Source organism: Toxoplasma gondii, chromosome X, assembly GCF_000006565.2.
Source record: "Toxoplasma gondii ME49 chromosome X, whole genome shotgun sequence".
NCBI lineage: Eukaryota > Apicomplexa > Conoidasida > Eucoccidiorida > Sarcocystidae > Toxoplasma > Toxoplasma gondii.
The window spans coordinates 2,998,054-3,118,400 of NC_031478.1; the positions used below are offsets into that span (position 1 = coordinate 2,998,054).

Below are 120,347 nucleotides of genomic sequence, written 5' to 3' on the forward strand. Positions count from 1 at the left end.
GTCCTCCTTTGGTGGGGTCTCGTCCGGTATGGGACTGTCTGACTTCGGAGAGGCATCTTTTTCAGACTCGTCTGTCGCGAACTCGCCTGACTTTCGCGTCCGCAGTTCGGATTCTTCTCCTGATTCTTTGCCTTCTGACTTATGTTTCTTTGATTTCTTTTTACCAGATTTTTTTTCCTTTTTCTTTGTCTCGTCGTCGTCACTTTTGCCTCCACCTGGCTCCAACGCCTCCGGCTTCGGGCCTTCGCCAGGCGATTCAGAGGGCTCGCTGGGCTCGCTGACAGCGATGTCATCTTTCTTCACTTCAGCAGGCGTCTCCTCCACTTCTCCCCCGCCTCCCCAACTGAACCATCCCCCCCCAGTGGCGGCGGGAGCAGTTTCTGGGGGCTCGTCTTTCTTCTCTTCTACTGCATCTTCCTTTGGAGACTCCCCACCAAAAAATCCCCAGACAGATCCGCCCGCGGCTTCCTCAGAGGCCGGGGGCTTTGGCTTCGTGTCTTCGGCGGTGCTTCCCGCCTCATCCAAGTCACTCGGATCGGTGACTTCCTCGCCCCCCCACCCAGAGAGAAAAAACATTCTTTATCTACGCGAACACAAAAGTGGGAAACGAGACTAAACGATTCTAGGCGAGGCGCACAGTTGCCAGTGAACACGAGTCATGGCAGGGCGGGAAGAAGTTTATGAAGACCATGCAGGCGGACAACCGAAAAGAGAATCCTAAAACAGGCACCGCTGGAACAACAGCTAACTGATAGGGAAGACAGTATTCAGAGTGACAATCAATTGTCAGTATTCGGGGACTTTCGTTTCACTGTTTACCAGGTGTGTCCCGAACACTTCTGGAAGTCCAATTACTGGAGTACGAGGATCGAGAAAAGCTCGAGAAGACGGTGCTTGAGGTAGGTAGTACGCAAGCCACCACGACGCTCGGTGTATCAGGACGGAGATCACAGCAAACAGCAGGCGCCCGGCCGAGACAGAGACGGACACCGGCGAAGCTCATGTTTCGCTGTTGATTCTTCGGTGCAGTTGAGCCGGCAAGCGGAAACAGCAAAAAGGTTTGACAGGGTAGACAGAGAATGCAGCCAGGTTTGACTCTTGTTTGAGGTCGAAAGAAACGCAGGCGACGGACAGACTTCAGCGTGAGATTTTTGAGCTAGACAGCCGAGACACGACGGGGTAAGGTCAACGACTTCTAGGCTGGACTTGGAAAACATAGCTTTCGCGCGAAACACGCGACTCAACAACGAAAAATCAGTGCGGCACTGTTTACCTTAGTGGCCACACACGGCGAATACGGTCATAGTTAACGAATGCAAAGTTAGTTGAAAGCGAATGGGAAGCGACAGTGCCAAAATGCCAGTGGCTGGATGAGGTTCAAGCAAGCAGCAGGAACCCTAATCTGCCGTAACGCTTGGCATAATCAGTTCGGTCAGTGGCTCTGTGCATCTTCTCTGCAAGATCCTGAATAACAAATTCAAAAGATGCGTGACAATTCAGAAAAGACTGACGACGAGAAGTACTGAATAGGTCTCTGTCGCAGGATGAACTGGAGTCGCTAGACGGGTGAAAAAGGACCCTTAACTGCAGAGGGTGGCGTATTGACCAGGGAAGGACGGCAGCGTATTTTTATTGACAAAGACTCGGACAGAAGTGGTGCTGTTTACGTCAAAAACACATCAAAAGGAACATCTTTCGCTATTTTCTGTCGGAAGCCCGAGAGGTTAAAGCAATCTACTGCGTACGCAAATGCGCAGCCGAATCGAGACAATCGCGTCTGGTGCAGCGACAGCTGAACTAGCGCCCTCAAAAGCGGAGAAAAACGACGTAAGTTCAAGAGGCACGCCATGAGTGTTCAAGAGACTTCGAAGAAAAAAATTCCTCGAAATTGCGGTAGAGTGTCGCCATTCACTCGATAAAGGACAAGACAGCCACACATCAGCCCGAAAGAGGGAAAAGAGAATCCATGTCCTGCGGTCGGGAGACCTCGCTGGGTGCCTCCCGCGTAGAATCAACGAGTTGCCCCCTTTGTCAAAGTGGACTCTTCACAAAAGAGGTAATTGAATGTCTTGCCCTCTTCTATAGACAAATGCAGGTGTATGCACATGCAAAGGGGAACAGCCAGCTCTATTTCGCATGAAAACACTGATAATCCACAATCCTCTGGATCGGGGACAAACATTTTCAGTCTTGGAGCCTCTCCACCTCACGACCCAACACCGTGTGAATGCCGGCAACCTGGTTTTATCTCGAGCAACGTCAGACAAAGATATGAAAAGAGTTCTAGACACATTAGAGCACCTTACTTATTCGAGAGTGCCTGCGCAAGACAATATATGGAATTAGATGGTGAGATACTTTAGAATGTCACCAGTGAAGTGCGTGAAAGTGTCTGCGGCCTATGTAGAACTTCTTTGACAGGGGAAATCCGCAGCAGAAGGAATGGGATGCTTATTATAAGAGAGAGATACGCTAGGAAATCCTTCACATCGTTTCTCTGTCCTGACCATCATCGCGGTTGCATAAGTAAAGACTAAATGCGCCTCTACACAAGCCGGCACGCGTCGAGTGCCGCCGCCATTATGATTGACTCTCAACCATAAGATGGTGCTCTACGCTCCTCAACTTTAACACATGGATCGAAAAAGAAAGGACACGATTCCTCCTGAGTTCGACAAGGGTACGAGGAATCTTTTGAGGAGGTCCCTCTGCCCAAGTCTTCTCCACAAGACCAGTCGTAGATTCACGTGAACACAGCTTAGCTCTGCGCTATTGGTGGTTTCGTCTGGCTGGAAGTTCGGTCTATGCGAACACCTTCTTACGGCGATACCGCTAGTGCAGAGAAGAATCCCTCTGTTGCTGCGTTCCGCCCTCCGACGGCCTGTGACAGATACCGTCGTCAACTACAAATGGAAGTTATTTGGTGTCAAAAGGGCCTATACCACCTTTTCACTCGCGCACGAATGCTGGAAAAGAAAAATTTGCCGCACATTGCTTGCCACCCAGACGCTTAAATCGTCAGAACCGATGTTCAAAGCGTGTGGTCTGGGTAATGGTCCGTCATGCTTGTGCCTGTGCATCTATCACGTGCGACACCGACTCTTACAGAAATCGTGCTTTCGTCAGCGGACACGCCTGTCTATTGCGGCAGCTACGAATGCAATTGAGCTTGCCGTATCCGATAGTGGTTGTCCACTTGAACGCAAGGGTGTCCTTCACAACTTCGAGTTCTCCACACTGGTACAACAAAGCGCACTTGTGACAATCCTGAAGCCCATGAAAGACGGACGATGGCTGAATCATCGTGTAACAAATTACATGTACAAGTTCTCCGCAGACTGTTAAAATCTAAGGAGTTGCTTAAGCAACTCATCGATCCGGTTTCGCCTCAGCCACGACAGCTGAGGCGATTGCTGGAGACCGCTAAAGAATGCGTGCGGGCCCTCTGATATTCATTGAAGTAACTCGGCTCTATTCGCCAAATAACAGTATAGCACATATCTCGTTCTGAGTTGAAAATATCTGCACCGTCTGAAAACGTTGCGGCGTGTCCAGCACCCGCTTGCCTCGTCAAACAGCTCTATTCCCCTCCATTTCGACAGTCAAGAGTCCAGAACGGGCCAGCATGACACACGCCGTTCACCGGAGACGAGGGGAAGGCAGGAGATGTATGTTCAACCAGCTTCGTCCGCCCTTTTACTGAACCATCAGCAGCTGCAAAACAGTCTCCAGGTGGGCAGTACCCTGGAATACGGTCGGGGGCCACTCCTGGGGATACCCACTTCGGGGGCAACGGAGGCGCGTGTTCTGGAGGGACGCTGAAGATGGGCGCTCCCCGCCATTCCTCTTCAGAGTGCCCTTTGGGAATATACCTTAAAATAAATGGTAACACATTCAGAAAAGAGGAATCGCTGTCGTAACAGTAGGACAACACGCGCGAGCCACCGCCCACGGATGCCAACACAAACGCCGACATTACCACAGGGGCTCTTTTGACGAAGACAGAATGATCGTCGATGCAAGAGACTACACGCAGTGTTGTCTAGTATGGACAGTTACGTTCGTCCTTGCAAAGGGTTTGGGTCATCAAGAGAAAAACTCAGTCCGGACTAGTACTTGTGTAAGTGCACCTTCGAAATTCTCTGGCTTAGCATGTTCCTCTGCTCTATCAAACCAAGCCTACACAATGCAGTTCGTTCTACGCAGACGAAGTGGTGTAACGCGTTTGTCGACCTAAAGAGGGTGCATGCGACATTGTCACGGGGGATGGTTCGCTGTGTCTCTTTCCTGTCTTACTTGATAACTTCCTCAGCCTCGACAATGTCGCGATATCGAACAATTTCTTCAACCCTCGGAACTTCAACAATCTTCTCCACCCACTTGTCTTGATAAAGAGGCCGTTCGATGATGTTCTCCCGGATCTCCACCTTGGGCACGTATTTCGTGCTGTAAAAATATTCTGGCACCTCGATCACCCGGTCTACCCACTCTATCTCTGGGACCTCTAGAATCTGCAAAGGCAGAAACAGGACACAGAGGAAACTTTCGTCCTCACTGTGGAGTGCAACTCGGCAGCGGTCTTTGAAGTGGCAAAAACGCTGCCCTTGTTGTGGCAACTTATACCCACAGAGAATGACGGACCGAAAAGGGATACCGCAAAAACGAAGACAGCCTGCAACGGCGTGCCCTGCTTCTCTCTCTCTTGAGTGTCTCACACTTTACCTTCTCGATCTGAGATTTTCCCGTCTACCGCCGGTATGGCGTTTCCACTTCTGACGGATGACTTCTCCCCCGATGTGTTTGTCCGTTCGGTGTGAAACAGTCAATCTCAGCCTTCGCACCGTGGCATGCAGGACGTGTTCTCCCTAGACACACAGCTGCCCAATCTGGTGATAGTTCAGCTGAGCTTCTTCGACGTCTTGTCCAGCTCATCTATCATCAGTGAATTCATTTATTCGCTACCGCTTTTCCCTCTCTCGCCCGTGGCATGTTCACACAGCGTTGTGATAGTCACACATCCCAAAGCGTGTTGTCGTTCTTGGCCAGAAAGAAGGCCATTTGCCACAATCTTCACACTAGCACGCACTACATTGACTTTTAGTGTGGCTGTGAGAGCGCCTACATGTTGCAGCGGGATTTCCACACCACTATCATTTTCCCAAAAACCACATATCCGAACCTACCTTCTCTACGTAGTGAGGGACGAATTTGGGGACCTCAACGATTTTTTCCTGGATCACTGGACGCGGAACGAGAACGTCAACAGTACGCGTTACCGGCACCTCGACTGTCTTTGTCACAACATCGACGGGTCTGTACGCGGTGACGGCTACCTGATAAACACATACAAACGAGGTTCGGATCAACATTTTATCTAGTGAAGAAATAGAAAAACTCCAACTTTGCAAGGTACGCCTCCATCGCACAGTACCCCTGTAGAATCTTCGATCACGCACTTTGCCTTGAAACTCTTGCAACCGACATGCCGCCTGACACTAAATGCGGTCGCAACGCACGTAGTTGGAACTGAATCCCCTTTTCCCCGAGGGCGTCCTTTTCACGACTCCGATGAATCTGTGGTCTTCCATACCCACTGTCGATCATGAGTAGACGAGGTTTCTACTGGAGGCCCGGTTCTCGGGCCTTGGGGCGGTAACAAATGATTGTTTGTCGGAGGCGCTCCCATGGGACTTGGCCCACTTCGGGGTGTGGGCGGGGCAACGACGATTCCAGATCCGGCAATTCCATGGTGAATAAGGGGGCCTTCTGGCCCTCCAATACCCGGCGCTGATGGGGTGATGTGCGCGGGCACAGAGGGTGCATGCACTCCTGGAAGGGCCGAGACGCCGTGGGTCGGGCCTGCTGCCTTCACAGGCGTCATTGGAGGGGCAAGGAGACGAGACATGACACGCACAGGGGGGCGTGGAGCAGGAGCAGGACGTTTGGTCCGTGTGGAAGGCGACTTGCTTGGCTTTTGAAACGATGCCGCTGCTGCGAGAATCAGCGACAAAGACGCAGGCGAAAAGGTGGAGGAAGCAGCCGCGGCCTCCGCTTGTGGAGCCTGAGGATGAGGCGCGAAGGATGCCTCTGAGACAGTGGACGAGGAGCGGTCTCCAGAAATGCCTCGCGTTAGGTCGAGGTCTTCCGAACCAGACGGAGCCGAGGAACGATCTGAATTCTCGGGAAAAGTCTCGGACGCAAGAGACGGGAAGTGGAGACGTGCCGGGACGTGACAAGCTGTCCGGTGCGCTACACAGGCTGCGGGACTTGAGACAGACAGCGGGTGGCCTTGAGGTGAGGACCTCAGCTCGTGGAAAGCAAACGCCCTGGTAGAGGCGGCCTCTGTGTCACTCAATTCCGACTGTGATCTGGAGTCCAAAGCCACAGTATCGGACTGGCACCGATAGCGGAGCGGTCTCTGAGCGACAGAACCTGTCAGTTGAGAGAGCTGGAGCGAATCTGAAGAAAGCGAGTCAGTCAACCGCGGCTGCTGCTGGCGGCGGCTGTACACTACGAGCGAGCGCTGGACCGGCTGAGGCGACACTATGCCCTGTAACGCTGTTGGCCTAACGTTGGAAGAGAGCGGATGTGCCAAATGAGAAGTGGGCACTTGGACAGAGCTCCAGGTGGCAGCAGAGCCTCGTTGTGACGACAGGACCGACTCGGGGCCGTGCGCGAACTGAACCATGCTTTACCTCGGAAGCCAGCGGTTCAGAAAGACGGAGCTGTTCTTGACACCTGCATGCCGGCAACGGCTCAACACACGGACAGAAAACGCAACTGAAGAAGGAAATCATCGAAAAGACGGAGGGACGTGCCGCAGTGACACAGCAGTGGACCTCTCCAACTCAAGTGGTGAACAAAAGGCCATTCGTGTTCGAAACAAACGCTGGGACACATCTCGATGGCGCGCAGAGAAACCAAAGACTCCAGAGCTGGTCGGCGTACGGGGAGCTCCCCGAGTGGAGGAAGCGATCAGCTTAGAGCAATCGAAGCAAAAACGGTAAGTCAACAATCAGGCCTCGAATCCGCTACCTTGAAGTCCGTGATCCCTTCCGCGTGTCTAGACGGCCAGCATATCCGCGTGAAGGAAAGCCTCTTCTTCTAAGTGCGGTGAAAATAACTAAAATATGAGTGTACCCTGAGTTTGGCGGTGTTCAGTTTTGTAGCCAACGAAGGCCGGAAAACGGCCGGACTCAAGACAACCAGCAGTCCCCGAATATGCAGCCAGAAATCGGGTGGCAAAACTGTCAAGGACGCAAAGTGACTTTACACATGTACCGGAAGGTGAACACTGTGAGAGAATTCGTCATGCAAAACTCGAGCAGGTCGTCCGGAAGAGTGCGGCAGCGCTCTTGAGGGAACCTAACAGGCTCGCAAGAAAAATGGATACGAAGTTTACTGAAAAGCGAGCCCCGGTGCTGAACGAGAAGAACCTGAGAAGCACAAAACGCAGGTAGTTACCAGCTTTCGAACAGAACGCGCTTCTTGTCTCTGCTGAACTGAACCCTCTGGGTGTCAGCTAGAGCACTTGCTTCTTCCACAAGACCGGGCGAAGAACTCGCAGCCTGCACAGCGTCGTTTCAGGGAGGCTTTAATCTGGCGTTATTTGCGTTTGATTCTCTCTCGCAGCACCCAGCCTGCAGCGAAGAAAAACGTATCGCGCGGCTCGCACCCCTAGCAGCTGAAAGCGAAGGTGCCAGGGTACAACCTCGCCATTCTCTGTCTTCTTCCTCGATTCTTCGCAGGCTCTTGCTCACGGTACAACGCACAGTGCGCTAGGTCCCCTTCCTGCCCCTGGCACACCTAGCCGATTGCTAGCAAACATTGCAGCTCCGCAGGTAGACTGTGTATGCCTGCCGCAAGAAAAAAGAAGCGTGTGACGCTACACCTCTCGTCCTCCAAAAAAGTTTCGCTTTTCACGCAAAGAAGAGACAGACATCGCGGAAAGAAACGACCGCAAAAACTGTTTTCGTCCGCTTTTTACCACGACTGCTGCGCCAGGTGAGCAGCGCGCGAATCCGTGCCAACAGTGCTAAGAATCGACAGCTCGCGAAAATCGACCCAGATGCACGGGTGCCGAATCACTCTTCAGTTCTCGAAAGAGGACTTCCACTTGCGATAGCCATATGAATTCCTGGGCACGTCCAACGCCCGCTTCCGGTGATTTCTTCTTCGAAGAAAATGTTGCCCTGACCTTCTCGGGTGCCTTGTGCGCGCTCCGCTCCGACAAGGGAGCCCACCAACCAATTTTCTGTCTCGCCGCTCTCGAGTCGTCGGTTCCCTTCAACTCAGCGAACAGAATAGCCATAATTCAGAGCAGCTCGTGGAAATTCGATTTACGGTGCCCTTGAGAAGCACCCTTCGTTTTGTGTGTGTGACAGTTCTTTCCCGGAGGTGAAAGACCAAGGTTTTCGTACGTCGTCCTAGTGCTTTAGAGGGTTTAAATGATCTGAAAAGGGTCTTGATCTAAACGCAAACCGGGTGATACATTTTGCGATATCGTCTTTTGTTGGCATTTCAAATGTGGTAGAAAGGGACTTTTCTGCCTGCGAGAAAAACCGTCGCTAACGGTGACCCCCGGCTAGGCCGGCGCCTTCGAGTATAGAGTCCGTCTGCTTGTTTAACGACCTCAAAGGACTTTCTTCTGCTCATGTGCGCGTCGCATAAAGGGATGGATCAGTGCTTCTCAACCTCACCATTCGGTTCTGTTCGTGTGTAGAAGTCTTTCAACTCTTTTTTTGTATTCTGCCTCTGTGAACACAGCCTTGTTGTGTATGTCGCCGAACGGCACGTGGTGTTGAGCACTCGACACTTGGGGCTATAGCAGGCTCGTCGTCACTTGTTTCCAGTTCATTTCATTATCAATTTGTCTTCCGTACATCGAAGCGGAGGGAGAGTCGCTGACATCGATATCCGTGTTCCCAGCATTGTGCAGATTTAGAGTCCTGACCCCGCTTCTACCGGCAAACAGGAAACTCTTTCGAGATTCACGCTGCCACATCCATTTGTCCGTGTCGCGATCCTCGTTCCTTCGATGCCCTCCTGACGAAACACGACATGCACTACTGTCCCTGCTCCACATAAAAAGGTTAGGACAGGACGTTTTCTGTGCCGTGTGGTCTTTTTCTGTAGGTAGCCAAGGCTTCACCGTTTTCTCTCCCTGTCTTCCATTCTGGAAGGCGTTTTAGAAGGTTCCCGCCTTAACGGTTGTCTCCCTCAAGGCCCTTCCATTTCGCTTTCAAACGACTCGGCAAAGCTTCCTCTCAGAATGTATTCCAGCAGACCGTATCCTGGGGCTGCCAGTGCTCCTGGCGTCCCGCCAATGTCGTCGCAGTATGCTACCTCTCTTCCTCCGAACTCTTTCATCTGCGCGGGTCCTCCACCCGAAGGTGCAACCCTTCTTGACCCTGTACTCGAGGTAAGGTTTAGCGTTTTGTCATGCCGAGAGCACAGCCTGTATGGGATTGCCGTAACGTCGTAGGATTGATCGAAATCCGGCAGCTGCGTCCGAGCTCGTGGGTTTCCCCTATCCTTCCAGTTGACAGTGAACGGTGCGTTGTGCATAGACGCCACACGACGATTAAATATCCAAGGGACAACTGGAGTAGGTTTGTGTTTTTAAAGAGGTGGAGAGTCTCAAAATGCCGATACTTTCAGATACCCAGCTATATGCATGTATGATAACCTTGCTTGCGTCAGGCGTGGTGCTAGCTTGACGTAGGTGCCTGCGAATCCTTGTGCGGTGATGACATGACACGTGTCTGATGATGGTGTGGAATATGTTTTTCATGCATTTCCATCACCTGTCGTTTCTGTATGGCTCTCAATCAGGAACGGATTGTGGAGGTGATAAAGGAGAGAGTGGAGAACCGGTTTATTGAGGTCCCAGAGGTTCATTACGTAGAAAAGGTCGTCGAAGTCCCTCACCCAGTCATTGAAGAGAAAGTCGTTCATGTTGTGAAACCAGTCAAACAGGAGAGGTTTAAGTATGTCAAGAAGCCTGTCTATCTGGACAAGGTCGTCGAGGTCCCACAGATTCAAGTAAGTCCGTAATATGCTTCTAACCTTCTTGAACTTTTCTCTCGGGGTCCCCGTCGGTGGCTCTCTCGAAATCATGTATCGGTTACACTCGCCAGCAAGAAAACATATCCGTTATCGTGCCTTTTCCCTCTCTTCTCCATCGGCAGTTCGCATATTTCAGCTGCACTGCGCGTACATCAGGTCAGCAATATGTATTCTATTCGTCGGTATCCCGTTTCTTCGCTTCAGCGGTGGAAAATAATTGAGACAGGCACCACCGGTCTAAGGTGCGGCCTTGCCTCGTTGCATGACCGTGACGACTGTGTCCTTCCTTTTTTCTTCCACCGCTGCTCCGATAAGGTCTGTTTCACTGTTCGTTTTGCTTCTGTGCTTCCTGGTTCCGTCGTTTGCTTGTGTTTAAGTTTCCACCGAACGTTTCAAGCATCATCACCTCGCTTTCCTGGGTTGCCAAATCGTGTCTTTTGCCAGATGTCTTTCTAGGCTTTTCTCCCCGCTCCTTGCCTGTGTCGGTGTTTCCCTTGACCCACTTTCTGCCCGATTTTTCGACTTCCTGTAGCTATGCGAGACAGCGATTTGTATGGGATTTTGTGCCGCCACTCACCTATTCACTGTCCGGCCCTTTATTATGTGTTTCTCACTTCTTCCCCGGCACCATACAATTCACTCAAGTGTCTCTCTGTTTCCCTCATTGTCTCCTTCGGTCGCTTCTGCGCAGTATGTGGACAAGTATGTAGATGTACCGCGGTACAACCACAGAGAGAAGATCGTCGAGGTTCCAAAGGTGCTCGTTGTCGAGCGTATCATCCCAGTTCTGAAGACTGTGCGGAGGGAGACCGTCGTCTACGTGGACGAGGATGTAAGCCACATTCATTTGTTACTTGGAGCTTTCAAATTTGGTGGTTCTGTGCAGAACTCCATCGTACCACATGCAAGCCGGCGTCTAACTCTTCAGAGTATTGCTTAGCGCAGATCGCATCTATCGTAACCTTCCCCAGCGCTGCTTCGGTTTCTTCCAGTGTGTCCGCAGGCACATGTGCATGAAGAAATACCTCCATCAGAATGCTTGAATTCATAAGCACATCGCTGAATGTATACGCCAAAGTACGTGTGTACAACCATGTTCACATGTCCATACAGCCCCAACTCGATTGTGCATGATTTTGTTTTATCAGGGTAGCCAAACGCGCGTTCCGTCGCAGCCCTGTGCCTACGACGAACGTTATCAGACTCACGTATCGACTGCGTCGTCTCTAACGCCCTTTCCACCGACTCCGATGTAACCGCACCGGCTTTTCATGTAGCTACGAATTTTGTTTTAGAATCGGTGAGGTTACAGGGAAGAAGGAATGACAGAATCACACTTACCTCATCCCGTCTTCATCTGTGGTCGATATCGGAAACTTCACCCTTGGCTGGTGTCTCCGCCAGAGGGGGAAAACAAGGGGCGCACCTTTCGAGACTCAGACAAGACTGCTGATTTAAGGCATCTTGGCTTTTTCATTCTCTTGCCCCCCGCTGCAATCTGTGCCGCGCCGCCATAAACTCTCTTGCACTACCTTGACTTCCTTTTTTTCCACGCGTCTTCGTCTGCCTCCCGGCATGTTCTCGAGCCCAACCTTTGTCTGCCTCTGTATTTTTAAACGGTGATCCGTGGAGTGTGCGTTTTCACCCGCCTTCTTTCACCAGCCGTTTTGTCTGTGCTCCGGGAGTGTTTTCTTCCGTTGTCTTTCTTCCTCCTCCGTTCGCCACGTTTTTGGCGCCGGGATTTCCGTTTTATCTCCGATGACCCTGATAGCTTCGTCGGTCGTCCCTCCCATGCGACGGTGTCTGTATTTTCTGCACTTCAAGGTGCGTTTCGCCCCCCAAATGTGCAGACACATTGCGACGATTTCTTGACTAAGAACCTCCGCCAAAATGCTCTTTTTACTGACCTTGGTCTGAGTGCAAGGGCGTTTGCAAGGCCTCCCAACTTGCACAGGGTTCGCCCGCTGCAGTCGATTCTAAGAAACTGGTGCCCGACAGGACAGAATGGCTTCCAACAAAAAGGCTTCCAAAGACCTTCTTCGCGTCGTTTTTAGACGCCTTGCTGATTCTTCGCTTCTGGAGCGTACATTTGACCTCGATTCCGAACCACAGGGCTCTTGGTAAATAATTGTTTGCGATAAACAACGAATTATCCGGATACTCCCGATGGCAGCATTATTCTCGTGGAAACACTTCGGGAAAGAAGTTTGCTACAGTGAAATGGCCTTGCCGTTGCGTATATGCTTCACTATCATTTTAACTCTAGCTGAGATTCCTTTCACTGCACATTCGACACGTTTGCGCCCCTCGAAGTCGCGCACGACTTCGTGTTAAAAGCTGCACGCGCTGTTTTCCGGTAAGCCGCGCAAGCAGCCGGAGAGGAGAGACAGGCGTAGAGACAGCACGGAAGGAAAAAAACGAAACCGAAGGAGAAGCGTACACCGAGACCGCAATACGGTCTGCGTCTCAGTTGCAGGAAGGCGTAATAGGCCAGATACTTCGGCACAATATCCTGTCACAGTAAACAAGCGCCCCTTCTCTTCCAAACGAAAAGATCGTTGCCAGTACTCCTGCCACAGTCAACTGCTTAGCAGGTACCACTTCCTCTTCATTCAACGGGTGAAACCCGACTGTGAATCCCTCGCGCACCGAAACGTCGCTTGTTTCCAAATCCATCTTCTCCTCCGGTCACCCACTCTTCATCCTAAACATCTCTACCTGTTAGCTCCCTTTTTTTTCAGCTCCGGCGTTTCCTGGCTGCTTCGTTTTCTGTGGCCTTCCATTGTATCTCTCATTGCCTCTCGCGTGACTCTTTGTTCACTTTCGTCGTCCCTCGTTTTCCCCTGAAGAGTCATGTATTTTTTTTCACGGGGCCTCTTCTTCGCCCTGCACTGGAGGAGCCGCGACCTTAGCCTGCATGTCGTATTGCACAATTCGGTGCAGATCCGTCTCCAGCTGTCTGAAGAGCGAGGCCAAGGAAAGAGAACACAAAACGCAAAGCTCAAAGACCCTCTCCACAATATACCGATATGTAGCACGAATGCGCTTCAGAGCCACAGAAGAAAAACAAAAGACTCAACCGGGGTGTTATCAAACCTGCCTTGACCCACCTGTCCGTCGACTGTTCAGTGTGTTCCACTAACAGAGCCCAAAGTGGAGTTTCTACACAAGGGTATCTGCACTCGTAGATTAAACTAAAACTTTGCGCCAACGGAGACTTCAGATGTGCGTCGTTCCACCTCGACGGCTGTAGCTCCACTGTTCTCCCCAAATCACCACGATGCCACCTCCACGCTTCTGTCTTGATTCCCTCGAAAACACGTTCACAAGTAAACTCATCAAATGTCCTGCCTCCCGCTGTCTCCAGTCACCGCCGCAATCATGCGTCACGGGAGGGAGCAAGACCGAACCTGCGATAGATCAAGATATCTTCGATGACTGCATGTGAGCGACGCAATGCCAGGCAAACAATTTTCGCTCTCCTGGTCTGTAGTAAGTAGCATGAACACGCATGCAGTGAAACAGTCTGCTCCAACGCTAGTCTAGAACTCGGACATACCTTTTCCCTTGGACTGGACGGAAACAAATGCCCAGTCGGTCTACCGTTTGAACAGTCTCTAAGATCCTTCTTGGCACAGAGTTGCGTAGTTCGATGTTGCGTACCTTCCTTGACATCTGGATTACTCGATTATGACTACATAGTGGCACGAGACGAGCGCCTGTTGCACTTCAACAGTAGACACCTTTGATACCACGTTCAAACTGTTTGCCTTTTCTCTTACTCGACAACAGCCTCGCAGAAGGCCCGAGCCGTTGACAGACGTCTCCCAGGTTCTCCATCCTCTCTGTCTTTCTGTGGAGGAGCTGCGACGGTCGTCTCTCCTGTTAGCAGGCGCCGCCTGGAGAGGAAGGCGCTGACAAGAACGGCGAGCTTCGGAAAGAGGTAGTACAGCGGAAAGACGATCGGAATCGCCTGCCCAACCAACTCGCAAAGATCTTCAGAGGCTGAGGAGACGAGCAAAAGCAACGGAGGAAAGCGACGGGAATCGAGCAGAGAAAAGAGTGACGAGTGCCGCGTTGGAAAGAACCGGCAACCAAATGAGTTGGTCGGAAGCTGGAAAACCACGAAGAAGAAATGCATGTTCAGGCAAACGTGATCAATCGATGTTTTAAGAAACAACTTCTAAAAACAGGGGGGCGAACGCACGCGGCTTTCTGCAGGGACACAGGTTTCCCATCGAAATGGGAAGAGAGAAGGAAGTGAAACTGGAAGGTAGAATCAACACTCCAGCTTCTCAAACCTGCCTTCGCTTCTCCGCACAACGAGTTCTTCTGTCTTTGTTTCGAGAGCACTTTCCTTCAGTTCTTCGAAAAACGACTTCTGAACCCGCAGGAGAGAGTCGGACAAAGATGTTGGCACATCCTCTGTTCAAATCACTGCTCGCTGTCTTAAGCAGTCCAGTGGAGTGCACAGCAATCATAAAGAACTCGGGTGTCTGGTCGACGCAGCGCCGCTCAGTGGAAAGAAACAAAGACTGACATCCTCAGCTTGTCCATTTCTCTCCCGGCCCCTGTTCTCGTAAGGCATGCACTCAAGTGTGCGTCTCCCGCAGAAACGTCGACGAAGCAACACTATAAACACGCAAATCTACCGACATACGCTTCGCCCGGCAGGGTGACCAGGGATCCGCGAGTGCGACTTGCCAACCATGTTTTGAAGAAAAGAACTTACCTTGATCGTCAATACGTTTGACGCTTTCGAGTAGAACAGCGTTGGCACTTTCGGCGGCGAATGCAGGGTTCGTTTCTGGAACCTCTCGCTTCAAGGCTTCGTTGTCTCTCAAGTCGCAAGCGACGCAGGTGATGCATTTGAAGTAGAAGAGACACCGATCTACGACCGTTAGGGGCGCCAGCGCCGGGTGGACAGACAGAGAGGAGGGTTTCGCGGGCAAGCGCACGAAGCGCTCGTAGCTGAACAGAAGAAACACCTGGCAAAAGCCTTTGTTTCACAGTCTCGCAGAAGTGACTTCGACTGATTTGGACGCCCGGGCGTCCCCTGTTTCGCGAAACCGAGAAGCCAAGAACACACGTCGCAAACGCTTGACAGGAAAAACGGAATTTCAGATCGGCGATACGCCGATCTGAAATTCCGATTACTGAAGGCCGGCGCGCACCTTTCTCGGATCCAGCCACTTTCTGGAAAATGCCTCGCGCGTGGGGACAAATTTCTGGAATCAGCCGGAAAGAAAGTTCCTTACCCTCCACGGATCCACCGCCGAACCAGTGAGTGAGTGTTTGCTCAGAAGCTGTGCCTCAGTCCCGTTTCCTTGTTCTACGGAGCAAAAGGGCCGAACACTCGGCTTAAGACGCATGATGCGCTGTCTGCTGATCCATATTGCTGATTGAGAACTCCCTTCTGGGGAAACACACCCGAAGGCCTCTCCCTCGCTCTTACCTCGCGACCATGTTTGATCCCTCAGGGTCCTGCTTCGGCGCTTCACAGGAGGCTTCAGACGCCCGCCAGATCACGGCGACTGCCTCCTTGAGTGCAGCCACACAAAGAGGCAGAATAAGCTGAGACTGTTGGAGAAAGCGACAGACGGGATTCACGGAGTCGAGGGGAAATCCCTCGGAGAACAACAGCTGCAGCGCCTGCGGTCGCCGAGTCAGTTGACGATCGAAGATTCCACAGAGAAGCTCCCAAACGCCCCAGTTGCGACCTTCTATCTCTCGGGCTTCCTGCACTCGAGCCTGGAGAAGAGTCTCGCTGACACGCTTCTCCTTTCCTGCTTTGGCTGGCCTTTCGCATGCACCGGAAGCGGCCGCGTCGTGCCGCGAAGAACAAACCGAAGCAGAAGGCAACGCCAGGCGACACACTTCCAGCAGAACCTGAAAGACCGCAGCTTCCTGAAAGAGAGAGAGACAGAAAAAGAGTAGACGACTGGATAGACAGTGAAGAAGACCGGTGTGAGATTCCGAGTTCGCGTGAGAAGGCAAACACGAAGCACAAGAACACGGTTGAGACATAAGCGACGACAAATGGAAGTGTCCAAGCTCGCGTTCGACTGTCAAAGGTTTCTCCCGAAATCGCCTTCTTCAACGCGCGTTTGCTTGCGATACCGCGTCTCCTTCTTCTTTTGCTATCTCGAAAAAGCTGGAGACAAGTACATTTCTATTGCACTTAACACGACGGCCACAAACGCCATGCGAGAACTCGATCCAGTAGACAGAGACCTTCCAGGATCCAAAGCAGCAGTCCGTTCTTGTGGTATCTACTCTCCAGAAGGAACGCGCGCTTTATATTCTTTTGACGACAAAGGCGCTCCTCTCTTCGTTCGCTTCTCTGCAGTTTATGGTTTAGAGTTTTCTCCGTCTCGGCCTAATTTCTATACTGGCTGCTGGACATACCTGAGAGGCGAGAATTTCTTCGGGATCAAAGAAAGCCTGGGGGAAGCCAGGGAGAACAGGGGCGCCCATGAAGACGTAGCTCTCCATTTTCAGGAGGAAGAAGTAGATCGTGTCCGGGAGAACATTGAAAGCGAGCAGGCGAAAGAGGACAGCGGCCGGGACGCGCAGAAGAAGATTCAAGAAATTCTGGCAAACGTTGAAGTACTGAGGAGCAACCACGGAAAACGGAAGTCCTCGACCTTCCGGCCTCGCTGTGCGCTCACTGCCATTCACCCTTCCCAGCTTCTCGTCGCTCTTCTCTTCACTGGATGCATGAAGGAAGAGGTTCCCTAATGACGAAGAGGAAGAAGGTGAGGAGGAAGGAGAAGAAGAAAACGAAAATGACGATGACGAAGTCGAGGAAGACGACGAGGGCAGGAAGGAAACAATCAGTTCGGTGGCGAGAGCGAGGCAAGCTACACTGGGCTCCAGAGAAGAGTAGAGTCGCCACGTCTCCAAGAGGAGACAAAGTTCTTCTTCTGTCGGGGACCCGAGTGCAGACGTGCAAGGATCCGCCGCCGGGTCGAGGTCGATCCAGAGTCTGGCGGCAGACGAGAACAAGCACAAGTCAGAGGACTGTGAGGAACCGCGTTTATTTCAGTGTGCACCAGCAAGACCGCCGGCATACGCGTCTGTCTCTTTGATAGTATCGAGCAATCGAATACCAATCTGCTCAGAAAAGGACTCCATTCGCGTTCGATTGAGCGTTCTTCCGAGGGCGAACAGGGAGGGACAGCTGCGAAAACGCTAGTTTTTTGCTACACACACCAAGGCCAAAGCTCAGGAAGGAAACGTGAGTGGAGAGAAGTTTCGCGACAACTCATCGAGTCTCTCCTGGTCCACTGTGGCGCAAAATTCCCCGAGTCTGAGAAGAGCACAATTCAACCAAGTCGCTCGAGACCCACTCACTTGCGCAGATGCATTCGTGCAAACGCAAAGATCTCCAGCGCCGACGGTGGGGACGCCGGCGAGAACGCGAGCGTCCCTTCGCCGCTAGGAGAACAAGAAGAACAACTGGAAAAAGAAGAAGAGATGGAAGAAGAAGACCAGGTGGCGAGCCGGCTGCGTGTTCGCAGAGCTGTCCAGGTGTTTGCTGTAAAGGGTGTGATGGCGACTTCAGCGAAGAGTCTGAGAAATTGCACGGAGAAAAGCAGACAACGTTTTCGTAAGCGAAGATCACCATGTTTGCCCAGACGCACAGGGGCAGATTTGTCGACAAATTCTCTCGACGGAAAAAGAGAACTGAAAAGGACGGAAAGATGCAAAGTCCACGACACATCCTCGCACGCAGAGATCTGAAGACGTAGCGACAGCTACCCTACAGAAAGCACTTTACTTCGTCTTGTTGCGTCTCTGCGTCTTAACGGCGCCAGTGACACTCGAGTCAACAGATGACTTTTGGCAACACACAGACGTCTGCGCGTCCACGTGAGGGGAGAGAAAGTCTCTCGGCGGACCTCGCGTCCTCCTCCTGGACGAAACAGCCTCGAAGCAGACCAGCGCGTTTCATCAGCCGGCGCGCCGACGCGCCTGCTCCACTTCCTGCTGTTTATGGCAGTCTCTGCTCTTCTGAGTTTTTGAACGCGAAAGGCGAAGCTGCTTTGCTAGCTGGCCCTATATACGGCGAAATGTTAACCAGAGGCAATATCTCCGTTTCGTGATCCACGGAGTCTACACACTCTACGAAGAGGTCCCGCGGCCCTCAAGGTTGCGAGCCTCGAGCCCAGTTGACAAGCGACCCAACTCACGTAGACCCTGCAAGTGTGCACCTGCACAGTGTGTTGCACAAGTGGTGAAAGAACTTTTGTCATGTCGAGCTGCCCGCTGAAACCGCGCCTGCAACATCTCAAGAAGTTCGAAACGCGCTCACTGCTTCAGTCGCAGGTCGTCGCCGGCGCAGACTCGAGATAGGGTAACGGGCGAGAGGAACGCAGGATCCAGAGCTTCTCGCCATGCTGAGGGCCGAGGCTGGAGAAGAGCGAAGACCTCTGGCAGCGCAGACGCAACGGCATCTTGCACAAAGCGAAGCGCCCAGTGGCCAAAGAGCGGCCTGAAAAGAAAGTCGAGGATTGGAGGAAACGCAAGTGGGGAGGAAAGAAAACGCGAATCACGGAAAGCAGTGAAACGAGAAAAAGACGGAGAAAACAGATGCTAGAAGAGGAGAAGAAGAAGGACACCTCGAGGGGGAACAGAAGGAAGAGAAGTCGAGCTGACCGGCAGCACAGGGTGGCGCAACACAGGACAACATGTTGGGGGCCAACGGAGAAGCAGGTCGAAAAAGGAACAAGAAAAGCATTTGAAGGAGAAGAGAACACAGTGTGAAAACCGAAGAAGGAAACGATGAAAGCGGAGCTTACATAAACCAGTGGAACGTAGAGAAAAGAAAGAAACCGAGAAGAAAAGTGCTCTAATAACGAGACAAAGGAAACAAAGTGTCCACCTCAATACAGTATACATATTACGAAGACAGAAGAGCTCTGTGTCTCTCTCTACTTTTAGATTCCTCCGTTATGAATGTCGCCTGTCTCAGTCTCTCTCCGTACTGCAGCCGTATTCAGTTTCCTTCTTTCTTCTGCGCGGCATGCGAGTTTTGTCTGTGTGGCGTTTCGCCTGGCCTCGCGTTCCTTTCTCCTCTCTGTTCAGCTACCGTCTCCTTACTCTTTCTTTTTCTTTCTCCCCTCCTCCCTGTCCGTTTCTCCCTTGTCAAATCACACTTCTTACTCGGAGGCGCAGAACTCGAGCAGGCCCCGCCACGGCAAGCTGTGAAGCTTCGCCAAGTACATCGCGTCTCGCGCTGCAGAAAAAACCAGTTAAAGCATCTCCAGAAGTTCTACACTTCTCTCAGTCGGTTTGTCAGTTTGCATCAAGAACGACCGAGACCCGCTCGCTACATACATCTACACATATATCCGCATTCACACTTCGCTTCGTCTCCTTTTTCTCGTCCTTCAGATAAAAGGGCACATGAAACTACCTTGACAGGACCATCCTACAAACCCGTACATATGCATATACCGCAAACATACATCTAAATATATATACATATATATATATATATGTGTGAGTGATTGGCTATATCGTTTCCCTCTTACCTTTGAAGTAAGGCAGCACGTGAAGCCTTGCGACCATGTAGAGAATCAGCGCGACGCCGGCGCCGCGGCGTCTCTGCTCTGAGGCGGCTTCAACTAGGTGCTGGCCTCGCCCAAAGTACTGTCCCCTTTTTCCGACCGCGCCCGAAAAGAAAAGGAGACCCTTCTGGGCTCCACCGATCCCGAGGCCCGTTCCGGCACTCGCCCCGCCATCCAGAAACTCAGAGGCAGAGGGGAAGGTATGTGCGCGGAGGCAACGAAAGAGGACAGGCAGGTCCTAGTAAAAAAACGAACCAAGAGGAATAAGATAAACAATGCACGGCAAAAAAAGCGGCATGACCTTTGTAGTGACACACATATATACATATATACCTATATATAGGTGCATACGTTTGTCTACGCATTCAGACAAAAATAAGAGGACGATCCTGGATGAGTACAACATAAAATGACACAAGCGAGATACCGAGAATAGGAAAGCAGCAACGGATCATGCATACCCACCTGTCAGCCTAAATATATATATATATATATATATTTATATTTGTAGATGTAAATGGCTATAAGAACCATCCTTACTGAAAGTTATTTCACACCAGGGCCCGTGCGTCTCGGAGGCCGTGAGTCAAAGAAATCGACGAAGTGGAGACAGACAGACCCCACAACAGAGGAAGCGCTTACAAGAGGGGAAGCGAGGAAGAAGGCGTCCTGGTCGTCTGTCCCCGAAAAGAAGTGGTGGAGTGGATCCGGAGGAGGAACTGTCGACATGATTTGCGACAAAGACTCGATGCACTGCATCCACCGCTGGAGAGAAGAGAACGGAAGAAGGTGTGAGTCTCCGCCCTCGAGTTTTCCGTGGCAGTGAAGAGTTGCGGCAGGCAAGTGACAGAGAGAGGCGTCCACAGCATTTCTCGCGAAGGCGAGAAGAAAGCGGTAGAGGCGGAAAGAGAGCGTGAGGCAGAGAGAGGAGGAAGTAGGTTCCCAGAAGAGGTCGCGTCCAAGTTCTCGGTCCCTCTCTTCTGTTGTCGGTGCTTCGAATCTCTTCCTCGCGGCTCCTTCAGCAAGATTTCCCCTCTGTTGACTCTGTGTCTCTTCGGTTCCAGCTGTGTCCGCGTCTATTGTCTCACTCTCTTCCTGTGTGCTCCCTGCCTGTTTCTCATCGCCTACGGTCCTCAGTCCTCCCTCTTTGCTCCCTCCGCCTCTCTCTCTGTCTCCCTCGCATTGCTGTCCTCCGCCTCCAACAACCCGATGCAGCTCTCTGTAGAATGAGTTCCTCGCGCGCGTCCACCTGCTCCTCCTCACACTCTCCTCGGTTTCTCCGCCCAGGAGGGTACCTTCCTGGGTCCAATTTTCCGCCGCATACTCCCTGTCTTCTTCTCCTTCTTCTTCTCCTTCTTCTCCTTCTTCTTCGTCGCCTCGCTGCTCCAGGAGGGCGCCGAGAACAAAGTCAAAGAGGACGGGGCTGGCGGCTCTCGAGGCGATCCACGGCGTTTGAGAGATCGCCGAAGGGAGGAGAAGCATCAAAGAGCGCTTGACAAGGAGGGGATCCGCTGGTCGCAGTTTCTCCTGCGTCAGCGGACTGAAGAGAAGAAGTGCCAGTTGTCTCCGCAGATCCACCGCCACTTCGGGAGGCAAGAACGGAGCTCCAGGGACAGCCGAGGAGGCGCGTGTGCTCAGCAAAATGCACTCGCAGGCAGAGAGCAGCGCCGCGATCTCAGGAGACGGCGCAGGCCCCGAAGGAGACAAAGGGTGGATCGATAGATCCGTCGACAGAGCAGAAGAAGAGAGACTCGCGAGTTTCAGAGCCCAGAGAACTGCGTACGGCAGGCTCGCGCGGTAGGCGCGACGAACGGGGAGAAGCAGCGCGTCCACGGGGAGGAGGCCGATCATCTCCGCCACCGCGACGAGGCACCACAAACGGCCGCACCGCTGGTTAGCTTCGAGCGGCAAGTGAGTCGGAACAGCAGAGACACCCGCGGGAGACAAAGCCTCCAGAAAAAACTGGTGAAGTGTAGACGCCACATCCTCCCTCTCCGATGACAGGTCGAACTGTCCAGTCCCGAGAAAAGTCGAAAAAGCAGAACCGGCGGCAGATGAGCCAGAAGAAGAAGAAGAGACGAGAGATGACGAAGAAGACGAAGAAGACGAAGAGGAACAGCAAGAAGAGGAACAAGAAGAGGAAGAAGAGGAAGTAGACGAGGAGGAAGAAGACGAGGAAGAGGAAGAGGAAGAAGACGAGGAGGAAGAGGAAGAAGACGAGGAAGAGGAAGAGGAAGAGGAAGAAGACGAGGAAGAAGGGAGACTGAGAGATCCCCTTCTGCTCTGCGTTGGAGAAGGGGATCGACTGGCAGCGGACGGCGGCGGAGAAGACTTCGTCGACGGTTTTCCTCTGGATTTCAGGAACTTTGCTGGTTCCTCCGTTTTCTTCTTGTCGTCGTCTGTGAGCGCTCCGGCAGCCGCGACGAGGACGGCTCCGGTCGCGCGTCTCCGCTCTTCGTGTCTCCGCTTTTCTGTCTCGGCGCGAGCGCGCGAGTCCTGCAGAAAACGCTGGTGCTGTTCCTCTTCGTGGTTGTACATGAGGACGAAGAAGAGAAGCAGCAGCTCGGCCTTCACGAGCCCAGAACCGGGCAAGCGGCCCAGGACGCGCCCAAACGCGGAGACAGGGAAGAGCGAGGAGCCTGCTCGCAAAGACTGCAGCGGAAAGGCTTGCGTGTGCACAGCCTCCAGAAGTTTCTCAGCAGAAGGAAACGCGAGGAGACGCAGAACCGCCAGTGGGAGAACAGGCCGCGGCAGCGGCAACGACGCGTCGAAGAGCTTCAGAAAAAGCAGTTGCCCGTACGCAGGACCTGCTTGGCGGACGGCAGACAAGACTTTCTGGGTGAAGGAGAAGACAAACGGTGGAGCATACGTCGACGAGGAAGCACAGGCGAAGGGAGTCGAACTGAAGACCGTCAACAGAGCGTCGATCAGCGTTTCTGCAACCTGCGCCAAGCCGAGGAAAGAGACGAATGACGCAGAGTCAGGTGTGAGTCACGGACGAGAGGCAAAGCGAAGCGAGAGCCCAGGGAAGGTGGGGAAGAAACGAAGGGAAATGAAAACCAGAGGACGCCCACCGCAGCGCAGAAAAGGAAGCGTTGAAGAGGAAGCTGAAGACGGGACTTGTCTACAGAAGCAACAGGGCGACATAAAGCGATCCTCCGCGCTTCCTCGAAAACCGAGAAAAGTCAGGAATCCCAAAAAACCACAGTGCTCGCAATTTCTCTTCCCTCGCTGTGGCTATTCGCCGCCAGAAGAAAGGTGCAAGCATTGCCTCGCATACACAATAGAACTGTGTACATCTAATACGTATCTATCGACTCAAACTCGCAATGAAACACTGGTCGAAACATGGAGACAGAGACATCGAGAGATACTTTGTCACGACTGCACAGTCGTGCTCCTCGAGAGAAAACTTCGCAGGGTGTAGGAGGGGAACGAAGAGTCGGAGGCCTCGACCCCCCTTTCTCTGGACCTTTCATAGCCACACAACGTAGTGCCTATCAACATTCACCAATTCGCTTCCTCTTTCTGAACCCACATCAGGATCCGCAAGCGTTTGAGCCTCTCTTTATCCGAGTTCGGTTCTGCATTTTTCTCCCGCACATTATTTGAACAGAGACAATGTCGACTTTGATGAGTTCATAGCAGTACATGGTCGACCTTAACGCTTTGGCTTCTCGGTGCCGGATCCCTCTTCCATTCGCTCATCGGCCCGACAACCATCACCACGACCACAGACAGAACCTCCACAGCGAGTACATGCATAGATTCGTCTTGAAACGTATATGCACAAAGATGAACACAGATGTCAGCTTTCATGTTTCTCTCGATCTATGCATCATTATACATATATATATATATATATATATATATGAATATCGATGTTTATTTTCATGTGTCTTTCGGTATAAGCATATATTCGCACGTATATATATATATATATGAATATGCATATACAAGCGTGTTTCTGCGGGTATGTTTTTCATGCGCGACTTGTGTTTTTGAGATGTTGATTCTGAAGCTGAGAGATGCAGAAGCGCGTTGTTCGTATGTTTCTTACGTGCAGTCCACGTTCCAGCTGTCCTGGGTGGAGGAGCGCCGCGAGGATGGTGTCTCTGACAGTGTCTCCTTCTCCTTCGTCGCATTGCTTTGGAGTCTGTGCAGAGGCCTCTTTGTCTCCTCGATCTTGCTCCCCTGTGGGCAAAGCGAGAAGGATGTCTCCTGGCCGGAGGCCGAGTTGCTGAATCGCAAAGAAGTTCGTCGCGTTTTTCCACGCGTTCAGCGCTTTCTCTGGATCCGCGTCTTGGTCTCTCTCGGCTGTGCTCCGCTTCTCCGCGAGTCTCTCGCTTGCATGCGCTTCCAACATGGAGAGACTTCGGGCATGGCCCTCGAGCCAGTCTGCGGCGAGAGCTTCGAGGGCAAAGGCAAGGAGGGGCATCCGCGAAGCACAGGACGAGTCCGCGGCGAAGAGGAAGGTCGAACGCGATGGGGGACGAGGCGTTGAAGCCGCGACAGATGATGCCGAAGAGACTCGCTGCGCGCGCGAGCGTTTCTGCACTCGCTTCGCAATCGACACACCCTCAAGCAGCGCCTCACGCGACTTCAGCTGCGAAGTCGGATTCCGCCTCTCTGTCTCCTCTTCGCCGCAAGCAGGCTCTTCGCTCTTCTTCATGTCCTGCTCTCCGACAAACTCGCCACTCTCCGCCTTCTCTCGCATTCGCTTCCTCCCTTCCACGCTCGACGCAGCCGCAGCAGCGACAGAAGAAGAGGACGAGGAAAGAGAAGAAGGGAGATGAGAAGAAGAAGAAGAAAGCGCGGAAGAAGCAGAAGAGGAAACCGGCGACGCCTGGGCTGTCTCTGGGAGCGTTCCACAGGCGATGTCTCTGTGTTGGTGCCCATATGTTTTCGTTGCCTGTCGAGACAGCAACTGGAGTTTGCGGGGAGAGAGTTGAAGAAGAAAAATGGGAAGCAAAAGCGGAAGAAATGGCAGCCATGACCGCGACAGAGAGGTCGGACGTTGCCTGTGGCAAAGCACGGCGCAAACATCTTCACAGAAGAGCGCAAGGACATTTCTCGCGTGCAGTATCGTCAACGACGAACTACAGGAGAACGAAGAAGAGGACGCAGAAGTCGAGAAGAGAGAAACGAGCCATGCATAACTTCTCTGTCGATCTGGCGTCGTGCATTCTCGCGACGAAGAAGCAGCAAGCGATGGTTCGGATGCTGCGGAGCCTCTGGCGACTCCCTCTGGTCGGTGAGAAGCGAGAGAAGACGCTTCGTCTCCACCCTCTCTTGCGTCGTCGCTCTTTTCTCTTTTTGCCGCAGGCCTGCCCTTAGGATCCGCAGAAAAGACACCCGAACGAACAGCCGTCTCGCCTCCTTTCGCGCCAGCAGCCAGACTCTGAGCTCCCTGTTGCCTGCCTCCCGCCGAAAGAGACGACGCGACAGAAGAGGAACAAGACGACGAAGAGCAAGAGGAAGCAGAAGTAGCGCGAATGGAACAAGGCTGCGCAGATGCGAGAACGTCGTCGACCGAGAGCTGCGAAAGTGCCTCGACAAAAGTGATTTGTGCGGGAGTAGCGATTTTCTCTAAAAGAGCAGAGAGATGAGGAGGCGTCGTCGCATAGTGTGTCTTCAGCTCTAGCAGGAGAGGAAGCAGAGGAAGGAATCCGGGTCTCTCTCTCCAGTGGAAGCGAGAAAGAGAAGCAAAGTCGGAGAACTCGAGACAGCTCGCGATCTCCTCCATGGTGTGACGAAGATCAACACACGAGTCACGAACATGAAACGAGCAGAAGGCTCTCTACCTGAGTGTCCTTCAGAAATGCGAATTGGAGACTCGGTGGAAAGCGAGCCTCCTCCTTGTCAAACGCTGGGAATGAAAGAAAAGACGAGAGAAAAAGAGCTTCATCGGAAAAAAGGGAGGAAACGTAGAGGCCGAGGGCTCTGGATCTCAGCGCAGCTGCTCTTGTCTTCCTCGCGTCACACCTCTCTGTGTCCGGAAGCCGGAACTCTTCCGTCTCTCCTGTCCACCCCGGTTTTCCTCCAGTCCAGTAAAGATACAGGCATCTGTAAATCTATATAAATACGTGAATGTAAATATACGGAATCGTAGGGACTTTATGTGGCTGCGATCTTCGCTGCGTCGCCTGTGCCACGGAGACAGGATAACCAGATCTGTTGCCATGTCTGTGTGGCCGAACAACGAGAACCGTTGGAGTTCTCATTCAAACTTTCCCTCGGTTTCCGACTTTAGGAGAAGGAAGGAAACGTCGCCTCCAGCGTCTCCTCTGGATTTCTCCCGCTTTCTTTTCACCTGGGTGTTCCGAAGAAAAAAAGCCGCATGCACGGATCTGCCGCAGACCTCAAAAGAACCACACCGGAGGCGAGGAAACCGCAGTCCAGAGGAAGTAAATGTGATGGAAAGGAGTCTCTGGAGAGCCGATGAAAAAGGCAAAGCAGACGAAACGACGAGAGGAGAAAAACCCACGACTTGAAAAGTCCACGATGCATGCCGCTGCTTTTCCGTAGCATGCACGCTATGAAGACAACGCCGGTGTTGTGAGCAAACGTTCTACGAACGAAATGCGATAACTAACACAGCTTCGGCCTGCGCTCTTGTCTCAGTGCTCAAGGAAGAAGCACTGTAGCGGAATTCAAAGGAAGCAGTGCTCCCAGGAAAAGTTCCCGGATTCGGTTCGAAGCTCTGCATTGGACGAAAAGAATGTTCTTCTGTTTCCTTCTCTGTCGGGTGGTCGCCTCTTAATGGAAAGAGCAACACTATAATGAAACTGGGGACAGGGAAACAAGGACCTTCACGAACTAAAGGAGTGCTGTCTTGTTTGAAGTGTTCCCTCCGGTTTCGTGTTCAGTCAGCTGCACCACTCACTTGCTGTCGCTCGCTGTGCCTGCGCGAGTTTCTATGTAAAACTGGGAAGTCCGTTTTCTTTACTTTGTTCTTGTTCGTTCTTTGCCGTTCCTTTCTCACTTTGTACACCTCTGTCTCTTTTCTTATCGTTCTCGAGGGGCTCTTCAGCGTCCTTTTGCATCGGCGGGGTCACACGATTCATGTGCCTCGAGTCGCAGAAACGATGGAGAAAAGCAAATCGAAAGGAAGAGCTGCTTCCATGCAGTTCTTCGGCGTTCAGTTTTTAGAAATGCTGCACACGGAGAAGTATAAGTATATACACACATAGTCACCTTTGTATCTGTTTACAATGTATATATGAACATGTATATACTTGGAGAAAGAGAGTGGAACTGCGTCTGCTTCGGAAAATACGTTTCGGTGGGTTTGGGATTGGCGAATTGCTTCACAAATGTTTTCTCTGTGTCGACGCAGGTGTGGTAGTTTTCTTTGATGAACTCAACGACGGTACAGAAAAAAGAGTGAGCTTCTTCAGGCCGAGATCACAGGGAGGAATTTCAGCGGAAACTTGCTTTCTTAGGTACCTCTCTGTATGTGGGAAGTCTCTCTGGGTTTTCATGGTTCATTCTGCACCCCCGGCTTCTTGCCGCACGAAATCAGCCAACGTCAGATTTCTCCTCTTCTTCGAAAGAACTTTAACCATATGCTTCGCCGGTCGGTTTTGAACTGGACCGCCAAAGAAGCAGCCCTCTGTCATCTCGTGCCATTCTCCGAGATTGTCAGGCAGATATCAGGAGGCACTTTGTGAAGAGGCTCCTAGTTCGCTTTTCCGGTAGTAACCCAGTGCGTTCTTCGACGTCTCTCTGATTTAGGTGAAATGGTTGACGCATAATTCTCTCAACTTGTTGAGTTACCCATGACTTCAGATGTTTCTGTTATCTGACCGCCGTAGAGTCGTTCCAACTTTGGAGATAGGAAGAGTGATCTGTCGTGACGAAGTTTCAATGATGGAAAGTGGTGGGGTTTCTATCGAGTAGGCACAACTGGCGAGATTGTCCCACTTGCGTTCGTCTTTTGTCTCGATGACTCTGTGATTAATCACTCGTGGCAAGGGAGGAAAGAACCAGACACTACGCAGCTAGCCTGTACAGTGTCTGCGGTGGCCATCATGAAACGAAGGCAGTAAACATCGTTAAAAACCACAACTCTTTTTACTGTGGCTCCCTCGCATCGGCAGCTGAACACTGCTCTTGTAACAATACTACGAATCTTTTGTCGATCACGCAAGCGGATTTACGACTAAGCGGTGAGCGAGAAGCTTCGCTACCTCGGGGGAAACATGTGCTGCTCATACACTCCAGGATGGAAAATTGGAGAGAAACTGCAGCAAACGCGTCAGTGTAGAGCGCAGAAAGCTCTCTTAGCTCGAATGTGTGACGTCCTTATGACGAACCCCACGAGAAAACGCGAGCATGTTCTTGAGTGGAAATCGTGATATCCGTGAATGTGTGCCGACCTTGTTCGCCGCGAACCGCTTTGCACATCTGTTGGAAACTTCCGCGCGAACTGCTCCGGCAATGGCAGCACGAATTCGGTGCTTGGCAGCCTCACGTGTCACTCTCGTATGGCCAAGACGAAAGCGACAGAAAGCTTCCAAATTTCCCAGAGTGAAAACCCACCACGGTGTGTGGACTCGTATGCAGACAAGGACTGGACAATTGCGGTCTGTAGGCCGCACTACAAGGTGGGCGTTGCCATCCGACGTCTCGATTCACGTGATACGTTCGCAAAATCTTGATTGTATCAAGTGTGGAGCGCATCGGTGACTCTACAGAACGTAGTCCCTGCTGAGAATCTGGAGCAGCTCTTGCCCTGTTCGAGATCACTTGTGTCATGTGTATCCGTTTAGGTTTTCTGACCAGGTTCCGGTGTCCCGTTTCTTTCCTGAGTTTTCTTTTCACGTGAAGGCAACGGCAGCAACACGCAGATTCTCGAGGACTCGATCCATCACAGGGTGACTGTGGTAGTAGCAATTGATGCACTTGAGTTGTTCTGCTCTAGAGCAGTGGCGACTTTCGCTGCATTTTTAGCGTCTACGCACGGCCACAAAGTTCCCTGTTTAGGTGCTTGGATTCTGCTTCGTATCGCCGCAGTTTTCTGTAGAAAGTATCCATCCAGAGACTGAACGTCATAAATGGACCCGTGTTTTCCGTACAGACGAGCACAAGGAAGGCGACATAAACCAAAGTGAACATTTTGATGGTCATGCAGCTCGTGTACAACTGGTTTCTGCTCCGCGATACGTCACCACTGCATATATTTCCGTGTCGTCAGGGTCACCGCCTCGTGAAATGAACACTTTTTCGCGCGAAAGTTATACAACCAAGAAAGGCAGACGCGAAAACGGCGTTTGTTATTTGAAGCTTCGTTTAAATCCTCTTGTTTCACAGGAGATCACAACTGAAGGGAGAGAGGAAAACAGTAGCTGGCAGCTACGTCCCTTGATTTGGCAGCTGCGAACCCACCAAAACAGATGGTGACCCAGAGAGCATTTCCGATTGCAAATCCACGCCTTGTGTAGTTCAAAAATAATCTCTTACTAGCAAAATAATTCATCCAGCACAACGTACGCAAAGGGCTGTTCCGGGAATTGAACCCGGGACCTCTCGCACCCAAAGCGAGAATCATACCACTAGACTAAACAGCCTGGGAGTCACTCTCAGTCTCTTGACAGTGTCACTTCCCTAGGCGCCTGCTAAGAGAACTCAATATGCGTCAGGGAACGTTACTTTTCCAGTATTTCTACGTCCCTGTTTAACAGACTCCTTTCCTGCACCTCTGAAAACGAGACAGGCGCCTGAGTCTCCGTATTTTCGCCAGCAAACGCACCCTCTGTATCAATGGAGAGGGATTGCAGGTTTTTCGGCTGAAGCTCCATAGAACGCTGGGTTCCCCACCTCTAAAAAGCTACGGATTTTGATCTCAGCCGATTCGTGCGGCGTCAAAACTCTTTTCCTACCCGAGGATTCGCGGGCCAGTCGCTTGTTCCCACCTCTCGATCTGTGATTCCCGCGAGGTGTTTCCCTCCCTAAAGAGTTCCCTGTTGGCGCGAACCTAAGCCCTCGTGTGTGGTAACAGGAATTCATCCATTACGCCTGGGATATGCAACACCGCTCAGAAAACACCCAAAAAAGCTAGACTCTTCCTGTCGTACTTGAAACAGCGTACAAACACCCTGTGTACAGCAAATAAAGCATGCTGCGTGGGAGAGTTGCTGCACCCATCATAGCAGGACGCGAGTGAATCCTCAGAGGAACTCGCTGAGGCTTTTGGATTGCCCGGTCGCCATGTCCCTGACAGTTCCGAAGCACTAAGAACCGAGACAGCTTTCTTCTCGACCTCGTGGAACACTAGGTGTTTCAGATCGCACTCTCTCAGGGACACACGGAAGTGATTTTCAGATGGAGCTACCTGTGCCAACGCTTCTCACGCAACTCAATTTACAGAACCTCCATACGTTTTTCTTCCGCATAAAGTACCCCGCAGAAAAGTTCTGTATACTTGACTTGCATGTGTGCGTGGCACTTGATGCATTTGTCGATCCATCGTCACGAGTGCGATTCTCGCTCTAAATCCAAAATAGAACGGGTCTCGACTTCCGTGTTGGCGCCTCCACCAACCCTCGCGATTCTTGCCGAGTCTGCAGCGGAAAAGTTCGCAGCGAACCGGGGTAGGAAAAACAGGAGAGAACCGGACGGCGCTGGTGTAAAAACGATCCGCTTCTGTGTGTTTTGAAGCCTTATGTTTACCTGCGTGAATCCTCTCGGAGAGTCTACGTCCCATTTCTGCCAGAATTGAAGACGCACTTCGTCCTCGCTTTCTGTCTCCTCCCAGAGTATCAAACTTTCGTTTTTCGAGACACTCAGTTCGCCAAAACATCAGTCCTCCGCCTCTGCATGTTTCTGGAGAACTTTTTCCGGGGATTGCCACGGCAGCAGAAGGTGTTGTGGCACTGCATGCATGGATACGGCTGTCCTTTGGAGTTTTCCTTCGCCCTGGCCGTTTTTTCCGGTGGCTTTTCGCTGTTTTCGCTCGAGCTTCTCCCTTCCAATGCGTCGCAGAGAGAAACTCGGAAGAACTCGCTCATTCTCTCGTGTACGTCGCCGTCGAGCGCGCGCCTCTCGTGATTTACCCGGCGGCCACCGTCCATAATTGCAAAAATGGAGCGGCTGTGTTTCCGTCTCCTCTGAAATCCTTTTCATTCCCTTGCACAGAGAAGCTCTCTTCTTCTGCTGCCATTTCTCTGCACCTTGATTCTCGACGGCAACCACCAGCAGCAACGTGTAGGGGTTGTCCTTTTGTGTGCACACAAGCCTTTTCGCCGCAGGTTTACCGCGGCTTTCTTCTGGGAGGGGAGGTCTCTCTTTTCCCTCTGCTCGAGTTTTTCTTCTAAGAGGTTGAAGGAGGAAGAAGGTGCACAGGCAAGCTCCGAATCCCGCAAAATGGTGGATGCGGTGTCTCTCGTGTCTTGCCGAGCTCGGCACAGTCACTCGCTCTTCGCGTTTTCCTTGTCTCGTCGCTCGTGCATCCAGAAGTACCGCTTTTTCTCCTACGTAAAGTCTTTTCCCTCCTCTCTACCTTCTCCCTCTCGCTCCTCTTCACCCTTCACTCTCTCTCCTCGTCGCAGGTGTCTCCCTCCTCTCGTCTTGCCCCTCGAGGCTGCAGGGCATCTCGCGCCTGCTCTCCACTCCGGCTCTGGAATCAGCTGTCCTCGTTCCTCCTCTTTGTCTCTCTCGTCCTCTTCTCCTATGCGTACTCCGCCTTCTTTTTCTCTGAGCCTTCCGCCAGCTCAGCCGCCTTCTCTGTGCTTTTCCCCAACCTCCCGCCTCTCAGCTCCCGTTTTCCCCTGGTCTTTCTCTCGCCAGCTGTCTCTGGCGACCTTGGCGCCGCTCGCAAGTGTCTCCCCCTGGAAAAAGGCAGCCGCGCTTCCCAAGCCTGACGGAGCCGCAGCTGTTTCCGACGAACGGACTTCCGCAGAGAGGGCCGACGCCCTTGCAGGTGCCTGGAGAGCTTCGGCTTCGCATGTTGAGGATCGATTTAAGCAGGCAAGCTTTGCAAACGCAGAGAGAGGAAGAAAGAGTCAGGAACTCTGGGGACGCTACAAAGAGCAGAGCAAGGGAGAATGAAGAGAAGCGGCAACGATGAGTCAGAGAAGAGAAGGCTGGACGACAGAGGAGAAGACAAGGAAGATACTGCAAGAAACCAAGAGAGAAGGAGGAGGATCCTCTGGTGTGTCGACTTTGGGGGGACAGGAAGATCGACATACAGCGCTAGTCAAGAAAGCAAAAGAACGCTCCATATGCAAGGGGAGTGCCGATGCAGTTCTGTTCTTCTCTGCTACGTTTTTTCCTTTTGTCACCCGAGACACACGGAAAGAAGGAAAGCGGGCGCATGAGTCGAGGTTTGTTCTCCTTCCCAGCACTTGGACCAACTGAAGGCAGAAGACGAAACACTCGGGAAACGTTTCTTGGGCAGAAAGCCTGAATCGCCTGTGGCTCAAGTTGAAAAAATGCCTCACAATCTCTCTTTCCTCCTTCATCGAGTTGTTCTCTTTCCTCTCCCCTTCTGTAGAAAATCTCACTCACTCGTCTCTCTCTCCGTCCCCTTCTTCTCCCTCTTCTCCCTCTTCTTCTCCCTCTTCTCCCTCTTCTTCTCCCTCTTCTCCCTCTTCTTCTTCTTCTTCTTCTTCTTCTTCTTCTTCTTCTCTCTTGTCTTCTGTCTCTTCGTCTCCTGTGTCTGTCTGCGTTGTGCGATGCTCGATGACTGTCTGGTCTTTGCTTTTTTCCAGGCATTCCCAGAAGTACGAGGGACTCTCTTAAACCACATCGCAGGCCTGGACCTCCCCGCTTCTCTCTCTGCCCGTTTGCTGAGCTACTACGCGCGTCTCCTCGACTATACATGCTCCGGTGAGTGCCTGGATGCAGGTCCAGACAGGCGGCTACCAACGGGTCGTCGTCGTTGTCTACACTGAGTGCATGCAGTTGCCGGTGTCTCAAAAAGTCCGTTTGAATCCCACTAGATCGATTGCAGACGCGCCTGGTCTTTCCTGATGGCGCTTCTCCCCTGTTCTCTCTCTCTCCGACTCCGTCCCCTTGTCGCGCCTTTGCAGGGGGAAAACTCACGCGCGGCATCCTCGTCCTCTACGCTGCCGCCGCTGCATCTCACGCCCCCGTACTTCCACCTCCGTCTCCGTCTCCTGCTGCTGCTCCCGCCTCTTCTGCTTCTTCTGTCTCTTCTTCTCCTTGCTCGTCGTCTCTGGCGGAGTCAGAGCGTGTGCCTGGTTCTGCGCTTTCTCCGGCTCTTCCGCCGTCGTCTTTCCGCTGTCTGGCTGCTCTCGGCTGGTGCGTCGAGCTGCTTCAGTCATGCTTTTTGGTCATGGACGATGTGATGGACCATTCCCTCACTCGGCGGGGGAAACAATGTTGGTATCGCTGCGACGGCATTGGCGTGAGCAACGCGGTGAACGACTCTCTCGTCCTTGAGGCTGCGGTCTACAGGTGAGACCGGCTTCTCGCCGGCAAGGAGAAACCTTGTGCATCAAATCCGTCTGGAAAAACTTCTGCAACAGAGAGCGGTCGGCCCGCATCCACGAAGCGCCGGCTGCTCGGCACCTGCTGCGAAGAGACTCCAGTCGCGGTCTTGTTTTTGCCTCCCTGTGGTCGCGTCTAGAGCGGAAGCGAGATGAACTCGAACGTGGAAAACGAGGAAACCTGTGTGCCTGGCGTAACACCACTGGAGACCAAACTGCATGACGCTCAACTCTGTACACTGTATATGGTTTTGACCAGTCGTTCCCAACTTAATATAGTTCATCACGCATAACTAAAATATATACGTATATTTATATATATATATATATGGATGTTTATATAATTATTTTTATGTATATATAAGTATATAGGGGTGTATGACTGATTAGATGTCCTCGTTTGTGGCTAGTGGCTATTCTGGTTGACATAGATATGAAGTTTGAGATACTCCACCACATTCCGGTAAAACTAGAGTGTGTACTTCTGGACGTCTAAGGCGCCAAGCTCGGTGTTGGGGCATATCTCGACATCCAGAGTGCACAGAGGCGTTGAACTCTGCATTCATTTGTACGTTTTACAGAATCACAACTGATCCATCTGTTTAAAAATTGGGGTTTAGAGTTTTTTGGTTGCGCGAGTGCTGTGTTGAAGCATTTTGCAACAGCCAGGCTGTGTTTCTTTGCCGTGTGCCCCCGTTTCTTCTGGGGAGGGAGATGCAACAAGTGCATGTCACGGTGATTCTCGTTCTTTGCCAACAACTCTTTTCTCCGCTGTTTTTCTGCCGTTGACGCGCTGAGCAGTGGTGAGCAGATCCTGTCGCATTTCGTTCGCACTCGTTTGTTTGTTCCAGAGTTCTTCGCGAGTATCTCGGGGACCACCCGGCGTATGCGCAGCTCCAAGATCTCCTCCTTGGAAACACTTTCACAACTCTCATTGGCCAGCACTTGGATTCCGAAGATGCACTTGCAGCTCTCAGTGAAGCATCCCAGAATCTGGAGAGTCGCCAGAGCGAAGATAACAGCTCTGCCTCCTCTGCAACAGCTGCAGGCTCTTCCCTGTTGCGTGACGCATCCTTAAGCGACAAGGACTTTACGCATCATTCTTATGTGTCTTCTTCTCTCTCTTCTTCCCGTTCGTCTCCTTCTCTCTCTGCTTCCTCTCTTCCTTCCTCGGAGGTTCTGGCGCAGAAGCTCGCAGATCGCCAGGCGACGGTTGCGCGTCTGAAGACCAGCCACTACTCTTTCTACTTGCCCACGGCTCTGGGTGAGACTCTTTTTTCTCGTAATCATATGCGGTTTGAAGTTGAAATGGCTTTCCGACTTGTTGCACTACACAACTTTGCTCGCTTCGCTGCTCTAGACACACTGCAGACGTCAGAAAGAAGTTGCTGGAGGACGGCTTTCTCCACGAGATACCTCCGAGACAGAGAACGCTTTTCCGCGGTATTTCGTACCGAAAGAGGAACGAGGAAGCAAACGGAGAGCGCGAAGACGGGGAAGAAGGCACAAAGGACGATTCAGATGGAGACGCACAACAGGAAACCGGAGAAGCAGTGAAGAATAGGCAGAAGAAAAGAAGAAACAGACCCCCCTTCATTAAGCTAGCTCTCGTCGGAGAGGCGAAGGGATGCGTGGATGTTTCGCAGGCTCTGGTGGCCAGAGGAGCGCTGGCGTTGCGAAAGCGCATGCGTTTTTCACGAGAGAAGAGACTTTGGTGTCGTGGCATCTTGGTTTCTGCAGTTTTTTTCTCATTTTTGCCTTCTATCAGGGATGACTTACGGTGGGCTCACAGACCCGGCACTCATGGCCCAGGCGAAGGAGCTTTGTCTCGCAATTGGAGAATACTTTCAGGTCTGATTTATGATTTCCCTCTCTTATGGAACAAAGACACACACAAACGCATGTGAACGCGAATAGATACCCTCGTATTCCATGTTTAAACACGCAGTTAAGTACAAGTATATATATCTACATATATGAGTGTATATATATATATATATATATATATGTATATATGTATATATATATATATATATGTTTATATGTCTGTAATTACAAGCACGTGGAGGCAAGCACTGGTCTTTTTCTCCCGAACCTTCTGTCTCAGTCTCTACTTGTGAGTCGCTCCGTTGCCGCCTTGCGCGCCTGCTAAGCATCTGCATGCATGCAAAAACAGGCTATGTATCGAGTTATTATTCTTGCGCTCGGCCGCGTAAAGGAAGCGAGGGCGAAGAGGGGCGAGATGTCTGGTGTGCGTTCGCTCCGTTGAGTTCGGTATTTGCGTGACACAGTCTTTCTCTTCCTCTCCGATCTGGACAAACTGAGATTGTGGGTCTCTTTCTCAGGTGCAAGATGACTACCTCGACTGCTTCAGTGATCCAAAGATCTCCGGAAAAATCGGAAGCGACATCCAAGAGAAAAAGTGCTGCTGGCTTTTTGTCCAGGTGAGAAAACCAACAGAGTTCACCTCTGAGTATAAATGCGCATTGTAGAAAAAAACATTTGAAGCAACACATATTTAAGTGGCTATGTGTCTGCATGCGCGATGCGTAAGTATCTGTGTGCATGCAAATGCGGCTGCATGTACGCTTTTTCGATTTCCAGGGATCAACGGGGAATACGAGGGACAACTGTGCGCTCAGAGGCTCATCGTAGACCTTTCGCTTTGTTGCAGGTCTCTTGCAAAGGTCGTTCCTCGGCAAATAAACACTCGCAGAGATACATATACGGAAATGTATCTCTAAAAAAAGCTGTCTCACATGCGTACATGCTTATATATATATATATATATATAATCAGGTATGCATATATAGGTATGTTTGTATCTCATCTGTATATGTGTAGGGAGACAAATGCAGAAATGCGTCGTTGTCAAACGCGGTCTAGACTTGTAAAGACGAATCAGCTTCTCTTCTTTTCAGGCTGTGAGGCGAGCTAGCCGCGAGGACCTGGCACAGCTCCTTCGGGTGTATGGACAACCTGAGTACGTCGACTGGGTGAAAGATCTCTACCGTCGTCTTGACTTGACCTCCTTGTATTTTCAGTATGAGGAAGAAACTCTGGCGAAGCTGAGAAGGTAAGTGCACTGGATGTATTCTCTTCCTGGAAAAAAGCGAAGCTTCATTACGTTTTTCAGTTGATAAGCACAGCACAACTGCTTCGTCAACTCTTTGTCGTTCAAATACAATAACCCATCTATCCACATATATATGTATATATATGTATATATATGTATATATATGTATATATATATATATATGTATATGTATATATATATATATATATATATGTATATATATGCGCATGCGTGGCCTTCTTCTGTAAGCAGCTCTTGCTGGTGTGTATTTTCTGTGTGCTTTTCGCTGTGGTTCGTCGGCACTGGGAGCCCATGGGTTCCATTTTTTCGTTCGTCTTGGTGGAAACAGGCTCATGGGTGCCCGTGTGTTTCTCGCAGGTCAGTTTCTTCGTTCCCACATGACGGCATGAAGGCCTTCTTCGGCCTCGTCCTCGGGAGGCTCCACAAACGGCAGAAATAGGAAGTCCGCGTTCCTCCTTTTTCTTTCCTTTTTTCTCCCCTTTCTTTCGTTTTCTCTCCCTTTTCTTTCGTTTTTTCTCCCCTTTCTTTTCTTCTCTTTTCTTCTCTTTTCTTCTCTTTTCTTCCTCTCTTTTCTTCCTCTCTTTTCTTTACTTGCCGTTCTCCGTCACTGTCTCGTTCACGAGCGCGTGTCGCCATTGCCGTCTCCTTGCCGACCAGAGACAACAGCGAACGTAGAACGTGACTGCCGGTATGTGAGAGAGAAATCAAAGTGTCTTGAGTCAACAGTCACGGAGGAAGCCACTGAAGAGAATCTCTGTTTCCCGGTGCATTTCCAAAGAGGAGAACGGACCAGAGAAGTGCTCCTTAGTGGCACTACAGAAATGACAATTTTCAGTTGAAAAGCCCCAGAAAACCGACTGGGTTGAAACTGTCTTGTGGTCTTCAAGAGCTCGTTCCCCGTCGCAGGAAAGATCTCTGTAGTATACAGCGTGAGTCCGGACCTGGGCTGATTAAAAGTTGCCAGGTGCCACTGAGGCAAACACCGGTTCCAGAACCGTGCACTCGATCTGCAGTGCAGGAATGACAAGTTCTCTTTTTTAAAAGCAAAGACGCAGGAACGTGTGTCTCAAGTTCCTTCTACCTGTTTAGCTCACTGCGTACTGAGGATGCGTCGATAGAAACGGTCAAGAACAAGGTCTTCTCTTTCACTTGTCGCTGTTCCACGGACGCGACTCGTGGAAGATGGCGAATTCGCAAGTGTATCTCTTCTTTCTTTGCGTACACAAAGGAAGTAGCCACACTGTCTGCGATACGGCGGTTCCCCGTGAGGTAGTCGACTCACTTGTACGTTAAAGATGGGTCTGAATTTTTCACAGGCCGTTTACTCTATTGCTTCCACTAAACAGATTCTTCATCGACTGAAAAGAACAACAGGGCTCTCTTCATTGTGCTGGCACTAGTCCCGATAGAATGCTAAAACTGCAAGCGTAGCAGGGCAGGTGCAAAGCGTTCTCGTTCTGTAGCAACCTAAACTCTTCCAACACAAAGAAAAGCTGTAATCGGCAAAGTGTGAGTGAGGAATTCTTCATAAATTTATTCGATGCTTCCTTCAGTTGCTTGTATCTGTAAAACGATCCCCTTCTCAATTATGCTGGTTAAAAAGTCCACCCTTCATTCGGCAGCCAAGTGCTACATCAGGAGTCCAACGGGTCGTCTCTACTCTTCAGCACAGCTTGCAGTTGCGATTCCGTCAGGGAAAACATAAAGAAGAGGAAACTCAGTGTGTGCGTTTTTCTTCGTTTGTGCATGGACTCGGTGTATACTTGAATCCGCTTTCTGGATACACCTGAACCTGCTTTCTGGGTGCACCCGAGTTCTCTCTTTTTCTTCTCCGAGTTCAGAGAGAAAATACTCCGTTCTGTGGGGACTAGCAGTCTCGCTCCTCGCCCTTGCTTTTTTCGCTGTCTTCGCTATCTTGTCTTTGCGACAACAACTGTGTCTTTCATGAAAGACTGAATTTATTTCGCGAGCCAACATTTTCTAGAACTGTATACAGATCTTCTGTTGATAGTAGAGAAAATAGATTTATTTTTTGACTTGAGCCTTCAGAAAAGTCGACAGATTTTCTATTTATGGTAGAAAAGGTTTTTTCACGCATTCGTCTTTAGTATGAGACAGGGTTTCTCATACAGGTTTAAACGTTGATGTATTTCGCGAGTTAACATTTTAGATGCATGCATTCGGACTTCCTGTTGATCTCGCGGCTTTTTTCGACGTAGTTTCGAAGACCCTCGTTCGTCGACGTGTAACTGCGAGCGGACGCGTCGCGCAGAAAACTGCTTTTTCTTTTCTCCCGTTCTCTCCTGCTCCACTCTCTGCTTTTTCTGAGTCTCGCTGAGATCAAGTGTCTCCTCTTCTCCCCACGCTGCGTCGCAGTGCGTTTGCTGCGTTCAACTGAAACTCAAAGGAAATGCAGCAGCGAAAACGGCAGTCGCGGAGATTCCCCAGAAGCATGTTCTCTCAGTCGACGCAAACGGTTTCATCTCTGAAAGCGAAGAGGAGCTGAGGAAGCAGTCGGCGGGGCGTTCTCTACTCCATTCAGTCTGCCCATGTCGCTCCCCGCATATCGAAGTTTAACATGAGTCAGAAACACACAGACGCGCAGACAGACGTTTCTCGCATGTCAGTTGAAACTCCTGCAGAAAGATCACTTCGACGTACAAAGGAGGGAACGACTCCGCAGTGCCACCCTGGGTGCCCTGCAGGCGTCTCCCCGGTTCTCTTCTTCGTCGCACTCCCGCTGGCCTCGTTGCTCAACCACAAGCACAAGCCGGAGACCAGCGGCGAAAGATTCTTTTCCTGCGATGGCTACTCGAGCAGATCCGCACTGAAAAAAGGATGCATCAATGCGTCGCCAGGTGTCGGTCGCGCTTGCGGGTCGATTTGCAGTAAAGAGGCCACAAAGTCTGAAAAAATTCGGTGGTGCGGCAGGACGAGGGCCTGAAAGAAGAAAAAACCTTCAGTCTTCGAACACTGGTGCAAAAATACCAACAAATATGCAAAAAAGAGATGAAAATATACACATATATGCATATATATATATATGTGGATGCATATGCATATTGAATATAATGCGCATGTAGATAACGATGAATCAAGATGAATGTATCTCCATAAATAACTATCTATATAAGTGTCGATTAGGAAAATTCACGGAGAAAAGGAAATAGATAAGGACAAAAAAAAATAACGTAAAGAAAGAGCACATGTGTAAAAAAGGGAAATGCATCTAAATAATCAACTGTTGTACACATGCGTATGAAAGACATGTAAACGATTCAGCTCTCCCAGAAACAGTAAACATCTGCGTGAACGGGTCGACTAGAAAAACACTGTTGAATGTGTGAAACTCAAAAACTCTCACCTGAAGAGGAACACAATTTCGCACGCGTTCTTCACTGTTTGTGCTCGAAGAGCCTTCAGGCCAGTTCAGCCGCAGCCGCGAGGATTCTTCTCTCTCTTCTCTCCTGTCTCTTTTCTCTCGCTCTCCGCCAGCCTCCTCAGAGAAAGGCGCGTCGGTAACAGACCCCCCCGAAGAGCCGAGAGAAGCGGGTGAGAGATATCTGCGCCCATCTGTCGATACAGCTGCCTCTAACATGTTCGCCGGCATCGGTCCAATGATTTTTTCCTGTATGCATGAACATATATATATATATATATATATGCATATATATATATATATAAGTGCATGTATATGCAAGCGTATGTATACATGGATGTATACATGTATGCGTATTTGTACTTAAATATATATATACCTATATATATATATATATATATAGTGTCTGCGGAGTTCCACACACCGCAGACTGTGTTTCTTCAGTACCGCGCTTGGTACCTGGACGGCTTGAAAGCTTCTTCGTGTCTGTTAGCTGTGCGCCATAAGTGGAGTCATCATCCTAAGCATCCCTTAGCACGGATCGACGAGAGGCAGGCACCTCCCTCTCACAGGGATAAAGGTGAGCCTGGAAGAAAAGGTTCACCTCTTCTTCCTGAGACAGCAGCAGGTCTGCGACCGAGATCGACGGGGGAGCCGAGAGTGAGCGAGAAGAAGAGAGCCAACACACGGAGTACGGACGATACGCTAACGCGCCCTGCCTCATTCGCACAGAGCCGCAAAAGCGGCAGAGGCGTAGAGAGAAGACGGATGTGGAAGGAGAGAGACAGGAACTCGGTCGTCGAACAGAAGCGTTTTTCTAGGTGGTTCCTCACCATCATCGCAAGATGTTCCAGATGCTCGTGCGTCCGGAACAGGAGATTTCCCGTGTAAAGTTCCATCAAAATGCAGCCCAGCGACCAGACGTCGCTCGACATGTCCCACCCCAGTCCTGAAAGCCGAAGAAATACAAAAAGTTAAAAATATGCAAACGCACCTGCAAGAAGCATGTGCTCTAACACGTTCATACAAGCATACACGTACAGAGAGATATACATATACATATATATATATATATACATATATATATATATATAGATACAGATAGATATAGATATAGATATATATGCATAGACATATATATATATAAATATATATATATATATATACATGTGGGCGTATGCAGGAATAGTATTGCACGTAGAAGCAAGAGGAGAGCGGTAAAAAGGCGTGTGAAGCAACGAAGGCTTTATTTGTCATCACTGCGGCGGATGTTTGGAAGCAAGAGATGCCGCTTTTTACACATTCTGGTAGCGTACCGAGAATCACCTCTGGCGCCCGATATTGTCGAGTGTTGATGAGCGAAGAATGGTAGTCGTCCTCGAACGTCGCACTGCCGAAATCAATGATTTTCACTCCAACTTGAGCCGGACGCAAATAGCGACCCTTCGACGAGCTGCTCGACGGCTGCAGCAAACAGAAAGTGAACAAGCGCAGTGTACGTACACACTCCAGGGAGTCCACACACACCCGTCTCGGGGGGAAATCTATCGCATGCAACGCCTGAGATAATCTCTTGACGAAGATGCTTCCCATCCTAGACTACGCATGCATCTAGACACTTGTGCAGAAAGACGGGGGTACGCCTGTATATTTACACATCATCCAACATATAAGCTAATAATTTATTAAATGTCTGCATGCGAATAAATTCGTGTAGACAGGTAGGGGGCAGGTGACCATGCACAAATGCATTGGTGGAAGCGCGGAGAAACAGAGGGTGGCAGGAAACACAGCAAGTCATCAGAGGGCCGCTGTGTTTTCAGGCTGCGAAAAGAACGCGAAATGCATGCAAGAAAGGCGAAGACCCTACCAAGCGAAAAGGTGAAGAAACATCCAGGCCGCGTTCGTGCTTTCTGTCTTCCCTTTCTGTCTTCCGATCTCTTTCCACAGTCCATTCTTCTTTCTAAATGCCCGACTTACGCGAGGCGCCGAAACTGGAATGAGAATGTCGTCCAGAAGGAGGATGTTTTCAGGCTGCATGCAGAAGAAGTGATCCCCGCATTCAAAGCTACAGACAGAACAAGGCGTTCCTGAAATTGCAGCGTCTTCCCCATTTCAAGAGTTCTGCACAGGTCTGTTCACTCAAGGACTCCACAGTCGACATTTGAAACAGAGCAAGTGGTGAAAACACAGGCGATTCAACGTGGAGCGTCTGCCGAAATAAAAGACCTCAAATGGCATTCATCATCAACTTCCATCGGACTCTTTCGGCAGCTCCGAAATGACAATCGGAATTTAGCCTATACTTCTGTATAAACCTCGAGTCGGGGAGTCGATTCACCCGCACCATCCAGGAAGAAAAGACAAGTCAGGTGCATGCATATACGCGTATGTATAACAAATATAAATATGTATTAATACATCTCATACACATATACATATATATATATATATATTTCTCATATTACATATATATATATAGAGAGAGAGAGGTACACTTCTGTATTCACACATGAAAACATACATACATACATACATATAGCTAAGTATATATATATATATATATATACGCATAAAGATAGCTACATATATATATATATATATATATATATATATATATGTATAGGGTTGCATCTCTATACATATAGGCGCACAAGTACATACAGATATGCATGTATGCATGCAATGGTCGAGAAATATATTTTAGTGTATCCGAGCATGTCTACCCAGGAGTATTCGAGGTAAGCGCAGCTGTGTGTGTATGTACACGGAGCAGATGTTTTTCCACCATCGCGGCTTGCCTTGAGGTCCGTGTGAGTGAGCCTGCAGACTCTGAGGAAGGCTAGAGCGATGAGACACTGCTTGGCGACAGTCCGGATGTCCTCTAAGTAGAAGCCCTGGTAGTGGTTGTCCGTGAGAAGGTCGTAGAGACTCTTTCCGAGTTTTTCAAAGACGAGACACATATGCCTTCCTTTGTACAGGAAGGCGTCGTGAAGCCGCACGCAGTGTGAAGAGTACGCGGGGGAGACGGATGACACGGTGCCCGCGTCTCGTTCGTTGATCTCTCGCAGAATGTCAACCTCGATCTTCGCCGCCGATGTGTACCGAGAGACATCTCTCACCACCTGAGACGGAGGAAAGCGCATCAGGAAACGCGGCGCCTCGAGTCATCTTCGCGAACAGCATCGACGCTGAGCAGCCTTCTTCAGTCTCTGCCCTCGCCGTCTCTTCCTCTCTGTCTCTTCTCACCTTGATTGCGACATCTCTCTGCGTGTGGACGTCTGCGCACCGGAGGACGCGTCCGAATGTGCCTTCGCCCATCTTGTCGAGAACTCGGTACCGGTCGGTCAGCCACATTCCCGGTCTCCAGTCGAAGTGGATGATGTCGTCTTTTCCATTGTCTTCCTTCTTTTCCTTCTTCTTTGCGCGTCTCCTCTCTACGTCTCTGCGGCGCGTGCGAGTCCGCCTTCGGGTGCCTCGCTCATCGCGTGTTTCGCGTTTCTTCTCGCGCTCTCTCCTCCCTTCTCTCCACGCCGTCTCGCTGTAACGGTAGCTCTTCTCCTTGAAGCTTTCGCCGGGCCGCTGCCGCTTCAGCACCACGGACGGGAACAGCGAAGACCTCTGGCTGGGGTAGAAGAACGGAAGGAAGCCGCCTCGCGCCGAGCACGAAGGATAGCGCGAGTCCTCTTCGTACCTGCGCCTGCGGGGCTCGTACCGCCTGCAACTGGACTCCTCGCGGCGTCGCCGCTCTCGCTCTCTCGGCTCTCTCGGATCGCGCCTCCCCTCGTACGCAGACTCTGACCTTCGCTGTCTCTGACGCCGCGACCGCGAGGACGTGAGCGACCTCTTGCTGCGCCCCCCCCCGCGTCTCTCGTCGCGACGACCGCCCTCGCGCCGACCTCCGGAGAAGTCGCTCTTCCTCTCTCGCGCTTCGCTCGCGTGAAGATCCGAGCGCCGGCCAGGCCTTTCCTCGCGGCGCCTCTTCCTCGAGAAAGGCGAGTCGTCGCTGCGTCGCCGCTCCTCCTTTCTGCGCTTCGCTCTCTCCCGCGACGTCTGCCTGGACGCGAGAAGAAACTCCCCAGCCTCTGAACGAGACCGCCTCGCCTTCCGTCGCTCGCGCCGCCGCGCGTCCTGCGTCCCCCGCGAAGACCCTGCGTCTCCTGAAAATCACATCGCGGACAACCGAGTGGAAAGCTGTGCTTCGTGACGCGCGCGAAGAAACACGGGGCTCAGACAACGAGGTCGGTGGAAAACGGAGACGGACCTCGACGAGCAACGACGACAAACAGGAACCCGCGGCGAAACTCGTCGACGATCGGAAACGAAAAAAGAGACAGAGAGAAGCAGAGGAAGAGAGCACGAACGACAGAGAGAAGGAGAGAAAGCGAAAGAGAGAATAAGAAAGGACAGACAGGAAGAAAGAAGACCACGAAAGCACACCGAACACAGTGCGTCTGCAAAAAACCGACCTAGCCCGGTGTCTTGTCTGAGAACGTCAACCATGTCTCTTCGTCTCAGAAAGGCCAATACTTCTTGCGCGGAACAAGTCCCTCTTTTCCTTCAGCCGCTAACGTTCTATATCCTCTCTCATTTCTCTCGCCTCTCGCTTCACCTTTGTTCTATCACTCCCCCTCTCCTTCTTTTTCTTGTTCTCTCTCTTGCTCTCCCTCGCTTTGTTGGTCTCTCTCTTGCTTTCCCTCTCGTGGTTGTTCTGTCTGTTGCCACCCCTCTCCGTCGTGATCTCTCTGTCTTGTTCTCCGTCTCTTCTTCTCTCCAAAAAATCTCCTTCGGTCTTCCTCTGTACATCTCCTCTCTTACCGCGTGTGTTGCGCGAGTTCTGAGTCTTTTCATCTCTGCCTCGGCTTCTGTCTCGAGCGTCGCTGGGTCTTCGCGACTTGTTCAGAGAGCGTCTGCTGTCTCTGCCACCGGGGGCTTTCTGCAACTCGCTCGACCGACGCTTGCTCCGATTGAACGTTCGGCTCCGATTCCCCTCGCTCTCTTCGCGGCCGTCGCGCCGTTTGTGGTGTCTGTACACCAGAGACGCTGCGCCATTTGCGCTGCCTTCGCGCGCGGGGTGTCCATCTCGCTGGGCGCTCGGCAGCCCTCTGCGAGTCGAGTGCGGAGACTCGAAGCGCGATTCAGCGGCGCCGCCGCAGTACACCGAAGAGGTCGCCCCGGGTGTATGTACACCCGGTTCCCTCTTTCTCGCACGGTCCTCTCCACTCCGGCACCTTCCGTCCGCAGCCTCCGACGCGGACCTCCGACTCGACCTGCCTTCTTCTCGACCTCTGTACCGCGTTCGACTTCTCCGACTTCCCCCTGTCCGTTCTCTGCGGCCTTCGCCACCCCACTCGTGTTTCCTCCGTCTGTGAGATCGCCGCGAAGGCGAAGACGAGGAGTCTCCCATCTTTCCCTCGCCTCCTTCAGTCCAGATCTCTGCCGGGGGAACGCGAGGCGCCTGCGTGCTTGCCTCGAGCGGCGTCTGCCCGCTCTCCAGTCGCGAAGCCGCAGAACCGGGAATCGGAAACTCGCCTGGACGCGGTGTCGATACACACGAATACCCCTCAGCGGCGCGCGCCTCTCTGTCGCCTGCGCTCTGCGCCTCGGAAGATTCACGTCGACGAGAGGCACGTTTTCTCTCTCTCCTTTGACGGCTCTCCGCCCGCGAAGAGCGACTTCGATCTCGTGGTGAAGCGCTGCGTCTCGGCGGAGCAGGGGAGCCTGTCGACTTTCGCTGTCTCGCCTCCCTCGGACTGCGCCTTTTGCGGTCTTCTTCGTCGCAGCCTGGCGCTCGACCCCTGCCTGTCTTCGAGTGGAGAGAACTTTGAGATGATGAGGAGCGTCGCCGGCTGCGCGGATAGCGGATGCTGCGAGACCCGCTGCTTGCGCGTCTTCGCTCTGCGTTCCGGCGGAGACACCAGAGATGATACCTCCAGAGCCGCAAGTAGTCCCCAGGGTGGAGACAGGCTGTGGAACCGAGGCCGGTGTCTCGGCACCCCGAAGAGACAGCGGGGAGGGCGGCCGCGGCGGGAACGGCACAGAGAGGCGAAGTCAGAAGCGCCGGACTCGCCGAGTTCGCCTTCAGAAAAGGAGGATAGAGAGACGAAGAATACGGAACGGCGCAGCCGGCGTGGCTGCCGTGCGGTGGAGGAGCCTGGAAGGCGAGAAGAGGGGCGGCGCTGGGGCAGAGCGGAGAAGAGACGAAGGAAGAAAAGTACGAACCGGGAGACGGGATCGAGGAGACGTCGAGAAATGCAGACGGAAGGGTCCCGCTGAAGAAGGAAGACGGCAAGCGGGAAGAAGACGAACAGGAAAAGTACCGAGACAAATTTGCATTCAGGGGAGACTCCAAGCCGTCCACTGGAGCCTGTGGAGTCCAAGAGACACCGCGCGACGAAGAGTAGAAACCCGATGAAGAGGAAGAAGACACGTACGAAGGCAAGGGAGACGAAAGAGGCGCGTACAACGCATAAAACGGAGGAAAGACGCGACCGTTCCCTTGACCTCGCGATGTAGGTTCCGAACTGTCGAGACCTGTACAGACACCAGAAACGCAAGGGAGAGAAGGGCCAAGACTGAAGAGAAGAGGGGAAAAAGAACAACGGGAAACGGACAGGAAACGGCAAAAGCGGAAGGACGAGCAAAGAGAAAACACGCACAAGTCGACCTGGAGAAAACATCCTCATCTCGACATCCGTGTATCGAGAGTCGTACAGGCGCAGACGCGTGTCTAGAGTGTTTGTATGCATGCATGTTGCGCTACATCGGTGTCTTCACATCTCAAGAAACCGCTTCAAAGAATTCCGAAAAAGACGACAGATCCACACTGCACAGCGAGACTTGGTCGCTCTGATCTGTCGCCGTGCGTGGCACAAAGAGACGACTCCACGAACGGGAAAGCGGACCTCTCTGGAGTGAAGAGAGACACTGAGACGCTTCGCGATTCTCGGACGACCTCCTGTTGCCTGACATTCCGGTAATAACTCTTTGGGGGTCGTATCCTAAGTTCGCACTGAGTCGACTAGATACAAGGAAGCTGACAAAGGTGCGTCTGTCTCACCTCCAAGAACTCGCGACCGTTCGTATGCTTCACGGGATTTCAGTCGCGTTTTCCGCTTCTCTCCAACGCGCGTCTTCTCGTCACCTGGCGCGAGGCTCGCGGAGAAGTCTGTCGGCTGCTGGGACGCCTCGGGTCCCCCCTGGCGTCCAGACACCTGAACACGCCCTGCGCGTCTGCGGGCGCGCGCGCGCCGTCTTCTTCTCCCTCTCCCGTTTTCTGTCTTTTCTTCTTTGCCCGACGCGAGGGTCGGCAGGCCTTCTTCGAAAGCGCGTCCAGTCCCGTAGACCGCGGCCGAGTCTCTCTGCCGGTCTCGCTCGCGCCTCTGAGGCACGTCTCCCTTCTCCTCGAGAGTCTGCGAGCGCAAGTCGAGGCCTGCTTCGTCTGGATGCGGACCCGCGGAGTCGCGAGTGTCTCGGTCTCTCCGCTTCGCTCCTCTGCTAGATTTCCCCGAGTCCCCAACTCCCAGAGCAGGCGAAAACGAAGAGACAGACGCCCACGGGAAACGCGGCACCGCGTCGAGCTCCGCCCTCGAGTCTCCTCTGCATGCGCGGGGACTCGCGCGGCCGCGGCGAAGACCGAGGTGGTCAGTTTCTTCTCCCGACAGAAAAGGCGCTTCTCCACAGCCTGGATGAGCCGCGACGCAGTCCCGCTTGCCGCAGAAGACAGCTGGTTCGAACCGCGCAGTCGCGGGCAGGTCGCAGGGCGCGTGGAGACACTCGCCTTTTCTGTCTCTGCGGGAGGGTCCGAGCGTGGCGGCGAGGCGGCCTTCGCAGCTCCGAGTTTGGTCGGAAAAGACGCAGCGCCTCTTGCCCCTGTCTCCACTCGCGTCGCGTCGCTCGAGCTCGCCGCCGTCCTCGTCCACGCGCTCTTCTCGGCTGGACGTCCACCGACTCGGCTCTCGCTCTTCTTCCCGCGCCTCGAGCAGCGGCGGCGCGTCCACGGGCGACGCGAGCGAGGAGACAAGCGAAGAGGAAAAAGGCAAAAGAGGACTGAAGACCGCGTGTGGAGACGGCGAGTGCGGAGACAGAGCCGCCACCTGCGGCTCAAACGGAGGCTCCACAGACACCTCAGAGCGCGCGGCAGAGACACTCGAAGCCGCAGAGAGAGACGGCGACTCCTGGAGAGGAGGAGAACCGCGCAACGGAGAAACTGGCAACGGTGAAGAGGACAAAGGTGAGGAAGGCAACACTGAGGAAGGCAGAGGTGAGGAAGGCAGAGGTGAAGAAGGCAACACTGAGGAAGGCAGAGGTGAGGAAGGCAAAGGCGAGGCAGGTAAAGGCGAGAGTTGCTCTGGAAGCGAAGGCAGGCGAAGTCCTGCGGCGAGGCCCCGCGACGCAGTGTGTGTCAGCGCAGAAGGCGAAGCGGCACTCTCCCAACCTGACCGCGAGCGCAAGGGAACTGTCTGGCAGAACGAGGAGTGAGCATCCCACGACATGCTGCTGTGTGCGCGACTCTCAAGGCTCGAGAAGGCTCGCGCACACTCTCCGGCGACAAGCGCGAGTCGCGGAGACCAGAGCCAGCATCGGCGCAGAAGAGAAACAGCGAGGCGGTTCCAGGGAGAGAAAAGGGCCGCTGGCAAACAATGGCGAGGAGAAAAAGAGAAGCGCAGACGCTGCCGCCGACTAGGGGAGCAGCGAAAGGAACTCAAAAAAAGGCAGACCAAGCAAGTTCAGAAACAGAGAGGACAGGAAACTCCCTGAACGAAGACGGAGAGAGGCGTGGCAAAAGCGCGGGAGCTTAGAGGAAGAAGCAACAGAATAGAGGAGAAAACGAAGAAGCAGCGGCGAGAACAGGCGGATGAGAAGGCGAAGGAGAAAGGAAGCGGCAAGGGAGCGTGGAGAAACGCCGACTGCCGACAAGAAGACAGCTGCAGAGGGTGCAACAGAGAACCGGAAAGCGCAGACAGAAAAAAAAGCGGCGAAGAGCGCGAAAGAGGCGCCGGGAGATGAGAATCAAAGATATTGATGGAGAAAAGACTGCGAGGGAAACTCTGAGATGCGAGCTTCTGCTAGCAAAAAAACCGAGGAGGGCTGTCTGCCGCAATGGGGGGGGGGGGGGAGATCCCCAAGTGAACAGTGAGAGTGGAAATACGCCGACCCGAGACAAAAGGACGACAGATGAGAGAAAAACTCGGAGCTCGAAACGACGCTCGTTCTTCGAAGGAAACAACTGGGGAACAAAAGAGGAGAACTTTTTCTGAAAGGTGGCTGGAGAACGCAAGAGTCTTTCCCCCGTTCGCGCATGATTTCTGCGAGAGAAAGCGCTCAAGCAGCGTGTCCAGCCAGAGCTACTGAGTGGTACTTTTTCGCTGCATGCAGACTTTTGACAGAGTTTTTTCAGAACTTTTCCCTCAAAAACGCTGGAGACAAAAGGCGTGACGCAGTGAGGAGAGCGAGAAGACGACTAGAGTCTCTGGACTCGGAAGCCGGCTGCGCGGGGGCCTCCACGAGTCGGGGGAAAGGTGGAAAGCCAGAGGCCTTTCGTCTGCAGAAAAGAGAGAGAGGCGCCGACTAAGAAGAAGCGCCTCGAAACTTTTCTTGAAGTGAGAGGTTGGACAAAAACCTTGTCACCATTCAGAAGTACGGTCCAGGTAGTCGGCGCTGGAGAGAGCGGCTGTTCTCCGACGCACACTAAACAGCCAAAGGAGAGAGACCAACCAGAAAAGGAGAAGGTGGACGGTCAGAAAACGAGAGGTTGGACGACAGGAACGGCTTCCTTGCGGTCAGCGAGGGCCCCGAGAGGCGGCGCGTGGCGGGGTCGAGTTGGGATAACGTGAGGAAAAAAGAAGGTTTAAGGAGAGGTATAAGTAGGATCTCGAGAGGAGAGAAGGTGTAGAGTGTTGAGGAAAGAAAGGGGAGGAAAAGACGACTGGATGACGCGCGCAGCGCGAGAGGAAAAGATTTCGTAGCCGATACACTGCGTCCACGGTTATGTTCCGAGAGCGTGACAAGACACAAATCGACAAGAGAAGAAAATCACCACGAATGCTGAACAAGGAGAGAACTGCTGCGAAGGCTTCCACAGCTCGAATCCCAGCTTGACGGCGGGCGGCACAGAAGTTCCATTTTTTCAGTACATGCACTACGCGGGACGAGGGACGCGAAAAAGTCCCGCTGTAGAGCCCTACTGCATGGAGAAAAGCCAGTCGCTAAAAAGCGACAGAACCGAACGGAAAGTGGTCACGCAGCCGACACAGCGAGTCCTTTGCTGCAAAAAAAAATTCACAGGAAAGAAAAACAGGCAACACAAGTCCGGAATCGACAGAAAGACCGGAGAAACCAGGGTGACACCACGCCCACGCCTCTCCGATGCGCTGATCCGGTTCCTCGCGCGCGTAGACACTTTCTTTTCCGCAGCATGCCGCTGTCAAAGTCCTCTCTTCGTTGCCTCCCCGCTAAGGCAGTCGACCTCCAGATAGAAACAGCGGAAAATAAATCAGAAAACGCCTCCGTTGCGTCCTGACTACACCGAATAGCAGCCGACTTCGCGGGGCAGCATAGAGCTGTGTGTGTGTGTGTCAAGTCACTCTGCAAGAAAAGCAAGTCTTGAAATACGCAGCGCATGAAACACTTCTCCAGGCACTTTGAACGGCGGTTCGGAAGCAGGAAGTCGATTTTCAATGAGTGAGCATTCCCCTGGGGAATGACACAAAGCCCAGAACGTGAACTCACTCGTATCCCCCCCGTCGCCTCCTGCGAGCCGTCGCGGTCACAAGGGCAAAGCGTGTGCGACAAGTTTCGGCGACACACAGATTGTACAGGAAAATGCTGGGACAGTCTCAGAAGGCTGATGGAAGTATCTGCCAGCAGACGGCTACACAAAGCAGCAATCATGAACGCAGAAATGGGTGGTAGACAGTCGTTCGATGTTCCGGCCACCGAAACTGCACGCCACCTCAGAATGTCTTTGTGTACACCTTAGGCAAAAAAACACCTTGGTACTCTGTTCCGATATTCCGTGGTAAACACAGGGAGCGAACGAGGGAACCATCATTTACAGCGAACCCGCCGTCGTGAACACCGGAGTTCCTGGCTGGAGTTTCCGCACAATGTTGTGGTCTAACTCTTCGCTTTCTTAACTCACACAGAAACACACGTGTTTTTTTTCACGACCAAATGAGGTTCACAGACGCAAAACACCGTGGACAAGGTCAGCCTGTGTGAACCACGAAGGTCGTTCTGCATGAGCTTCCGGAGAAAGGAACGTCTTCAGGGTGGTGTTTTTGTTTGTAGCACTGCGTCATAATTTCGTTTGTTCACTAGTTTGACGAAATGATTCTGCTCGACAGGAGACTGAGGCTTTCCTTCTACCGGCGACGGCGGCATCGTGGCGTATGCTTCAGAACAGCGCCGTCGTTCAGAAAAAGACTGGAACTAAGTGCTCCTCTCCTAGAGACTTTGTGGGGCGCCTAGTGTCACAGTTTTCGCCGAGGGCTAAGGTGCTTTCATTTGCCGGGAGGAGAACCAACGAGATCAGCTACGTTTGTGTTCCCTGTTCTCGAAACTGCCTGAAGAAGATACCCTGCAGCAATTACATTCAGAGAGGCACAAATAATCTGAGTACAGACAAAGCCAACTGTCAATATTCGGGCTGAGCTCCTCGGCCTCTGCGATATGGGGATTTTCGTTGATTTTGACCCGCTCGTCTCACCGTCAACTCCGTCCCCCACATCTGAGCATCTGTGAAACTTGGGACACTATTGCCGCGAATCCCAAATCTTGTTGACTGAATTCGAGGCAGTTTAACCCTAGGACGGCAATAGAAGGCCATACGTTGGGTTGACCGTACAGAACAGCAGTCTGTGACCACAGATGCCACCGAACGAATATTTTGCAAGTTTCTATGTACGAATCATTCTTGAACGGAACTTGCTCACACGAGACCAAGTGAGAGACCACGATGTGAATGTTGATGTGGAAATGAGCCGCCCTTGCTTGGGACCAGAATCAAGGTTAGCGAGGCATCACTGTAGAAATGGCGCGGTATTATTAACACACCTGTCTCGTTCGCAGAACCGATTCAGCAAATCGCTGCCGCGGTGATATGCGCTGGGAAGTTTACTCGAATTGACAAGAAACAGTGGTGCACGCTTGCCAAGCGCGAATGCGGTTGAGCAGAAAAGTCATTTCTTGTGTATGCCAAGTTCAGAAAGTGAATATGCTAAAACGTACAGTCGTGCCTTCTTTCAACTGCACTGTATTTAACAGCGTTTCCGATATGGACCTCGTCCCGTGGAGGGCGAGCGGAGCCTGTCTTCACCGTCACTAGTCTTCACTAACAACTTCCTTTCCTAATGCAGCAGCTGGCCACTTGAGGCGAAGATGGTCACGCTTTGGAAAATCTGCCGCGGTCGTACCCCTTTCTGTGAAGCTTCCAGTTGTGCGCACCTGTTGGCATCTTCGTTTTCCGAAAAAACAGCAGCACATCGCACCTCTCTGTGTTTACTTCACGATCGTAGAAACCTCCTTTTGATAGCATCTCTCGGAGGTCACGGCGCGTGGCATCCAATTGCTGCCGGTACTGAGGCGTGTGTGCCTCGGAAGTCGATCGCACAACAGACACCTCCACCACATCGAGTGTTGGGGTTTGTTTAATCAGACCCACAATTCCCGCGATAAAACTTTGATGAACCTCGAGTCGCGTGCGGCATGTGATACGCGCAATGCGTAACACAGAGGAAGTCTCCAGGAACATGTTCGAAATCAGTAGGTCCGTCATCGCAGGTGTGGCACGCTCCGGGACAACTGTCGATGTTCGTCTTAGTTCGAAACCCACGATTTTGTGGCGGCGTTCACGAAGAAAGCTGATAACCTCTTCGGAGAGCACCTCCACGGTTCCCGAGCAATCGACAGGAAGAACCAGAAGGCAGGCCTCAAGGTGATCGACAAACGTTTGAACTCGCTTGCGAAATGCGGCCCCTGCGCTGCTTGCCAGCCAGTCCGGAGGAGCCAAAACGCCGAGCGAAGGGAGCACGGGCTCCTGAAGATTCAGAATTTCTCCGTAGTGCTGCACGACGATTCCTTGAGATACGGAAAATTGGAGGCAGGTCTCCTCGAATACGCCATCCGCAATGAAGTCACAGGCGGCCAGCCTGCTTATATGGAAAATCGACTCCGACGCGTCGTCCAAACGCTCGAATATTCTTCCAGGATTGAAAAGAGCATTTAGCAGGAGTTCATCATCCGTAGGGCCAACCTTTTTCACGTCACTGTTCCCACGGCTCTGTGTGGGCATCTGCAGCAGCATCGTTCCATCAAGAGACAAGTCGCAGTTTGGGAACATTGTGCGAAGCCTATTTAATTGATTGATTATAACCGGTAGCCTCCCTCGGAAGAAAACACCCTCTGGAACGAAGTGAATGCGTCGAACGGAACAAACCGCTATTCGATCGGATCTCCGTGCTGTGCCGGTCACCTGTCTCGTTTTCGCGATCTGTGCTCCTGTAACAAGAACGGCGACGTCAGTAGAAATAGCGACGGAGGTCAATCGACTGCGAGAAGCGCTAAACAGGGAAGCTAGAACACACGCCATTTCGTGGTCCGTCCACCCGAGCATACTGTCAATGGACAGTTCCCTCAAGTGTGTCGCCTTCTGCAGCAGCTCGGTAAGTACTGTGTGAACAGAGCCCGCGCCGTTCAAGATATTACAGATCTCAATGGCCTGACACTGCCTTACCAGCGTCTCAGCCAGCACGTTTGCTACAGGAACGTCTTCTTTGCAGTTGACAACCAGCACTCGCAAGCGGGGCTTTGTAGTGAGCAACCGCTGGAGAAGCCCCTCCATGACAGGTCTGCGCTGCTCCCCGGGAAGCAGCTGATACGTACAGGTTGGAACGACACCCGATCCCTCCTGCACATTTGAAGATCGCGCGTCTGGGCTCATTCCACAGGCTACCTCTCGATATTTGTGCACACCAAACACAGCAGCTGGCTTTGTCTCCCCTGCAGCCCCGCCATCGTGAATCAAATGTGAAGCTACCCCCGCATAGCCGCCTCCGGGTAAGCGATTTGACTGGTTGTGTTCCTCTCCTGCAAAAACGCGTGGACTGTACGAAGCCGACTGGGCTGTGTGCGGCGTTGGTGTGCCAGCAGTAATCGGTCTGTCACTCGGATTCACCGCAGCTCTGTGGCCATAGACATGTGGATGGGGCACCTCAATCGCCACACGTTGTGACTCTCTCAGCAGGAACTGCCTTTCCTGGTCTACCTCGAAGAGGTATCGGACAAGCCCGTCACTCAGCCTTAGACCTCGTGAGTGTTCGGCGCAGTTGCCCTCGCACACGCGTTCCCGAAACCACTGAGAGACTTCACACAGGCGCGGCAGTTCATCGAGAAACAGGCAGGAAGTCACGGCGTAGAAGAAATCAGGGTCCATGCGCAAAAACAGATTGAAGGGTTCTACGGTACGACTCTCAGTGTCCGAAGAGAAAATGGGTTTCTCGAGTTTTGCGGTATGGCGCGGGGAGTTCGCGTCGTACTCGTGATCTCTGGTACGAGTCAACCACCGTCGGATGCGAAGACACCCCGCAGAATGCTGTCGTCCCATTTTCGAACCCATTTTGCGCTCGTAGCAGGCGCTGCAAAGCAAAGCTACAGAGCTTCTGCACGGCTATCTCTGGAATGGTTCGTGGCAAAACTAGATCGCGTGGTACTCGCAAGGCGCGCGCCTCAGTCACATTCGCGGGCGCCACGTGGTTCCCCATTCGAGCTACACACTAGGCCCATTTATGCAAGGGTTTCTAGATTCCAGTTTCGTGCCCACATCGCAACTTTTGAAAGGATGTATCAACCAATCGAGCAGCGTCTTCGCGATTGCAAAGACATGCGCTAGTGGCGTCGCATAACACAAGTCGACACTACAAGCACTCATCTCAGCGAGAATACCCGAATTTGGACGGAGAGTCACTCGAGACGGACCCTAAGCGTGTCTCTTCCCGCCTGACACAAGAGACGAGCATCACGACCCCTGCAAGCATCCCAGATCTCGGTTTGAGGAACTTAAGCCGTGGGGCGTAGCACTGCGACCGAAACCAGCACTCTCGATCGCGGCACTACAGGCTGAAACGGCGTCTCCGTCAGGTCGTCGCCATTGTAGTCGTGTTGCGGCACCCTTTGCACTCCGGGGATCTTAGGAACTCTCACGAATTTGTAAGTTTTTCAGGAGTGGACACAAGAACACTTGTTTGTATTAGCAAATTGAATTAGAAGGGCCTGTCCTGAGGCCATTCTTTGTGATTTGTTCTTGTTTTCGTGGTTGGCGCGTTCAAGGTGTTGCCCGCGACTTCAAACTGACTGGCGGACGCACCACACGAGATCATTGGCGCTGTTTTGCCCGGAGATAGTCTGCCAGTTGTGCTGTCACTAAGACCTGTAGGCATCTGGCTTCACGATCCGGTTGTACCAGCAGTTACCACGATTCCGCAGCTTTCCGTTGCTCCCGAATCGTGCTTTCTCAGCTGTACGCTTCCTTGTTTTTATGTGTGCAGGTGTATCAAGTGCATACAGCGACTACCTGCCAATTTGCCGTTCTGGATCTATAGGTGGACGGCCCGCTGTCGCGAGGCCTTAGCGTAACAAAAAGATTCAGTGTACCGCTGAGTTTTTTTGATTTCCACATTTGTCGTCGGGCTTGTCTTTGTCACCTCAGCGTGCGGGATCTCCCCGTCACATTTTATTCTTGTCGTTCCAAAGCGTTTTATTTTATGGTGACCCTGTCGGCTACGACCATGAATGCGACGGTGTCACCATGTCGGATCTCCGGAGGTGTTTCCTCGAGACTATGCGGTTGGGGTGTTCTCAGCTTTCTGCTTGCATCCGTTATTACGGTGCAGGTTTCTAGAGCAGGCGAGGAAAAGGAAGAACCCAAGGCCGTCGTGAGATTGGACTACAAGCCTCCGAATTTCTACCTTGAAGACATCGTTTTGGACTTCAACTTGGACGACGAAGACACAACTGTGAGTGTGTCTACGATTTCCGTCCACTCCGTGCGGATGTGCCATCGTCTGTATGTCATGCATCTAGGATCGGACCTTTCTTTGTGGGCTGTGTCTCTTTGTACCCATGCCGAGAGTTTCACGCACTTTGTCGTTCTGTGGGGTCTTGCCTACAAGTCGCAGCTCACGGACTCAAAACCGTAGCTGTGGTTTCGGGTGCTGTTTTTCCTCTCTCCACTTTCCATTCTGTGTGCCTCCTCTTTTGGGTCCTTCATTTCTCTCACCGAACCGTTTGATTCCTTATATGTTGCATGTAATTCGTCCCCTCTCTTCTGTTGACTCTTCATTCTTTTGTGCTGGAGGGTGTTTTCTTTTGTTTCTTTTCGTGCTCCGTAATGCCCCTGCGCCGTCTGCCATCATACCCCTTGTTCCGTGGCGCCGGTACTCTGCTTGCATGTTACCAATTTTTCGTGTCTTTCTTTCGCTGCACTGCGCGTTTCTCTTTCGACGTGTCCGCAGGTCGAAGCTCTCCTGACTCTTTACCGTCGCGCCGGCACCGAACCAATGAACCTTGTCCTCGATGGAGATGAGAGTGTGATCTTGAAGAGCATCTCTTTGGCGACTACCTCGTCACCCTCTCTGCGTGGTCAAGGTCGTGTCACCTTCACCGAACTGGACGGGCAAATGCCCACGGACAGCCAGTTTCAGTTTCGCATTGTTGATGGTAACCTGATGGTGTCGAAATTCCTTCTGCCCAGGGAAGCAGAAGTACGCTTCTACATCAGAACTCTGGTGTCCATCAACCCCAAGGCGAACCTGGCACTCTTCGGTCTCTACAAGGCGGGTGATATTTTCGTCACTCTCAACGAACCCTCGGGATTCCGCAGAATCACCTACGGCGTCGATCGACCCGACGTCCTGGCTACCTACACGGTGAGAAAGCGAGACACTGAACACATGAACCTCTTCAAAAAAAGAGGGGAGAATCGCTCGTCGAAGTGTCCGGCCAGCCTCACAGCTTCCTCGCTTATCCGTCACGTCCTGAGAGAGAGCGTGGGCAAGTGTGTAGCGGGACCCCGACAGGAAGTTCTCTAACTATCTAATCTTCTTTTCTGAAGCCAGAAGTTTACTGACGTGTTGCTCAGACTGAAACTCTTGCTTCTTCAACAAGAGGGGTGCCTTTTTCGGAGAGGCTCGCGATTGGTCTAATTAATTCGTTTGAGTCCCGAGTCATATCCCGGACTGCAGAAGTCATTGCATATGAAAACATGTATTCGTTTGTTTCCTAGGTTACCGTGACTGCCCCTCGTCACCTCCCGATTCTCCTGAGCAATGGAGACAAAGTGCTTTCTGGATATGCCGGAGAAAATCGCCACTTTGCGAAGTTCGTGGACCCATTCCCGAAGCCCTCTTACCTTTTTGCGTTGGTTGCTGGTGACTTCGCGTCAGTCAGTGGCGAATTTGTCACGATGGTAGGAAGGAAGCAAGAGCTTAAACGAAACGACACGCCCAGCTGCGGATTACAGCCATCTGCTTACTCTTTGCTTGCTGGGCATCTCGAACACGTACTTCCCCCCCATGCTTGATATCCCGCCTCCCGTTTTGTGGCTGAACTCAATGTATGCGATTCGAAGTCTCCCCAATCACGCTAGCTGTCGGTTGCTGTGAATAAGTACTCGGCTATTTGCGTCCAGTACAAACTTGTGTAAGTATCCGCAGTATGTGCTACATCTTCATTTATGCAGATGTTTGGATGTTGATATATATATATATATATATCTTAGCCGCTCGCATGCGTGTTTCCTCTCTCATTGCTTCACAGCTGCTCATCTGTTGCTCGTCCAGAAATGTCGGCCCGTTCTTTTCTTCATCGTTTGCTTCGCTCGATCTGCAGTGTGCGCGGCTCCGGGTCTGTGGTCTGGTTTTATTCAGTCTGGACGCAGCGTGACCGTGACGATATACGCGCAGCATCACCAGAGGAATCAACTCCAATGGGCTCTTCGTTCCCTGTTGCGGGCGATGCGCTGGGACGAAGAGACATTCGGCAGAGAGTACCAGTATTCGGAGTTCCGTGTGTTGTGCGTCGAAGTCTTCAACCCTGGCGCGATGGAAAACACGTCACTCAACATCTTCACGTGCAGTCTTTTGCTTGCCGATCCCAAGCTCACCACGGGTAGGCAGGAGGAATCCGGATGAGGCAAGTTGCGTGGCCCCCACGCGAGAAAACGGGGACTCGGTTAAAGTTCGGATTAAAGTGTCTGTAGATCACAGAGCTAAAGGTACTGCCAGATCCGGGGTTAAGGTCGGCGTCAAAGAGCGAGGCGTTATATTAATCCTGAAGCCAGCGGCGTCTTTCAAGTCTGTTACAAGGATAGTCTATCACAGTCTGTGAGAGGTCCGAAAATGTAGAAAACGTGCTCCCACCATTTAATGCATTGATATAATGATCGTACAGGCACTCAGGTAGTTATTTGAGAGACACTCCCGAGGCCAAAACCATGGGCCGGATCGTGATGGGTAGGTGAATCACGTTTCATAAATACAATCAGGGAAAGCTCTTTTGATCTCCATGAACGGAGTGCCCCGTCTAGCCTCATAAGAGCATATTCTGAGGAACCTCGAGACACGCTGGTTGTGAAGACATATAAATATATATATATATATGTACATATAAATATATATATGTATATATATATATATGTACATGTTGGTGTAAAGTATATGCTTATGTCAGGGACTAGCCTGTTCATGATCCGTGAAGTAAATTTGAGGGGTAATGGTAAGTCGTTTCAATTCTGTTGGCCTTGGATCCCCAGATGCTGACCACCGGCTGATTGTCGATGTCGTCAGTCACGAGTACTTTCACAACTGGACTGGAAACCGCGTTACTGTCCAGGATTGGTTCCAGCTGACTCTGAAGGAGGGTTTGACGATGTTCCGCAACAACAGCTTCACTGAGGAAACGACGTCGCGAGCGATGAAGAGAATTGGAGATGTCGCCGATATCCTCAGCATCCAGTTCCGCGAAGATAGTGGTCCCTTCGCGCATCCGATTCGTCCCGAAACGTACAAGTCGATTGAGAATCTCTACACCCGAACAGTCTACCTGAAGGGTGCCGAGGTTAATCGCATGTAAGCGAAGTCCAACTCGTGGATACTCACCAGAAAAACCGGCGCCATATCAGAAACCTCTTGACAAAGTGTCATTAATGAGCATTCAGAACGGAGCAAGCTATTGGCCCTAAACAAAAAAGACGCATTTTCCACAGCATTCATCTCCGCATGTGTTGACGAGGACGCCATGCGTAAAAACGACTCCACCTGTAGGCCTACTCGTGAAACATCAAACCCGGGACCTTTGGTCATCACGAGAGTTCAACACACAGTTTCATTCATACGTTTCTTCGTGTAGGTAATAAATGTGTAACCCGTATATCTGTTAGTAACGACACCCGAACGTACTGGTGTCATATATATATATATATATATATATATATATAGGTAATAAATATATTAAATATGTATCTGAAGCATGCACATGAAACCTTGATTTTTGGTGTGTAGGTACCGAACAATGTTGGGGCCGAAGGGCTTTCGCAGAGGGATGGATTTGTACTTCAAACGTCACGACGGAAAGGCGGTGACTTGCGACGACTTGCGCGCCGCGATGGCAGACGCGAACGACAAAGATTTGAGCCAGTTTGAAAGGTGGTACTCTCAGGCCGGGACTCCACATGTCACCGTCAGCAGTTTTATCTACGACGCAGCGGAGCGAAAGATGCATTTGACGCTCAAGCAACACACCCCGCCGACGCCGGGACAGGACAAGAAACTCCCTCTCCAGATTCCCGTCGCTGTTGGATGTATTGGCAAAACGAGCAAACGAGATGTGCTTTCCCCACCGACTCAAGTGCGTTACACGCGTTTCTGTTTGTCAGATGTGAATAGTGATCTCCAGAGTATATATATATATATATGTATATAGCTATACAAGTGGGTGGTTGAACAGCTGTGTTCGGTGATACATGCTCGTGGGATGTTTCGCCAAGGGTGAGAGGGACACAACGGAGTCGTCAGAGTTGAACCTACGCAGCACGCACACCGAAGAATGGATGTTATCCAGAGACGCGAATCTTGGCCATGTCACTCCCCTGTCGATGCGTCTGTATACTTGTTTGTGTGTAACATATTCCGTTTTTCAACTTCACACGTTCCCCTTCTCTCGATATGCATGCCGCCAGGTGCATCTGCTTGCAATTTGGTTTTTGTTTGTTGGACTGTAACTGGCCACAGTGCCTTTCCACATTCATGCTTGGCATTAGGCAGGTAGATGAGCATATCTCAAGCAAGCCTCCACATACGCATGAGCGTCTCTCTTTGTATCTGCTGAACGTGGATACCTCGTCACATGCTTGTTGGATGCGCATGTGATTGTGTTCTTAACAATCGTGTTGCAATGTCTCGTCGTCACTGGAAGTTGGAACGTACTCTTTTAACCGAGATTGTTCCTGGGTTGTTTTCAGATTCTCGAACTAACGGAAGAGGAGCAAGCGTTCGTGTTGGTCGACGTCGGAGAAGACTGCGTGCTCTCTGTTCTGCGCGACTTTTCGGCGCCCGTCAAGCTCATCCAGCCCCTCCAGACAGACGAGGACTTGGCATTCCTGGTGACGTACGATTCAGACAATGTCAACAGGTGGCAAGCGGCACAAACGCTCTCGCGCAAAGTGTTGCTCACGCGCATTTCCGAGTACCAACAGAGAGTGGAAGAAATCGAGGAGGGACGTGTGAGTGAGAGCGACTTGTTTTCCAAGCTTCCCACCCAGTACGTGCAGACCGTTCGCGATATTGTGATCGCCCCTGAATCCTCCATGGGCAAAGACATCAAGGTGAGGCAACCGAGCCGCTTGTCAGAGAGAAAATCCAGTCAAATGCGTTGGCATTTGTCATCCGTCTTTCAAAAGAGGATAGCAGGCCCCCACCGGCAGAACAGGAGGCTTGCCAGTCGAGAGAGCGACGGACTTACGGAAACTCGAATATTTGTGTGTCGGCCTTGTAGGTCCACTGACTCCCCGGAGGTCTTTCAAGAGGTTGAAAGTGCAGGAACAAGTGTGCATGTAGACACAATCACAGCCACGTGTATTTGTACGTCTGTTGTACAGTGTGGCACTCTGTGTAATTGGTGTGTATGTGTGTGTGGAATTCGCGCGAGCTGTGTACGCCGTGCAGGTTCTTTCACAGCGATTATACTCCAGTTCTGCCATACGGGGTGCATGCTGTCAGTCGTTATGAATTCTTGCTATCACGCGTATTAACGGCGCTGTGGAGATGTCATCGCTTCGGATACTTTGAGGCCTTGCTGTTGCTGCCAGAAGAGAAGTGTGTGCTGGGAGTGTGTCCGTGTCACGTACTCATTGCACGACGATTCAGCTAACAGGTAAAAGTAGACTTCGTGTTACACATTGTAAATGGGGCTACTCTTCAGAATGGTCTATATGTTCTCACGTTACTTCTATTGTCTGGGAAACGCGTTTTTCCGATCGTTCCGCGAGGAGTTAATTGGAATGGGAAAGTCGGGTTGAGCGTCTGGCAACGACAGGAGACTAGATGTAAGATGTAGTTTTCTCCTGCCGCACAAGATGCCTCAGCGACATATGCACCAAGTAGGGAGAGCCCAGAAAGATACGTTCACAGATACGGCGAAGAGCAATTCCTCCAACTCACCGGTCAGGAGCCTCTGGATTTTAAACTCGTTTTTGCAGTCTCTGCTGCTGAGTCTGCCGACAAAAGCGCAGCTGGAACTGGCAGTCGACAGCATCGATCCCGACGCCATCAATGCAGCCTTGGCATCCGTCAGGAGAGACATCGTCGATGCCTTGGGGGAAGAGATGCTGCAGCTGTACACGGAGCTCACGCTACCGGCAGGCACCGAGGAGTCTGGAGCTGACATCGAGCACTGGGGCAGGTAAGAAAAAAAGGAAGGGACGCTAGAAAACTGCAGCAGTGCATGCCCCAGGTTACGAAGTGTGTAACCCCTGGCATCGTGTGGCCATGACAAGCAAAGCAGATCTTGGATCCGGTAGACACAGACCTGCAGAATAGACTACGAGTCCACCTCCGAGTGTATATTTAGATTAAGCTCCTTTTTCCTCTATCGATGAAAGGTCAATGCCTCTTTGCACGGCGAAAAGCACATGCGGCTTTCGGTGCATGTACAGCCGGGAGCACCAACCCCATACCGGTCTCAGCAGGAGAAAAACACCAGTATAAACGCAGTCCACTACCAGGGGAAAAAGCCGCAAGTGCATGTACGCGTGAGATGGTTGTGCTGTCTTGGGAGGTTTTGTGGTGAAGTTTTCCAGAGAGGTGATTCAACTTGTACATCTTGTCTTCTCTTCTGTGATCAGACGCGCTCTCCGGAACGAGCTCTTGCGGTTCCTGACTGCGTCATTTGACCAGAAGTCGGCGAAACTCGCTTCTGCCCACTTCGACCGTGCCATGGTCATGTCTGACAAAGTTGCGGCGTTGACTGTGCTCACGGAAATTCCAGGACAAGAAAGGGATGAAGCTTTCGAGCGTTTTCGCCAGGAAGTCGCCGGTCAGTCCTCTTCACGCATATGCACATACATCTTTATGTATGGAATTTCATAAAGACTCTGATTTGTGTGGCTTTGAGATTTCTTCTGACGGGGGAAAGCTGACGTTTGTAGGCGGTATTCGCATTCATAGGTGAGTGTAACAAATCAGTTGAAGATCTTCGAGTGGGACTAGTAGTCATAATGTTCGTTGCTGAAAATTACGAGTCTGTATCTACTTTTAGGCCTCGTTCCGTGTTTGCTCGCACTGCGTCGTTCGGGGCGCCTCCTGGGATCTGTTCTCGTTTCCTCGTTAGCCGTTATTATCCAAGGAAGTGGGATCTAGACCTGCACGATTGCTAGAAAGCTATTTAGATGTGAGTTGGAAGTGCAGAGAACTGGTGTATAAAACTCTATAAGTACAAGATACAATGCAGGCAAGATACAGTGCAATTCAAAGAATCGCTTTCATGCTACGTCAGATACGATGAACTCGAGTACTTAAATATGAACAGTTTTAAAAACGAGTTTTTAGAAGTTAAACTGCTTTTTTGAAAGTAGAGGCTTGTTTTGTTCCAAAACATATACACAGAGCAAGCGTATGAATTTTAGAAGTTAGAGTACGTATCCACCAAGTCCTCCTCCCAAGACCCCTTCGCGCTCTGTCCTCCCGGCCCGAGCTTCTCTTCTCTCTTTCCCTCCCAGCCTCGTTCGGTCTAGGTTCCCCTTTCTGCCGAGTTTCATTTTGTGCTGAGTCTCGTGTCATCCCGGGCATTGCAGGCAACGCGGTGCTGATGGAGAAGTGGATGAGCCTGCAAGCGATGTCGGCTGCGGCAGACACGCTGGAGCGGGTCGCGCAACTGCGCCAGCACAGCGCGTTTCACCCGTTTATCCCCGGTTCCGCGTACTCTCTCTTCGGCACTTTCAGCTCGTCCAGTCCGCAGTTCCACAGCAAGACTGGCGCAGGCTATGCCTTGGTTCTTGATTTTCTGACGATGATCGACGAGCACAACTCGCTGGTGTCTTCCCGGATCGCTGGCGTGGCGTTCGCGAACTGGAAGCGATTCACTTCTCCACGAAGGGAGATGCTGAAGGAAGTGCTGAAGAAGCTGCTCAAGAAGGAGAAGCTCTCTGTCGGTCTGAAAGAAGTCCTGGAGAAGGCCCTTGCCGGGGAAGACGACTGACCCAGGGAGAGCGGGAAACGAGATGTTTCAGGATTTGTAAAGAAACCGGTCGCTTCGCAGTGTTGCGGCGTTTCTTTGCGGAGCATGTAAAGAAGTCTGACACACAGTTCTACGGAGTTTCTGTGCCCCCCGAACGGTGCTTGTACAGAATTTGTGTCATTCCTTCGCGCTTGTGGAGCTGAAGGACGCTCCGCGTTGTTCTGCAGGGGGTGGTGGAAACGGAAAGCCCGACCCCTGGAGTGGATGTACACTACATGTATCACAGGTGCACTCGCGTCGCATCTCAGCTGAGAGCGGACGCGAGTGTTTTTTATCGAACCGCTGCCGAGCAGTTGGGAAACAAATGTTCAGTCTTAGCTGTTTGTCGACGTCATGCTCGCTAAATGGGAGAACCCGGAAAAAAAGAGGCACATGATGCCTCCGTTTTAGAGACTAAACACACACCTAGAGAGAGCCCCCCTCTCTCTCCACGTATACATATATATACATATATATAGTGCAGGGTGCTTTTAGGTGGAAATAGCACTGTCAAATCCGAGAGACACATGTGAATTGGTAGACGTACACTTTTAGAGGCGGCAGAGAGCCAGGTCTTACGGAAAGAGCAGACGGGCAGAGAGCGATCTGGCAGAGTGAGAGAAGTTAGGCCGAAGGAGACAGCGCAGGCGGGGAGGGCGATTTTGAGGAATTCCTACACTACCGTGCTGCTCCGTTCCCGGTGCTGTGACAGAAGACCGAGTCACAGGTGACCCCATGATCCATGGTCGAAAGTCGCTGTTTTCAGAACCGGAGCCAGCGACCCGGACAGAAGGCACCAAATGCTTTTCGGGAAGGCCTCCCGACCCCGACGTGTGTGTGTCTGTGTGTGTGTGTGTATGGCAAAAGCCCCTGGCGATAGTCGTGAATCGCCTGCGCCTTTCCGCGCTTCGTTCGCAAGACGCATCAGGAGAGCTCCAGCGTGTCAGTGTCTACCAAGGATGATAACGTCCACGTAAAACTACGATCAACGGTCGATCAACGGACGCACAAACGCAGCACAGAACGTAGGCAGACACGCAACCAAGCAAACAGCTGTTCTTCCTCATCTTTGATCTTCCTTTCTCCTCTCTTCTCCCTGTTTCTCGCCCGTTTCCCCCTCCCGTCCTGAACACCTCTCTTCCCAACCAGAAGCCATCTCTCGCCTCGCTGGTTCAACCTTTTTGTCCCCACAGTCACTCCTCTCCCTCGGACTCTCCTCTCCCTCGGACTCTCCTGCATTCGCCTCGTTGTTTTTCTCCACTTCGCTTCTTTTGCACTTCCTCGCATCCCCTCGGCTTTCCGGATTAGGGTGGAGAGACGCCCAGCAGTCACACAGACAAATCCTCTCTGTCGAGGAGCTCCTCCCCGCAGGAATCACGTTCAGGATTTTCCTGCGTACAGGGGAGTGTCTCTGTCTGCTGTCTCGGCGCCTAGGCAGTCGCTTCCTCGGGGGCGCCTGCGAGAGCCTTCTGGACGATTTCCAGTGTATCGACAGACAGCCCAGGAGCGTTCGCGATTCTCCTCAGCTGCTTGAGCATTTCCCTCTGTCGGGTTTCGTCGTATTTCTTCCACTGCAGAAAAGCCCCCGCGCCGCGTGCAGCGATCTGCGGATTGAAGCGATCGACTGCGAGGACGGAGTCCGCCAGGAGCGCGTAGCCGGCGCCATCCTTGTTGTGGAACTGCGGATTTCTCGTGAACGAGAAAATCAACGCTCGCAGCCGGTTCGGATTCTTCGCGGTGAAGTCTGCGTGCTTCTGCAGCTCCTTCACCGTCTCCGTCACGTTCCGCACATCCGACAAAGCCTGCACCGCGAACCACTTGTCCAGAACCAACGGATCTCCTGAGGAAGGGCAAGAGAGGCGCCGAAAAAAGAGTTGAGCGAAATCAGAGAAACGAGAAAGAGACGAAGCAAAGCCGACTGCGAGAAGAAAGTCGAGAAATCAAGGGGAGAGAAAAGAGGGGACAAAAACGAGAAGAACCTCAAAGACAAAGAGAAGAGGAGAGAGAGAAGGAACGAAGGAACACACACCATGCGGAGAGGAAAGGAGGCCCAATGTGGATGGGAAGCGGAGAGAAGAACGGGCAAAGGTTCTGACGTTGGGAAAAAGAAGTTAACAAGAAAGCCAAGACGATCTCAGAGGCGTTTCCGACTTCCTTGCAACTCTCGGCCTGCGGTATTTCTTTGCGTTTCCTCTCTTCGCTCGCTGCCAGCTCGTACCCTTCGCGTCTCTGTAGAACTGCTCGAGAGCGGCGGTCCGTTCGGGTCCTTCGATGTCGCAGAGAATCGACAGCGCAGCATATTTCTCCGTCATGCCCTTTGCAGATTTGAAGTGATTCATCGCGAGCGCTGCCGCCTCTTTGTCTCTCTCGCCCGTAAGGAAGTAGAGGATCACATTCCGCAGGCGACGTCTGCAGTTGGACAGACGGACGCAAGGCAAGGAGGCGCATGCAAAAGAAAGCTCGCCTTCACGTCTTAAGACACCACGGAGGAGGCTCTGTCCCCCAGAGACATTTCCCCTCGCGCTTTGCCTCTTCCCTGCATTCCGCGTCTCCTAAAAAAACTGGGGGGGGGGGGGGGGGGGGGGACGTTCACGTCGGACCATGAGTCGCCTGAATGGACCTTGCCCTGCCGGGAGAGACTCTCGTCCCTCTTCGATCCCCCCGTTGGGACGGAGACACAGGGAGGAGCACAAGGGCAGGAGAGAGAAAGCAGAATGCGCAGAGAGAGACACCGAGACGACAAGGCGAGCCGCAGACGGATCCAGGAGAAAATAGAGATGAAGAAAGAGGAGACGAGGAAGGCGAGAAGACGATCGAGAGACAAAGGAGAAGCCAGAGAAGAAAAAACAAGAAACAACGCGGAAACGGGGGAAAGGGAGAGAAGCACTGGAAGAAAAATGGGAAAACAGAGAAAAAGTGAGGAAACAAGAGAGAGATTTCAGCGTACCTGGAAACCTCCGATTGGTCTCGGCTCTCTTCAGCCTCAGATTCAGGCGCAGACAAACTCGCATAGACTTTGAGGAGATCACTCTTCAGCAGCTGGCCGACCTCTCGACGCACAGACTCGGTCGCTTCCTTCAACGCCAACGGATCGATGGGTTCCATCTCCTGCGCCACTCCGTCGCGGTCGGGAAGACGCAGCGTGTACGCCTAGAAAAAGAGCAACACTGGAAACTAGCCGCGAATGGAAGAAACAGACGAAGAGCGAAGATTTCAGAGACAAGCGAGAGACACTACACATCAAAAAGGAGTCCTCCAAGTCATGTCATCTTTCTCTTCGACTGTCGCCGGAGTCTCAATCGCCGCTTTCGCTCTCCATCTCCTTCTGGCTGTCTCTCCCTCTGCAAGTCTTTCTGGCTCCCCCGCCTCTCCTTCTGCAGTTTGCTCCTTCCTCCTCTGGCGCGCTCTTGAGTTCGTTCGCTTTCTTCGCTTCTTCCCTCCTTTCTTGTCCACTCTTTCTCTCTCTCTCTCTCGCTACCTCTCTCTCTATCTCTCTGCAGTCCTTTCGTTCTCTTTCTCCTCTCTCTCTGCGTCGACTGTCGCCTCGTTCTCTCCCATCTGTCTCTTCTTCCCGCTCGCTTGCTGCGCGCTCCCTCACCTGAATGGATCTGTCTCTTCCCTGCTCCAGAAGCGTTTGCTTGAACGCCTCGACGTAGATTTTCGGGAGGCGCGCGAACTCCACGTCTTCACCCTGCTTTTCTCTCCACTGCTCCGCACGGTGTTTGAGCAGCCCCGAGGCCAGCGTATGCGCTGCCTGCCACTTGGCGAAGTCGTCGGAGTCGTGAGCCATCAAAAACGCGATGTCTTCGTCGGTCTGCTCGTGCTTCACTTTGACGGGCGCAGAGAAATCCCGCAGAAAAGACAGCACGCAGTCTTCCGCCGCGTCCAGCTCGAACGTCTGCTCCGCCTCCGTCAGTTCCAATACCTGACAAGGGGGTGTATGCAGCCGCGGAGAAGAAAACCGTGGAGAGAAGGAACTGGGGGAAGCGCGGGGAAAGAGCGCGGAAAGAGAAGCGACAGAGGAAACAAAGGAAACGTCGGGAAGAAGACACGCCGCGAGGCAAAAGAAGGCGCCGCATCGCCAAGAAGGGAGAAACCGACCACGAGCGAGGACGAAGACACAACAGAAAAACCTACAGCCGCGACGAAAACGGCTACAAACGAAGGAACGCACAACTGTCCAGGGACGCACCTTTGTGGGAGGCGAAAGAATATCTTTTTTGCTCGTCTTCCCGATCAGCCCAACTTTGATAGGAATGTGAAAAGGATGCTTCTCCACTTGTCCAGGAGTCGGCGGTGTGCGCTGCTTGAGCGTCAACTTGAACTTCTTTCTGTCCGGCTGAAAGACAGCTTCTGAAACTGTCACTTCAGGAGTTCCAGCTTGCAAATACCACCTCTCGAACTGGCCCAGATCTCTGCCGTTCGCGTCGGCCATCGCCGCGCGGAAGTCGTCGCAAGTCACCGCCTTTCCGTCGTGACGTTTGAAGTACAAATCCATCCCTTTCCGGAAGCCTGCCTCGCCCAACAACGTATGGTACCTTAGTGCACACAGCGCAAGAATACACATCTATCTAAATATATATATATATATATATATATATATAAATATACATATTTATTTATGCATGCATACGCATGTATATATACACATATACGTAGAGAGAAACGTTCAGTGTGGTACAGTTACTGATCCGTGGCATACCACTATAACGTTCTCGTGTAAGAATGAATGTCCAGTCAAACATGCATGCATCTATACATATATATATATATATATATATATATATATCATGGTTCATGCATGGATATATTTGTGTACATGCACGTGTATAGATACAGACAGTAGAACATCGGAACAGATGTGTACATCTTGACAGACGTCGATAAAAACATATATATATATATATACAGCAGTATGAGTAGATTTAGGTTCCCTCCGTTTGTTCGTTGAAGGCGTCGTCTGTTCCCGACACACCCTCACGAACTGTCACACGATCTTCTCTCTGTACCGAAAAGAGACGATACGACTCGGGCATCAATTTGATTCACAATACGCGCTCTGTGCAGCTCACACTGAAGAACATGCAGACCAATACACCGCATGCATGAGTAGGTTCTCTGGGCGAGAACTGAAATGCGCAAGAAAACGCGTTTTTCTGCATTTTTCTGTGTTCCCGTATGTGCCTCGTGTTGCGTATCTCGCCTTACATGCGAATGACTTCTGCTCCCTTGTCGTAGACAGTCGCGGTGTAGAAGTTGTCCATCGCGATGTACGTCTCCGGTCGAATCGGGTGCGCCATCGGTCCGCTGTCTTCGGCGAACTGCCGACTCCGCAGAAAGACAACGTCTTCGATTCTCTTCACTGCAGCCGAGCACATGTCCGCCGTGAACAGCTGGTCCCTGAACACCGTCAGGCCTTCCTTCAGAGTCAGCTGGAACCAGTCTCTGAAAACGAAAAGAGAAAAATACAGGAAGAATTGAGGGGAAAGGAAATAAAGTAAAAAACAGAAAGGAAGAAGAAAAGAAACACGCAGAAGAGGAAAATAAAAAACAGGGAGTAACAGAAAATAAGTACAAAATGCAGAAAAAAGAAAAGCGAAAGACAGCGAGAAGGAAAGAAAGGCTATTCAGAGGGATACGAGGACCAACGAAGTACAAAAGAGAAGTGAAGCGGGAGAGACAAACAAGAAAAAAGAGAACCAGGAAAGAAGAGATACGAGCGAAAAATGAACGGAGTGTAAAGGAGACAAGCAGGTGCATACACGTGACGAAAACCGTTTCCAGAAAAGGAAAAGCAGGATTCAGATGCAGCCTCGAGTTATTTTATGTCTTGCAAAGAAAAATACGAACACACGCGCAGACTCACCGGCAGGTCACACGGTTGCCAGTCCAGTTGTGGAAGTACTCGTGACCAACGACATTCAAAATTCGCTGGTACTCCGCATCTGAAAACCCGAAATCCAAAGCTATACATCTGTGTGCTTACATGTTGAACACACAAATGTTTGAACATACATATCCATATATGTATATGGTTATTCATATAGTTATCAGCAAGAGCGCCATTCAGTGGGGAGAGAGAGAAGACAGATCTACCAGGACATCTGCACCTGCGAGTGTCTCTCCCCCTCTCCACTCGACAGACCGATCTTCCACCAAATTCTACATAAATATATATATATATATATATATATATATAAACATGTAAATATGAAGATAAACGCAAAAACTACAAGTACATGCATACATATTGATATGAAGATACACAGCATTCGCGTGTGCTCTACATATATATATATATATACCTTTGCAAATATGTGATTCTGACCTGTGGTGGTTGAAGGATCGGCGAGGAGAAGCGCTGCGTTGAAGATGTTCAGGCCTTTGTTCTCCATGGCGCCCATGTTGAAATCTTTCGCGCAGACTACGTTGAAGACATCCAGGTCGTACTCCCGGCCGAAGCGCTCCTCATCCCATTTCATCGACTTCAGTACACTCTCCAGCGCCCAAGTCAACTTGCTGCTGTCTTCCGGCTCGGAAAAAATCGATACCTTCACGTTTCTCCCACTCTAAAAAATAAACAAATACACAACACATACAGCTATACATGTGCATATATATATATATATATATGTAAATATATATATATATATATATACGTGTGTACATACATGCGTACGGCGTGTAGAAACAGCCACGTATGTATGTTCATAGGTATGTATATATATATATATATATATACATATATATAGAGGACATATATATATATATATATATATATATACATGTAGAGAGAGAGAGAGGTGACAAGTGCTTGAATTAAGAGGGCAGAATGAAAGTTGGGATTTCTTTGAAGGAAACGCACCATGGTGGTGAAGGACTGGCTGATCGATTTGAGGTCGCCCGCGACGAGAGCGAAAAGATAGCAAGGCTTCTGGAAGGGGTCCTCAAAGACCGCAAAGTGTCTCCCTTTTTCACCCTCGACTTTTCCAGACTCCACCATGTTGCCGTTGCTCAGCAAGACTGGACATGCCTTCTCGTCCGCCGCCAGGCGAACCTACGAAGAAAAAGAAAAGAATGCATGCGACTTTGTCCACGGCGGGGAAACAGAGAGCGAGGCGCCTGATGGCGAGCAAAAGAGATCCAATCAAACAACGCATCCAAGGTGAAGACAGAGAGATGGCGAGAGAAGGATGCAGAGAGAGAGATGAAGCGAAAAGGATGAAGATACATACACGAAGAGAGAGATATATATAAAGAGCTAGATGAAGAAACAGATGAAGGGAGAACGACGAAGAGAGAAACACGAAGATTGATAGGTGAACACAGAGAAAGATGAAAACAAAGGGCGATGAAGAGAGAGAGAGATGCAGAGAGAGAAGTGAAGAGAGAGAGCAAGAGATGTGACTCAGAAAGAGCTCGTCTCAAAAAGACTCTTTTGGACATGATTCATCGGCCTTGATACACGACAAACCCAAGCTCCGTGTCAGCCTGACCGTCGCTTCTTCTCCCTTCTCCCTTTTCCTCTCTCTTTCTCTCTTTTCTCCCTCTTCTTCGCTTCCTCGTTCGTTCTTCGTTCCCTCGCTTTTTGTCTCTGCTTTCTTTTCTCGCTTCTTTCGTCCGTGGTCACCCACGCGCTTGCGCGTTTACCTTGAACAGCGACATGACGTCGGGACGGTCCAGGAAGTAGGTGATCCGCCTGAAGCCCTCAGCTTCACATTGAGTGACGAGAAGAGCTCCGGACTTGTACAGACCCATGAGTTGCAGATTCTCCTTCGGCCTGACATACACTACAGTTTTGACCTTGAATTTCTTCTCGGCTTCTTGGGGAAGGAGATCCGCAGCGATCACCAGCCGGCCGTCGACGTCGAGCGAGTAGACGCGCTTGTCGCCTGCCTTCTGCGTCTCTGTCGAGTGCATCGACAGCGCATTGCCGTCCAGCTCCACCGACTCGAGTTCGAGATCTTCTCCGTCGAGAACGAGATCTGTCGGAGGCGTCTGCTCTCGGCGATGCATCGTTAGAGTTGACGTCACCTGAAAGAAAACTCACCCGCGGCGCTCTAGGAAACCACTTCAACCGTGTGGAAATCCAAATGGGGAACTCTGTCTCCCGTCTCCACTCTCGAGATGTAGACGTACACCAGGCAAAAGCGGCAGAGAGGCTACTTCACGCTACAGACTTGATTTTTCTTCTAGACGCGGAGCGCACATGCACAGAAGAGGTTTCTGAAGTCGACCGTGAAACAACAGAGTGGCGCCTGCAGGGCTGTGGAAGAGTCGATCAGGTAGGGAAAATTGCGCATTTGAAAAGCCGCAACACAAAGGTGTGTCATGTGCTGTCTTCGAGTTACATCGCGTGTTCTCTCAAAAAAGGATTTCTATGTTTAACTTGAAAATGCATTTGCCTAATAAGCCAGTGGTAAACAGCCACGGGCCAGGAATCAAAAGACGAAACACAAGATGCCTGTGCAGAACGAGAAGAAAATCATCGACGCTGTCACGATTGCAACAGGTTCACTTTCCCCCTCTTTTGGCTGACACGGCAACTCGCGAGTGTAGAAGGAAAAACAAGGAACATCTATAACAAGCAATGTTTCTCGCGGTGTCCTTGATCCTCGTAAGCTTTGCTTGCGATCGCAGACAAGAATGCTCCTGTCAAGTCCTTCGTCCTAAGCGAGAAAAGGCATGCGCTTCCCGCGATGCAGATATCATGGAAGCGAGACGCAAATAGACAGGTTCAGACTCGGAGAAAAGAGAGACTCAAAAGTACCCTTCGCAGAACACATCCATACACATTCATGTCCACATATACATGCATATGCATGCATAGTAAAAAAATATATACATACATGTACATTATGTGTATATATATATATATATGTGTGCGCCCACAGGGGAAGATGAATCTTCGTGTTGCGTTTTTTGAGTTTCGAAGGAAACACAATTGGACAGCAAGAAGCGTACCTTGGTCCTGTCATCGTAGAGGTCGAAGTCAAGGTCGACAAAGTCGATGAGGAAGTCGGTCGGCTTATAGTCGAGGCGGTGTTTTTCGACGGGTTGTTTGGTCGGCTTGAGCACCACGTGGCTACCCTCAAGTTGCTGCTGCGTCTCCGTGGCGGTAACGGAGCCGCTCGCTCCGACAGGAGCGGCCTCAGCAGGCGTCGCGTTCGTCATTTTGCTTCCCAGAGACTGCGGCGTGCTTGCGGCGACAGTGGCAGCAGATGCAAAGGCGGCGCAGAGAGGCGACGGCGAGAGACGGGAGACAGAACCGATGGCTGCAGCTATCCAGGGGATCGGAGGAAGCAGCGAAGAAGACGCCAGTGAGGAGAAGAGCTTCCTCTGCGGCGCAGCGGCGGGAAGGCAGAAGCGCGGATAAGAAGAGACGTAGGAGACGGCAGCGAGAGGTTTCTCGTCGAAAGCGAGAGGGTCGAGTCGTCTCTGCTGCGCATGCGAGCACCAGTCCTTGCCTCTCAGAGAGGGAGGAAGAGCAGAACGCAGGCAGAGTTGAGAGGTGGAGGGGCGCATGCGTGTGGCGGGAGGCGCGAGTGGCGAGGCCTCTGCGGGGGAAAGGGAGAGGCCTCGAGAGAAGGCACAGAAAGCCAGCAGGCAGAAGAGAAGAGCCAGGAGCGTCACTGTTGGAGAGAGAAGAAAAACGGAGGAATGCCGCGACAGAGAGGGAGCAAAAGGAGAGCGGCGTTTGGGAACTGTCGCTTCGCCAAGCGCTGGAGAGGCACTTGGCAGTTCGGTGGACGCGGTCGCGGCCAAGAGGGAAGCAAATCGAGAAGGAGAGGACGCGGAAGCGTCAAAGGGAAAGAGTTGCTGAAGACAGGGCGAAGAAACGCGAGAAAAGGGCACGTGGACACTCGCAAGACGGTGCGCGGAAGCGTCTGCAGCTGCCTGTGGAGGGCGAGGAGGCACACGGTTGAGTTTTTCGCACTTTCCCTCTGAAGAGAAAAGCTCCGCTGTGGCGTTCTGCCCACAAAAAGCCGGGGCGAACCTGCGAAAATCCACTTTTTTCGAAGTGCACGACGGCCTCAAGTCGAGGCCGCGCTGACACACTTGCGAGGTGTCCATACACCCGAAGCGAGGGCAGCCTCTGCTCGCTGCAGAAAGGAGGAATGGAGGCGTCTCGAGCGCTGTTTCGGGCGTTTCTCTCTGCCAAAGAGAAGTGCTTGCAGTTGCGTTCGCGGCGCCGCTTGAGAAAAAGCTAATCAGCGGAAGTGAACCTGAGGATTCCTGGTGTGCCAACCGAGAGGACGCTGCCTGAACACCCCGCTGTGCCCTGACACACGCGCTGCCAGACGCGGTGGGACTTGTGTCGCCTTCCCCGTGGTTGGGTCGCGTTTTTTCCTTTTTGACAGAAGCGCCGGCGCGAAGCAGCGTCTGCACACAGCTTTTGTCGGATTTCTGCAGAGCGTAGGGCTCGATTCGCCTTTCTTCCGCCTCCCTGTCTGTCTTTCCCCGCCACAACTCGCAGGCCGCGCATCCGCCGAGACTGGAGGCTCCAGAGCGGACGAGGTGGCGGCCGCGAGTGTCTCGGTCGGCCGTCGACTTTTTGCGCTCCACACCAGCCGACGGTTTCCAGCCCTTCGCCTTCGTCCGCCTCCAAACCATCCTGCCTTGCGCTTCGGAAGGGAGAAAACCGAAAAATCAGAAAAAAGCATGTGTCAGCTTCCGCTGCTGCCAGCGCTCCACCTCGTCGAGTTCTGCACAAAGCGCGAGGCGGCGCGGAGATGCAGGAGGCGGCAAGAGTAGAGAGAATTTTTTTTTCGTAAGAAGGTTTAGAGAAACAGATGCAGAGGAGGCGTTTGGAAACAAGAAGAGAACCAAGCATGCGCGGCTTCTACATGGACGAGAAAAGGCGAAGGTGCTGACGTGTATAAAGGCCGCCAGGCCAGTGCTGTCAAAAGTCGCGAAAGAAGAGGGAGAGCGAGACACACGCGGCGCCCTCTGGAGAGTTTGGGAATTTCGAAGCTTTTCGCAGACGCGTGACGCCTCTGCTCAAAAAGAGCTGTTCTGCCGCTACGGCTTGCTTTGCGCTTCCAACAGCAGAGTTCCAGTTCCTAGCAAATTGCGAAAACGCTCACTCTTCCTTAGGAGACACCACCGAGACTGAAAAGGAAACCCAACAACGGAATCGCTGAATCTGGCGAAGTGCCGGGCTGTACGTCCACCTGGAACACGCGGGCTCGAGATGTGCAACCGCGCTCGTGGCGAGTTCCGTTGTCTCGCTTTCCTGGCAGAGAAAAGAGCCTTTTCTCGATCGTAGACGACAGGAAAGTTCGCGACGAGTGCCAGCTGCACACGGCGGACTGGATTTGGTTCAGGCGGAAGGACGATGGCGGCCGAGACTCGCGACGACGTTCCTCTTTTCGAAGCGAGAAGGGAACGACATTCCAGATATTGCGCCTAGAACGCAACGGAGTGGTTGTCGCCTTCGGACTGAATCGGCGCCTCGAAGGCGGCCAGTGCTTCCGACCGGCATCGCGCTTTCCGCTTCTCTTATGTTCGCGCCTGCAGTAAATGTTGTGACGGACAGCTTGTACTCTAGACAGCCTCAGCAGGACTCGCCACACAGCCGGCGCGTTGCTAGTCAAGCGAGGGTGCAAGGCTGTGCTGCCCAGGCCAGTAGCGCGTTCACAGCAGAAAAATGAAGTGTTGAGGAGAATAGGGAGGGCACGCCTGAAGGCCGCAGACTTCTGAAGAATCGCCGACCTGGAGACGCCTTTCTCCATCCCAGGACGAGACAGCCCACGAGCACGCGACGGCTGTCTCCGGCGTTCGCTTGCTCTTTGCTGAGGAAGAGACGATGCGACGCTAGGCCGAGTCTCGAAGAAGGAGCAAAGGCAGACCAGGAGAACGCATGCCTCGCGAGCGACACAGATGATTCTCCGCGACTGACGCAAAGCGCTGCTTAGACTCCAGCGAGTCCCCGCGCCCCTGAGTATCTGTGCAGTCGAGAGTACTTCCTTCCCAGTGTTAGCTTCTCTCCTCACCATCTCGTTTTCAGTGGCTCTCGGTGCCGAGCCAAGAACAGAACGCAAAGGCAACCAAACGGAGAGGCGAAACAGACACACAGTTGAAGACCTGTGGCACTTCGACAGTGCGGTCGCTCCGACCTCTTCCTTGTGCTGCTGTATGTCAGCTCTCACGACTCGCGAGGACAGTCCAGCTGGAGGTACCGTGAACCTGTGTGTCTACTTTCGTCTCGTATAGTCACAAGTCTCTCACAAGTTCGCGCTACAGCCAGTGCTCTCCTTGGATATGAACCTCGTGGAGACAAACGCGTTGCTCAGCCGCCAGAAAGTCGCCGCGCATGTTCCTCTCCGGGAAGAAGCCACATGGGCATCAAGATATATACACGTATATATATTATGATACCTGTGTTTATGTAAAGATAGAGATTCATGCAAGTATATATGTGTGTAGAAATGGTAAGCTAGGGAGAGGGAAAAGATGCAGTTAAGAAGAGCGTTCGCGGCTTACATGCACGACAGGAGGGAGGAGATGCATTCTGTGTGAGAAGCGCAAAATATAAGTGGACTCACTCAGCGCCACTCCGAGCAGGAAGGCTTCTTAGAAAAACGAAACCACACAGTGAGGCTCCACACAGACGTCACTTTTTCTGTGCAGATATGTCTGGGGCTCCAGTGTGTATCACTTTTTATCTGAGAAACACCAAAATGTGTGCCTAGTCGGAGACCTTATATTCACGCAAACAGTCAATGGCATTCGCTGAAGAAAGACAGCGACAAACGAAAGACCCGAGACCACACGCACTGCGTCGTGCCGAGAGAAACGCGTCTGTGGCCTCGGTGAGAAAAACATTCCTTTCCGCACGAAACAAAGTGAACCTGTTCGCCAGAAAAATCTGCAAGACGACATATATATATATATATACATGCACATATGTGTTTACTTTGAAGTACAATTGTGTCGCGGGAGTCGCGAAAGTGAGATGGTCTTCGTTACTTCAGAACATGGAGGGAATTAAGTCGCCTTTTGTGTACGAAGAAGAATGGGCGTCTTCAGAGCCTCTAGAGGCTTGGGGTGAGATTCAGTTGCTGCAAAAGTTTCTCGTTCGCTTCGTGACCTCGACATGAGCGCACTCGTCTGGAAGAGTCGCACAGATGCCACACATGTCTTCCACATGTGCATGGGAGACGGTGAAGGCGAGAAACGTGGTGAGATCCGTCGTACGGCACACCCCAAAGCAACGCAAAAAACGAGCGAGACGACGGGGAGAAAGAAGCTGGCGAAGAACGCACAAGTCTGCAGTCTCTTTCGCAGACAGCGACTCAGTAAAAAAATTCCGTTTGCTGCCGCGTCGCCACTTCCGTCCTTGGGAGTCCATTCTTCTGCCTTTATCATGACATTTGACTTTCAACAACGGTGGGTTGGCGAGCAAACGCCTTTCTTTCTCTCGCAAACATGTTCGCGAATCCCTCCTGTTCTCATGTTCTTCTACCACCTCTCCTGTCGCGCCTTGTCTTCGTCTTCCTTTCTCTGTGTAGACGCTCTCTCTTCCTCTGCATCGGTAGCTGTTGAAACGCATCTTTCTATTCGCTCCCAGTTTTGTCTCTCTTTCTGCGTACACATCTCTTTCAATCGTGGTCCATCGGTTCCTCCTCTCTGTTTCTTCGCCTCAGTCGAAGTGTTCGACGTCTACTCTTCTCCCGCTCGGCCTCGAGCTGCAGCCAGAGCAGCAGCTTCTGCGTTTGCTTTCTTCCTCTTCGCCTGCTCCATTCTTTCGCGTTCAGCTTCCACCCACTCAAAGTCGTCAGGAGTCATCAGCTTCATGGTCGTGTAGGTCAGGCCGACGACGAAGAACAGCATCCCCCAGCCGTAGAGAAAGACCTGCAGAGAGACAGGAACCGCGAGCAGGAAGAAAGGAAAAGCAGTGACAACGCTGCCTCTCTGGAGATGCTGGCACCCTCGAATCGCCCTGAAAGAGAAACTGAAACAAGGTTGGAAAGCCGACTGTAACAGTATCAGGTCGCTGAGCAATCTAAGCGACGCACCCATCCCAGAGGCCCACACTTTTCTCTCCCTCCTTGTTTGCTTTCTCTTTCTTTCTCTGCTCCTTTATCTTTCTTTCTTTTCTTCTCTTTTCTCTTCCTCCTCCTTTCCCTCTCTCTCTTTCTCCCTGTCGACGCTCCTCTTTCGTTTCCTCTGCGCTGAACAGAGATTTCGCGTTTCCCTCCACTTCGCGGGTCCTCAGCGAAAAGCCTCTTGATTCAGGGAAAAGACTATCCGCAAAGGAGGTGCCTGCAGTGTATCCTCTCAGTCTGGCAACGCCCGGTTTATTCGACTTCAGAAACGCAAATTAAACACGCAATGTCGTCAAAGATAACGGCCTGCTCCTGAAGGTTTAAAAAAGACTTGTGAAGTCTTTGTCTCCATTTCTCGAAGGTCGGAAAGTCTTCGCAGTTCTCCGTGGCGAAGGTACCTTCAGTTCCGTGGAGAAGCGTTCAGTCTTTCCGTGCATGAACGCTTGAAAGGACTCGCGGTGTATGTCCAGAGGATTCGGAGCGCCTGCAGGCCAGCTGTAAGTACCGTCGAAGGCGTTCGGGACCCGCGGCCGCGCTCGCTCGACTTCCAGCCAGGTGTCGCTGTTGGAGGACTTCCTGGATTTCTCTGCGGGCTCAGAGGACATGCCGCGAAGAGAGAAACGCGATGCGACGACGGAGGGAGACGCTGGAGAAAGGGAAGCGCATGCAGCAGAGACGGCGTTCGGAGAACTCCCAGAACGGCCGCGCCCCGAGAAAGGAGAACAAGAGCAAGAGGACCGGCTGCGCAAAGACGACGAAGAAGAGACAGAGGAAGACACCGAGGAGGGAGAAGAAGACGCCAGCCTGGAGAAAGGAGAAAAGGATGAGCAGAGGAGGGCAGAGGAGGAGTTGGAGGAGGCGGAGAAGGAAGGGCAGGAGGAAGAATGCATACTTTTTGAGAATTGGAGAGCGCAGACCGAGAGTGGAGAAGCGTGGCGGTGAAGGAAGAGAGAGAGAGAGGGAGAGAGAGTGAAGGAAGAACGACAAGACTGGAGAGGCCCGAACATTGTGGTGGAGGTGACTCGACAGAAAGCGAAGGAAGAGAGAGTGTTCGGGGGAAAAACTTGAAGAAAAGGGTGATCTGAACTTTTTCGAAGCTTGGGAAGAACTTTTTCGAAGCTTGGGAAAAAGCCAAGAGTCCGCAATGTGCGCGGCCCTCGCAGACAGTCCGCCTTTGTCAACTCGAGGTTTGGTAGGCGCTCTTCTCCAGTGTATGTACACCAGGCGAAACAGAGCGGAAGAGTCCACGAAGCAAATTCTTCGCTCTGTCCCTAGTCGCCTGCAGAGGAAACGAAGAGTATTCATCCGAGAACAAAGATGTTTCGAGAGGAAAGCGTTTTCTCGCTCTCTCTCGCCTCTCACAAAGGTTTCCGGAGTCGAGAGAGGTACAACTTTACGCAGCAGCTCGGCCGATGTGTGCGTGGCGGTCCATGCAACAGACGCGCAGGAATTCCTGGAGATTTTTTCTCGTAAAAAAAGCGCAACAGAGCTCCTTCCCCGCTCTTCTCTATGTGTGCTTTATACTTCGAATGCAGACATCGAAGTTGAGGCCTCGCTTCCCCCCCAGGTTGATTGGAGGCGCACAGGAAGTGTGTTTCTACAGAAACGCGTCCTGTTGATGAAGATCACATGTACTAGAGCTCGATGATCTCACCACGCCAGGAAAACAAGACACACAAACCTGGATTATTCGACACAAAACGGCTCGGAAAGAGCCCAGTGAAACGAAAGGAAGGAAAACGCAGAACGAAGGAGGCTAGGATACATAGACTCCGAAAAGGAAAGATCTGGAGGCACTCGAAGACAGTTGGTGACAGTTCGGGACACTCAGGGACAGTTGAAGACAGTGAAGGAGAAAAGGTTTCGCCTTCCTTTTCCTGCGTTGTGGCAGAAGTGAGGATAGGCAGTGTCTTCTCATACAGGAAGAACAAGGGGGAAGAAAAGCGAAACACTTGACTCAGACCCTCGTCTGACAAAATGAAGCGAAGAGAGGAACTGCTTGGTCACATAAGAATGAGTAAAAACTGATAAGGAGGGAGAAGCGAAGGGGACAGTGGGGCTGAAGAGCCGTCGTTTTCTTGATTCGAGGTGTACGTACACCGTATTCTGAGGAACTTCGTCTTCAGCTATTTCCTCTCCGGATTCGACGGTGGGGACAAAGCTTCCGGTTGGACTGAGTTAGGAGAAGACACTCGCAAATGCGCAAGACGCTTCTCAAGCATACGCAGACGCTGGAAAACAACAGAACTGTCGCGAAATAACGAACACAGCGTTGTCTTTATGGCCACTGCAGGTGGCGATGGTTTTGGTTAAGGCCTGTGTCTTCTCACTGGTGTGCATTTCAGTCACGTTATTGTAGGTGTTCTCTGTGGATTCTTCAATCGTGGCAAGCAAAGGAATGGCACAGTGAAATCCTTCGATCAAGTTTGCAGGGACTTCCCCCGTGTCGCGACAGCTGCGCGCGAGGCTGCTGAAGCTGCGAATACCCACGGAAGAGCCAGCGCGAGTTGTTCGGAAAAGAGTTGCTGAATGGCGACAAATAGACGAAATCCGCTTTCCAATATCTCACCAAGTGTAACAACGCTAGCTGTTCCTCCTTGTCGAAAAAGCGACCGAGTGACAGCTGATGTGCCTCTGGAATCGCTGTGTTGGACTTGGAGTCCACTTCAGAAGCGTCTCGTCCCCGAGCGGTGGCTGTTGGGCGGGGAACGGAAACAATGCTTCCGAGCGAAAATCCTCAAAACCATCGATCATTACGTGCTGTCACTGCAGTCAACACTCAGAGCACCTTTTTCCCGGTTCTCAGAAGTACTCTTCAACCGAGAAGGGCGACTGATTTGAAAGAGACACTTGCGAGGGCAAGTGAAGCGCATTAGCCTCTGCATGTTCATGTATGTAGGAATGCTGACGCGAAGAAGCGAGTTGAGCATTCAGAAAGTTTTCGGCATTTCTTGCAGAGTTGAAGGCACAATCCCCACAGTCTACTCCACCTCAGGAACTCCCTAACAGGACCTGTATTCTGAAGGCAAACCGGATTCCCAGTGGCTTGACAGATTCTCTGGAATCATTGCAGTGTGAAATCCAGAAAGAAGCTTGTACGCACATGTTGATTTTTCAAGATACAGTGGATATTCTACTTGATGCACTTGACGTGACGGTCACGGGAAGCGCAGGACAACTTTGCTCCGGTAGTCAGAAGACTTCAAGATCTAAACCAGGTATCCAGTTGGGAGCATACAATATACTCCGCAGAAAAAGCTTGTACACAATCCTGTCTCAGAGACGAAAACTTCAACCACGATGGTCCTGATCATACTAGCATCCTCTTGTAGTCGTTTCCTCTCGCTCGTGTCAACACGAGGGATGGCAGCAGAGCATATATTACGCCTAGAACATGCGCGATGTGAAATAACCTGAGTACCGAAGGATGGTGAAGGCCCACACTTTCAGCTGTTTTAAGAGTGACGAGCGACGAAGACACACCACGAGGGAGAGGAGCAGGCAGAACTGAGGGGTGTCCGTAGTTTTTCCAGATGAGAGAAACAAGGGCTCCACAAGGTTAACAGGCCCCACGAACAGGGTAAGCACGCCGGAGACACAGTGAACATGGGGATACATTCCAGCGACAAGCGTTATCACCCTAGCTATGTTCTGCTTGATTGAAACCGGGTGCTAGGGGTTAGAGCCGCATTTCAGCCTCTGTGTGGCTGTTTGTCCTGCCAAAAACGCTGCTAAATCTCCTCCTTGGTGTGTATCTGACAATGGGACTTTACCATCAGTTCTGTTCCAGGAGATCGTGGGAGTCTGTGCGACGGCGTCTCTCTTCTAGCGGCTGGCTGTCTATCACACGCTTGTCTTCAGCTCCTCTTGTGTTCTTGCGTGATGCACCTTGCTTCAACTCTAAGCTTGCTTTCGCGTTCCCTGATGTTTTCTTTGTCGGGGCCTTTGCCGTGACAGAGCTACATACAGCATCACCTTTGTTGAGTTCTCTGTGTTCAGATGATTGCTGAAACACTCAGGGTTGACGGAGTCCATACTGAGTCAAAGCCCACCCGAATAAAAAATGGACACGACCCCAGCAAGTACATCCGAGCAGCTCCACAACGGCGATGGGGATTCGACTGCTTGTCCGGCCGTTTCAACGGAGATCGAATTTTGATTTCCTTGTCTTGGAAGGTACCTAGCAGAAAGTACTTTGTCGCTTCGGCATTATCATGGCCAACCTATACGACTTGGTTCGCTGTATCTCACACTGGAGTCCGACTCAGTTTCCTTATTAGAACGAACATAACGAATTTGACTGTGTCTTTAGTCTCATAGCTGCAGTCAGATAAAAGTGACATTCCAGAGATCTGTATCTTGGATCATGTACAGTGCCCATGTCTACTGACACAGTCATGACTCCTGAACGCCGGTGACGACAAGCTCTTGTAATACCCGACAGAGAGGCCTTCTCTCAGAAAAGCATTGGATCAAGAAGCAATGTGCTTTGACGGGAAAAGAAAGTCAAAAGCCTCTCTCTACGATGTGACACGCCTGCGGAGACACAACTGACACGACAGCGACCGGCCATCTCTGTCGAGTACAGGGTTTAGAGTTCCGGAATGATGCGAACAGCGGGCAGAAGGTGCGTGTGGAACGGTACTATCGCGAGGAGTCCGAGAAACCAAGTGAAGCGCAAAGAAGGGCACTCCTGACGCGTTTTTAAGGAAAACCCCTTCCCTCGGCGTATATTCGGAGGTACAGCATTATTTCTTGGGGGGCTGGCATGCTGCGAACAGCCTCGTGCCCTGAGAAAATGAGGATCCCGCTGTTCCTGGCCCTTCGTAGATTGCAAAGCCTTTCTTTCTTGCTTTGCCGTCTCCAGAACTCCTTCTCTTCCGTCGACTGGCTGTGATTTGCTCGCGACGTGGCGGGGAAAAATCGTTTGCCGTGTCGGGTGTACATACGCTCCGCTCTGCTTGGTCGAGCACGTCGTTTCACTCAAGTTCGGTTCTGCGCTCGAGTTTCTGCGGATTTCCGCGCCCTTTCTTGTCTTTGCCGTTTTCCAGGGCTTTCTGCTGAACGGCGCCGCTCAAGCAGTGAGGCGAGAGCTCAGGGAAGACTCTCTGTCTTTGGAACTGCCAAGGTTCTTGCGCCTGGATCCCCGGCTTCAATCGACGTTCGCGGGAGTGACTGCCGCCTCTCACTCCGGAACGGCTGTTTTCCACGCGTTTCTCGTCCCAAAATTCCGCTTTTCCGTCGTAACGTCCCTCTTCGCTGTGCCGTCTGGAAAATTCCTCTCACCGGTCGCCGCTGGCTCAGAGGACCGCCTGCGGACGAAGGCGAGTTCTGCATGTGACCGTGTGCTGTACGTACAGCCCGGCGTCACCGCCCCACGATCTGTCGCTCGCGGGGAGTTTTCTCCTTTCTGTTCGTTTTCTCAGCTGCAACAGCTTCTCGTTTCCGGAGTTGCCTTCCTGCGTAGACAAAGTTCGCCGACAGAGAGGGAAACGGCTCGAACTGGAGAAGAACCGCGGGCGTCCGGGTGCTCTTCACCGGCGACACCGACTTAGGAGAGTTCTTTGGAATCTCAAAGAAAAAAACGCCTTTGAAAGACCGACACCGGAAAAGTAGGGTCTCTTGCAGGGGGACCTCGCGTGTCGCTTTCGTGTTCGGTGCCGATTTTCGCTTCACGTTCTCATTTGTTCACTGCAAAGCCCCCCATTCCCAGACGCCGATTTCTGATTCACACCCCTGCGACCTCGCGAAGACTCTTGTTTTTCTTCCCACTAACGGAACCGGCTTTTCCACTGTTTCTGTCCCAATGGAAAGGGTCCGTTTCTGCCGCCTCGTTGCCCTCTCTCAGCTCACTGGAATTCCATGAAAACCGAGGAAACGCCTATCCCTGCGAGTTCCCTTGCCTCTGGAGTTCTCCCTTTCGCCTTTTCCTGAGCTGAGTGTGCCTCTTCCTCCCTGTTTTTCAGGTTTACGAGACACACTCTTCCCTGCGAATTGCTTTCAGAACGCGTCACTGGTCCGCCGCCTCCCCCGCCTCTCGTCTTCTCCCTCGTCGCGGTCGTTCGCCATGAAGAGCGAGGAGTCTGCGGCTGGCGGCATGCGGCGCCTAGAGGCTTCAGAGGCTTCCGCAGGCTCTGCTGCGGGCACAGGGCCTGCGCCAAGTTCTTGTTCTTCTTTTTCTTCCTTCTCGCCTTCTCTCGCCGCCGCTCCGCCTGCTGGAGGAAGCAAGAAGAGGGCGAGAGCATCTTCTGCGAAGACCACCGGAAGCGACAGAGGGATCGCCGAAGCCGTCCGTTTAATGCAGAGTGGAAAACTGGCCAAGCTTGAGCCGTCGGAGGAGAAGGTGAAGGAAGACTACGAACAGTAAGGCAGCGGAGCTCTCTTCTCGTCTAAATCGAAAGTGACCGGCGCGCGCATAATGTTAGGGTGCTGCGTTTTCCTTCGCTTTCGTCCGTTAACGCGCTCTGCGGCGAGCTCGCACGACCCCTCTCTCGCCTCGTCTTCAACTTGTGTCTCTGCGTCTTGGGTGCAGCCTGTTGTGCGAGCCGTGCGTCCAGCAGTCGCGGCGGGGAACGAGAACGTCTTTGTTCCCGAGTGAGTTCTGCTTTCTTCAGGTACCGCAATGACGTCACGCGCCGGGCGCTGAAGATTCTCACCGACGATCTGCCTCGACGAATTGCACGGTTTCTGCAACTCGTCGATGTCAACGCAGAGCCTGGCACCCTGCTCGTTTGCGACGACTTGCCGCCGCCTCCGTCGCTCGGACCTCTCCTCAGTCCCGAGTAAGACAGAAGAGCTTTCTTCTCTGTCCTTCGACCGTGGGTGTCAAACGGTTCAGTAGTCCTGAAGAGAACTTGTGCCATTTAGACGTTTGCTTCTCTGTCTTTCATGATTTTCACAAGAAGAGAGATTGCAGCGAAGAGACAATCTTTCCTCGCCACCTCGCCGTCAGCCGCCACTGGCTCTTCGTGCTGTGGTGGATGTACACCCGACTTTCGCGACTCCAGTTTTATTTCCTCAATAAGAAAACATGTCAGTCTGCGCATTTGTCTGCATGCGTGGACGAAGGTGTTGAGTCACCCGTTTAAACACCCTAACTCGGGGGGGATTGCACCAGAGGCAATTTGCGAAGAAAAGGATACCTGTGGTTATCTTCCGCTGAGTTCATTTCAGACACGATCCTCTTTCGAGGTGTTTCAACTCGATCAGGGCGTCGCGTGAAAAACGCTTTCGTGCCTGTGCTTTTCTTCTTTTGTTCAGGGAGCTCGCGACGTTTACGGTTGAACGAACAGACGGGAGTGAGACCTCTGCATGCGACGCCTCGTCGCATTCTCCGCAGGCATCCTTCCCTTGGAGATTCTCAGTGGAACCCGTCGTCTCTCTCTCAGCCGCCGAGTCTGGTCGTTTGAAGAAGATGTTGGAGGAAAAAGTGAAAGCTGTGTTTGGCGGAGACCGCACCTCGGAGAAGCAGAACGCGGCCCCCAAAGCGGAAGCCGAGAAAACTGGAAGCACGACACCGGAACTCCACGAGGATCCGTCTACAGAAACAAGACATACGGACCAATGCGCCGCTTCTTCTCCTTCTTCCTCTGCTTCTTCCTCTTCCAGTGCTTCTTCTGCTTCGGCTTCGGCTTCCTCGTCGCCTTCTTCTGTGGAGGGATGGAAGTCGAGACAAGAAGCGATTTGTGCGCGAGTGGGAGAACAGGCGCAGTTTGTGAAGGAGGAGGCAGTGGCAATGCGCGAGTTGCTGAACGCAGTGAAGATTTTTATGCAGTTGCATGTGCCTCGCATCGAGGACGGCAACAACTTCGGAGTCGCGATCCAGGAGGAAGCGATCCACCTGTTGAACCGCGTCGAGGAGAGTGCGTTCAACTTGTACGACACCGTGATGAAGTACTACCTGGCGCGCGCCAAGCTGTGCAGCAAGCTGGTCAAGTATCCGAACACTCTGGATTACCAAACGGCCGTTGTCGAGCTCGACCGCAAAGAGTGGGTGCACCTGAAAATCACGAACCTGGACCTGAGGAACAACTACATCATGCTCTACGACCTGATCTGCAAAAACTGGCAGAACGTGATCGCACCTAAGGGACGCAGCCACAGCACCAGTCAACAAGCCATGTACTAGCCAGCGGGCGACAGTGAAGACCAAGACGCAGCACAGAGCGGAGAGGCGAGAGCGGAGAGGCGAGAGCAGAGAGGAGAGGGAGGCGAGGGGGAGGGAAAACTAGAAGGAGAGGAAAGGAGAGACGCGAGGAGAAAGAACTGCAGAGGTGTTGGGGATGGGGGGTAGTAACGAGATCATCAGGAGACCAAGACGGAGCTGGCGAATAAGGAAGACAGATCGGAGAGCGCGACAGATTTGCGAACGGGAGTTTGGGAGAGAGTTTTTTCTATATGTGAGGCGGACGTGTAACACAGATTTCTCGTGCTTTCCAGACGATGCAAGCAGGAGGAGTTGTGGAAAAGCGGTTCGGCTGCATGCAGTCATTTGTGGTGAATCGAAGGTGTACACTCATGGAGCAGAGTGCCGGGGAAAAATAAAATTCCAAAACATGCATTTCGCGATTGGGTGTGGCGCGAGAGGTCCAGAAAGCGAGGCGTTCCCGCGTGTCTTCAGAGAGAAGGCGACAAGGACGGCGGCTAAGGCCTTTTAAGGAATTTCGTGTGTGTGTCGTGTCTTCTCGGATGCTGCTCTGGCTTGTTTCTGTCGCTGCTTTTCGTTTGCGTCCTTTCCTCGTCGCCGGAGCACTCCCTCCTCTCACCTTTTATTTCGCCTTTGCTTTCTGCCTGCGTGTCTTCTTGCTTCCTTCCGACACTAGCAAAGGGATGCTTCGCCTTTCCTCTCTGTCTCTGTCAGGCACTTTATAATGCCGATTAAGGATTGTTTTTCTTTCTTGTGGTGATGTTCCTCTTTCTTGTTTTCTTCGAGACTTGGGTGTACCGAGAGGCGTGTCTGCGTTCGAGTTTAGGGTTTCAGGTCTTGCTTTTCCTGCCTCTGAACTTTCCTTGCTGCCAGCAAAAAGGGAAAGTGGGTGCACGTTTTGCCTCCCAGCGCATTTTCTCGCCGATGTTGCTCGAATATAAGCCGGATCCCAGTGGTCCCTGTAGCCTTTTAGTGCCCCACGAAACTGGGTCCGTGACTTGCATTTTCCGCGCTTTTTACCGCGTAGCTGTAGGGAAGGAAAACTCTCTTTTCGACACTTCCAACGCGTTTCTACACCTTTCTCTGCCTCTCTGCCGAAGCTCGAGAGACACCTGAAAAGCCCAGTGCAAGGTGTACGTACACCCCGCGTCTGGCTTCGCTCTCAGTGTCTGAAGCCTGCGCGCACCTGAACAAATCGCCCGGGGCTGGACGGGTGCCAACGAGACATCACGGGGTCGATTGGCTGTCCCAGAATGTCGCTTTTCGAAGACTTTTTGACTGATGGAATAAGACCGAGGGGGAGGGGAACGCTGCGCAAGTATCACTGCGTTGCCATTCTCTCGCAGAAACAACTGAGATTACGAAAACCGTGTTTTGTGCGATGTCTCTTGCGTTCCGTGTACACTCAGAAAGTTCAGTCTGCAGCTGAAGAGAGACCCCTTTCATGAGATAGCTCTGCTCGGATGTCGTCTCTGTGTCCTAAAGCAGGAGACTTGTCAAGTGACACAGCTGCACTCGACTTCTGTCTTCTGTTTTCGACCGATCGCACTGAAGAGCAACACCTGAGTAGTTTTCTCGTGCCGAACCAAGTAACACAAGAGATCGAAATATCGTGCCTGCCCACAATCAACGGGGAAAAGTCAGCACAACTGAGATCTCCAGGCAAGTTCGCAGGAGCCCTTTCGGAAACCGCGCGAGGCGTTCGAGACGCTCGCACCAAACACACATCTCTCCCTTTCTTCGCATGTGAAGAAAAACGAGCACACACTCGATGTCACCTTCGCGCTTGACTGCATTCGTTCGCTCTCGCTGCGGTTGGCGCCTCTCGTGGGAATCCAGTCAAGTGCAATTTAACGAGCAACAGTGCGGGTGTTTCCACGCTGCTGTCTTTTCTGTTTTGCTACGGGTGGATCCAGCGAGAGCAACAGTGAGGGGGTGAGTGAGGCCTCTAGGCCGCAAAGTCCGCTCGACACCGGCTGTCGAGCCCGGCTGAAAGGGCGATGAACAAAACAAAGTCTATGCAGCCTTCCCGTTCGAAGAAACTGGAAAACCACCGCCTTGTCCACTGACAGCCCCCATAGTGACGTGCAAGCGGCAGACGCGGGAGAGAGAAGCACCCCGCGGTGCTTTTGCGAGGGAACGTAGAGATGTAAGACGCAACTCTCCGCTGTTTCTCGTTTAAGGCGAAGACCGGATTTCTTGACAGGCGGCCGACACGGCCTGTCCGCGCCGACAGTCTCTTCGCCTTTCTGCGGCAAAGACAACGTCGGTGTCGGGTGCCTAGGCCTCTGGGATGACAGCTGAGACTCCTGTGTGCGGGTTTGTGGTGAGAGGCGTCCAGAAAAGCCGGGAGCAGCCGAAGTGGCTTTCCTCGACAACAGCAACGAACAACGGGTCGTCGACCATGACACGCTTTCGAAATAATGTGCTCGTGCATGCATTCCGGGGGAATCCCGGAGTCTCTCAAAAGCCAGAGGTTCGCGCGCGGACGCGCTTCCATCGTTCGAGTGGCGAAGAACTTCCAAAGCGAAATTTTGTTGAAACGCGCGTGCTGTAAAAACGCGCGTTGGGTCTGCAGCGCGGGTCCGCGACCCTCTCTACCTGTGAACGAGTCGTTGAATTGCATGCACGTGGATTCACGACCGTGTGATGTGTCTTATGGCCAGCCAGCGGATTTCTCTTTTTCTTATCGAACATCCCCTTGTATTTCTTCTATCCGGTAAATTCCAACTCCTCTCGTTCCTCCGTCCTCATTCCTTCCAGGCATTGCCTTCGGGGTTCGCCCCGTTTTGTCTCAGAGACTCCCACCGCGTGATTCGCGGAAGAGAGAAAAGTCTCCCGGCGGAGGCCCCCCATTTTCTTCTCTCGCGTTCGCCAGTTGAGTTCTTCTCTCTTCTCAAACAATGACAATAAAGGAATTTGGGGGTTTCCTGGCCTAACCTTCCATCCTGCTACACGCATGCAGTCAGGATATGGTGACTTCTCTCAATTACTTTGTGGGTTATATATATATATATATATGTATATTGATGTATATATATTTTAAATATTTGTATATATCTGCGTACATTTTAGGAAGTAACTCAACCATTCTTCTCTGCAGCTACTTCTCTCTTTCATTTCAGTCTTTTGAGAACTTTACGGTACGGGTTTAGGGGATCCGTGACGACGCCATCTTCAACTCCTTGCGAGTGTCTCCACGGTATAGACGGGTCGGATGCTTGTTGATGTTCATCTCCTGGAGACACTCGGAGAATTTCTGCATGCGTCTTTGCCGCGGACCTTCCGAGTTCGGGAGCCACTCGACTCTTCTCAGTCTCTTGAAGTGACTTCACCCGCATCCAGGACGTTGCGCAATACACGCGCTGAGAACAAGCCTCTTTCTTTTGTCCTGAAAAGACCCCGCAGCGCTCTGGTTTCAAACACGCACGCCAATTGATGTGAGAAGTAAATGCCATTTTTTCTCAATTCTCAGAAGCCGCATCGACCAGCTGCTGACGCTTCAGTTCAGAACATTCACCTGAGATCGCCTCTTGGAGAGCTCTGGGGCGCGACGCTCTGGTGTCCCAGCTGTATGTACACCCGAGAGCCGAGGGTCCGCCTGCACGAATCCGTTCTGCGTTTCTGTGGGAGAGTCTGAAATGGCGCCGTGCGTCGGCGCAGCTCCGCTTGAAGGGATTTTCCAGCCTTTCTCTCGGGGTCCGCTGCGGAGTTTTCACATCCGACGAAGCCAGACATCTCAGCAGCGTTTCCGGCGGCTTCGCCCGGCCTCTCCACCGTCGCCTTCCTCGGATTCGTACCCTTCTTTGCAGACACGAGACGCCTGCTCTCCCCGCTCTCTCGGGGAGCACGGGCGCTCTGCGTTCCAGCCAGTCCTCTCGAGTTTCGCGCGTCCGTCGCCTCCTCGCGAGTCCACACAGCATTGTTTTCGCATCCGAGCCACTCGCTACTACTCGCGAAGGCGCCGCGAGTCTCGGAATCCTCTGCTGCTTCGCAAGCCTATCGCTTCATTCGACCAAGTCTCTCCCTCAGCGCTTCCACGCGGCCCCCGCCTGTTCCTCTCTCCTCCTCCCCACGCGCCTCCTTTCCCCTGTACCCCACAACATGTCTTCGCCTGTCTCCCGCTTCCGCTCCGCAACTGTCTTCGGCTGTCTCCTTTCCCGCTTCGAGAGCAGCGGCTCTCGCCGCCGCCTTCGTCTTTGGCGCAGACGAGGCCATTCTCGTCGCGCAGACCCAAGGCGGTGAAACAGATCACTTACAGGGCGCTTCGCCGAGCTATCAACGCGTTCAAACACCACAAACTACGCACAGATCCTAAAAGCGTAGCCTCTGCCTTTCTCGTTCCTTCTTCTCTTCCGCCTTCTTCATCAACATCATCATCGCCTTCTTCTCGAATTGCCGCTTACCGTGGAGAGGCCCTGTCGCGAGACCGGGTGCATGCTCCGGAGCCTGGCGCTCTCCCCCTGCGTCCTCCGACTTCTGCAGACCTCCGGTCGACATATGCAGATCCCTTCCAGTTTTCAGCGTCTCTCGTTCCGGCGCCTCTCCCCTCGCCGCCGCCTATCTTATTTCACCGCACGGTGACCCTCCCCAGAAGTCCAGAAAACGCCTCGCAGATCCGCGCGCGTCGCCTGCCCCTCGGGAACGTGAAGAAGCTGAAGAGCTTCGAACTCGCCGCCGCACTCTGCACCTACGCCCAGGTGTACGTCCACCACGCGGCGCTCTGGGCCGCGCTCGTGAAGGAATGCGACGGCCGGAGCAAGCACTTCAGTCCGGCTGAGGCCTGCTGGGTTTTGCATGCGTTCGCCAGGGCAAAAGAGCGACGCGAAAGAGCGGCGCAGAGGGACGGACTGTGTGGTTCTTCTTTGCGTCTTTCTTCATCTTCTCCGCTGGAGACCGAGTGGCTGCCGTCGGTGCGCCGGGCGTCCGAGCGTTTGGCGGCTCACGTTGCGACGAACTTTCGTCTCCTTTCTCTGGCCGATGCCGCGCGCGTGCTGCATGCAACGAGCGTTCTGAACTTGCCTGATTCGCGGCTGTTTAGAGTTCTCTGTCCGCTGCTCCCGGAGCTCCTCAACGCGTTTCTTGCGCAGACAGTCGACGCGCCTCAGCGTCTCCACTACGTCCTGCAGCTGCTCGTGTCTGCGCTGGCGCGAGAGCGTCTGCACCTCCCGGAGGTCCTGAGGCTCGCGGGAGACGTCTTCGCTTCCCACATCGACGCCTGGCTTCGGGCGCGGTCGAGAGACAGTCTGCGCCTCCAAAGGAGACAGAGGAAAAACGCGAATTCTCTCGTCTCTGGAGGAACGAAGGAGCGCGCTTGCGCGCTGGGTGAAGGGGAGGCGGACGACGCTGGAGGAGCGGGCAGGCACACGGCGCAGCGGAAGCAACGAGGCCCGGCGATCTTCCACTTAGCTGACTTGGGAGACGGCGCGTCCCCAGAGGGTCCGAAGGCGTCGCGCGGCTCGGGCGACGAGGCAGCGGCGCTTCTCCCCGTACCGCAGAGACTCGCGGCGCTTCTCCACGCCTTCAGTCTCCTTCAGTTTCGCCACGAGAAGCTCGTCGCGTCCACGCTGCGTCTCGTCCAAGTTGCGGCTTCCCCACCAGCTGCAGCACCCGCGGCCGCAGAGAGAAAGCTCTCCGGGAGGCTGTCGGCCTTGTGGGCCGGGCCAGGTTGCGGCCTGCAGGGAGGGAGAAAAGGCGCTGGAGATGAGAGTCGCGACGGTCTCTTCTCCGGCAGCGTCGCGCCGGCGCGCGAGGGACAAGGTGTTTCGCGGCTCGAGGCGGAAGAGCGAATGACGAGGACGACGCAGAGCGTTGGATCTCTTGACGAGACGCTCGGGGCGCATCACTTTCGAGATCTGTGCTTTTCCTCCCCACCAGCCTCTCAACACGGCAAAACGGACCATCGGCTTCCCCTGTCTCGGATGTCTCCATCGACTTCCACGTTTGTGGCCGCGTTGCCTGCCGCGAACTGCACTTCGCTTCTTCCCTCCCCCGCGTCGTCTGCTCAGGTGCCGGTACACCTGAGCGGCTCGGCGTTGGCGCCTCGCAGCGCCTCGGCGCCGACGTCGCTTTCGCGCCCGAGAACGACACCTCGTTCGCCTTCTTCGCTTCAGCATGTCCACTCGCCCTGGTCGGGAGCAGCCGCCACTGCCCGTGCACTTCTTCTCGCTCCCCATGCGTTCATGCGTGGCGGCCGCGGAACCGGGAAGTCCTCCGCCTCGGTTTCGGCCGCTGCCGTGTCTGTGCGGCTCAGCCGCTTCGGCTTCTCGCGAGGGAGGAAAACGAAGGCGTCGCAGGCAGCCCGGCGCGGCGGCGCACCTCGTCTGAAGCGCGCAGACTGGCGCCGCATGCTGCACCTGACTCTCGCGAGTCAGGTGCCTCCTGGAAGGCGATCTCCGTTCTCCACTTGGAATGTAGAGCGACACAAACGAAGGGCGGCTGTGCTCGAACGTCAGGTCGCAGCGAGAAGAGCTGCAACCGCCGCCGCGACTTGCCGAGACAGCGCGAAGCACTGGACAGCTTCTCAACTCAGCACGATCCTCGCGGCCCTCGATGCACTCGGCGTGAAGAGCCGACCCATCCTGGAGCTGTGGCAGCGCGCGGTGTACGCCCACCTGCACGCGCTGCCTTTCCACGAGACCGTGGAGGCGCTCGAAACCGCCAGTCGGCTCGGCTGGTACAGCCGAGCGTTTGGACATCGCGCGTTCGCCCGAGTGGGCTGGTTCCTGAAGACTGAAAAGACCCACATGCGCTCCATGGAAGACTTCTGTCGAGTTGCTGAGATCCTCAGTGTGTGGCCGGGAGGCGAGAGAGAAGTCCATGAAGCGACGCGAGCGGTGAGACGCAGACTCGCGAGGCTCGGCAGGTTTTGGCTGCTCGATGACGCAGGCGAAGCCGCCCTCAGAGGTGAGTCTCGAGGCCGTTGCGGAGGAGAGAAAAAGACGGATCTAGCGGAATGACAGCTCTGCAGTCGATGGAGAGCTGAAAAAAAACAGGAGAGAGGAAAGAGAGCAAACACATTCACGGAGGGGCAGACGTGGCGGAGAAACAGCCCTCCGGCTCACTTTAGCGAACCAACAGGCTTGTGCATGTTGACGTGCAGCTCTCGTTCAAACTCGCGAGCAGACAGAGAACGGGAAACAGGGTGTATCTATGCTCTGCAGGTGGAGTGTATATAGACACACAGATAGGGGAGTTGATTCGTCCTCACAACTCACGCATCTGACGATATACATATACATATATATATATATATTTGGAGATATGTGCATTTTTGTCTCGGTTGTATATACATATACATATATATATATATATGGAGATATGTGCATTTTTGTCTCGGTTGATATAGACGTGTACGAGTGCTGGTTTCCGGTTTTGTTTCCTTTTTTTCTGAACGGTTTCCACTGCATTGTTTGGGACCCCCGTCGGCATCGAGGTTCGTTTTTCCGATGGCCATCGAGAGGTCAGATGATCGATTTGTCTTTTCTCTTCAGACGTCTGGAGGGCCTTGGTGCGTCTGGGGCATGTTCCCCCTCCCTCGTCTCCCCTTTCGTCCTCGAGCTCGACGTCTGCGGCTCCTCCTCACCTTCTTCTTTCCACGCCTTTTCCGGTGGCGAAGTGGCATCCGCCTTCGCCCTCAAAAGCTCCAGAAACCTCTCTGAACGGTTCGGCATCTCCTTGCAGGTCCAGCGAACCGTGCAGGGAGGGACAGACTGTGGAGAAACCGGGGGGCGAGACAGGAGACTCGAGTGCCCACCGCGTGAGTCCACCGGACCCGCCGCCGTTAACAGTTCCGAGTGTCTCCTCGGCAGAGAGACTGTTCCCAGCGCGTTTTTCGTCTTCTCTGTCTTCTTCTTCGTCGCTGCTTTGTCTGTCTGGAGCTCAGCGATACCCACTCAGACGCGTCGCTGCCTGCAGTGGCTGTGCACCTCAGCGTCTGGCTCTTCGGTCAGTTGCAGGGGTCGTTCCGTGGAGACCTGTCGAGGCGATCTATCGCGAGGCTGTTGGGTTTTCTCTGATTCCTGCTCTTCTGCGAATCACGGTTTCTCTGTTTCCCCTCTCGCCGCCCATTCCGTTGACGCTGCTTCTCCCTCGAGTGCGAAAGTGCGCCCTCGCAGGCGTCGTTTCTCTCGGTTCGCTCCACGGCATGCTCAAGGATTTGAACGCGTTGCGGCAATTCCGCTCTCTCGCTGCCCACAGCGCGTTGCGGCCGGCGTCTGGGCAGCCTCGCCAGCTTTCCCCGTCTGCGGCTCGACCGCCGCCTCTCCGCTGTTCTCCGTCGCGAGACGGCAGGTCCGTCGAGGCGAAGGGTGTCTCAGGAGAGCACGAGGAGACGCGAGCGAACCGCGCTGGAGACGATAACAAACAGGGGCGATTGATTCGTACTTCGGAGGGTTTGAGCAGCGTAACGGCACCATCTGCAATGGAGAGAGTTCCGAGATTCCCGATCGAGAGAGCCGTCTCTGGGGCGTCCGGGAGAGAGACAGACTCTTCCAGGCCAACGCCAGAAGCGCCCACGCGTTCGGCGTCTTGCGCGGTTTCGAGCGAGGCTGCGGAGTGTGTTGGAGAGGCACAGACAACTGCTGCGGGGACGCAGAGACATGTGGAGGACTCGTGGAAAACTCTCGAGAAGAAGAGATATGAGACCTTCGAGGAGCTCCTGGAGGAGACAGAAGCGGCTCTGTGGAGGGTCACTCGCCAGCGCGTCTGTCGGGCTCTGACTCGTAGCTCAGCAGAGCCAGTGCAGCAAGGCAGGCACATGCAGGAGTCAGGAAAGGCATCGAGTTTGGGGTCTGCGTGTCTCCAGACAAGACGTTCGCGGATGCAGGCCACAGCGGGTGCTGTCTCTCTGGAAGAGCTGGCTTCACACGGCGCGCTTCTCCACGGCTTTTCCAACGCGCTTGCGGGCGAACTCGTCGACTTGGGGTCTCTGCGCTTGGGGAGAGAAAGAGCTGTAGAGACACCCGATCCTCGGGGCAGTTCTGCTTTGACGCTGGGCTCTTTCGGGAAGGCTTCAGAGACGCGTCATGGACGCCCGCAGCCTCCGGCGAGTGTTCAGAGAGAACAAAAACGCGCTGCATCTGAGGGAAGTGGAAGGCTCGACACGACCACGCAGTGCGTTCGGACTAAAAGCTCAACCCAAGAAACAGACGGGGAAACGCTTGAAGTGCTGGCCGCAGTTCGTGAAACGGTTCGGGGCCCTTGGCCTCTTGCCGAGAGACAGAGCAGCCGAAAGGAGACACCTGGTCCATCAGGCGACGAAGCTGAAGGAGCGCGAGACGTGCTGTCTATGAAAACAACTGGAGATTCACATGGTCAGGAGACTGCGAGAGGATGGCAGTTCCAGAGTGTCGGAGAGGCAGCGGCGGTTCTCGCTCTTGAGGTTGCACCTTACATTTCCAACCTGTTACGACCTGAGCCATGCGGGTGTCGACGCACCTGTGCCTCGTCTCTCAGGAGAGGCGAGGCAGAGGTGCGTTCGTCGCTAAGCGTCGTGGAGGCCTGCGCAGCCGAACGGGAAGATCGGGGCCGCGAGGCAGAGAGGTCAACCTTTTCTTCTCCAGAGGCCAGTTCTCTCTCGCGGATTTCGGCGCCTTCAGTAGCCTCTCTTCAGTCGCACTGGACACCTTCGTTGGAAGGAGCCGAAACGGGGGAGTCCCGCGCCAAGTCCCCGCAAGTCAGCGAGCAACGCAGGCGTTTGGCTGTAGACAGCGACGGTTCAGTGTTCAGGGCTGATGGCCCCTCTGGCTGCCGCGTGGCTTGGGAACCGGCTCGTGACATTCTGGGGAGACTCGTCCACTTTTTCTCGTCTTTCTCACAGATGGCGACAGCGAAGGAGGTCCGCCAAACTCTGCATATTGTCTTGGGATTCCTCCGACACCCGTTCTGGCTGAACCGACTCGAGAGTCACCTCTCGGCCGCGCTGCAGCGCAGCTGGGAGCCGACTGCATGCGCGCGGCGCCGCAGAAGCGATTCAGTTTCCACTGACCTCTGTTTCGAGTGGGAACTCGACGTTCTAGAGCAAATAACTGCCATCGGAGCAGCGCTCTTGCGGCAGAAACCTCGCTGTGTAGCTGCGACTCGAGCCGACGAGTTTCTCGTCCTTTTCGCGGACTTGCAGGGGACTGCTAGGCAGATTCGTCGCGTCTTCCACACCGCAGTGGAGGCGTGGTGGAGCGCGCGGGGGGCGTCAGAGGAGAACGGAGAGCCGACTTGCAGTGATCGGAGTGGCGACGACTCCAGACAGTTGGCCAGAAACAGGATTCAAACGATTGACATGCTCTTTGGAAACACGCTTCAGTTCCTCCAACTCGCCGAGAACGTCATGGTCGAGTGTATGTACACCCGGCTGCGAGAGGTGCCCAGTCTCGCGCTCGCGGCAAGCCCCGTCACCGCGCTAAACGCGACTCTGGAGGCGTGCTCTCCCTGGCTCAGAAGTGGACATCTGGGGATGAGGACAGGGCGCGGAAGTGGAGAGGGGAAAAGGAAGGAAACCTGGGAAGAGAGCTCAGAACCGTTCGCGGGGAAAGCAGCACGCGCCCGAGGAGCCGCGATCTGCAATAAGTTAGGTGTACATACACGTGGAGAAGCGTTCTGCGAACCCCCGAGAGAGCTGAAGACCGAGGAACAGGCAGATGGTCCTGCTGGACATTTCACGGGCATCTCTGAGGAAGGGCAGGACGTCTCAGGGATTCAGGCCCTGTGCCTTAACCACAGATTTCGACGGCGGCTAGAGCAGCTGAGTTTCCTGACCGCCGTGTATCCTCAGGCCTTCAGCGCCTGCTCGAGTTTCTGTGAAGAAGGCGCGCCTCTCCCGGTGGAGACGAACAGCGGGTTTGCGCAGCCCGTGAGGTGTCCAGACACCCGGCACAGTTCTGCGTTCCACGCGGTTCCCAGTTTCTTGTCTACACAGCATGTTTGTGCCGGTCCCGCGACGAAGAAAACAGAAGGCACTGCGACTGCGACCTCACGCGGAACCTGCGAAAAGCGAAGTTCGACTGAGGAAGGGCAAAAAGCGGAAAAGCAGCTGTTTTCTTGCTCGCAACTGGTTAGTGACGTAGTCTGGGCGACACTCGAGAGTGAACGCAAGAAGTGTATTTGGAGTTTCGGCGAGAGGAAGTCGTGGGGAGGAACGCCCTCTGGAGAAGGGAGAGTTGGGGAGTCCGGGGAGCTGCACAAAGAACGAACTCGCGCATCTTTACAGAGGGCTACAGACTGGCTGATGGTGATGCAGCGACTGAGAGAGTCTCCGGAGAACACAGAGGAAAGGACCACGTTCGAAGACTTGCGGTGGCGCCGTTCCCACCCGAGAGAAGGAGTGCGAACTGAAGAAAACTGGAGGGACATGGAGAAGGTGGAACTGCGTAGATTCGTAGCACGTCTGTTTGTGCTTCGGATGGTGAAACAAGATGCAGCCCTCGCTCGAATTCTCGACGGACTTTGGGTCTCGCGCTGAACGCTGAGGGATCTTTGTTTGCGGCACCGACCGTGGTTAAAATGACTGTTTGCCATCTCAAAGTCTTTTCCTGGGTTTCCCGCTCTACATACACCCCACACCCACAGTCAAAAGAATTTGATGGCTCCTCCGATGCGGCTGGACTCGATGTGAATACGCGCGGCCTACTTCTTCTACTTCTTCTACTTCTTCTACTACTACTGGGGCCACAAATCCCCAGCGAGGCTTCTCGAGTGAAGGGTGAACGGCTCATATTCGAGAGGCCGACACGCAAAGCTCGGCTGCAGGCTTCCGAAAACGACAGCCCCGGGCGTGGGCTGAGGAGAAAAGCGCGGTGACTCACACAGAGCAGCGACTCCGAGAAGAAGTTATGCGAAAACGTTTCTACCTTTTTCCGATACAGAAGCCCATCGGTTCACGCGCGGGCGCGCATTTCGCAACTGCACCTCGCCGAGGGAGCAGTGGTTTCGCAAACATGATTCCTCGTTCTCTTCTAGGGAGTCCAGCGTCATGGTTGTGATCCGCAGACGAACTGGTTGTCTGCCGGTGTGTCTCGGTGAGACCGATCCACTCATCCACGAGCCACTCAGAGGTCGACGGTTGAGTGCTCTTTCGTCGTTTCACACGAGTGACCTTTGCTCAGTTGCTGGATTTCGTTTCCTTTCCTATTGTTGTAGAGAGTAATTAACCTGCCGTGGAGGAGACGCCAAGTCTGCAACTTTCTCCCCGGCAAGCCCGGCACTGTGCCTTGCGGGGGATTCAGTGGCAGGCGTCGCGCGTCGCCAGAACTCGGTCCTGCCTCCAGCCTGTTGGTTTCAGGTATCACACGTCACATGTGAACAAGGCAGGTCCCCACGCGCGTTCGACTCGAACTCTGTGCTGTGGACCTGCGAGTTCGAGAAGCCGGCTCTGCGAGCAGAAAGGGCGCAGGTAAACGGGGAGATGCGTTCGCTGCATGACCCGCAGATCGTGGCTCTGTACAAACAACGTTGTGGGCCCCAAAAGTGAAAGCAGTGATCTCAACGGAGAAAAAAAGGAACTCACCAAGCAGTCGTGGACTTACGTAAACGAAGAAAGGCGTCACGACTCGGAGTCACATGGTTCAGAACTCGAAACCTAGCGTGCATGCGAGAAAGAAGCACCAGGATACAAGCTGCACCCACATATCGCGATGTTCACTTGGTAGTTGGCTTTCCAGCGGTAGTCAGGCCGGCCGCCCTCGAAGAAAAACGCGATTCCTCTAGACCGTTTGCAGAGTTCGTACTGAGCAAGCAGGTGTCTCTCGTGACTTGTCGAACAAAACGGTGGCTCTTAGAAAACGTAGAACTCTTCAACTTCACTCTGAGGAATCCAGTCGGCACACACTCGACAAGGCTGGCTTCCATCCATCTCCGAATCGAAGTGGATACTCAGGGATGCCTGTTGAACGCGAACTTCTCAGCTCAAAAAATAACATTCCTTTTCTTCAAAGAATGTGGGGACTGCGGACTCTCAAGCTAGAAGGGAAACGTCAACACAGACTTCTTGTACGCAATATGAGATCCCCTGCTCCGTTTACACTTCCACCGTCGGAGACTCTCTGAGCTAAAATGCAGAGACGCCGTGCTGCCTACGTCTTCATCTGTTCATAGAAGGCGCGGATCCGAGCGCTACCGCGTTCTCGGAGTGTCAAGGTCAACTCGTGACCAGCAATACGTGGACCTGCTGGTTAAACGCCCGACTCCCGTTTCTATGGAGTTTCCAAGAGTCAAGCTTCCCTTGCTGACAAAGGTATTGCATTCCCTCATTATGCCACGATAGTGACGGACAGTTTAAAACAGGAGCATAGGCGTAGGCAGAGTCATAGAAAGCCGAAGAGATCTAGAGAGACTGACAGAGCAGGGTAGATACAGATCGATTCATACCACGTGATAGATCAAGAAAGATCCATACAACATGATAGATACATATAGAATCAGAGACCAGGATAGACACAGAAAAAGACGCAGAGATCAGGAGAGATACAGAAAAAGATGCAGAGATCAGGAGAGATAGAGATAGAATCACAGACATATTCCTATAAATGCGACCAGAGGATTGATGTCTTCTTTCAGGATATCAGAGTTTCTCTCTGTGAAAGACGGAAGGGCGAGGGCTGCCGTTTCCAGAATTTTTGGTTTTTTCCCCTGGCAGAGTTCTCTGAACACATTCGTATCGATGATTTACATCGACGTCTCTAATCGGATTCTCTGGAATCCAGATATACATATTCCAAATTCATTTCGCGAAGGATCTGCAGCTCTATTAACTCTATCTATGCAGGAGGTCAAGACAGAGACAGCACAGCCGCGCGATCCAGGTTCGACACCGTCGAGAAGAGGACGTCAGCGCGCGAGACGAATGGTCTCATTTGAAGCGTCTCGAGAAGGGGACTTAGAACAAACTTTGATGTTTCAAGAGTCAGTAGAAAGACGTCCAAACAGTCAAGAGGCTAGACAGCTACAGCTCTTCTGCTCAACAGGAGACAGCGAGACGCGGCTACCTACAGCGTGCGACAGGCGAGGGAGTTTCTTTTTTTCGAGCACTTTTCTACACATGAAACCTTCCCAGTTTTGACTGAATTTTTTTCAGTTGCTTCCTTCAGCTGACATTCAAGACTGGAAAAAAATTCTCTAAAAAGGCAGCCAGACTTTTTCGACGGCGCGCCCTCTGCCGAGACAGCCAGTTCCGTTTCCTCGTGTTTCTTTGCGAAATTTACTCTGGGTGTCGGTTCGTTTCTTCTGTCTGTAACCACGAGATCACGTTCTCTCTCTCTTTACTTCGCGACGGTTGTCTGTGTGGGTCGGAATCGATCGCATCCGACTTCCCGCTGATAAGTCCTTTCTTCCACGTACTTTGTGCAATTCCGGTCCTCACTGTCTCCTCTATCGGCTCTTCCTCCTACATTCTTGTTCTCTTTTCTTCATTCACATTCGTCTCTTCTTCTTTTCTGCTCGTTTCGCCTTTCTCCCGCTTCCCCTTTCTTCTCCTTCCTTCTCCTTTTCTGCTCGTTTCGCCTTTCCTCCACTTCCCCTTTTGCTCTTTCTAGTTCCCTGGTTTTTCCGTCTCTCTCTCTTCATTCGCTTTTGCAGGGAAGCCGCATTCTGTGCATTTCGTTCTTCCTGTTCTGCATGCTTCCCTTAATCCTCTCTGCTTGGGGTCCACCCATGTGCTTCCTCTCTTCTGTGTCGAATTTCCACGTTCCGCAGGAAACCGTTGGTCTCCTTCAGTTTTTAAATGCATCTTCGCGTCACCAAGTTGGTTCCCCCGAGATCTTCTTCCACCTGATTCCAATGTTTTCTTCCAAACTCCGCGTCTTCCTCTGCGCCTCCCGTCTCTTCTCCTTCCTCACCTTCGACGGTCCCCCGGCTTCCGGCGACTGGACTCTGCGGCCGCTTGGTTACAGGACAGGGCGAGACCTCCAGCTGTTTTCCACACCCTCGTGAAGTCGAATACACAGGAAGGAGAACGCATCCACCAACAGCCGCAGAGCTCCCGTCTGTAGAGAACTCAGATAACCTCCCTGCTCGGAGACCAGACAGGCCGAGGGAAGAGACCACGCAGTCCTGACGACGCGAGTACTTCAGGAAAACGTTCCTCTCGTCCTCAGGGCAGGAATCACTGAGTCGGAGCGCTTGGTCTGAAAACCACAGAGAAACGCACGTCTCTCAAGCTGCCGGAGAAGTTGAGAAGAGTCTGGTCCCCGTCTCTGCCGTCAAAAATCTCAGAGAATGGACGGGAATGCTTACGCGGCTATGAGCTCATGGGATGGCGGAACGTATCACCAGAGTCTCGAGGAGAGAGAAACTGAAGGCGAGAGACCGCCGAGAGAGGTGGACCTCGATGCTCGGCCTCTCTGCTCTTCTGCTGTCCATCCGTCGCCGCCCCTGCTCCTCCCCGGTGGGTGTTCTCGAAACCGAGAAAAACAGTCTCCAGTTCTCGGACTTCTCCTCCAAAGGAAGTTCCGAAAGCATGCATGCCCTCACTCTGAACCTGAGCAGCAGATTCCAGACTCCAGCGAGAGACCAAGCTGCAGAGACTGTGTACTTGAAGATCCAAATCGTCGCTCGAGCTTCGTGTCGTGAATCGACTTCCTGGAAAACGTCAACTGGCCATTTTATTGATTTCGCTTGTCTCGCGCATGCCCCATCGTAGATCCAAAACTGTGAACCTGCACGAATCCCAGCGAGGGAGTGCGTTTTAATTCTTTTTCATGTCCACGTGGGTTCGATGAGTTGTCGATGCAAAACTCGAGAGGACAGTTTCATCTGCTCTCGCTCTCGTCGTCTCCTGACTGGTTTTCTGCGTTCTCTTCAAAAGCCTTCAGCGGCAACACCCTTGTTGTTTCAGAAACTGTCTACTGAAGGCCTAGCCAAAAAGGGCATCTCGTCATCTCTTGAAGGACCTGGACCGGCTGGTTGCGGACGAGGCAGCCGGCCGAGTGTCTGTACGCCTGACGAGACGCACAAGGGGGAGAGAGGCTTCTGGGTTTCTCGTCCGAGAGTTTCAGAAGACGCAGAGTTCGTTTCTGTGTGTGTCTGTGTGTGCGCTTGGCTCTGCGAAGAGGATGCCTTCCCGTTCACATGGCTGAGAGTTTTTCTTTCCTCTCTCGCCTTCACCTTTCCTCTCGATGTCTGTCTGCCTCAGCTGTCAAGACGCCGCGCCTTTGCTGCGGGAATCGCTGTCTCGCGGGACCAGAACCTGGAGTTCTCCTCTTCGCTGTTTTCCTTCTCTCCGCCCCCGCCATTCTATTGTGTCACGACGTGTAAGTGCGTTCTGTTCGGCGTTTCTCGCTTCCGCGAACGTCCTTCTGCTCTTGACGCTTCAGTGCCCAGTCGCGATCGCTTCCAGGGTGTGTAGCGTCACTGCAGAGACTCTGGATTGCGCCCACAGAACTCGACCGACGTCGGACAAACGAGGTCGCCCTCGTGCTCGGGAAAGAGAGACTTCGACTTTCCACAGAGGCTGATGTCCTCGAAATCCCGTTCCGTGACCCCACTCTGTCCGCTCTCTGTTCTCTCTCCATTCGTCTCTTGCGAACTGTGGAGCCTCGTTTCCAAAAAAGAAAACCAAAGTTCACAGATGCGAAAGAAGTCAGAGAAGCCAGAGTGGTGTCAGGACTGGGGGCTCTGTTTCAAAGAGTGGCGGCGGTACCCGCTTCGCCGGTGCCGTGACTCAGCACAAGAAGAGGAGACGTCAAGAAAACCTCAGGACATGGAGACAGTGCTGGATAGGTCCGACGGCCTCGTTCTCCACGCTTCGTCTGCAATTCCTCCTCTCAAAAGTCAACTCACGAAGCCGCGTTTCATCTTCCTAGTGGCGCGACGCGACACTGTGATGAACTCCGCCGACCCCTGAGAGAGAGGCTTCGTTACCTGGCCCGTCAACTTGAGCGGCGCCAGCCGAGCGACTCCTTGACTTCGCCTTGCTCGGCTTATATTCGGGTCATCCGGGCTTGACTTGGTCCACGGAGTTCTCACGCTTCAACAGGGCCGCTCTGGGTCGTGGGGACGACGGGATTGTCGCGCTTGCCTGCGGCCGTCGCGGAGCCCGCGTGCTGTCGCTGCATCCAATGACTCGGCAGCCTTTGCATCCGATTGGCCGTTTGAATTGACCTGTTGTTTCCAGATTGCCGCGACTCTCCGAGGGGATACAAGTGAAGGCAGCCGCTGGCTTTGCCCTCCTTCTCGCCGCTGTATTTGGAACTCTCTTCACCACTGCGTTCAGCGATCCTGGAATGTGCGTCTTTCCCCAAAGTGTCGAAAAGGAAAAATTGTCTTGACAGACGCTATCCAGTCACGCAGACAAGCATCCACTGACGGGTCGACGCACAAACATCTCTGCCTATCTGTCTGTACCTATATGTATATCCATCCATACCTATATCTATATTCATCTATCTATGTCTAACTATATCTATATCTCTATATTTTTGTCCATCTATCTATATCTATCTATATCTATATCTATATCTATGTATGTATGTATGTATGTATCTATCTATCTATCTATCTATCTATCTATCTATATCTCTATCTCTCTGTATCTGTCTGTCTATCCCTATTCTGTGCACAAGTACAGAGGTGTATGGTGAAGACGCTAAGAGAAGCTCCAGACGTATATATGCATTTCTATGTATACATCTATTTCTCTTCATCGATATACAGACAGCGTCGTCAGTGTATATGTGCTTCTCTCGCCACATTCCCCCTATCCTGGACTTCTGCCCTTCTTCGGCGTTTTCTGGTTCTCTGCCTCCAGCATTCCTCGACAGCCGCGCCCTGAAGAACTTCCGTCGGGACCCTCGAGTAGGCAGTCCTGCTTGAAACTCGTTTCTCTCTGCACGGTGTCCGCAGACCGAGCGCCGCACCGGCGATCTGTTCGAAGTCTGCTGTGTGCTTTGCGCCGTTTTCCGTGGATCTCCAAGCTTCTTGCTGCAGAGCAACTCTTTTCGGAGGCACAGGCCTCGTGAGCGATAACGCTCGGTGTCGCTGAATACTCGCGGTGATATAGTCGGCGTTCTGAAGAGTTCGCTTCTGCCGCCTTTCCAAATCAGTGTGGACTTGCCTGCATGCGTCCCCTTTGAGTTCAACTCCTTGAGCGTCTTCTCAGATCTGTCTGTGCAGTTGCTTGCCGGGGGGGTGAGGTCTTCATGGGATGGTCGACTTGCTTTGCCTGAATAGGCTATAGTCTTTCTGATCCTCGTGCTTTCACTAATAAAGAACGGAACAAATAAATACGTATGTATTCACTTGTCCACGCCCAGAGCTAGGTTGCAGAGAAGAGAGTCTCCTGGCTTGTCCATAGGCCTCCTCAGTCGCTTGCCCAACGATATACACATTTGTATATGCACGCAGGTCTATTTATATACTTACACACACATGTACATATATATATATATATAGGTAGATACAGATTTATGTGTGTTAATACATACGTATATTTATGTATCCATATGTGTACTCTCTGAGTTTGAGAGTAACGAGGCCAGTACATGCACTCGATTGATGAAGGAAGTTTCAACTCATTGTCGATCTGTGCAAGCGCCTTGAGCCGTCGGGTGCATTCGAGCGGCCTAAGCGAGTTTGGAACGCTGCTATTACGTTTCTGTGTCTTTTCCTCCATTCATTTCTCACTGCGTTGAAGTCTCAGGTGCGTCCGCAACGTTCTTCACATACACGGCTCCGAGTGTAGCTTTGCTATCTTTTTTTCTGATCTTTCTTTCTTGTTAAAAGGCTCCGCGTTTTTTAAAGAGTGTCTGGTTGGGTCTGTGTTTGTGTCTGCGTAGGGGTGAAGTTTGTGGTCATCAACGGCGTCAGCGTTCCGCAGAAATGGTGCAGTGAGCCAACGAATACGAAGTGAAACCAAGGAACGCCTCTGTGCGGTTCTGTCCATCTCAAGTAGAAGCGATAGCCTATCGGTGTACATACAGCCGATTCGGGTCCGTCCGTGGTGGACATGCTCGCGCTGTCACCTTGAAGAGGAAACAAATGAATGCGGAACGTTGTTGGAAGATCCGCAGGCAGCTCCTGGCTGTTTTAAAAGTTTCTGCCCGCCTGACCGCGCGTCTTTTTTGCGTCGCGCTTCATCGTGCGCCGTGCATGTAGTGCATTCTCTTCTTCTCCCTTGCGAGGCACTGTGAGCGGGGGTCTCGATGGGCTTTTTAGTTCTTTGGACATAACGGAGGGCCACCGCAAGAGAGAGAAGGGACAGACTGTGCAAATCGTCTACCCTAAAACGCGGCAAGTGTTTGTCAACACAAGAAATCAACGGTTGATCAACGGTTGAAAGTTCCTTGAATTCCTAGAGACGCTGTATTGACACCGCGAATGAAACGGCCCTTCCCTCCTCGTTGTAACTCCTTCGAGCACATGCTTGCGTACAACACAAAGAGACCAAGAAACGCGGCTTTGAAAGATGACAATTCACGAAGAGGCGTACTTTCTGTGTCCTCCCCTTCAACAGCTACCTGCTGTCTGTTCAGGCCGCCGAGAACCAAACACTGTTCCACTTGCGATAACTGCGTCCAGCGTTTCGACCATCATTGTCCTTGGTAGGTTTCGACTGACTTTCTTCGTTGACGCTCAAGAGAAAAGCGGGTGACAATCAGGAAGGCAAATCGCTTTCCAGTCTCGGAAGACGCACAGTGGGAGTCGGCCGCCAGATTCACCACTAGAGAGTTTTAAGAAGAAAATTCAGTCGAATGAATTTCGGCTTGGAGGTGGATTTCCTCATCCCCAGAGAGACACCTGGTACATTCGCATTCTCCGCAACTGCTTCGTAGAGAAGCCAATGGTTCCCCTGAGAATACCACCTTTGCAGAACGTTTCCCTCTCGCATTTCGTCAGGTTTGAGCGTCGGGGGCCTTGTTCTCTTCCTTTCTTGCTTTTCCTCTTTTTGCCTTGTTCTTGGTCGACTTTGGCATGTTCCTCGTTTCCTCTCTCCCTCTCTGTTCCGTTGAGAGTATCCTCCTAAGAGGCTGCGAAGACCGCGTGTCTCCTGAGTGACTGTCGCTCTGTTTCAGGGTCTCCAACTGCATTGGGCAGCGCAACTATCGAGTATTCTTCTTTTTCGTCTTCTTTGCGGCGCTCTACGCTCTCGCTGTCGTCGTCGGGGCTGGCGCCGCAATCATTGTAGGCTCTTCGCGACATCTCACGTATAGGTCTTTCTCCATTCATCTTTATCTGGGTCTACCTGCCTCTGTCTAGGCTCATCTGCAACTGTCTCATATTCGCGTCTCTGTCTGTCGATATCTGTGTCCATGATGGCTGTCTACATGTCCTGGACTGCATGCACCGATCCGTGTATCTATGTCTCTATCCGTATCTGTCTACCTCTTCATCCGTCTCTGTTGCACTTTCTGTCTATGTCTGTGTATCATATTTCTACTGAGCGGATATCATGCACCGATCCGTGTATCTATGTCTCTATCCGTATCTGTCTACCTCTTCATCCGTCTCTGTTGCACTTTCTGTCTATGTCTGTGTATCATATTTCTACTGAGCGGATATCGCGACGGCTGTCGGTGTCCATGTCCTTCCGCGACTTGTGTTGTGTTTCTCTCTGTCGCTGTCTCTGGCGATCGACATCTGGATATCTTTGCAGATGGACACACATAAACCCACACACAAACTCGTACGTCTGTGTATTTATATGCGCCTCTGCATGCATGATTTTATCTGCTCGCATGTCCCATGCGGGGCACCGGCGTTGGTAGGTCCTTGTCGGAAATGAACGTCAAAGTCGCTCTGCCGCAGATTCATGAGATCGGTGAATAGATATATAGATCCGTAGGGGCAACGCGTTTCCCTCTCCAGCTTTCTCTTGTATCTGTTATCTTTTCGACACGGCAGCCGACATACAGGGGAGCCGATGCTTCAACAACGAATTCACCGCCTCTCCGTCTGCTTTCTTGTTTCGCTTTTGTGCAATATGCTCGCGTACAGCGTATCCAGTGTGCATTTGAAAAGCCAGCACTTGCGCAGCTGTCCATGTTTCTGTGTTGACTTTCTACATTTCCTTGATTCTGAGGGTCGCCCCTGGACCGCGCAGCAGCGGAGACCCTCTCGGTGCTGAGGTTTCGTCAAGACGATTCTCATTTTCTTTATTCCGTTCCAGTTGTCTCCAAATGCGACGCGTCTTGCACACTGTTGATCCATGCCGCCTGTGGGTACGTACGCGTGCTTCTGCTCTTTTTCTTGTCTTATCTTTCTCGAATCTCTGGAGTTCTTTTCTCCCGCAAACAGGCAGAGATCCACAGCAAGGATCTGAAGATCAGCCTCGAGTCGCTGTGGCAGACGGCCCGCGATTGTCCTCGACTGTAAGACGCGAATCCTTTCTCCCTCTCACTGTCCTTTTCGCTCTTGATCTTCCTTTGGATACAAGCAAATAAGTACGCTTTCGCTTTATTCTTCTGTTCTAGTCTCTATCCCGCAGTAGCTAAATGTTCGCCTTTTCTTTGCTGTCTCTCTTGATCTTCTTCGTTGACAAATGACGTTCTGTTTCTGCGTCCGATGCGCTCGGTCCTCACTCGTTTCTCTCCTCCTGTCTGCGACTTTAGCGCCTCGCGTCTCTCACGTTTTCGCGCGTCGGTCTTTGCTGCTTCTGTGACGCGAATGGAACACCCGTCGTGCCGGTCTGCGGTCGGTCGTTCCGGGAACTTTCCGTCGTTTTCTTCGGCTTCCGCTTTCTCACTTCAACGTGATTCGCATTCAGGCGCTGATGCTCAGCTGTCTCGGTGCTTGTGCCCCGTGGTTTTCCTGGTCTTGTCTCCACGACTGCGCCGCTTTCCGCAGAGCGGAGGGAAGCAATGTTCCGTCGCCGCCTTTTGGATTTTCACTTGCACCCTTTCCCCTCCGGCTCTTCTGCAGAGCAGGTCTGTTCGTCTACGGCGTCTGCTGCTGCATCCCGCTCGCGAATCTCTGTTGTTTCAACTTCTACTTGATTCTCAACAACCTGACGACTAACGAGGACGTTTTACAGTTGTTCCCGGAAAGAAATCCGTACTCTCTAGGTAGGCTGGCGACAGAAAAAGCGAGCGGCGGTGAAGAGAAGACAAGCTGGGCGCAGCGGGGGGGGGGGGAGGGGCGGAGGCAGACTGAGAGAGTAAACTCCTGACAGGCGAGGACGCGACACTGGAGAGAGGAAACCGAGGAGGCGGACACAGTCGCCACGCAGGCAGAAAGACTTGGGAACAGCTGACTGTGCGGCCGTAGAAACCGCAGTCGAGATGAAGCATGCACAGGAAGCAGGAGAACAGGATTCGACGAAAAAGAGCGCGGGAGTGAAGAGATCCCAGACGCCACCCGAGGACGTCCGTCGGTGTGCATGTTCGTTTCCACGCCGTACCGTGTGGACACTCGAAAGACAGAAGCTGCGAGTTTCACCTCTTTCCACCGCTGTTTCACACGTTTAAGTCAGAAGCTTGGAAATGGGCTGTTCACGACCACTGCTCGTGTGATGCGTTTCTCGCTTTCCTCTAGGCTGTTTGACCAACATTTTCTACTTCTTCTCGCATCGGGTGGAACCCAGGTATGTGGTTAGAGCGACTGCGCTCAGACTCCATTCCCCTTTCCGTCCTTCGAAAGGGGCACTCGAATCGGATGTCTCTGCAGGTCACATTACTCAGTCCCCACAGATAACTCAAAGTCAACACCACAGCAACACAGACAGCAACACAGACAGACACACATGTGCATTGGCATCGACGAATGTATCGATATCTGTCGACATCTCTCTATAGAAATAGATAGAGTTGTGTCGGCGCCGCGTTGAAATTCTCCGTTCGGAGTGAGCGATGAGGCGATGATGGTGTGTGAACTGCGGTTCTGTTTTAGCTGAGGAGTTTCTTTTCGCTGCAAATCTGCGCGGCCGCGGTCCTCTCCATCTATTGCGCGGAGAGCGCAGCCGACGTGGAAGAACCTCGATAGGTACGGGCGTTCGAAACGCGTGGAGAGACATGCGCCTGTCTGCGTTTGCGGGTACTTTTTTCAGTCTCCTCGGCGACGCGCGTCCTGCTAGGTCTCTGGGAAACGCTCCGTTTTTCTCGGAACCGCCCGCCGAACGAAGCAAGGCTTCTCTCTTTGAGTCCCCGACAGCATCTAGGCAGCAACTCGAACGGCACTGCGTCTTGCCGCTCTCAGATCCGCCATGTGTCCAGACACCTGCGTCGGCGCGAGAAGTCCGGTCTTCCTTTTCCGCGCAAGTCTAGAAAAGATGGAGTTTCAGAGCTCCTTCACGAAGCCAAAATCCCCCTCAGCTTTGTTTCGCGGGACTCTGGCAGGGCCCGGGAAGCAGGAGGAAGTGCACTGGACACCCCAGACCGTGTAGAAAGAGCTGGTTTTCAGTCCGTAGCTTCGCTGTTTTCGCATATCGTGGTCTTGCATAGACGTTTGTAGATTACGTCGCTTCCGGCACACAATGAGGCCACACCAAGGCCGCAAAGGAAACAGTCTTCCAAAACAGAAAGGGATGTTCTTCTGGGAAAGGCGGAGGCAGTGCGTGCATGCTTTTCTGCAAAACGGTCTCTCAAGCAGCGATCACGCCTTCTTGGGTTTTCAGGATTCCATGCTCAGCGAATTCTAGGGTACGGCACGTAAGCACGCACTGAGCTCAACAGACAAACACCGGGAACATGACAGACATTTGTGGACTGGCCTGCATGAGATACATCTCGACTTAGATCGGTGGACACAGATCTCTCTCTCGGATGGCTGAGGCTCTGCAGAGGCTCTCCACGGGCCGCAGTCTCTCCTTTTGCTACTCAATCTCTCTCGTCGAAAGGGGAGTATCTGTGCTTCCCTAGGTGTGTGTGCGTGTGAAGGTTGAAGCACCAGTTTTTTCTGCGAACTCGCAAAACTGCGTTTTTTTCTTAAAAGTCAACCTGCGTATAAGGCTCACAGATGTGCATCAACCGGCCCGGGAAGAAAGAGCTGGCGAGTCAGACATTCCCTTTTTCGCTTTTCTCGAGCAAGTTCACCACCTGAGTTCGTTTGTGAGCACGAACCAACGAGCGACGTTCGCGAGGAAGCAGAGGCCCTCGAGAGGTGGAAGCCACGGACAGCGCGTAGTCTGTACTTCCCCGAAGAGGTCTCGTGCGTCACCTTGAGGCGACTGCTAGTCGCGATGTCAATTCCACGGAACACACTGGACAGAGAGGCACCCAATCACACAAAACCCCCGAGGAAGCAACGCAGGACTCGATGCGTGGCACCGCGCACACACGAAGAAACGCCATTTCTGGGAACTGCAGGTCACCAGGCTCGGCGGTCGTGTCAGCGGTGGAACGCCCGCTGGCACCGGAGAGACGCACAGTCTCTAGCCGCCCCAGACCTACAAGTTGCAAAAGCCGCAAGTGCGTCTTTTTCTTTGAAATGTTTCTCTGAAACGTGTGGATCCGACGCGTTTTGAAGAGTCTCTTGGCGCTCTAGGGCCTCTCTGTGAACGCCCAGCTGGAGTCGTACCCCCGGGGGTACAACGCGGGCTACCTCCAGCAAAGAGAGACATCGACCGAGTTTGGCTGCCGTCGTTCCTGGAGAAAGTGCGGCAAACGCTTTTTACCGGCTTTTTTGACACGTATTGACACAGAGCGGCTCTGTTCGTTGTTCCTTGCACTCGCTTTTTCTCGCGGAGAAAAAGACGATTCTCCGCCCGCTCCGAGACCTCTCTATACTACGCACACCACAGACACCCTTGCTACCAACTCCGCGAGGCCTATATCCCCGGGAGGTAGAGCTAGCCTGCAGATATACACAGCTGTGTGCTACGAGAACGCTTGCTGAGTAGCAGACGGCCAATCGCGGATGCGGGCCTCAGATCCAGCTTGGTTCGATGGTGATCTTTCTCTCGTCTCCCTTTTCCTCCCCTACCCCACGTTTTCTCTCGCTCTCCCCTCTCCCACTCTGTCGGGGTAACGAGACGCTGCATTCGACCCCTGGTCGGCCCTCCCCGACGCTGGGGCTTGTCCAGCTTTTTCTTTTCCACTTTTTTCTGTTCCCAGTCTCCGACACACACTTTGTTTTCTTTTTCTCGGCATCTCCAGGGCAATCGACGCGTTTCTCTCTCGCGAGTACCGTCAGCTCGACACCGTCATCACGGCCTTCCAACTCGAGGTTCCTTCACACTCGAGGTTCCCTATCGTGGCTTTTGTCAGCTGGCCTCCACATCGACGAAAAGTCTCTCGCACCGTTCTCCTCTCCCTTCTTGGCGCTGTCCGCCTACTCTCGTCAATTCCGTCCGCCTGTTTTTTCGTTTGCTGGAGGCCGCCTTCCCTGAAGTTGCCCTCTGCACACTGCCTTCGCGTGGGTTGCTTCATTGCCTCGTCTCTTTGAATGGTCTTGTCGACCGTCTCAAGTGTCTCCTGCAGGGAACAGATGCCTCATCCTCGTCTCGTCGCCGCTTCCTTTTAGGAGCGACCTGGGTTCCTCGGACTTCCCAGGCTGAAACGATGTCTCTGCGTCTCCTTTCTCTTCCCTCTCTGTAACTGATGAGGAGGCGTGTTTTTCTCAGCTGAAAACGACCGCTAGGATGTACAATCTCTCCGGAGCGGACGGCGACGGGGTCTCTACTGAAGACACAGAAGACAGCGAAGCAGATCATCTCTCGGCAACAGACGACGAAGAAGACCTGGAAAGAGGCTTGCTCTTTCGTCCGGAGTCCGTGCATGCGGCGCCTCCTCGTCCTGTTCATCAGAGTAAAAATCCGTTTCTCACTGAGAAAGCGACAAACATCCAAGTAGTCTGCGGGGGCTCTGCGTCGAGCCTATTTTGATACAGGCTTCTGATGTTTCCTCTTTGCTCCAGACGGCTTTCTTGCCAGCCTCACGTGCCTCTCTACGTCCATGGAAACACAAGGGGGAGATGCCAAAGAAGAGGAGAGGCGGGAGGAGACGCCCGAGGACTCAGTGAGGGCACCACTGAAAGGCACCGCTTCTCCAGCTTCTCGCTCCTCCCCCAACCGGCCTCAATGTCACCATGAGGTTGTGTCAACAAGAGCTTCCCGCCCCTCTCGCATATCTGAAACTTTCTTGCTTTTTGTCTTCCCTCTCAGGCAAAGAGTTGCAGGAGGAACCTGAAGATGCCGAAGACGAAGAAGAAGACGAAGAGGAACCGGGGCTTCTTATGGTGACGCTCATCCTGCTGGTCCTTCCTGCAGTTCTCTTCTATCCTTGCGTGTAAGCCGATCTCACTCCCAGGCTCAACGGCGCGCTGCTCCTCGACGTAGTGCCGCCAGCCATGCGCAAGGGGTCTACAGTGCTCTCTCTCGCTCTCTCTCTGCAGAGCCGCGGTACGCGCCTCTCCCTCCTCCAGATTCCTCCGATCTGGCGTCCTCCGTGACAGCGCTTGACATTTGAGTTTGTGCGCGAGTGCGTGGGTCTTTCTTCTCCCTGAAAGGTTTCGTCTTGACACTTGCGTCGCAGTTCCGCAGCAAGCCATCTTGTCTGCCTTATTAGAGGAATGTCTCCGCACAGCCGTCGACCGAGCGACTTTTCGCAAACGTAACTGGCCCTTTGTCGCCGAATCGTTTGATGCCTTTATCGACGCAAACAAAGACATGTCAGACAGTGCACACTAGGCAAAGCATCGACGTTTCCAAAGCAGCGCTCCTGGAGTCAGCGCGAAACGCGTCCTGAGTTTCTCGTCCCGCAGGCAGGCCTGCGAAGATGAGATCGTCGTGCCACCGAACGAGTCCCGTTCGTGACGACTCTTGGTTGTGAAAAAAGTGACATCCCGTTGACTTCGCGGTCTGTCGAGCGTCTGCGTTGACACTCCTCCACAGTTATGTTCGAGCGAACGCACAACCTTCTGCGTCGCGGTCGTGCTGCAGTCCGCAGCCTTGAGGAACCTTGTCTTTCCACAGCGCCGCCTCCCCCTTGTCTGAGAGAAACCGTGAGAGACGTTGATCTGAATCTTTCGCTGTTTCCAGACTCCCGCGCCTGCCTGAAGAAAAACAAGTTCCTGCTGGGTGGACGTTCGGTTTGCTGCTGACAGGGACGCTCAGCACCCTGATCCCCGTCGCCTTCGGCGATCCTGGAATGTCCGTCTCCGAGAAAGTCACGAGTCCTCGTTTGCCGAACGAGCACCTTTGATCACGAGTAGTAACGTCGCATGGGGACGACTGGAGAACACTGCTCGACTTGCAACCTGTGTCTACCGAACCTGCCATCAGTGCCTTCCAGGTGGCGCTGCATTTGTTCCTCGGAAACACACACTTTGAACGCGCGTCTGTCTGCAAATCTAGAAACTTCCGTGAAACCTGTCGTCCACGATTCAGATTCGCGGGCCGAGCCGTGGCGACCTCTCTCCACTGCAAGAAATCCGCTGTCTGTGTCTCCACTCCACGATACTAAACGCCGATGGAACACCGTGCTTTTGCAGGCGCCTCTTCGTCAATGTTCACCGCTGTTTGCGGGAGGGTCTCCACTTTGCTTAACGCCTGACAGCGTCTTGCGACTCTTTCATCTGTACGTAGCCGCCCACACGGGCAGACTCGAAATCGTCTCTGCTGATCTAGAGGCACATGCTTGTGTTTGAATGGGAGCACCTCTGTGTAGATGCCTCGATCCTTCTTTGTCCAAGGTATATGCGCTGAATTTGGACGCTGCAAGAATTGCAAGTTCTTTGGTTCTCCGCTGCTTTGTTCACAGCATTCCCCGCGAGCCTTGCCCCACAGAACTTCCTCGAGGAGCAGACCGTAAGCGTTGTCTTTTTGCGAAAGGAATCCTCGACTGGAAGTTGGGGACAAACATCGAAGGAAGGTGACTTTCCCTGTTCACCAGCGGTTCTCCACCAAACGCCACAAGCTGCTGTGCGAAGCGCGAACGCATCTGCATCTGGTGTCGTCCGTGCGTGCCTTTCGGGAACGTCGGAAAGGCGACCTGAGTTCCGCGAGAACTCAAATGCAGGAAGCTGTCTCTCTTGCTTTTGCTTCTCAGGTGTCAAGTACATCACAATCAACGGCGTCAGTGTCCCCCAAAAGTGGTGCAGTAAGTGCACAGTGCAGGCGTAACCGATTCAGAGTTTCAGCGACGTTTATCCGCCTTTATCCGCCAATGCACAGTCCGCAAGGTTCCGCTTTCATGAACAAATCATCAGGCTACATACAAGGATTGATTAGCCTTTATAACGAGGAATAATTGGACTTCACACGAGGATTCATTAGCCTTTGTAAAAGGAGTCGCCAGTCTACATACAAGGATTGATTAGCCTTTATAACGAGGAATAATTGGACTTCACACGAGGATTCATTAGCCTTTGTAAAAGGAGTCGCCAGTCTACATACAAGGATTGATTAGCCTTTATAACGAGGAATAATTGGACTTCACACGAGCATTCATTAGCCTTTGTAAAAGGAGTCACCAGTCTACATAAAAGGATTGATTAGCCTTTATAACGAGGAATAATTGGACTTCACACGAGGATTCATTAGCCTTTGTAAAAGGAGTCGCCAGTCTACATACAAGGATTGATTAGCCTTTATAACGAGGAATAATTGGACTTCACACGAGGATTCATTAGCCTTTGTAAAAGGAGTCGCCAGTCTACATACAAGGATTGATTAGCCTTTATAACGAGGATTCACTATCTTCCGTAGAGAAGTTTTGCTTTTTTGATGTATCTCTCGCGGGGCCTTGCGGTCGGACAACGCGGGTACTGCTCTGGTAGCTTTCTCGCGGCGAGACGAACGGAACCTTCTTGGAAAATAAATATTTCGTTTGGATAGTCGGCTTGGACACGACTCCCCGAGTTTCAACTTCGATGCGCGGATGGACAGAGTGCATATGCTCGTGATTCACAATCTCTTTCCTTTCGAAACTCCCAGACGTCGTCTGTTCACGGCGTGTGTGCGCTGTGAGCGCCCACTTCGTTTTCTTCAACGAAACTCCTCGCGAGAGACGGCGACTGGGGGCGGGGGTCCGCGTCTCAGCTGGAGAGAAACGTCTCAGCTGGAGAGAAACGTCTTGTCGCGTCCTGACGCTTCTGGCTACTCACAAGGCTTCAGCGAGGTCTCCAGTCTCCGTTGATGTCAGAGAAGCGAGAAAAAAGCCTGAGCGCCCTCGGTCTGTGAGTGGAGTGCGTCAAGACAGAGACTGCTCATACCACGGACGGCCGAGCGTCGAGTGTCGCCCCCTGTATGTTTTCTCTTTGCAGCGACATGCTACTTTTATCGACCGCCTCGGTCGAAGCATTGCTCGGTCTGCAACAACTGCGTGAGGCGCTTCGACCACCACTGCCCGTGGTAAGCTGGCGAGGGTCCTGCCTCCGAGCCGTCTTGATCCGCTCGAACGCATGCACACAACTAAGAGAGATACGATGAACTGGCCCTCTGCACTCGGTTCTGCGACGAGAAGCGCTGCGCGCGACGAGCGCTGTGATGAGAAGCCTGATGAGACACAGAGAGGATATGTGCGTCGTCTCCGCTCTCCCTTCCTGCGCGGTGTCCTCGGTAGCGGGCGGATGTGGGCGGGGGAAGGGATACCACGGAGTCCGAGGTTGTTGAGAGAGAGAACTGGTTCGTCGCGTACGCCTGGTGACTGGCGCCGGCGGACTCGAGACCCAGGTATCTCTGAGGAGGCGCCTGTGTGCTTTGCCTGCACGCGAGCTGGGTCTCACGCCGTTTTTAACATGTGGTGGAGGGGAGTCCTCGCGGATCTGAGCTGCCTGCTCGTACACTTGCTGGCGCGCTAAGTTTTCGATCTACAGTTGGAGTTTTCGCGTTGCGTCTTCGATCGAGTTCTCCGAAAGATGACAACACTGAGGAGAGCTGCTTTGTTTGCTGCCTGCGGAAGCACCCATCGCAGCTCGCGTATGTTGCCATCCTGTCAGGTGTGTGTCTGCCTGATGTGTGGCGGCCTCGTTTGCAAGCTGTGTGGGCGAAGGACATCCGCTGACCGGCGATGCGTTTTCAGAGATACTTTTCTCCGTCCGGTGGTCCTCCGGAGAAAGCAGCAGCCCCGAACAAAGGAACATGTGAAGACGAGAAAGGTCGCCGTCGCCTTTCTGGGCGGAGCGCCGTCGCGGGGGGAAGGGGAGGAAGGTGGCGGGTGTGATGTGTAGCGTCTTCGCAGAAAGGCCTTCTTGTCGCGTCTTCGCAGAAAGGCCTTCTTGTCGCGTCTTCGCAGAAAGGCCTTCTTGTCGCGTCTTCGCAGAAAGGCCTTCTTGTCGCGTCTTCGCAGAAAGGCCTTCTTGTCGCGTGTTGCCCTCAGGGTTTCAAACTGCGTCGGCGAACGGAACTACCGGATTTTCTTCTTCTTCCTGCTTTTGTGTGTCCTCTACTGTCTCTTCGCTGTCGCCGGAATCGGCGTTGCCTTCCACGTGGGTACCAGAGCCGTCAACCGAGACCCAGACGCACACACAAGACGACAGGAAAGATCTGCAGGATCTGACACTCAGAGAAGTGACCTAAAACGCCAAGACAGCCACACTTGCACACGCTTCAATATATCTGGACACAAACAAATAGGAATACCTCTACATATATATATATATATATACATATATACATATACATATATACATATACATATATACATATACACATATACACATATACATATATATATATATATATGTATATATGTCTGGAAACCCGTGTGATGATGGTGTATAGGTTGTAAAGAAGAAGGACTCAAGCGGAATGTGAATCGTGGAGGGAGGAAAAAACGATGTTTTGCAGAACTTGAACGAAGTGGCAATTTCCACTGTTTTGTCGAAGGCGACGTCGGCGAGAGCGCGGCTTATACTCAAAGACCGGCCGAATGCTTTAGGATGTCGAGTGACGTTTCTGGAACATGTTGCATGTCCTTTGCGTTGCAGACCCAAATTCATAGTCGGGGACCCTTCAGTTTCGCGTCTGTCTGGACGACAGTGAAAGCTTGTCCTCATCTGTGAGCTTCCATTTCCTCGAGGCTTGGGGTGTTTCTTCTCTGTTTCTCCTTTGCTTCCGCTTCACCTCGGATCCACTTGAGTGTGGTACTTCCTCCTTGTCCGGCGTCAGTGCTTCTGCGCGTTTCTGTGGTATCGTCGTCCCCGCTGCGCCGTATAGAGACTTTCAGACGCTTCTGCTTCTCGACTTTTCAGCGATGCGGGATGCGGGTCTCCAGCTCTCTTGTCGATGCTCGTCGTCTCCTGCTTTGCTGCCCTCCACCTTTCTCTTCTCTACGCCTCCGTGCCATCGCTTTCGACGCCACACGGGGCTCGACTTTTTGCGTTGCCGCGCCTGCTGTCTTTTTTGTACGCGAAATCCTCGCGTTCGGCTGGCTCCGTGCGGTTTTTCTTCAGAGCACTTCTTTTCTGCTACGGCGTCTGTTGCTCCATTCCTGTTTGTCACCTTTTGTTTTTCAACATCTATTTGATCGTCAACAACAGGACGACGAACGAGGAGGCCCTGCAACTCTTTACCAAGAAGAATCCGTACTCCCTCGGTGAGCCTGCAGGGCAAAGCGCGAAGAGAGGCAGTGGACCAGAAAGAAGAAAGAACAGTCAGCGAACAGCATGGAGCAAGCGGAAGCCACTCTCATTTCGAAAGAAGGCGGAAGGAACGGCGACCAAGTGTGCTCCACACAGGCGAGAGCAGCCGAGGAGGCTACCAGAGCGAACGAGAAGAGCCTGCGCGCGAGCGTATAACGGACTGCAGCGAGGCTGGGTCCCTTCACATGTCGCAGTTCTGCACTCACGCACCGGGAAACAGAAACACCCTTTGAAGTCTCCAAAGTCCTGTGGTGGAAGTTTGTCTTCTCTTGCAGGCTGTCTCCTCAACGTCCGACAATTTCTGTGCCACCGAGTTGGTCCGAGGTGAGTCTTTGAAAACGCACGCGCCTGCGTCTCACACAGTGCATGCGCTTCTCTGTGTGGCAAATCTAAATCGTTTCCTCGACATAGACATTCATAAACTACCTACAGCTTCACATATGTTAAATATATAGTTGTATATGTATTTCTATATATGTCTTTGTGTAGTGAACCATTTGAAGGAAACCGAAGTCCAAAGTTGCGTTTTTATCTTGCTGCTTGTTTTGTTGCGATGTTGTACTCCTCTGTCGCAATGCAAACAAACTCTTTTTCAAAGTTCTTCCGAATCACCTCGTTTTCGTCTCCCTCGTGTTCTCTTCCAGCGTCCTAGTGTCGATGACATATCCTATGCGTGCCAGGCATGCATGCACCCCTTCCCTCTAAGGATGTCTGCATGCACATTTATAATATATACATATATATATATATATATATGTATATATATGTACATATGTGTACAAGTTTCTGTATTTATATGTATCTCCATGTCTTTGTTGATCCATCTTTATCAGTCTTTGTGTATTCATACCTATCTATCCATATCTTTCTCTATCTGTCCATCTATCTCTAGATTTCTCTGTACATGTCCTGAGTCTAATCGGCGTCGATCTTGAAGAAATCGAAAAAATCTGCGCATCTCTCCGGGTGTCAAGGCTGAAGGATTGAAGTGTGTCGCGCAGAGCGCGTTGCCAGGGAGATTGGTGTGGCGTTGACTTTGTTCCTTTGTTTAACCGTTTCTGTCGTTTTTTTCCAAGGGCCTTTAGGACGTCTGAAAGCCTCGAGCGATTCCTTGTCAGATCTGTATTCATGTGGAGTTTCTGTCTGCATGCAGCTACGTTACGCCAGCGGGAAAGGCGAGAACAGTTTCAGAAAAAATCGGGGGCCTTGTCGAGTATTGCAGATGTCCGAGTTTTCTGCTTCCGCCCTCGCCGAGACTACGCCACTCGCATGCCGGCAAACACCATGGCGCGTCTCACCGATCTCTCTGAACCGTCTGCAGAGACCATAAACCGTGACAGCTCATGGCTGGTCTCTCATGAAGAATTGGGTATTGGCGTCCTCCTGAAAGCCTGAAAACGCGACAACATGCGAGGTGCCGGAGTAGTCCCTACTCGCCGCTGGTCTCGAGAGAGAAGACAGACGCCGCACAACAGAAGACAACACGCAGATTGCGAGATCTTCGTTTTCTTTTTCTCTGGTGTAAGCTGAGGCTCTGGAGAGGCCCTCTCCTCCTGTATCTCTGCTGGCTTCCCCGTTCAACGGGATGCAGAGATGGCGAACAGGGCGGATCGCGCGCTTCAAATCTCTGTCTCTCTTGTCAACGTAGCTCTCTAACATTCGTCTCTACCTGTTTCTGTAACCGCTCACTTGGTGCCAAGGGAGACTTCTTACATCCCTTCTTCCGTTCCTCTGGCTCTGGAGCCTGTAAGAACCGTGGGCGTTCTGGAGCAGCTGCCTGGCGTTCAGGGTGTCCTGCGGCCAAGTTTCGCGTATGCCTGTGCCTCTCTCCGAGAACGGAACGGCGGCTCTGCCTCTCTGCCCCCCTCTTCCCTCGAACGTTCTGTACACTCTTGGCAAAACAAGGTTTTCTACCTTGCTTGTTTGGGAGAAGAGCAGGAGGCGTGAGAGTCTGCGGCCGTGTGGCTTTTCGTGCAGACGCGGGAGGCCTTTGTCTCGCTCTCTCTTGTACAGATGCGGTTCTGTGGGGATGTCTTGGGCTGTTGCGTCAGTCGAGTGCTTCGTCAACGATTCAGGAACTTGGTTTCGGTTGTGTGGACTATGCCGACTTTGTGAGCGGGAGGGCCGAGCGGTCGAGACGCCAACAGAGTCGACGCCTGTCAACAGTTTCAGCTTCTCTTCAGACGGCGTGGAGAAGCCGCAGGAGCGAGCAGATGCGCATCTGTGGTGGTATGCGTCGGTCGCGCCCTGATGATGTCTCCGCTGAAACAACGCAGGGCGTAAGAGGCCTCCGTCGACGGCGACACCCGTTCCGCGTTGGCTGCGCACCGTCTGCGTTCTTGTCTATTTTACGCGAGTCCTTTTTTGCAGAGTCGCACGCAGGTCACTCCGCGTTTCTTTTTGGAACTCTCAAATTTCAAGGAGCTTCAGCCCAAGGCCTGCGGAGCCGGAGGGCATGGACGGTGTTCTCAGGGTCTGCGGAGCTTTTTTCTGAGCTGCTGCTCTCCACAAGAAGTGGAAGAGAGAGAACAGACATTTGCGAGACATGCACGCGAAAAGCAAATGCAGTGGGGAGGCCGGGACTCCAAGCGTCTTGTGAACTGTTTATTTCATGCGACATCCAGCAACACATGCGGCGGGCCGTCCAACCTTGAGAGCCGCGGTGTTGAGGCTTTCGTTTTCTCCGCCGCGGATGTCTTTGTTTCCAGTCACTTAGTTTGTGTTGTTCGTCTTTGAAAAGGCACACCGAGCAGCCGTCCGCGGAGCCGAGGCCGCTCGGCAGCATCCTTTTCTGTTTCTCGTGAAAATGTGGTTTGACAAGCCTTCAAGAAAAAAACGAAGCAACGAACAGGAGATCAAGTTCGAAAGGAATGTTCTGTGCGACCTGCGTCTCTCCCCTCCGGCTGCATGCGTTTACAGACGGAAAAAGCCGCGAGGAAAAACAAACCTACGCCGCGTCCAGTTAACGAATTTGTAGCACTCTCCTGGAGATGTAGCGGCACACCTGTACAGCATGTAAACGAAGCGTTCCTTCTCTGAAGCTCAGCAGGGACGCAGGCAAAAACGTAAACGAAGTAAAATTATGAAGTTCATCTGTGAGTCTAAGTTGAGACTCAGTGGTAAACAGCGAGGCGCCGCTGTAGACGAGAGACTTAGTTTCAACTTCTGCAGTGCAGAAAACAGCTTAAATACTGAAATCGCATCTGCACTGGAAGTCGTCGTGTGACGAACATAACAGTGCAACGCTGACACGGAAGAAAGGAAGGCAACTGCTCGTCGCGAGACTCGTCGTTGCCCTTGGGCTGCTCCATCTGCTCTGCAAGTTGAGTGCTCCGAAGTTCCCCCGCGAAGCACAGTTCTGATCCTCGAGC

At 52.6% G+C, this 120,347-nt stretch overlaps 14 protein-coding genes and 1 non-coding gene across 15 annotated transcripts in view; 7 read left to right on the plus strand and 8 right to left on the minus strand.

Moving 5' to 3' along the window:
• The window catches only part of TGME49_224540 (hypothetical protein), a gene marked incomplete at both ends in the record, with an annotated part of 21,401 nt that extends 20,825 nt beyond the window's left edge, over window positions 1-576 (minus strand). Inside the window, one exon of the mRNA XM_018780051.1 lies at window positions 1-576. This exon is cut by the window's left edge and continues 52 nt beyond it. Coding sequence (XP_018635945.1) covers window positions 1-576 — 576 coding nt within the window.
• A 2,547-nt stretch (window positions 577-3,123) lies between these two features.
• ALV11 (alveolin domain containing intermediate filament IMC5) lies at window positions 3,124-8,051 on the minus strand. The gene is made up of 5 exons (XM_018780050.1): window positions 7,141-8,051; window positions 5,591-6,755; window positions 5,184-5,333; window positions 4,297-4,511; window positions 3,124-3,872 (listed from the first exon to the last, which is right to left on the minus strand). Exons 2-5 carry the CDS (start codon window positions 6,686-6,688, stop codon window positions 3,581-3,583), a joined length of 1,755 nt encoding a protein of 584 aa, XP_018635944.1. The 5' UTR covers window positions 6,689-6,755; window positions 7,141-8,051; the 3' UTR covers window positions 3,124-3,580.
• A 419-nt stretch (window positions 8,052-8,470) lies between these two features.
• ALV10 (alveolin domain containing intermediate filament IMC8) lies at window positions 8,471-12,102 on the plus strand. Its single transcript, XM_002366085.2, has 4 exons — window positions 8,471-9,421; window positions 9,835-10,044; window positions 10,760-10,900; window positions 11,217-12,102. The coding sequence occupies exons 1-4, from the start codon at window positions 9,272-9,274 to the stop codon at window positions 11,322-11,324; spliced, it is 609 nt and encodes a 202-aa protein (XP_002366126.1). The 5' UTR covers window positions 8,471-9,271; the 3' UTR covers window positions 11,325-12,102.
• Window positions 12,103-12,438: 336 nt separating this feature from the next.
• On the minus strand, window positions 12,439-25,946 carry TGME49_224510 (hypothetical protein). The gene is made up of 11 exons (XM_018780049.1): window positions 23,704-25,946; window positions 20,286-22,586; window positions 19,608-19,881; window positions 19,237-19,309; window positions 18,386-18,565; window positions 17,425-17,643; window positions 16,477-17,056; window positions 15,524-15,975; window positions 14,801-15,039; window positions 13,851-14,073; window positions 12,439-13,027 (listed from the first exon to the last, which is right to left on the minus strand). The coding sequence occupies exons 1-11, from the start codon at window positions 25,387-25,389 to the stop codon at window positions 12,934-12,936; spliced, it is 6,321 nt and encodes a 2,106-aa protein (XP_018635943.1). The 5' UTR covers window positions 25,390-25,946; the 3' UTR covers window positions 12,439-12,933.
• A 3,197-nt stretch (window positions 25,947-29,143) lies between these two features.
• TGME49_224500 lies at window positions 29,144-29,215 on the minus strand. Its single transcript has one exon. It is a non-coding gene; the product is annotated as a tRNA-Pro (tRNA).
• Window positions 29,216-30,473: 1,258 nt separating this feature from the next.
• On the plus strand, window positions 30,474-37,156 carry TGME49_224490 (polyprenyl synthetase superfamily protein). The gene is made up of 8 exons (XM_002366083.2): window positions 30,474-31,613; window positions 32,357-32,474; window positions 32,678-33,065; window positions 33,949-34,361; window positions 34,866-34,948; window positions 35,443-35,541; window positions 36,019-36,173; window positions 36,552-37,156. The coding sequence occupies exons 1-8, from the start codon at window positions 31,011-31,013 to the stop codon at window positions 36,631-36,633; spliced, it is 1,941 nt and encodes a 646-aa protein (XP_002366124.1). The 5' UTR covers window positions 30,474-31,010; the 3' UTR covers window positions 36,634-37,156.
• Window positions 37,157-38,251: 1,095 nt separating this feature from the next.
• On the minus strand, window positions 38,252-50,654 carry TGME49_224480 (cell-cycle-associated protein kinase CLK, putative). Its single transcript, XM_018780048.1, has 9 exons — window positions 46,634-50,654; window positions 44,392-46,107; window positions 42,823-43,733; window positions 42,375-42,698; window positions 41,554-41,607; window positions 40,890-41,037; window positions 40,407-40,522; window positions 39,559-39,822; window positions 38,252-39,134 (listed from the first exon to the last, which is right to left on the minus strand). Exons 1-9 carry the CDS (start codon window positions 48,066-48,068, stop codon window positions 39,003-39,005), a joined length of 5,100 nt encoding a protein of 1,699 aa, XP_018635942.1. The 5' UTR covers window positions 48,069-50,654; the 3' UTR covers window positions 38,252-39,002.
• Window positions 50,655-50,942: 288 nt separating this feature from the next.
• TGME49_224470 (hypothetical protein) lies at window positions 50,943-54,613 on the minus strand. The gene is made up of 2 exons (XM_018780047.1): window positions 53,309-54,613; window positions 50,943-52,867 (listed from the first exon to the last, which is right to left on the minus strand). The coding sequence occupies exons 1-2, from the start codon at window positions 54,188-54,190 to the stop codon at window positions 51,959-51,961; spliced, it is 1,791 nt and encodes a 596-aa protein (XP_018635941.1). The 5' UTR covers window positions 54,191-54,613; the 3' UTR covers window positions 50,943-51,958.
• Window positions 54,614-54,772: 159 nt separating this feature from the next.
• Window positions 54,773-63,749, plus strand: TGME49_224460 (aminopeptidase n, putative). Its single transcript, XM_002366080.1, has 10 exons — window positions 54,773-55,586; window positions 56,085-56,498; window positions 56,855-57,037; window positions 57,498-57,738; window positions 58,382-58,697; window positions 59,130-59,475; window positions 60,089-60,451; window positions 61,325-61,527; window positions 61,970-62,160; window positions 62,918-63,749. The coding sequence occupies exons 1-10, from the start codon at window positions 55,335-55,337 to the stop codon at window positions 63,319-63,321; spliced, it is 2,913 nt and encodes a 970-aa protein (XP_002366121.1). The 5' UTR covers window positions 54,773-55,334; the 3' UTR covers window positions 63,322-63,749.
• Window positions 63,750-64,222: 473 nt separating this feature from the next.
• TGME49_224350 (aminopeptidase N, putative) lies at window positions 64,223-75,294 on the minus strand. Its single transcript, XM_002366079.2, has 11 exons — window positions 72,304-75,294; window positions 70,990-71,373; window positions 70,205-70,396; window positions 69,668-69,908; window positions 69,206-69,284; window positions 68,548-68,784; window positions 67,532-67,877; window positions 66,938-67,264; window positions 66,287-66,489; window positions 65,558-65,748; window positions 64,223-65,179 (listed from the first exon to the last, which is right to left on the minus strand). The coding sequence occupies exons 1-11, from the start codon at window positions 73,951-73,953 to the stop codon at window positions 64,770-64,772; spliced, it is 4,260 nt and encodes a 1,419-aa protein (XP_002366120.1). The 5' UTR covers window positions 73,954-75,294; the 3' UTR covers window positions 64,223-64,769.
• Window positions 75,295-76,360: 1,066 nt separating this feature from the next.
• TGME49_224340 (hypothetical protein) lies at window positions 76,361-78,835 on the minus strand. The gene is made up of 2 exons (XM_002366078.2): window positions 77,789-78,835; window positions 76,361-77,196 (listed from the first exon to the last, which is right to left on the minus strand). The coding sequence occupies exons 1-2, from the start codon at window positions 78,395-78,397 to the stop codon at window positions 77,005-77,007; spliced, it is 801 nt and encodes a 266-aa protein (XP_002366119.1). The 5' UTR covers window positions 78,398-78,835; the 3' UTR covers window positions 76,361-77,004.
• Window positions 78,836-82,242: 3,407 nt separating this feature from the next.
• Window positions 82,243-87,149, plus strand: TGME49_224330 (proteasome activator pa28 beta subunit protein). Its single transcript, XM_018780046.1, has 5 exons — window positions 82,243-82,714; window positions 82,817-83,002; window positions 83,395-83,753; window positions 84,005-84,172; window positions 84,651-87,149. The coding sequence occupies exons 3-5, from the start codon at window positions 83,458-83,460 to the stop codon at window positions 85,516-85,518; spliced, it is 1,332 nt and encodes a 443-aa protein (XP_018635940.1). The 5' UTR covers window positions 82,243-82,714; window positions 82,817-83,002; window positions 83,395-83,457; the 3' UTR covers window positions 85,519-87,149.
• Window positions 87,150-88,634: 1,485 nt separating this feature from the next.
• Window positions 88,635-98,064, plus strand: TGME49_224320 (hypothetical protein). Its single transcript, XM_002366076.2, has 2 exons — window positions 88,635-92,442; window positions 93,030-98,064. Exons 1-2 carry the CDS (start codon window positions 89,178-89,180, stop codon window positions 96,989-96,991), a joined length of 7,227 nt encoding a protein of 2,408 aa, XP_002366117.1. The 5' UTR covers window positions 88,635-89,177; the 3' UTR covers window positions 96,992-98,064.
• A 1,594-nt stretch (window positions 98,065-99,658) lies between these two features.
• TGME49_224310 (DHHC zinc finger domain-containing protein) lies at window positions 99,659-109,398 on the plus strand. The gene is made up of 11 exons (XM_018780045.1): window positions 99,659-100,909; window positions 101,657-101,774; window positions 102,638-102,748; window positions 103,271-103,317; window positions 104,298-104,348; window positions 104,975-105,062; window positions 105,534-105,642; window positions 106,756-106,829; window positions 107,380-107,522; window positions 107,992-108,040; window positions 108,503-109,398. The coding sequence occupies exons 1-11, from the start codon at window positions 100,741-100,743 to the stop codon at window positions 108,717-108,719; spliced, it is 1,176 nt and encodes a 391-aa protein (XP_018635939.1). The 5' UTR covers window positions 99,659-100,740; the 3' UTR covers window positions 108,720-109,398.
• An 87-nt stretch (window positions 109,399-109,485) lies between these two features.
• On the plus strand, window positions 109,486-119,950 carry TGME49_224290 (DHHC zinc finger domain-containing protein). The gene is made up of 11 exons (XM_018780044.1): window positions 109,486-111,200; window positions 111,557-111,680; window positions 112,433-112,543; window positions 113,154-113,200; window positions 113,442-113,492; window positions 114,658-114,745; window positions 115,713-115,821; window positions 116,323-116,393; window positions 116,788-116,930; window positions 117,252-117,300; window positions 118,130-119,950. The coding sequence occupies exons 1-11, from the start codon at window positions 111,035-111,037 to the stop codon at window positions 118,284-118,286; spliced, it is 1,116 nt and encodes a 371-aa protein (XP_018635938.1). The 5' UTR covers window positions 109,486-111,034; the 3' UTR covers window positions 118,287-119,950.
• The last annotated feature ends 397 nt before the right edge of the window (window positions 119,951-120,347 follow it).

What these genes read in the sequence shown, in the direction of transcription:
- TGME49_224310 (XM_018780045.1), top strand. Translation starts at nt 100,741, where the DNA reads ATGGACGGGAATGCTTACGCGGCTATGAGCTCATGGGATGGCGGAACG. An exon ending in ATTCTATTGTGTCACGACGT is followed by an intron (nt 101,775 to 102,637) that starts GTAAGTGCGTTC and finishes TGTTGTTTCCAG; the next exon opens with ATTGCCGCGACTCTCCGAGG. An exon ending in TCGCATCGGGTGGAACCCAG is followed by an intron (nt 108,041 to 108,502) that starts GTATGTGGTTAG and finishes TACTTTTTTCAG; the next exon opens with TCTCCTCGGCGACGCGCGTC.
- TGME49_224290 (XM_018780044.1), top strand. Translation starts at nt 111,035, where the DNA reads ATGTACAATCTCTCCGGAGCGGACGGCGACGGGGTCTCTACTGAAGAC. An exon ending in TTCGACCACCACTGCCCGTG is followed by an intron (nt 114,746 to 115,712) that starts GTAAGCTGGCGA and finishes TGTTGCCCTCAG; the next exon opens with GGTTTCAAACTGCGTCGGCG. An exon ending in GTGAAAGCTTGTCCTCATCT is followed by an intron (nt 116,394 to 116,787) that starts GTGAGCTTCCAT and finishes GTTTTTCTTCAG; the next exon opens with AGCACTTCTTTTCTGCTACG.
- TGME49_224470 (XM_018780047.1), bottom strand. Translation starts at nt 54,190, where the DNA reads ATGGGTTCGAAAATGGGACGACAGCATTCTGCGGGGTGTCTTCGCATC. An exon ending in ACGTGCTGGCTGAGACGCTG is followed by an intron (nt 52,868 to 53,308) that starts GTAAGGCAGTGT and finishes ATGCTGCTGCAG; the next exon opens with ATGCCCACACAGAGCCGTGG.
- TGME49_224490 (XM_002366083.2), top strand. Translation starts at nt 31,011, where the DNA reads ATGGTGGATGCGGTGTCTCTCGTGTCTTGCCGAGCTCGGCACAGTCAC. An exon ending in CTACTTGCCCACGGCTCTGG is followed by an intron (nt 34,362 to 34,865) that starts GTGAGACTCTTT and finishes GCCTTCTATCAG; the next exon opens with GGATGACTTACGGTGGGCTC. An exon ending in ACTCTGGCGAAGCTGAGAAG is followed by an intron (nt 36,174 to 36,551) that starts GTAAGTGCACTG and finishes TGTTTCTCGCAG; the next exon opens with GTCAGTTTCTTCGTTCCCAC.
- TGME49_224480 (XM_018780048.1), bottom strand. Translation starts at nt 48,068, where the DNA reads ATGTCGTGGGATGCTCACTCCTCGTTCTGCCAGACAGTTCCCTTGCGC. An exon ending in ACGGTCGCGAGTTCTTGGAG is followed by an intron (nt 46,108 to 46,633) that starts GTGAGACAGACG and finishes GTGTCTGTACAG; the next exon opens with GTCTCGACAGTTCGGAACCT. An exon ending in GGCGCCAGAGGTGATTCTCG is followed by an intron (nt 40,523 to 40,889) that starts GTACGCTACCAG and finishes TTCGGCTTTCAG; the next exon opens with GACTGGGGTGGGACATGTCG.
- TGME49_224510 (XM_018780049.1), bottom strand. Translation starts at nt 25,389, where the DNA reads ATGGAGGAGATCGCGAGCTGTCTCGAGTTCTCCGACTTTGCTTCTCTT. An exon ending in CTCGAGTTCTGCGCCTCCGA is followed by an intron (nt 18,566 to 19,236) that starts GTAAGAAGTGTG and finishes CTTTCTTTTCAG; the next exon opens with GCCGCTCTTTGGCCACTGGG. An exon ending in GGATCAAACATGGTCGCGAG is followed by an intron (nt 15,040 to 15,523) that starts GTAAGAGCGAGG and finishes TCTTCTGTTCAG; the next exon opens with CTACGAGCGCTTCGTGCGCT.
- TGME49_224460 (XM_002366080.1), top strand. Translation starts at nt 55,335, where the DNA reads ATGGTGACCCTGTCGGCTACGACCATGAATGCGACGGTGTCACCATGT. An exon ending in ACGTCCTGGCTACCTACACG is followed by an intron (nt 56,499 to 56,854) that starts GTGAGAAAGCGA and finishes TTTGTTTCCTAG; the next exon opens with GTTACCGTGACTGCCCCTCG. An exon ending in GGTGCCGAGGTTAATCGCAT is followed by an intron (nt 58,698 to 59,129) that starts GTAAGCGAAGTC and finishes TTTGGTGTGTAG; the next exon opens with GTACCGAACAATGTTGGGGC.
- TGME49_224340 (XM_002366078.2), bottom strand. Translation starts at nt 78,397, where the DNA reads ATGTTCGGGCCTCTCCAGTCTTGTCGTTCTTCCTTCACTCTCTCTCCC. An exon ending in GCTTCTCCACGGAACTGAAG is followed by an intron (nt 77,197 to 77,788) that starts GTACCTTCGCCA and finishes GTCTCTCTGCAG; the next exon opens with GTCTTTCTCTACGGCTGGGG.
- TGME49_224320 (XM_002366076.2), top strand. Translation starts at nt 89,178, where the DNA reads ATGGCGCCGTGCGTCGGCGCAGCTCCGCTTGAAGGGATTTTCCAGCCT. An exon ending in AGGCGAAGCCGCCCTCAGAG is followed by an intron (nt 92,443 to 93,029) that starts GTGAGTCTCGAG and finishes TTTTCTCTTCAG; the next exon opens with ACGTCTGGAGGGCCTTGGTG.
- ALV11 (XM_018780050.1), bottom strand. Translation starts at nt 6,688, where the DNA reads ATGGTTCAGTTCGCGCACGGCCCCGAGTCGGTCCTGTCGTCACAACGA. An exon ending in TCCCTCACTACGTAGAGAAG is followed by an intron (nt 4,512 to 5,183) that starts GTAGGTTCGGAT and finishes CTGCCTTTGCAG; the next exon opens with ATTCTAGAGGTCCCAGAGAT. An exon ending in GAGGCTGAGGAAGTTATCAA is followed by an intron (nt 3,873 to 4,296) that starts GTAAGACAGGAA and finishes ATTTATTTTAAG; the next exon opens with GTATATTCCCAAAGGGCACT.
- TGME49_224330 (XM_018780046.1), top strand. Translation starts at nt 83,458, where the DNA reads ATGAAGAGCGAGGAGTCTGCGGCTGGCGGCATGCGGCGCCTAGAGGCT. An exon ending in GTGAAGGAAGACTACGAACA is followed by an intron (nt 83,754 to 84,004) that starts GTAAGGCAGCGG and finishes TGCTTTCTTCAG; the next exon opens with GTACCGCAATGACGTCACGC. An exon ending in GGACCTCTCCTCAGTCCCGA is followed by an intron (nt 84,173 to 84,650) that starts GTAAGACAGAAG and finishes TCTTTTGTTCAG; the next exon opens with GGAGCTCGCGACGTTTACGG.
- ALV10 (XM_002366085.2), top strand. Translation starts at nt 9,272, where the DNA reads ATGTATTCCAGCAGACCGTATCCTGGGGCTGCCAGTGCTCCTGGCGTC. An exon ending in TTCTTGACCCTGTACTCGAG is followed by an intron (nt 9,422 to 9,834) that starts GTAAGGTTTAGC and finishes GCTCTCAATCAG; the next exon opens with GAACGGATTGTGGAGGTGAT. An exon ending in TCGTCTACGTGGACGAGGAT is followed by an intron (nt 10,901 to 11,216) that starts GTAAGCCACATT and finishes TTGTTTTATCAG; the next exon opens with GGTAGCCAAACGCGCGTTCC.
- TGME49_224350 (XM_002366079.2), bottom strand. Translation starts at nt 73,953, where the DNA reads ATGGTTTGGAGGCGGACGAAGGCGAAGGGCTGGAAACCGTCGGCTGGT. An exon ending in CGATCCTTCAACCACCACAG is followed by an intron (nt 69,285 to 69,667) that starts GTCAGAATCACA and finishes TCGGGTTTTCAG; the next exon opens with ATGCGGAGTACCAGCGAATT. An exon ending in GAAGAGACAGATCCATTCAG is followed by an intron (nt 66,490 to 66,937) that starts GTGAGGGAGCGC and finishes CTCTTTTTCTAG; the next exon opens with GCGTACACGCTGCGTCTTCC.